At 32.4% G+C, this 144,179-nt stretch overlaps 2 protein-coding genes across 2 annotated transcripts; both read right to left on the reverse strand.

Annotated features, from left to right (window-relative positions):
- Positions 1-18,384: 18,384 nt before the first annotated feature.
- Positions 18,385-70,579, reverse strand: LOC127720896 (uncharacterized). The gene is made up of 30 exons (XM_052227637.1): positions 66,873-70,579; positions 65,138-65,382; positions 64,312-64,473; positions 63,458-63,653; positions 63,036-63,290; positions 61,584-61,804; positions 57,617-57,728; positions 55,638-55,754; positions 55,097-55,232; positions 54,806-54,980; positions 52,536-52,812; positions 51,550-51,736; positions 50,565-50,776; positions 49,433-49,665; positions 47,621-47,774; positions 47,111-47,292; positions 46,310-46,450; positions 45,358-45,526; positions 43,982-44,123; positions 39,990-40,111; positions 37,742-37,881; positions 36,908-37,055; positions 35,474-35,677; positions 34,835-35,041; positions 33,738-34,496; positions 31,532-31,744; positions 29,359-29,454; positions 28,537-28,868; positions 21,715-21,922; positions 18,385-18,800 (listed from the first exon to the last, which is right to left on the reverse strand). The coding sequence occupies exons 2-30, from the start codon at positions 65,357-65,359 to the stop codon at positions 18,523-18,525; spliced, it is 6,000 nt and encodes a 1,999-aa protein (XP_052083597.1). The 5' UTR covers positions 65,360-65,382; positions 66,873-70,579; the 3' UTR covers positions 18,385-18,522.
- On the reverse strand, positions 70,530-102,243 carry LOC127720897 (uncharacterized). Its single transcript, XM_052227638.1, has 20 exons — positions 102,234-102,243; positions 100,984-101,172; positions 94,359-94,478; positions 93,787-94,086; positions 92,209-92,344; positions 91,439-91,670; positions 90,821-90,976; positions 88,216-88,561; positions 86,628-86,922; positions 85,331-85,457; positions 84,638-84,865; positions 83,763-83,963; positions 82,978-83,252; positions 82,260-82,392; positions 81,706-81,924; positions 81,038-81,194; positions 80,207-80,487; positions 78,936-79,136; positions 72,746-72,875; positions 70,530-70,534 (listed from the first exon to the last, which is right to left on the reverse strand). The coding sequence occupies exons 1-20, from the start codon at positions 102,241-102,243 to the stop codon at positions 70,530-70,532; spliced, it is 3,741 nt and encodes a 1,246-aa protein (XP_052083598.1).
- Positions 102,244-144,179: the final 41,936 nt, after the last annotated feature.

Raw genomic sequence — 144,179 nt, forward strand, 5'->3', positions numbered from 1 at the left:
TAAAAGTTTACATTTTAACAATTTTGTAAAACTGCTATATTTTGGGGCCAAAAGGGGTCTTACTCAGCTTACTCCTTTAATACTATGTATGTTGATCTATTTTTTATTTTCATTATGTATAAAATTGAGAATGGAAATGGGGAATGTGTCAAAGAGACAACAACCCGACCATAGAACAGACATCAGCAGAAGGTCACCAACAGGTCTTCAATGCAGCGAGAAATTCCCGCACCCGGCGGCGTCCTTCAGCTGGCCCCTAAACAAATATATATACTAGTTCAGTGATAATGAACGCCATACTAAACTCCAAATTGTACACAAGAAACTAAAATTAAAAATAATACAAGACTGACAAAGGCTAGAGGCTCCTGACTTGGGACAGGCGCAAAAATGCGGCGGGGTTAAACATGTTTATGAGATCTCAACCCTCCCCCTATACCTCTAGCCAATGTAAAAAAGTAAACGCATAACAATACGCACATTAAAATTCAGTTCAAGAGAAGTCCGAGTCCGATGTCAGAAGATGGAACCAAAGAAAATAAACAAAATGACAATAATACATAAATAACAACAGACTACTAGCAGTTAACTGACATGCCAGCTCCAGACTTCAATTAAACTGATTGAAAGATTATGTCTTCATCATATGAATATCAGGCACAATCCTTCCCGTTAGGGGTTTAGTATCATACCATCATAACATATATGAGAAGAACATAACCCGTGTCATGCCAACAACTGGTTTTTAAATAAATGTGTTTAGTGCCGATGCAAAGACCCTATAAGTGAATCAATATTAACGCCAAAATATGCAATCTTTAATGACCTGACAACAGTATCGTAACTATATCCCTTCTTAATAAGTCTATTTAAAGGTTTTGTTAGCTTCAGAGGTGAATACTGACATTTTTGTGCTTTATAAAGATTATTTCCATAAAAAATTGGATGTGAAATACCTGAACGTATAAGAAGTCTATGTCTTTACTTGCAGCCTGAATGTCCAGCCAAAAGGTTTCAACTTTCAAGTTTAATTAGTAGTTACCAAGTTCAACCTTCTTTTTCCAGTGATCACCAAGTTCAGCCTTTCCGTATCGAATAAACATTTGAAAGTACTAAACAAATCTTATTTATTGCATTAGAAACATTAAACTGTAGTACTAGTAGTGCGAATCATGCCTTCAATTATATAGCAAGTGAGAAGGAAAAGAAGTTCAACTACCGTTTTTTTGTGAATATACAATAACTACCCCAAATTGACTTTAAGTACCAAGAAATATTGACTAAGTCCAAAAACCTGTCATTTTGAGAGTATTTGAAGAATAATAAAAACCCTGTGGCAATGCACGCTTCCATTATGTGGACAATAAACCTATTAGATATTAAAGCTGTAGCTCAAAAACTGTAGGAGGATAACCGACTCTTTATACAGCTAGTACCAAAAAGTTAATAAGTCAAAATACCTGGCATTTAAAGAAAATTTGATATAAAAAAGCAAAACCCTGTAGACATACACACCTCTATTATGTATAAAAACATCCTACTAAATATTAAAGCTGTAGCTCAAAAACTGTAGGAGGAGATAGCCAGACATATATTTATATCCGGAACTGACAAACGGTTGGATGGATGGACAAACAGCTCTAAATTAATAATAATATTCCCGCTCGACATTTTGTCACGGGGGGGGGGGGGGGGGCATATAAATGGTCCGGGAACATAGTCCCTAGGATGGACAGTGTGTTACTTGCCAATTTTGTTTATACCCCTTCCAAATGTATTTCTTCATGTTTTATGCCTCAAATAGCAAGTAGGGGGATGAAATTACACTGTAAAAAAATTTGGGTCATGAATTTTAAAGTTAAGTAGTGATTTGGTCCAGCTGAAAAAGGTTAAAAATTAGCATACTTTACCTGTACATTGAACAGGTCAGAAGTACCAGTGCACTCCGGGTAAGGTATAGGTTTGGCATGAAATTATTGTCGATTAGATAGAACTCCAGACAAAATAGCTATATATGTTTGAAATGGCCAAAAAAATACACATGTTTTTTTCACGCAAACTTCATAAGTTTGTTTGCCATGGGTCTTATCCAATTTGTATTTATGCAAGTAAAATATGTTGAAAGTAATTTCGTTGTAGCATGTTTTATTTGAAAATCCAAAAAGGAGCTGAGTAAATGAAATGCTACGTTTGTACTTTTATTTTATGATTACAACTTGTCAAAAGAGTGCTCACATATATAAGAAAAATGTACCGATATATAAATAGGCTGTCAATATATAATTAACAGTATAGCTTTCGTGTCATGGACTTTCTTTCAGTATCAACTGCTCTTTACACGTTTAATGTTTTATAGTTTCATATCATTCTTTGGACTACATAACTGCACATAACAGATATTCTTTTTTTTTCATTTAACACATAACAGACATTCGTTCAGTGCACGTTTAGTAACCATACGGGATTACAGTGAACGAAATACATATGATATATAAATCCATTTTTCGGTAGATGGCAAAATAGAAAATTTCTAAGTGCAAAAATATAAATTTTGAGGAAATGATTTTCTTCAGAATAACAAAAACAGTTTGAATGTATTGAGACCTTATTATAAAATTCAATTTTAAGATTTCGTTGAATATTTTAAAAAAAATAATAATGAATGGAAATTAATTCGCCATATTTCAAGGGACACAACTCTGTATTTGTCTGCACATTGGTAGACTATTTTGCCTGGGTTTAATTACATGTACAACATATTTTCTTGAAGAGAGTGACATGTCTTGATGACTGGATACGACGTAAAAGCTATCCGTACGTGATATTCTGATCAATTGTGGACCCCGGAATAATTTCGTACCCGTGCCGTTCCCTTTGACGTATTATATTGACTTGTCAAAATTGTAAACAATCGGAATATTTTTAAAATTTTTAGACATGAGCGCCAACGTAGACCAGCATGATATATTATTATATGAAAGATACATAAGAGTACAGTTGATGGTTGAAACTTTCAGGATGGTCTACGTTGGCGCTGATGTCAAATTTCTTCTCCAAACATGACTGAATTGTAGATTTTTTACACTTTTCGTCGTTTATAGCCTTTTCAAGGTCTAAGTTTGCACATATTTGAGCACATAACACCGAAGAATAAGGTTCTACATGGACGAGCAGATACTGAAGTTCATTCCACAGGCGTGATAGGTTTCATCTTCAAAGTTTCAAAATTCTGGAAAAAAGGGGGCCAGAAACGGCCCTTATCATACCTTGTCCTTTAATATATGAATACATTATTATAATGTTTCTGGTGTGGGAAAGTACATATATGAAGGACTCAAATCTATGGTGGGTTCCAGATCTATGGCAGATTCCGAATATATGGTAGATTCCGAATATATGGTAAGTATGACGTCATGCCATCTCAAATCCATGGCAGGGTTTTTAAAATCCTAATCTATGGCAAGTTTTGTAATTTCCAAATCAATGGCAGATTTTTTGCAAATGGAGAACATGACAGTACATATACGGTCAATGACTTGTCTTAAACAAGTGGAAATGTACGACAACATTTGTGAAATACACACTCCATAATGGTCAACCAAATCATGATGGCAACCATAAAATTTCCTAAGTGTAGAAGTGATATACCATAATACAGACTTCAGGATTAAAATGATGTGCCCTGGAAAAATAAGCATTTTTCATCTGTGCATGGTACCTGTTTAATCCATTTATTAAACCAAATAGTGAAAATGGAAGTCCCTTAACAAACAAGAAAGCAGTTGTTTATAAAAAGAATTAAACAGTTTGACTTTTCACATAATATTTATTTGAGCGTTAATCAATCTTTTTAAACTGAGGATGATTTAAGTCAAAGTGCTATCCTGTAACTTCATCTCTCACTTTGTATATTTTGCCAGCCGTAGACGCTCAAATATTTTCTATAACTCCTTTTCTAAAAATATCCACTTCTAAAAACAGCGGTGACTTTATCCATCGCGAGATTCGGACGGTACAGCACATATTGTTCCTCCTCTGGATAAAAGGTCCAGGGCTTGTATTTCATATCCTGATTTCCTTGATAGAGTGTTGCTGCTCACAAGGAAGCTATTAAACCAAGAATTTATTACCGGGTTTGTAATAACATGAGCAACACGACGGGTGCCACATGTGGAACAGGATCTGTTTACCCTTCCGGAGCACCTGAGATCACCCCAAATTTTTGGTTGGGTTCGTGTTGCTCAGTCTTTAGTTTTCTATGTTGTGTTTTGTGTACTATTGTTTGTCTGTTTGTCTTTTTCTTTTTTAGATATGGCGTTGTCTGTTTATTTTCGACATTTGAGTTTGAATGTCCCTCTGGTATTATACTATCTTTCGCCCCTTTTTCACATCTTCCTTTAAACCATCTGCAAATTGTTCTAGAGGGAAAGCAGAAAGTGTTTCCCTGTGAATTTATTTGTAAAAATCTGTGAGCCCCGTGTTAAATATCTGTTTTTGATTTACATTCTACAAATAAAAATATAATTTATATATGGTGTTCAAATATATGGGTGTCGCCATCGTTAGCGCCGGCGACGACGTATTAAAACTCCGTAGATTTGATTTGTTTGGCATTTGTAACGTCATATTTGCCATAGATTAGGAATCTGCCATAGATTTGGAACCAGTCATAGATTTGAGTCCTACATATATAAGACACCTGACATGCTCGAGTCATGTGACAACTATACTTGTTATTTGGTTAATACATAAATATATTTCAGTATATATTTTAAGTTAAAATGTCCATGTTTGTTTTTGTAGTTGAGTTGCAATTTTTCATTAAATTTTTAACTTCAGCAATATTTTTGTATTTCTGCTATAATCTGTTATCAAACAACTCGTTTCAATGTATGTTGGCGTTTGTTTTTGTTGTACTTCAGTGTTCCTGTTGTTCCTTTGTTTTCTCTAATAGTTGATGTGTTTCCATCGGTTTTAGTTTGAAACCCGGATTTGTTTTTCTCCTGATCGATTTATGACTTTTGAGCAGTGGTATACCACTGTTGCCTTTATTTAAATATTTAAAAAATATCATTTTTTTTACTTTTTGATGCTGAGATATATGATTTGTAGATGGAAAAAATATTACTGTCAAAAGGTTGTTTGTTTCATAGTATGCTGCATCATTTATTTTATATCCAACAATAAGATTTTTCATATTTAGAATGTTTTTACTGAAGGCTAAGCAATTAAGTAGGTCTATCATTGTTGATATAAAATCAGTATTGTACCTGCATTATAAAAAAAGGTTCATAGTCTTCTTTTATACTACAATGATTACATTTATTATCTGATAGTATTCTACATTTTGCTAGTAAAAAGTAAAATAACCAAAATACCCAACTTGGAAACTCCCTTATCAAATGGCAAAATCGAACGTTCAAACACATTAAACGAATGGAAGTCATTGCATGGCAGAATGAAGTGAATTAATTTCCACTAAAACATTTGCAGTTTAGTTTCAGAGAGGGTAGTTAAAAATAAAGGGAAAACAATTTTCTAGTTTAAATGGGTTTTTTGGGGGGAAAACAATTTTTCCAAAGTTATAATCTTATTGGTTTATCTTGTTTGTTGTCAGTTGTAATAATATTATAATAAAATTGAGAATGGAAATGGGGAATGTGTCAAAGAGACATCAACCCGACCAAAGAGCAGGCCAATGGGTCTTCAATGATATTTCTTTGTTAAGCATGATTTTTAGACTATTTATAGTTTATGAATATTAAAATTAGTTTTAATTAAATTATCTTGATTTATTGTAGCAAGCCAATGTTTTGGTATTGCTTTTTTAATGCAAAATATTTGCCTGATTCAATCCTGTTTACAGTTTAGATAGTATAAATGTCTCTGCGATTTGAACTCAATGATATAAATGATATGATTTATAAAAAAAACAGTTGCTTTTTACCCATTATTCAAAGAATAGAAATTTTTTTATTTAGTCTGATAAAGTGATTTCCCCCATATATACTGTCTTCTTATTTGCAAAACGTCTTGTAGGTATGTTGACGCTCCTCCTTTAACACTATTCAGTGTTTCAATAAATTCTGGGTAAAGTTCTGGTAAACTTTTGTAATTATTTTAATCAAGATTATTTAAACTTTTTAGATTCATTTGAAAAACTATCAAATTATTTCCCATTTTATTTAAATAAAATCTTTGGGTCACCTTCCAGTTGACCTTTTTAATATCAAATAATTTTATTATCCAACTTATGTGTTTGAATTTGATAAACATATCAATGTCTATCATTCTTAGTCCCCCTTTTTTGTAATCTGTTGTAAATGTTGATCTTTTAAATGATGGACAATAACAACAAGAAGTCAGATGGCAATTTCCGCCATGTTGGGTTATTTGTAGATCGTATTAACTGTTCCGCTCTATCTGTTATAGTTTCTGCTAAATAAGCAAAAATGGGCTGAAATCATCTCTTTGTTGCAATAACTCCTATGAGTGGTTAATTGACAATTTCTGCTATGTTGAATTAGTTGTAGAACTTTTTTTGAAGAATATTATTAACATAATTGGGCTGCGTCGGATAGAATTCGACCTTATGAAATCAGTATCACTACATCTGATAACCTATTTCGGGTTAAAAACATCCCCATGGAAAACCTGTTACTGTTTGAAAATAGAACTGTTATAAAACCCCTACAAACTTCATCTCTTGTTTTGTATTAGATTGTTCCAAAATCAACCAAAAAATGTTCCAAAATCAATCAAAGTCTTATCGATATACCGGTATACATGGACTTGCATAAGGTCGATTTCTATCCGACGCAGCTCATATATTGTTGCTCTCCATCTATCATGGTTTCTGCTAAAAATCCATAACATGGGTAAAAAGATCATGCATGTGCAATAACAACAAGTAGTCAGATAGCAATTTCCACAATGTTGGGTTATTTGTAAATCATATTGTGCTTAACAAAAAATGCAAAAAAAGAATCTTAATCTTCATTCAAGGACAATAACTACTATTAAGGTCAACTGAGGATTTCGTCGTGGTTGATCTGTTTGGAAATCTTACTTTATTTAACATTTTTGCTATTACAATTTCTCTGTATCTTTAATCATTTAATATTTTGACAAACAGTAAAACAAATGGATAAAAACATTCTTTTAAGAGCAATTAATCCAACACCATATATGCCTGTATACAATGACCAGGTGAAGCAATTCGTCAGTTTTGTAATAAGGACTTTTATATGCACATTCTATAGTTACTATTAGTGTTGCTGATCATTTTTGCATGTTTAGCATAGCTCTAAAAGTTTTTTCAGATTACAACCAAAAAATAAATAAAAAACGATAAAAATCAACATTTGAGTGTTAATAACTCCAAAACGGGTTGTCAAATTTTCAGAAAAGATAGATCTTGTCATGCGACAAAAAAAATGGAAAAACGTATATTGCATGGGAAATAACTCAAAAAAGATGTTGACCATTTTTTCTGAAATTTTCAGGGTTTATAGATCTTGTGGTAATGAATTTTTTGCAATTAATACTTTTAACCTAGCTCCCATATTTTTTTATGATAACAATCAACAAGAGTGCACACGCTGAAATGTCTCGCTTTCTTATTTTATTAATCATAATTGAATAATGATGCGGTCAACGTCAAAGTAACCCTTTCAGAAAATCATGTACATCTTACAATCATTTAATTAATAGGTATATTTCTTACTGTTTTGGAGAAAACATTACTGAAACTTGTACATGTTGTATTTGGTCCATTTGTCATTTTGAACAAAAAAATGTGTTTAAACTAATCATTCCATACACCAAACAGAGTTGACTTATTGCTTATAGTGACTTATTTACTGACAAAACTGTGAAAACGTCACATTGGACAATGACAATAAATATCTGTTCAAGGTCAAATGAATTATGCCAGACAGACACGTTCACCTTACAATCATTCCAAACACTAATATACGATTAACATATATCTTATATTATTTAATAAACTGACAAAACCATGAAAACTTTACTTTGACCAATGTACCATAAGAATTCCCTTTTATTATACAATAAAGTATAGGGGAAAAAATCAAACCACAAAAAGAAAACACAAAAATGTACAACTAACAGTCATTCCATACACCAAACATTTTCGACCTATTGCTTATAGTATGCGAGTTGACCACAATAACTTTGATCAATGAAATGAGTTCGAGGACAGGCGAACCCTGTCTGACAGACCTATTAACCTTTCAAGGATCCCATATATATCTCCTCTGCTTTACTGAACATGATAGCATTTCATTCTCTACACCGAATTTAGCAAGCAAATTGCTTACAGTATCTGCGAAACGGAAATAACCATGCAAAATTTACACTGGCTAATGAACCATGAAATGAGCTGAAGGTCAAATAAATATGCAAGTCACACGTGTACAACTTACAAGTACAGCTGGTCTATTGCTTAAAGTATCTTAAAAACACACCAAACCGCAAAAACTTAATATTGACCAATGAACCATGAAATGAGGTCAAGGTCAGATGAAATCTGCCAGTCAAACATGTACACCTTAAATCATTCCACACACCAGATAGAGTTGACCTATTGCGTATAGTATTTAAGATACTGAATTGACAAAAAATGTTTCTCTCTATCTACTATCATTTTTTTCCAAAAACACACAAAAATGTTTTCAAGGGAAATGACTCCTATAAGAAATGGACTGACAATTCCCATCACTTGTAGAGCTTGTCCTGCTGAACATTTTTGCTATTTATCTTACCTGGTCAATTGAGCTATTTTGGTCTCTTGGCGTCCATTGTCTGTTTAGCAAAGACCTTCTCATTTGAAACTGCTGAGCAAATTGGAGTCAAACTTGACCACAATCATTCTTGGATTTATAGTTTGAAAAATATGTCAAATGATACCTCTTGCTAACCAACATGGCAGACGAGGCAAGCAAAATATTGGATAAAATGCAAGTTTTGTCGGACTTATTTTGAAAACCGATATAGAAAGAGAAAATCTGACAGTGCTGAAATGTTCAAAATGTTGAGATTTACCTATGACCATTAACACCAAAACTGTCAGACGACTTCTTATAGGAGTAATTGCTCTTCAATTTTTTTCGACCATTGCCTTTTATCATGAAAACTATAATAGATAGAGAAAAACTTCAAAGAGCAAACATTATAAGAAAGACAAAATCACAAATTTATCATCTTGGCTGAAATTTAATAAACTGACAAAACCATGAAAACTTTACTTTGACCAATGTACCATAAGAATTCCCTTTTATTATACAAATAAAGTATAGGGGAAAAAATCAAACCACAAAAAGAAAACACAAAAATGTACAACTAACAGTCATTCCATACACCAAACATTTTCGACCTATTGCTTATAGTATGCGAGTTGACCACAATAACTTTGATCAATGAAATGAGTTCGAGGACAGGCGAACCCTGTCTGACAGACCTATTAACCTTTCAAGGATCCCATATATATCTCCTCTGCTTTACTGAACATGATAGCATTTCATTCTCTACACCGAATTTAGCAAGCAAATTGCTTACAGTATCTGAGAAACGGAAATAACCATGCAAAATTTACACTGGCTAATGAACCATGAAATGAGCTGAAGGTCAAATAAATATGCAAGTCACACGTGTACAACTTACAACAAGTACAGCTGGTCTATTGCTTAAAGTATCTTAAAAACACACCAAACCGCAAACACTTAATATTGACCAATGAACCATGAAATGAGGTCAAGGTCAGATGAAATCTGCCAGTCAAACATGTACACCTTAAATCATTCCACACACCAGATAGAGTTGACCTATTGCGTATAGTATTTAAGATACTGAATTGACAAAAAATCTGCTTTGATCAATACCACAGGTCAGGTGAACGATATATGACGGAAATCTAGACCTTGCAAAGATCCCGTTTTACAAATATAGTTATTCTATAACTCATAATAGGGGAGTTTCTCACCTGACAACTAAATGATTTTTTTATAAGCAGTCGCTTAACCATAATAATGAGGTCAAGGACAATAGACAGATTGCAGACGGAAACTTCGTAACATAAGGCATATACATACAAGATATTTACCTTTGGAAATATAAAGCTCTTTCAAATAGTTTACGCCGTCGCCAGATTGTAATTCCTATGTCTCGTAGCAGCGACTTCCGTTGTAGGCAAGACGAAAACTATGCATTACATTTGTATTTTAAGCAGTCACGAACAATGAAAATGAGGTCAAGGACAATGAATATATGACGGACGGAATAAATCGTAATATAAGGTATTAGCAAAGTATAAGACATCCAGGTCTTCTATCTACTGAAATATTTGTCTTTATGCAAATAGTTTACCTTCGGCGCTGCCTATGTCATGCATTTTGGGACTTTTGTCGCAGGCGAGACAAAAACTGCAAAATATTAATATTTTTGTGAAAATTTAAATGGTAATTAAAATATAGTTTTTGTCAAAAATTAACAAATTTTTAGCAACATCATTTCATCTCGATCAACACTTCTAAGGTTTACAATAAACCAAGCTTGCTACAAGTGATAACAATAAATTTTATACACTGTATTAATATTTTTAAAAGGAAATTGATTTTCACGTGAAATGCTAAATGTGGACAAAATTATTGTAAGAAACGTTTTAAATTACAAATTTTAAGAAACATCATTTTGTAATGTAATCTAATAAAAATTGGTTAATAAGTTATAATATGCTCCTTCAAAAAACTTTGATACGTAAGTATACTATGCTATTCAAAATAAATTCAGTGTCAAGTATGGGGTTAAACTTCCTTTTTATTTAAATATCACAATTTTGAGAAACATCTGATTGTGAAAAGATTTAAATGAAAGTTGATTTAGAGGTAAATATGTATTCCAAATTAATTCCCAATGTCAAAATTGTGGTAAAAACTTAGTGTTTGTTCAAATATAAACAATTCAGTGAAACATCTTTTTTTGCAAGGATTTTATTGAAAACTCGTATGTAGGTATATTTTGCTATACCAAATTGATTTCCAGATTTCAATTAAAGTTTTTGGTTTCCCACAATTTACGAAATGACCACCAAATACATAGTGCTTGGATTTTATCTAAAGTTTATATTCACTGAGAACACTTCCTAAATTAATTCCTGGTGTCAAAATTTACATATGATAATGAATTAATTTTTTTGCATGAGTATTATATATTTTTGTGCCTCAAGGTTTGAACAGATGTTAGAGCGCAGTAATTGAACTCTCCTACTTCAGTTCCAGCCCAGAGCCTTCAAATTACAAAGTATCCGTCATAGGACAAAACGCAAACACCAATCAATCATTTAAACTAACTTGAAAGTTCATACGTACTTTGAATATGTGAACCTTAAGTTGTGCACAACCCACAGGTATGGAGAAATTCTGAAGACTTTCCAGAAAAAAATCTTAATCAATTTTCTGCAGCATTCTTGATGGAGATTACTCTTTTTTTACTTTTGTTTTAGCCAATTTCTGTTTTCCTTATTTTTGCTTACTCAAAGAAATCAATAGATTTTACCTTTCCTAACCATTTACATATACTACCTAAAACATATCAAACATTAGTGTCATTACTATTTTATGACTTGTCATACATACCATAAGAATTCAACATGGCAATTTAAGTCCATTTTAATTCATGTATTTCAAAGGGTCATATGAGATATTACCATTAATTGACATTCATCAGCATCATTATATCCTGATTCAGCATCAGTAAAGTTTTTATTTTTCATCTTCTTTGAAAGCACATATTTATTCATAACTCAACTTTGCAGAAGTGATGAATAGAAGACCGTCTATGTGCAGTCTATATTTGGTTCTGATAGGATTTAAAAAAAAAAGAGACTATGAAGACCTGTTGTGCTCATTTGGATCCATTTGCATCTTCTCCCTTTTTGTTGATCTTTTATTGCTGATCATTTTTACAGTTTCTCTCTATCTACTATCATTTTTTTCCAAAAACACACAAAAATGTTTTCAAGGGAAATGACTCCTATAAGAAATGGACTGACAATTCCCATCACTTGTAGAGCTTGTCCTGCTGAACATTTTTGCTATTTATCTTACCTGGTCAAGTGAGCTATTTTGGTCTCTTGGCGTCCATTGTCTGTTAACTTTTGCAAAGACCTTCTCATTTGAAACTGCTGAGCAAATTGGAGTCAAACTTGACCACAATCATTCTTGGATTTTTAGTTTGAAAAATATGTCAAATGATACCTCTTGCTAACCAACATGGCAGACGAGGCAAGCAAAATATTGGATAAAATGCAAGTTTTGTCGGACTTATTTTGAAAACCGATATAGAAAGAGAAAATCTGACAGTGCTGAAATGTTCAAAATGTTGAGATTTACCTATGCCCGTTAACACCAAAACTGTCAGACGACTTCTTATAGGAGTAATTGGTCTTCAATTTTTTGACCATTGCCTTTTATCATGAAAACTATAATAGATAGAGAAAAACTTCAAAGAGCAAACATTATAAGAAAGACAAAATCACAAATTTTGTCATCTTGGCTGAAATTGTCTGTAGAATTGTTATAACAGTCAATGCTCCCAAATGATGATTCTAACTAAAACTATACAATACTATTTCTTCTGCATGGAAGTATAGGATAAAAAGATTATAATATGACAGTTTTCGTATCATTTTTTTTCAGCCCTGTTCAACATATGCAGTCAAGCCTTCAGCTCTTAGGCGATAAAGCATTTAATTTGAAACTGGCATGTAATAATCTGATATTATCGATATCCCATTATCATTAATCTTCAATCTTTAAGGATTCATAATAATAAATTAAAGTTAAAATGTGAATTTAAAGAAAATATTTTTTTTGGTAGCAAGGTAACCCAAGCTGACTACGCTAGACAGTGCTTCGATTCATGGAAAATAATTAAATAATAACAAAAAAGATAAGATAAAAACCTGTACAATATATTTAATAAGATTTATATTTTGTGCAGACGGGCCAAACATAGAAAAATTAGTCACAAACAAACAAAGACGGAAAAACATAAAATCACAATTATACATGTATTTTGAAGTAGAGCATAGTTAATATACAGGGGTTAAGAAATTTTTGAAACCCCAAGACCAGGACTCTTAGTTCTAACATTTACCCTAGCCTTGACTCCAAAGAGTGAAGACCCTTTTTTCATGCCAACTTAATATATTAATGACATTGATTTTTGTGTCGCCTGCAATGCAAGACAAAGGGATTACAATCTGTCAGCGTAAACTATTTGTATAAAGCTTTATATTTCAGAGGATAGAAGACCTGGATGCTTCATACCTTGTAAACATGTCTATGTTACCAAGTTTCCGTTTTTGTCATATGTCCATTGTCCTTGACGTCATTTTCATGGTTCAGCTACTGCTTAAGGGCATACGATACAGAAAAGATCCCTCGTTGATTTGTTTTTTTTAGGATTTTGATTCAAAGTCACTTTTGATATGCACTTTCGAAATATGCAAAGACAAATATATCATCATGACTTACTTTTCGAGATAATATCACAAGAAGGACTGCTTCATACCTTGATCTTAAGGCAATTTTATAATTATTTGGACAACAAACGAAAAGACATAACAGATTATCCAACCGAAACCATAACAGAAACATCAAAATAAAGCCATTAATGTTGGATGTTCAAAACAATTAACTATTACCAAATACATATCTGTAAACAAGAGTGCACAAGCTAAAATTTCTCGCCTGCTTTACTGACCATGAAACACCAAGACACGCCGCACAGCAATGCAAATTCACAGTCAGTATAACAGTCATATTCGGGAATATGACAATGATGGTATTGAAAGGCAATTTTATAATTATTTGGATTTTAGTGTGAAATCGTCTATCTGTGTCAATATTGAGGAAAAGATCAAGGTATGAAGCAGTCCTTCTTGTATCAGTAGTATCCTTAATTTCAAGTTCACTGGGATATATGAGATGCAAGTACTGACTGAAATATGGGTTGTAAACCTTCATGGATTGTTATGAAACTTGGACAGAAGCTAATCTTCAAGACAAAGAAAGAACATATAAAGAAAAAAATATATATTTTTTTAAATTCTTTATTTTACTGAAAAAAAGGACTCACTTTTTAAGTCAACGTTACACTTTTACACTGAAAGCAGCAATTGCAGCGAGACACAGGGTTCCGCGGAACCCCTTACGATTTTTTATGATTCATTGGTCAGTGCAAAGTTTTCATGGTCTGGTCAGTTTCTATGATGCAATAGATCAACTATATTTGGTTTATGGAATGATTGTGAGATGTACATGTCTGTTTTTTAGTGTTTATCTTACCTTGACCTTATGGTCCTGAATCATTGGTGATATTAAGTTTATGTGATACCTGTAGTATAATCTCTACCTATTACAGTTTTAACATTGAATCAATCATGATCAGTAAAGCAGGCGAGAAATTTTAGCTTGTGCATTCTTGTTTACAGATATGTATATGGTTATAGTTATTACATGTAAATAAATACATCTTAAAGGAAATTGTCTTGGCCTTACCTGATTAAAACTTGCGTCCTTGTTTCTTTCAGTTAGGTTGACAATCTGTTTATTTTATCCAGTTATGAATTCATGGCTATCCATTTAATTCCATTTTAGTCATATTGTCGAGAACTTACTTCATATATCTAATTAAATAGTACATTATTCAAATCTAAAATTAATACCCTGTAGTGATGTGTATTGTAGAATTATGAACATGTCAAGACAAGTACAGTATTTAGAATTATCTTACGATGCGCATGTTTGTCGGACAGTAAGTCTAACTTCGACCATATTTTCATAGTTCATTGATCAACATTAAGCTAAATTATTCCCATTTAGATTAATTTTCTGAAATCCTAAATCTTGAAGTCAAATTTGGTTGTATACATTGAATGCGTGCAAGATATAACTATCAACCTTACAAGGTTTATATGTCTTTGACCTCATTTCTATGGTTCATGGCCAAGATTTAGTTTTGGAAATCGGCAAGCTTTTAAGATACAGGAAGTTATAGTTCGACTGTCTTTGATTGATAGAATGACCGTAAAGCGTAGTGTCTGAAAGGGATTATCTGGTATTGACCTCATTTTCATGATTTATCGGCCAAGATTTAGTTTTGGAAATCGGGTATCTTTCTCAGATACTGTAAGAAAAACTTCGACTGTATTTGGTTAATAGTATGAACGTTACGTGGACATTGTCTGAAAGTGATCATATGACCTTAACCTCACAGTCATGGTATATTGGGTATACATTGAGTTTTATGTGACTACGTCTGTTTGTATGAGTTTAGAGGTAACTTTTGTAAATTTTGGAATGTTTTATTATTGGGAAAATACTGAAATTTAATACGCATTTTAAGTTCTGTTAGCATTATTTTGATGCAAGATTTCCTGAAAGTGTATTAAAAAAGAGGGACGAAAGATACCAGAGGGACAGTCAAACTCACAGATCGAAAACAAACTGACAACGTCATGGCCAAAAAAAAAGACAAACAGACAAATAACAGTACAGATGACACAACATAGAAAACTAAAGACTAAGCAACACGAACCCCACCAAAAACTGGGGGTATTGTCTATGGCTAAACAATCGCTATATCAAATCCATGCACAAATATATGGAAACACAGTATCTTTTGTGGATAGAATAATTATAAAGTGCACATGTCTCTCTGATCTTGGCCTAATTTTATAGATCATTAACAATGATCTTATTGTGATCTTAAAGATTCAACATGCATTTTCTATCATAATGAATAAAGTAGGCGATACAATTGACTTGGCATTCTTTATGTTCATTCAATTATACTTTACTGTAAATCCACTGTACTTTAGTATGATATTCTGAGCTGCTTCAGTATCTAAGAGTGACACTTAATCTCCATCTTGTTTTCCTGATTCATTGATCATTGTTTTCATGATTAAAGGATTTAAGATTCAATATCAGGTTAAGTCTATAGAAAATATATGAAGTAAGCCTGCAAGATTGACCTTGAATCATGTTTTATTTTTTTTCATTTTCAAGATTTTGCTATGAGGTTTATTAACCGTGGTGAATAGAATCATGGTTAAGTATATGTCCATGTGACCTTGATCTCATTTTAAATATTAATTCATTACTGTCATATTGGTAATTAGGTCTGTTTTCTTGGGACGTTATTTAAAAGGTCAATTACAAATGTATATGTCTGATGTTTAACATTAATAGTTAATACGATATTCCTGGGCTTGCCTTTCCTATCATGATTTCATTGATAGAGAGATTCTACTCACAAGGCAGCTATTAAACCAAGAGTTCCAATTTGTGAAGTTGAAATCATCCATTCGAAAATTTTACGGACACCATCACGATTTGGTTTACCTTTATGAAATATCTGTTTCAAAAATGACGACGGATATATTCTTATCGTCGTAACAACAATCCCGACCCCCTTTATCCCGAATATGACCTACCGAATTAGAATTATCACCGGATTTGTACTTACATGAACAACACGACGGGTGCCACATGTGAAGCAGGATCTGCTCACCCTTCCGGAGCACCTGAGATCACCCCCCGGTTTTGATGGGGTTCGTGTTGCTTAGTTTTTTAGTTTTCTATGTTGTGTTTTGTAATCTGTTGTTTGTCTTTTGGTCTTTTTCTTTTTTGCCATGGCGTTGTCAGTTTATTTTCGATTTTATGAGTTTAATTGTCCTTTTGATACATTTCGCCTCTCTTTTGATTAATGCACGCAAACATGTAATTTATAGTATATACCGTAATAATTATTAGCTCATTTATTATACATTGGTCAATGCTTAACGCGCCGATCTGGTAAACTTTGGCACCAAAACCCCAAAGTTTATTAGCAATCAAAGCATATCAATCAACAATCATTGAATGGCATATTCTTTGTCGATTAAACGTTACGGATTCGTAATAAATGTTTAAAAAACGTGCACAGAGGACATAGTTTAGTATATACGCATGCATATGTTCAATATTTCATTAACATTATAATCACCACGAACTCGTTTCATATGATTTTAAAATTTGAACTTTGCAATACACCTAAATAACTATTATTCTTTTTATCGTTATATATGTCTGGCCGAACGAAATGTAAAAGATCATACAACTTTTAAGAGTGTTTTCATAGTCAATTAGCCAAAGCTGAGTTAAAAGGTAACTCTTCATGTATTTTACAGCAATGCTATCATTGGAGCATAATGGTTGCATATCGATTGCAATTATTTCCAGTAGAAGAGCTTATATGACCAAAAAGGACTTAAAATAAAAGCCAAATCCATCTAAGGTCAATTTTGACAGAGGGAGTTGAAACATAGGTTTGTTTTAATAGTTTTTAAATTATTTTAAACGACAATTTCAGAAAGGTTTGTTATTAATCATGTCAGTACCGAAATACTGACTACTGAGGTTATGATACCTCCAGGGACTGATAGTCCACCATCATCGGTATAAAAAAAATACATAAATTTACATGTCCTTTAACCGATTGTGACATTTTGACTTTAGTGTAGATTTGCATGACGATGGTCCCATATTTCACAAAAACAAATGGTTGTCGCTGGGAAATTATTCGGAATCGGTATGAAACCTATATATCAATTAGCACAAAGAGATGGGTCTCAAAATTTGTGATTGTTAACAGAAACTATTTTTCTACGATAATTTCCTCTCCGGCTCATTTTGAAGTAGCAAAATATATTTTTTATATTTGATGTTTTATTCCAAAGGTGATATGCAAATGTTTTTATAACGAACAACATACTCATCTACATTAACATATTATACACAACTTCTTAAAACTGTAGTATACCGCTTTGTTCCATTTATTGTTTAGCAACAGCGGCCATGTTTGTACATGGATCAAATATCTGGATACATTTTTCAAACTGAATACCCTAAGGAACATTCAGTTAAAGTTTCGTATCATTTGGCTCAGTAGTGACAGAGGCGAAGATTTTTTTTAAGTTTACGACGACGGACGGATGTCAAGTGATGACAAAAGCTCACATGGCTTTTTAGTCCAGGGGAGCTAAAAAGAACTGTGGAGTATACGATTGGAAATTTTTTAGAAAGCTGAGTGAGTGTGTAGTTAATACAATAAAATTACTGAACTAATATAAAAATAACTAAATTTTTTTCGCTGATTGAAGTCCTATTTTGCATGATGAAACGAAAATGCGGCTCAAAACATGTCGTTTGTATGATATATACATTTTACAGACTTGTCAGTCTTGTTAAACTAGGAGTAGAGTGGAAGCACTTCTGTCAATGTCAAATATTTTGTACGAACAAGGAAAAAACAAGCTAAAATAACACATACATTTTATTGAAAATACCATTGTTACACACAGAATTATCAAGGAAGATGCTTGTTGCAGCCACTATTTACACGAATTATTGCAATTGTGTGTCAACGCACTTTAGATAAAAACAAATATTTTTATTAAATAGTCAGAGCAACAGTTTTTGTCGTATGTTGCCCATGCAATCCAATAGCTGTTATTGTAATATAGATATTCATTCCACTGTAGAATTTAACCCGAAGTGGGACATGCATCACAAGAAATTCGTTTGTCGTCTCTTGCCACTGTACAATATCCGCTCCATTTAAAGCTGACCCTACAGACACTTCATAGTACAAGGTAAATGCAGAGGTAAAATACGTATCCCAGCTAATGGTTAAAGTTCTGTTCTTTTCAGACATTGTGATGGATTTTGTTTCTAAACATAAATAATGCATTCACTTATCATGTATTCATATAATGTTACAATTGTTTTATCCTTTAAAGTCAATCCATTGCAAACATTTTACCAGTCATCTGTCAGTATTAAGTAAGAAGTCCTGTATTTGTGGATTGTTATTCATTGTATCTTGTTCTAAAAGTCATATGTAACTTCAAATTAGAAAAATGTTGAATATGTTTTATATACTTGAATGGCTAAGTTTTACTATAAAACAAATGTATGTGAACTTTCTTGTAAAAGAAATTCTTTATATTATCAAAATCTTCATAAAAGTATTGCTATTAAATTATTGTCTTCCCGTAGACTATTTCGCCAATATTTTCCCATATGCATGTGACCTTAACTACAAGACCTCTCGTTAGAACTTCGGCTACCGCACAGCGCACGTGCAAGGGGAATTGTCGTATTGAAAGAATGTAAACAAAGGTACACTGGAAGGTAAATGATAATAACTGAACAACAAATCATTTAACATCTGTTAAGAAAATGTGTAAATAACAAAAGGAAACGCATGGAAAATATAAAATATATATATATATATATATATATATATATATATATATATAAACAAGTCTAAATTGAAAACAACGTTCAAACCTATGATTGCGTTGGATAAAAACCGCAATTTTTATACGTGTGCAAGCAAAACAAATTTCTTGTTAGAGGGTCTAAATACAGCACAAACAACATTTTCCGAAAGACCAAAAAAGTGAAAAAGTATATTTTAACAAAACGCATTTGACTAACAGGTCGAACAACAAATGTTCTTAAACCCTGCTGACTGCCATTGGCGATTGCCAAATAAACGGATCACCGATGTAATAAATGGATCTTAATTATAAATTTAATACTAAACAGAAAACAATAAACTTGCGGAAAAGATGATATACCGCAAAAAAAAGGTGCATAGGTATTTAGACCCTCTAACAAGAAATTTGTTTTGCATGCACACGTATAAAAATTGCGATTTTTATCCAACGCAATCATAGGTTTGAACGTTGTTTTCAATTTAGACTTGTTTATATTTTTTCGTTTGGGCTTGTATTATATTTGCCTTCGGGTTTATATGATCCGTTCATCCTATTTTGACTCCTCAAAATTCAAGAGTCTATCCTAAATTGAGGTAAATTTTATGGCTTTCCAAATACCGTTTCGATTCCTAACATCACTGAAGAGACATTAATTGTCGAAATCCGGATATGGTGTACAAAAACATTTGCACCTTTTGTTTGCGGAATATCATCTTTTCCGCAAGTTTATTGTTTTCTGTTTAGTATTAAATTTATAATTAAGATCCATTTATTACATCGGGGATCCGTTTATTTGGCAATTGCCAATGGCAGTCAGCAGGGTTTAAGAACATTTGTTGTTCGACCTGTTAGTCAAATGCGTTTTGTTAAAATATACTTTTTCACTTTTTTGGTCTTTCGGAAAATGTTGTTTGTGCTGGATTTAGATCCTATATATATATATATATATGAGTCTAAAAGATTGTGTAACAATACCGATAAATAGATGGATAACAAAACACTAAAAAGTGTTGAATATCATCGCACAAAGATGGAAAAACTGAACAGATGATATAAATTATACAATAATTGCAGATATTTCGGCTCAACAAATGGCCTTCCTCAGTGTTAAAAGTTTTAACAATACTGATATATAATGTATAAGGTGTAAACATATATCAGTAATAATACAGGTAAGTTTTGGTCGATTGATTTTAATCAAAAATCCTGAATATCATAATATAAACATTAGACTGTAAATTTAATTATTTCTTTCTATTGATTACATCTGGAAGGAGGACACCCAGTGTTTTTATCCAAAACTTCTCCCGACTCTATATATATATATATATATATATAGACTCTATATATATATATATATATATATATATATATATATCAAGGCTCCACTTGCTCTGTGTTGATTGTTTATCAATGTCACGATCAGGTAAACTTTATCAACAAACTAGAAAGTTAATTAGCTTGCAATCAACAATCACTGAGTGATATATCATTTATCAATAATACGTTATATACAAGTATTCGTAATAAATGTAAAAAGCGTGCAATGAGGACTTAGTTTAGTATATATATCCATGCCTTGGTTCAATAATTTCCTTAATGTTCAAATTACAAGAAACTGGTTTCATTTGATTTCAAAAGAGCTAAGGAGGAAAACTCACAAAACTTAAATTAAAAAAAATTTCAACATACAGTTTACAACAATCTTCAGCTGTCTATACATTATATAAAGCTATAAACGATCCCGAATCTACACGTTCTCCTGATATAATCCATGTCTTGATCTCTTATTATATTTTACCCCGGTTATTTCATTAATTTTTTTTCCACATCTTACGCTTAAACTTCTGATTGAGCTTATATCATTGTTCTAAGCACTAGTATCAAGTATTCACTTGACGCTTTAATAAATTTTTAAACTTTGGTTTCATTTTTGTAGTATGTTGTAGAGTTTTGTCTTCTTTGTTCACTTTTTATTGCACCGGACTTAATTTGATTATTTCTTAAAAATTCCTTTTTGCTTTCGTATTATACAAAGTAATTATAAGATGGTTACACATGTTGAAGACCACTTTGTGTGCATCAATTGTTAGTTTCATTCAATTCTTATCAATCTAGAATAAGATTTTTAAAGATAATTTATTACAACAGAAGATTAAAATCAATTTCAATATAAAAGAGCATTGAAAACAACCAATAACTAAATGAAATAGATAATGGACATTTCCAAACATTTTTTGCACAACTTAACATTAGTATTATTCTTGCATGATTACTTCGTACATGAACGTCATTTATCATGTTTATGTATATATGTTTCCTCAAGAAAAGTATTTTAAGTAATAAAACGATAAACATACCTGATACTTTAGGATTTTTTGTTGACACAAAAATATTTATTGATACAGGGTTACTGGATAGGAATGCATTATTAATTGCTGATACTCTGGCTACATACTGTCCATCATGCAGTTCAAAACCAGTCATACTACAGTACATTACACCATCGTGGTCATAAAGGATTGTCTTTGATAAAGAAACCGTCTTGTCTTGGTTTTCAAATTCCACCTTCAATATATAAGGTATGTTCTGTTATAACGTGATGAGGACTTCCTTCTGTCGAGACTGTCTAATTTACTTTTTAGAATTGTTTGCCAAACAGTGAATTTTTATCAGTTCATTAAGATGATTGTAAACAGAAGGATAAGTATGACTTTTGAAAACCTTTTATCTGTGAAAACTGTTTTTCGTTATATGATTTTAACAGCATATTCTTCTTAGATGAATTAAAATGTAATAACACTAACAGTACCAATTTTTCTTAGACTGTTAATTTTTGTGGGACAAAATATGACTTCTACTATGATTATTAAATGTGCCGGGTGGTTTGGAAGAATAAAATCAAAATTATATAATAACTTGTACACGCGCGACATATGTGATTAATAGTTTACATACAGTGAGGACAAACTCAAAATTTCCTCAACATTTTGTGTTATTTTCTTACAGGATGAATTGAAAAAGAGACATAAAACACGAAAATATCCTAAGAATTGTTAGGTTACTTGAAACAGGAGTAACAAAACGTTATTTTTGAAGTGCTTGCTTATGGTAATGTTGAAAACACTCTCGCGTAAATGAAGGACCAATGTATATGTCAAGAAAACAATAGACAGACTCGTCCTAATTATTTCATACGAAAAATGAAGCTGAATTATATTGTGTTTTTCTCACTTCCTAAGCATTATACTACAATACTTAGATTTCAATGCTCCCTGTGGTACGGTGGTAAGATAGACCAGCTGGCAGGAGAGAGATCATGTTCTAATCTCACCGCCGGCAATGAACAAAAAATCATGTACTATATTAAATGTAAAGTAACAACTTTATATTTCAATTTCAAAAAGACAATAGAATACATGCACCAGTTGAGTAAGGGGGAATGCATGTATTTTTTTTTTATTTCTGTGCCTAATTGCACCCTTCCCCTTTCTTTGCTGCATTGTTACCCAAGGTGCATGAACAAAAGAATATGAAAAATGGAGACAACTCATTATCTTAAGTAAAAGGGATATTCATTTTGATAGATTCGAGTTGATCGGTCACAAGTTGTAAATAATTGATATTGATAATAATGTAACGAAAACCGAGCGGTCGGGCCTTAGTGTAACCTATAAATATTTATCCCTTAGTGCGTTGCTATAAGAATGTGTTATGTTAGAATGTACGAGTATATAAGAAATAAAAGTTATAACTGGTGACCATTCTTTGGTAGCGTGGTACTCTGGTATCGTGGTACTATGTGGTACTCTGGTATTCTGAATACATACTGGTAAGGCTGGTTCCTCTGGTAAGGTAATGACTCGGATATAAAAGGGTAGATTGGAGTATAGGTTTTTGTATGGTAACTCTCGATGTTTGTAAGAATAACAGACTCGTTGAATAAAAATCAACTTGTATTAACTTTAAGATGTATTAAATATCAACAATACATATAAATATTAAATAACTTAACAGTATTTTAGACTTAAGATAAATACTTTATTAACCTTTTATCGTGAATTAAAGAAAATGAATAGCGGAAAAATATTCCCAGAAAGTTTACTAATTGTAGTTTGGTAAACGGCAAATGGTAAATCAAATTCAATGCCAAAAGATAAAGTTTCTCTCGAGAAGTTATTCTCTAAATGCAACTGACTTGGAAAGGAATTAACAAACCCACATTATACGGACGTCAACTCCTCGGACATTGTAATAGTGTTGGCTATCTGGTTAACTACTTGGTCTGGTACATGGTATCTGTACGTATATCAAAATCGCTTGGAATTAACGTGTGTTACTTGCCCAGGGTAAAATCGTGCTAAAGACTTATCTGTATTCTCCGCCGTATTTATACTTAGGTAAACCAATTTACCGATTTGGTTTACCATTTACCATTTCGGAAAATACCTAAATTACCAAAACCGGAACTGGTGATTACCAAAATAGGTAATGACGTCATTGTACGTCATTTTAAGTACACAATGCACAGGTGTTCCTATGTAAAAACATAGGCAAGAATAATAAAAAGTTTTAGAGTTAACAATGTTTAAACATAGTTATACAAGAAATATATAATAAGAAAAGTCAATTATCGGTAAGATACAACGTCATCACACAATTTTAGGGGAAACAAGTTGCAATTCAGGGGACCCACATTTCGTTACACTCTCCCCACCTTTGAAAAATAATGTTTGTCCACAAACATGAATAGACATTTCCTAAAATTTAAAACAAGTTCTCCAATATCATTCATTAAAATATTCTATAACATACATATTCAACATTATAAAACAATAATTAATCAAGTTTAATTAATCTTTGGAATGTTCATTGTTCATATACATCTTCACGCAAAGCTTGAATTCCGCACTGTCCTTTATGATCCTTTAGTTTTGTAAATGTTCATATAGCACCAACATCGCTTCTTCTCATAACGATTGTTCATAAAACACGAGTTCTGTTTATTTTGACGAATATTTATAGAGCACCATCAAATCTTCTCGGCAGGACGAATTCATGTTCATTAAACACACTTAATTAATTTCTGTGTGCATATAATGACGAATGTTTATAAAGCACCAACACATCTTCTTCGCATGATGAATTTTCTTTATTCGGAACTAATTCTGTGTATTTTGACAAATGTTTATAGAGCACTATCAAATCTTCTCGGCTAGACGAATGTTCATAAAACACTAATATTATTGTACAAATGAATATCCTGAAAACAAGTTTAATATTTAAACAATCAATAAATATATACAATATTAATAAAAAGTTGAAATATATTGACCGTCAATTTAAAAAAAAGAAAATCTTTCCCTTATACAATATACATGGACTTTTATTTTTAAAAATCAAACTAAATAATCCTTGGTACAAGTAGATCTATGTCTGCAACAATGAGACGGCGATACACAATTTTATTATCCGACTGCGTTGGTAATTCAGCAGTCCCCACCGGCATAACTACACTTCTATTAGACATGCGTAAACCACTACGTGCATTGGACAGCACTGGCTTTACACTCTTGGACATGATATTATACATGGATGAGTTAAGGACACTAACAGTGGACCCGGTATCAATCAAACAATTCAATTTCATGTCATAACACTGACAATTACAATGTGTACATATATATTTTCAGAATATATTTATCTGATTCAATTTCTCAAAATTATTGGATTTTTCAAATCATATTTAGTTGCTGCTGAAACTTGGTCCTCAGTTTCAGCCACTAAAAGTTTCCCCGACCAGTCATTTGGTCTGCCACTATTCTTGGAATTAAGTTGTTAGTTCTGTTACCTTCTAACCTTTGGGATCGGTTATTCAATAGGAGACATTCCCTTTTACTTTCACCATCATAAAGTGCTGATTTCTTTTTGTAATATTTTGTATTTTGTAAGTTTAAATCATAATCACGCTCAAAATTTTGTTCATTGCTAATGCCAGCATAATTTGTATTACTGGTCATTTCATCAGTACGGTGTTCATGGTCGGTCCCGTTAACCCCCACTCTGAATCGTCCGCGGGACGTCAAAGGTAATGCTTGGTACGTTGCCCCCTGATTATGGGGTACGCCCCGGTCTAAAGTCCTAGGTAAATCTCCCGAATCCCATCTACCCCGTCGGGCATCGGATTCACAAGACGTCGCGCCTCGTCTTGTATTCCCGGAGTCTCCCTCAGCAGTATCCCTTGCTTTCTGACTCCAAAACCCATACCTAGACCCTCTGGCATATGGTCCGAAAGAGTCCTTGACTCTTCACCAAAATTCTGTTTTACCGTACGCGCTGCATTTTTTTCCAAATGCACAACCGTTGCCCTATTTGAAACTTCCGGGTTTTTCGCTTGGTCAATGGCCACTTTCCTTGATGGTGATAGATCCCCTGACAATGGCCTATTGTCAGTATGATGTATACCATCCTTTTCGAATCTATTCGTATTCTCTTGTGAGGGCCATTGATCTTGGTTCACTCTTATGCCTATCTCTCCGGTCGGCGTCAGATCATGGAAAATTTCACAGGACCGAGATCGGGGGAGCACTGGTCTACCCTGAGCAGTTAACCTAGGTGTTTCAAATTTATTTTCCGCGCTATCCATTTTACTTATTTTTATTTATGCCTTATCTTGAATATAATTACACTTTTTTAAAGAATATAAAAATGTAGGTACGTGCCTCCGCTGCCACCACTGTAACGAAAACCGAGCGGTCGGGCCTTAGTGTAACCTATAAATATTTATCCCTTAGTGCGTTGCTATAAGAATGTGTTATGTTAGAATGTACGAGTATATAAGAAATAAAAGTTATAAGTGGTGACCATTCTTTGGTAGCGTGGTACTCTGGTATCGTGGTACTATGTGGTACTCTGGTATTCTGAATACATACTGGTAAGGCTGGTTCCTCTGGTAAGGTAATGACTCGGATATAAAAGGGTAGATTGGAGTATAGGTTTTTGTATGGTAACTCTCGATGTTTGTAAGAATAACAGACTCGTTGAATAAAAATCAACTTGTATTAACTTTAAGATGTATTAAATATCAACAATACATATAAATATTAAATAACTTAACAGTATTTTAGACTTACAGATAAATACTTTATTAACCTTTTATCGTGAATTAAAGAAAATGAATAGCGGAAAAATATTCCCAGAAAGTTTACTAATTGTAGTTTGGTAAACGGCAAATGGTAAATCAAATTCAATGCCAAAAGATAAAGTTTCTCTCGAGAAGTTATTCTCTAAATGCACCTGACTTGGAAAGGAATTAACAAACCCACATTATACGGACGTCAACTCCTCGGACATTGTAATAGTGTTGGCTATCTGGTTAACTACTTGGTCTGGTACATGGTATCTGTACGTATATCAAAATCGCTTGGAATTAACGTGTGTTACTTGCCCAGGGTAAAATCGTGCTAAAGACTTATCTGTATTCTCCGCCGTATTTATACTTAGGTAAACCAATTTACCGATTTGGTTTACCATTTACCATTTCGGAAAATACCTAAATTACCAAAACCGGAACTGGTGATTACCAAAATAGGTAATGACGTCATTGTACGTCATTTTAAGTACACAATGAACAGGTGTTCCTATGTAAAAACATAGACAAGAATAATAAAAAGTTTTAGAGTTAACAATGTTTAAACATAGTTATACAAGAAATATATAATAAGAAAAGTCAATTATCGGTAAGATACAACGTCATCACACAATTTTAGGGGAAACAAGTTGCAATTCAGGGGACCCACATTTCGTTACAATAATTATTCCAAACAAATAAAATGCAATGGGACGATGAAAAGTTTGACAATTAAAACCATTCTATGGCCACTTTTTTAGCTCACCTGGCCCAATGGAAGCTTTTCTCATCACTTGGTGTCCGTCGTCTGTCGTCCGTTAACTTTTACAAAAATCTTCTCTTCTGAAACTACTGGGCCAAATTTAACTAAACTTAGCCACAATGATTAATGGGGTATCTAGTTTAAAAAATGTATCCCATGACTCCGCCTGCCAACCAACATAAATGCAATAAAAAGAATAAAACGCAAGTTTTATCAACTATCTTGGAAACTGCTATGAGTAGAGAAAAATGTTCAGAATGTTGAGATCTGCCAATTGTACATATACGTCAAAACCGTCAGACGACTTCTTATAGGAGTTATTGCCCTTAAATGACAAATTTTACCATTTTTTTTTCATTTTTGCTTGTTATCTTGAAAACTATAATAGATAGAAAGAACCTTTGCAAAAATGATCAACAAGACAAGTTCTACAAATAATTTCCACATTGTCGAAATCGACAGACGACTCCTTATTAGAGTTATCGCCCTTTGATGATGATTTTTACCAATTTTTTGCGTTTTGCTTTATATCTTAAAAATTATAAAAGATGGATAGAAACTAAAATAAGCAAAAATGATCAGCAAGACAAGATCTACAGTTAAGACAAATAGAAGAAATTGTCCGATGACTCTTTATTGGAATTATAGCCCTTTAATGATGATTTTTGCCATTTTTTTTTTTTGCGTTTTGCCTTGCATGATAAAAAATATAATAGATAGATAGACACTTTAAATCACAAAAATGATCAGCAAGGCAAGATCTACTAACGAGTCAAATTTTGCCGATATAGGTAGTAGACAGTCACTCTTTATAGGAGTGATTGCCCTTAAATGAGGATTTTTGTTACCCTCTTTTGTGTTTTGAGCAAAAACTAAAGAAAATAGAGAGAAACTAAACAGACTAAATGATCAGCAATACAAGATCAACAAAACAGAGATTTTTGTCATGAACTCTATTGTCGTTTACAATGTTGGATAGTGTCCTTTGTTGAATATGCACATAGACCAAGGTTAGCGACACAGGCTCTTTAGTTTCTATGTAAAGATAAGAAATTGCCTTATGTTTTACTGGTTTACTTCGTTGATATGGCTATAAACGTATCGTTTTCATGCGCACCGCATGTATTTTATGCATCAGGAACGTTTGAGACATAATGGTAAAAAAAGTAAATACGTAATTAATAAGGGAGCATCAGCACCAAAATACACTGTATATTTGAATATCGTGGCAGACAGTAATATGTGTTTAACGTGTACCTGAGATTAATAAAAAAGAGATTATCTACTTACAAGAAATGAATCTAAGCCTGATTTATCCTCAAAGCCCATCAACTTCAACCGCACAGTAGAGGTGTTTCCATGGAAGTTTGGTTTATTTTTGTATTCCGTAATTGGTTGGTCCAGAATTTGAACCTGAGCACTCTGTATAGATGGAGGATTTTCTGATATTGTTACTCCGTCTGATGATTTTTTGCTGTGTAAACCTGCCTTATTGTGACACCGTAGTGTTACATGAACTGTCTTTGATGACACCATACTATGGTCAAATACTTTAGATACAGATGACAGTTCAGCCGATATTCGTACAAACGGTTGGATCTCATTACCAAATTCACTAAAACCTATCAATAAGATTTAAGTTTAAGTGCAGAACTGCAATCTTCAAACCAAAAATGCAGACATCTCATTCTTAAAGGGATGAAATGATTAAATGTTTGCATTTATTAAAAAGTATACTAATTTCTGATTGTAAATTTTACATACGTTATTGCACAAAAAAGTTGTTCTCCCGCTACCTTAAATGAATATTTGATACAAAACTTGCGCAATAAAATTAACACTGAAAGAGAAATTAAAATAACAGAGACATTGCTCTTTGGATGTATAGTTACAGAAAATGTGCAACGATATTCAATTCATAATTATGCATTTTAAATACAAATCCGAGCTGCCTTCATCTACTGCTGCTGATTTTAGTCTGACTACTTGCATTTATGCTTAGAAAATAGATAGAAAAATGTAAGTATTAAGCTAGTTGCTTTATTCATATTCCGAAAGTTTATTACAAATATCATGTATTTTGTGATGTTTTTATGAAGCAGTATAACTTACCAATTGCCCATTCACAGTGCGATAATCCTGACTCTAGATCTTCTACCCTCCAGTTAGCAATGATTTCATCCGTTGTTTGACTGTCTATATCATATCCTATATGTAATGATAAGATTATTAGAACTTATCCAACTAAGTATTACACAAAATGTGTTCTCCTTGTTCATAAATGTTATTAAAATCACTCAAAACGCTCTTTTTTTAATCATTGATAGCGTTGGTAAACCGATTGTATGCTACTAATTTTGTCGCTCAGACGAAGTTGACATTAAGGCCATTAAAATAAAAAGAGTACCAGGACTCATTCAAACTTTCATTGACAAGTTGCTTAGAATCTACACTTCTCGATTAAGGTACATTGTATTTTTTCGTATAATTTTATGAACTATTTGTTGTAGAGCACTGTTTAATGTAGTTATCAGAAACCTCACATTTTTCACTCAGTAACACTCAAATATATATGTCATAGCACAAAATCATTGAAAACGCTTCATGTTTTTTTTCATAAATGTTTTTCCAATCATTTAAAACTCACTTGAGATTACATGACAAACTTTTGCCTGTTATTATAAAATTTATATATAAAGATTGATACGTATACTATCGAAATATAGGAATGACATGTTACTTACACTCGCAATTACCTATTAAGTTAATTTAAGAGATAAATAGTTACGTATTAGACTATCATCGAGTTGCTGTAAAGAGGAATATTTAAAATTTCATTGCAGATGAGGGACTTATTATATCACCCCTCCATATTAAAACAATAAAAAACTAATTTTTGTTTTCTGAATTATGCAAAAAAAAAATTCATCCATGTACACGTATCTTTTTGGGTGATTTATGAAGGTCATGGCCAGTGTTTAAAAGATTACGTGCCGTCTTTTATTTCTTTTATTCAAATTAAATGCTGGCTTAATGTTGGTAGCTCCATTGTGCAGGTTTGTATTGTGTGTTATACTTTTTACGCCATATAGTCTATATTAAGACCGCCACATATTGTACTTGTACCAAGTTAGATACAACAGTAGTTTACCGATGTTCAAATGTCATAAATCCATTAGGGAGATACAAAGCAAGGTAACAAACAAAATCTGAGGGAATCTCACTACCTGAAAACGGTGTGAGACCGGGTACATCGACAAAGTAAGCGTCTCCTGCTATACATGCATCATTCGCCATGCGATTCCACACTCAGTCATAATATCACTATCAGGACTATGTTAATTTACAGATCGGTATATAAAGATCAAAGACAGCGAAAACAAAGTCTGGCTATATGTACTTGGACTTCTCTTATACTGAGTTTTACTGTGCGTACTGTTGTGCGTTTGTTTTTTCTACATTGGCTAGAGGTATAGGGGAGGGTTGAGATCTCAAAAAACATGTTTAAACCCGCCGCATTTTTGCGCCTGTCCCAAGTCAGGAGCCTCTGGCCTTTGTTAGTCTTGTATCATTTTTAATTTTAGTTTCCTGTGTATAATTTGGAGTTTAGTATGGCGTCCATTATCACTGAACTAGTATACATATTTGTTTAGGGGCCAGCTGAAGGACGCCTCCGGGTGCGGGAGTTTCTCGCTGCATTAAAGACCCATTGGTGGCCTTCGGCTGTTGTCTGCTCTATGGTCGGGTTGTTGTCTCTTTGACACATTCACCATTTCCATTCTCAATTTTTTAAAGTGTTCATTGTTTTTGTTTGACTTTGTGCGTCTATTTTTGTGTAGGAGTCTGATGCATGTAATTGGTATAGTATGTTCTAATGTTTATTTTTTTCCGTTTATTTCTGTTGTCCTTTGTATGCACTACATCAATGACCATAATTTCATTTCCTTAACAAAATATATTATCCCGTACATCTAATGGTCTCAGAATATATCATTCGTAGTATTGGTATGATGTAGGGCATCAAATATTTATCTTTTATTGGGGTGTGGGTTATATTTTAAATAAAATGATTAATTCTACGTTTCTAAAAAATAAAATGTTTATCAAAAGGAAAGAAAAAAATAATATTTTCCATTGAAAATTTGGGGGAAAATACTAGAACCTTGAATTTCGATTTTGGCTACAGTAAAAAAAAAAGGTTTTCTTTTGAAAAAAAAGCCATGAACCACCAAAAAAAGGAACGGCCGGTGTCTTACTGATTAAACTGATTATCTTCTGTACTTACCAATTCCATCATAAATGAATTTTATATCAGGAGGTGTCAGATCAATATAAAGGGCTTCTGCTGTGGCTACTGAAGACAACCCAGCACCATTGATGGCAACAACTGTTATGTGAATTGTAGACGTATGTGCTAATGAAATATTATAATTGTATGCGAATGTGTTTAGTCCAACACTTGTATATTTCTGCATTTCTGTGCTTCCTTCTTTGTAACCTTTCAGATAATGCAAATTTGATTAATAATGCATGCAAACGTACATCATACACAATATTGAAATCAAACAATGAAACTACGAATAATATTAAATCGTCTGATTTAGATTCCAACTATTATTGTCATAAGCCAAGGCTATTTCTTCAGTTAATGATACAAAAAATACATCAGGAATTGTTTTTCTGTAGAAACCACTTATGTAGTAAGCTACATTTGTACATGTATATATTAACTTTTACATTTAACTCTTCGACTTTTGAGTTTTTAATGCCCCTAAATATTTTCCCCTTTAACTTACAATCTATCAATTAAAAACAACACAAAGGAAATATAGGCAGTGCATCATGATTTTAAAAGATTATTTTGTTTAACATGCATGCTAGCTAAAAATAATAAGTATCAATAAGAAGCCATGTCACAGTACAAACATGTTATTCTGATTCATTTTCCACTGCGTACATTTGTTTTCCAAATTTATGCAAGAGAAAATGTATTTAATCAAGTAAACAACAGAGCGACCAAGACTTGCTTTCGGTCAAAATTACAAAATACAAACATCGAATTCGTTCCCTAGTTTTACACAAACACAGTATTATACTTAGTATTTGATTTTACTTTCCAAGTGTTGTGATTCTAGCGCAAGTGATGAGTTGTATATAGATAGAAAAGCTTGCCTTGTGTACCAAATCATAAGACTGTTATTTTTTTTATATTCATTCAAATAAATTGTAAAACCTATGTTTGTGGACATCGGTTCATGGGTACATCAGTGGGAAATCTAGTGACAAAAAATTACCTCCCCTAGAAACACTGACAACTAGATCTTCTCAATGTTTGTCCCATTTTAGCAAGGACGCTTTCAGTTATGGATTCACGGGAAAACGTTCTGGTAAATAGTAAAAATAGAAATAAGTTGAAATAAAAACAAAACTTCCATTTAATGTTATCATTTCCCTCCTTAAGTAACAAACGACGATCACAGCAGGCTATAGAAGCTTGATGTTGAATTGGTTTAAAATGTTGCTATGCGAATAAATTCCTGGAGTACCAACTTCAATTTATTTTTCTACTGACTGTATACCTCTCTAGAACATGCTAATTATCCGTATATTTATACAGCTTGATCAAAGAAAGTCATGGAAAAATTTCCAAAGGAATCGATTGATATGCAGCAAAGATTGGCACTTTTGAAATTAAGTAACTAAGCAAATTCAAACGGACCTTATCTCGATGCAAACATTGAATGTGAATAGATCGAGAAGACCGCAAATACATGTTCAAAAATCGAGACGACCTTTTCTTAAAATTGTAAAAATAAATAGTAGAAAAATACCTACTTTATAAGAATAGTTATCTTTAATTTCGTAATCTGCACAGACGGACTTTCAAATTTTTATATTCACGAAAAGACAATATTTCTCTATTGAATGTACATGTGACAAGAGCAGATCGGTGTGCTCGTAACCAAGGTGTAAAAAAATAAGTATACTTTGAGAAATTTTAACATGCTAAGGATTTTGTGGAACACTCCGAAAATTGGTGACCCGAAATATCTTTCTTGATTTTGTATGTACATGATTTTTTTCCAATTTTTTTATCAGTATGCAGCAAAGATTGCCAATTTTAAAATTTCAATTTTACAAGCTTCTAATGCAATTATCTCGATAAATTCTGAACATAAAACATCGTGTATTTGCATTAATATATTTCAAATAACACAGTTTAACCTATAATTTCTTTAAAATGTAAAATTATAATTTAGAAATAACTTTTGATCAGTATCGTCACCAGCATTGTTTTATTATTGACTTTCTCGACTCTATCATAAGAAGAGTGAATTTTCTTTTGTTTTCGTTCACTAGATTTCCCACTTTACATGGAAACTTTATATATAGGTTATAGATAAAAAAAATATGTTTAACTTTTTTGGCTTTAAAGATTGGACCAAACATAAATTCTGATAAATATTTTAAAAACCTTAAAATGAACTTACCAATTGCCCAGAGATATTCAACAATAGGACTTTCTTCATCAATAAATTGCCACGAGGCATGTATTGATGACCATTCGTGAAGCCAAATTGCGTGAGATAACACTGGATAAGAGTCCGTCTCGACATCAAATACTTCAGCCTTAGAAATTTGAATGTTATCGAGTAAAATGCCTGTTGTGTCGTCCATGCTTCCAAATGTAATATTCACATTTGTAGTCTTTGCGGTAAAGGAAAATGTATGAGAATGCCAGGATACTTCAATGTCAGAACCATGTTTGTCTTGTTTTTGGTACACAAGAAACACATGTCGTTCATTTCCAAGTTCAATATAACCTTCTTTTGTAGAAAGCACTGAATCTTCAAAGGGGACGTGAGCAGTAAAGAATTTGAAACTATAAGATTTGCCTATTTCTAAGTTATATAATGCCTGCAATACACTTCCTCTGAGAAATAAAAATGATCGACCATCCATAGCAATAGATTTTGAAGAACCCATTACGCAAATACAATCCTTTTCGGAAGAATTCCAGTGATATGGTTTTGAATATCCACAAATATTAACTGTAGAAATGTTTGAAATATCTACGAAATTATTATCACCGTCTTCAAATGATGGATTCTTTATCACACTATTTTCAGTTAAAATCAGCTTTACCGGTTTTGGTGGGGTTTCATCAATTGTAATACCGTCCGATGTTGCAATGTCCGATACATGGCTAACAAAATCAACAGCATACACTTTACTGACTACCTTAGCCCCTAGAATATAAAATGAACTTGTTATATTGACCAGAATAATTCATTTCTGTCGGAAATTTTACTTCATTTTTACTATAAATGGCATTATTTATCATTACATGTGTTTGATTATTTTCCAGTTCAATTCGCTTCTGCTTTCTATTGCAATACCTTATTACACTTAATAATGAATAGTTTCTTCTGATAACTATTAACTGAATCGATACATATGAAAGAAGTGTGCATTTTGTTAAATAATTGAATGTAAGTTTCATGCAAACGTTATGGTTACAATATGTTTTCTTACTTATTTTGTGAGATTTGGCCATCGATAGACTTCTGTTGCCTTAATTTATTACCTGAGTGTATCATAGAAGAGTTTATATATTTGGATACTGATCTGTGAATACCAACATTCTGAAAAGGAAGCACATCACATTCCGTATCGGTGATTTCATTTTGAACGCACCAATAATACTTCTGAATACCAGAGTCGTGATCTACAAAACCATTCCAGGATGCACCAACAACCTGCGAACTGTTTTGAAAATCAATTTCTCTGTGTCCTAGAGAATATGAAAATGTTTATGGAAAACATTTTCTTGAGAAAAATTATAAATATAACAATAAATTTATAGGATAAATAAACCCTATCATATTTATACATTTTACAGAGTATATACCTCCAAAAAATAAAAAGTAAAATTCATTTTATCACTGCAACAGACAGAAAAGTTAAAAAAAAAATTTAACCATTTGATAATTTAAGAACAATAGTTCGAATCTTAATACGTTTCGTTCTTGAAAATGTTGATATCACATTATTTTCATATCAATTTATGTTTATGTAGATTTTACTATGGAAAATAACCTGTTAACGAAAACGAAGTCTCGCTTTTTGAGATACTAGTATGCAATTATTTATGCAAATTCAAATTAATGTCTTCAAATACATTATAGTTTCATTACTTTTATAAGACAACCATAACTACACTAACCGATGCCATCATGTACAACTCCGATGAAAGGTTTATCTATATCTACGGTGAACCCATCTGATGACAGTGTCACGTGCTGTCCAGCATAACTGTGACCAACCACATTAGAATAATACCTAACACCGGGTAACAGGGGCACTCGGCTAATATTAACCGTTGATACTGATCCTGGAATATCTATTTCAACTTTGTGTATGTCATGACCTGAAAGAAATGTGTTTGTTAGGTACACTAAATCTCAATGAGGAGGTGTATATTGAAAATAATTATGTATGAACATTAAAAATTACCAGAAAACTTGTTATTTATGTGTAATAAAGGTGACCGAAAACTATATTATGAAAAGATACACGTTTCTGTAAGTTTAGTACAATAAGAAACAAACGTAGCAATATTTGATAAGAAGGAAGTACACCATATTGTTCCTGGTAAATAATTGTTAATTGCATGTTACCCAACAACTTTTCAAAACAAATTTTCTCTTTGTAATTATATTTCATTATTGCATTTGATCTTTACAGTATGAAATCTTATGCTCTGTTTATAAAACATAAACTCTCGATCTCTTTATCAGCATTTGTATAAAGAACTTCATTTTTCGAATCTAGAGATCTGATAATGGTGATGAAGATTCCGTCTAAGGGGGGAAAGATCATTTATACTGCTGGAAAATAAAGATTTGTATGTTATTTGCATCCCCTCTTGAACCCTAAAATGTAGCATATTTGTTTTGGTTCCATTAAAAAGGGCAGGGGTTCCATTGACCCAGCTTAAATTGGTTTTTGTTCAGGGGAAATTTCATGTAGATTACCGAAATAAAAATGTTTTCTGATAAACAATACATTTTTTGTTATGAATGAAAACAGTAAAAACTTTAGGATCCTCGATAAATAATTAGGCCAGGTCTTTTCCCTACTAAACTTTAGGGTAGTTGCCAAGTTATGCTGTTTGAATATAATCAGATTCGTTATTTGCGTCCCTCTTGTAACCAAAACTGCATACCTTGTGTGGCCTTACCGACAAAATGTTTGACAAGGCTTCCCAGACCCAACTTGTATTGGGGGAGATGAATTACATGTACTAAAACATATTTGTAAAAGAACTTTTATGTACTGTTTATAAATCCTTAGCTTTCAAATACTTTGTGTTAGAGAGCGTTCCTGCTAAATGTAAATCCAGAGAAGCCCTAATTAGTTTAAACAATATTTCAATCAATAGATCAAATCATGATATATATATATATATAATATAATGTATCATAATCAATTTCGAATTCCTGCAAGGACAAAATAATTAAGATGAAAGATAAGCATTAGATTTTTATCTTTGTATAGGATCAAAACTAGTTTTTTAAGGCACTCAATCTTATCCATTTTATATTGATCAGTGGAATATTAAACATACATTATTAAAGCTATTGAATATAATACATACCACCCGGGTAGGTACTCAAATAAACATGAAATTTCTCTATAACAGTGCTAGCCTTTACAAATGCTTTATGCCAAGAAACAGAAAATAATCCTCCTCTTAACATATAATCAATATCCTTCTTCCAGTGGTCAGGTAAATGTTCCACTACCTAAATTTATAACTAACTGTATTAGTTTTTTTAACTTATTTTATAAATAAACGATGTCCAACAATATTAATTCCTCCACACAATATTTGGCTGAACAGGTGCAGTAAAACTGTATTAATGTATCTCGACTAGAGGGAGCTGTTTGGTTGTTCTCAGTTTTGTTCATATTCATCGTGTCAAACTATGTTCCATACAATTTAGCAAACTATGATTTTTACAACTATCCTTCTTTTGCACATGTTTTGCACCACATTCACATTATTATCATCTTTGAAGTATAATTTCTAACATATTTTAACATATTTAATATTGTTTTAAAAATGTTTCATATAAGCAAGTAATGTATGTCTTCCTGAATGTGACAAATTCGCCGTTTTAGAATCTAATGTTTTGTTGGTAATATTTTCAAAAGCGTCCACACAAACGTTGTGGATTGGTTAAAAACGTTATAAACAATGTACATAAAACCAATGACGTGATGTTATTTTCAGTTTGGGTTATGAACAATCAAATACCCTACAGTCTTTTAGATTCGGTAACGGAGAAATGTTTTTTACATTAACATTCATGACGATAAACTATGTTTTAAGTGTACTTCTTATTCAGACAAGTAAAGCAATGCAATGTTTTATCTGTGCTAAATATAAAGTGTCTTCATCTTCATCAACGGTCGATAAATTCCTTACCCCTGTGCCAACAAAGTTCGTTGTCGTCAGAGGTTTTGACATAACTGTTACACCATTAGATTTGAAGTCAGCAAAAGTGTTGCTGTCATACCATGCTCTTACAAAGAATGAGTATGTCTGAAAGTCATTTAGAACATTTCCTGAAATACAATAATCACCGTCAAATATGATTCCTGTTTTTACCATATGCTACTGACCTACTGTGTGCTGAACATTAATGTTTGAAACTTTTCTTATTTGGTGCTATAAAAAAAGCAATCATATTATATCTTAAAACTGCTTGTTTCGTGACTGAAGTACTTTTTTTATTAATCACGGGGAAAAAGGGCAACAATAGGTTCCCCATGCAGATATTTTTTAAGCAAACACAAATGCATATTTTAAGCCTTGACTAAGTGTTTTTCATTGTTATACCGGAAACTGATAACTATTTTTTTTTCTCGCTTTAATTGAATGTGATGATGACTTTTGTTGGTAACCATACTATTAATATTACATTTTAGAAATTTTGTTGACCATACTTTACGTTTTTCATCCTGTTTTGACTTTTATATTTTCTCTGAACAATAATGGTGAAAACTAGTGTCGCTTATCATATTAGAATATGAGTACCATACATGTTGGTCATACCCTTTTTTTCAGTAATCATCTTCATTTCTGAATTTTACGTTAAAAGTATCTTCCAGCAGCCTTAACACTGATCAAAAGATAATCTTAAATATTTTTCAACGAAGAAAATATATGGTATAGTTAGTCTTTTGATATCATTTATAATTACGTATTAAATAAGTTTTATTTTCATTATTGGAACAAATGTGCTATTTATGAATTGATCACTATTTGAAATGTCAGAATTTATTAGAAAAATGGGTGCCATAAATAATTGGTGTCTGGAATTTATAACTAGAAACACATGTTGCTGAAACTCCAAAAATAAATATAAATGTTTTAGCAAGGGGTACTCAGTTTTTCATCAGTATTACTCTTATTTGTTAATTTAATGTTTTAACAAAATAATGAAAGTCAAATATATAAATTTCATAAATAAAAATACTGATAGACATAGCCGAAATCATGCTCTATATAATTTCTTTCAAGAATTTGATGCCTTTTTAATTTAATTTTTTTTGTATTATCGAAAAGTAAACAAATGTATACAACAGTTATGTATGTAATTCTCCGAGTGGTCCATTTCATATATGTATATGGTATAGTATAGTCCATCACTTTTTTTTCAGATTTATAAATGATATAGTCAATATTTAAATATTACATATTAGTCATACTATATAATTCCTCTATCCTACTATTTTCTGAAAGCGTTGTCATAGTAATCGGTTCATTTGATGTTTGTCTTGTAAATGTGTTAAAAAGTCCGTCATATTGCTAATTCGAGGGCCTTACCCGAGGTAATTTAATTCAATAGCACTAGTGCCAACTAGAAATAACATGACGACAATGATGTGAGAATTATTCAAAGAAAGTTAATATAAATCGAGTTAAATGTTGTTGGTAGGTTGGATTGCACCTTTTTGCCTAGTTGCAGTTGATGACTTAAATATTGTTAATAGTTTTGCAACATTTCTTTTACAGAAATTGTGCATATTGTTTATTTTTTTATAATGTAACATTTTATCTTAATCTTAAACTCTTCTCTGAACATTCTTTTCTTCATCTAAAACTATCGAATTGATTTTTGTACACATTTTAACACTTCAAATTTAAAATCATATTCTTTATTAATTGTTGAGTTTTGATTTCATAGTGAAAAATGACATATTTACGTACAGACCTATAAAATCATATTATGCAAGGAAATAAGATAGGTAAATCCGGGAATTGTCTTTCTGGTAAGTAGTGGTACTGTTAGTTGTTGGGCCATTTTAAAACTACATTTACTGAAAATCAAAATGTTTAATAGGTCCAATAAATGTACAAAAAACATGTTTAACCGCGCCGCATTTCGCGCCTGTCCCAAGTCAGGAGCCTCTGGCCTTTGTTAGTCGTGTTTTTTAATTTTAGTTTCTTTTATATATTTCGGAGTTTAGTATGACGTCCATTATTACTGAACTAGTAAATATTTTTGTTTAGGGGCCAGCTGAAGCACGCCTCCAGGTTCGGGATTTTCTCGCTGTATTGAAGACCCATTGGTGGCCTTCGGCTGTTTTCTGCTCTTTGGTCGGGTTGTTGTCTCTTTGACACATTCCCCATTTCCATTCTCAATTTTAATATATAAATGTACAGCTACCCCTAGGTAAAGTGTAGATAGCATAATCTATTTGACCACAAGGATGCCAAATATTTTCCACAGAGCCGTCAATTATCCCTTCTGGTTCATTAGAGTCTGTTATTCCTACACTCCATTCATACCTGAAGGCAACATAAAATTCAGATGTGTATATTGTTAGAATCATGTGCAAAACAGTGTAGCCGAGACCATTGACTGGGTCAGATTAGGTGAACGTTCGTCTGTAACGCCCACAACTCACGACGTATTCATTATAGACATTTAAACTGTGGGGTCACCAAAGGGTCTCAACGCCTAAATAAAATAATTCGAAAAACTAATCAGGAATAACCTTTGTGTTTTGATTTATATTGAATAATTAAACGTTCTTTACTTGTGTTTTTGTTATGTTTTGATAATGAATTTTTATGATATCGGACGTTCTTTCAGCAAAAAAGGATTTAACTGGCTTTAAAAGTTACAATGGATTTGTTGATTATTATCTTTTTTTCGGACGTCAAAGCGATTTAACAATTGCGGTTGTCCAAATATGTCATCTTTTAACTTTTATCTGGTCAAAATTTTATTTTTGAACGAATGCATGATCAACTTTAAAAAGTGTGCAAACACAAAACATATAAACAAAATATACTTCTTTCCTGTCTTTTTCATACTTGCAAGTTATTAGACAGTAAAAAGGCTATTTGGATCAAGCCTTGTGAAATTTGCATTTAAGTTTTTGAATAGGTGCACTGAAATGCAGTCAAGTTTAGCGATTGATAATTCATTGATAACATTCTGGCGTATCACAAACAAACAACTTGTAACGTCTAATTTCATTGGCCGAAAGATTTAAATACAACAACAATTGTAGTGTGCACGTGAATTGACACAGATGACCGACAATGGAATGTACTACGTTACTACGAACGTAAAAAACAATGATTTTTGGTCGAAATAATTAAATAAGTATTTTGTGAATTTCAAATAGTGGGGTCGAAATATTATACTAATAATTTGTGTCAAGTAATATTCTTTATGCATGCAGCACTTGTACCGCACTATGAAAAATATAAGGATAAAATAAAATACATGTGCCGCTTTTATACGGATGAATGTATGAACCACTTTAATTTCTTTCATATTGACGCTAGGTTATTACCCTGACAATGTCGTAGTTACTTATAATAAGGATCTCATAATACTGATCCATTTCAAATTTATGATGGGTTGCACATTCCTCTTTTATTGTTTTCATGCTATAAAACGAAAATAAAGTAGCTAAGCGTTTGGTCATTCAGAAATGACGTGTCATAAACGAGCAAATTGTCCCCGAAAGATCGTATCATGTGTGCACGTGAATATAGATGTACTATGCAATGTACTATCATGGTCACCACGAAATTCAAATGAATTCAGTGAAGGCATGTTGGTGTAAAAAGGTTTGAAATGTTTTATCGGCGAAGATTTTATTTTTGCATGTGTGGAACTAAAAAATAAATAAATACTTGTGAGAAATGTCGTTTTTATAAGGAACTATATAAATGTACTGTTTTCGATTTTAATTGGTTGAAAATTTATCCTTTAATTTCATACCGTAAGAATAGAGCTTTGCATAACATTGTTGAACTATCCGCCAAAGTAACGTGTGGCATGCGTGCGTATTAAAATGAAATACATGTATGATAAACTTATAATCGAAATATTAAGAAATTAAGGATGACTACTGTAAAAGTATGTACAAAAATGGAGTCACCTTTTATCAATACATTTAGTGAATAACCACACTGTTTAAAACTGATTGTTTTCTATGCAACTATTTAAATATTTACAATATATAATTTTCAACCGAGGATAGCAAAACAGTTAATTATAAATTAAGAAAGTATATCGCTGGAGTTTATAAAGTACATTTCCTTCCACTGTGCCATGGTTTGCCATCTCCATTTTTTCTCTAAACAAAGCATGACTGGTTACATGTTCTGAATTTACTTAGAATTTCGGGATTTTTTTTTCAAAATCAAGTAAACTAAATCAGAAAAAAAAATCACACTATCCTAAAACTTATGAAAGAATATGAATAATGAACATGACAGTTTATAACACAAACCCATTTACTATAAAAATCGAGCAATATCTTTAGTATGTAATTTGGTTATTTTTGTAGTTAAGTACGGTTTCATTTCAAGTACAACGTTAATTCATCAATTCCATTGAATAAAAGATAAGGCAGGGTGAGCAACTTGACAAAAAAAAGGCAGGATGACGATTTATGTAAAAAAATCAGGATAAACTAATAAATATAGTCAGGACCTAACAGACTGAAAAATAGAAAGACAGGACAGAGATAACAACTAAAAAAAATGCAGGACAAAATGTTTCATCCAAGTCCCCCACCCCCAATCAAAATAAAATGGTAGCTCCCTTAATCCAGAACCAATTGAGAGGAGACAGTTGAATTAAATATTTCGACGTGACTGTTAAGATTAAAGTTTAAAATTTTACATGCACATGTATAAAAGCTAGAATTGCCATGGGATAATCAAGAACACAATCATGTACGTGAATATGACGATGGAAGTTTTTAACGACCTTGATCGGCTACGTGAATACTGATCAGTCCATTCAGCTTTATAGTACGCGTGTTCTATTTTCGCAGGTGTGAGGTCGAAGGTTTGAATTGACCAATGAAAACGATCGTTCCTTAACGAGTTAATCTAATAAAGTTTGTTTGACTGATTATTGTTGCACGACCTTTCGCTAAGCTTGGCCGCAGTTCAGTATAAAATGTATAGTTTGATGCTCTTTTCTGCTAACTACTATACTTGTGAAAAACCCTTGGCAACAGAAACATATTCAGTTTTTTTTTTAATCGACCCAATTTACATAGTAATGGACGACTTCGTACATTTTATGATCGCAAATAAAATATGTATATAATATACTGTGCACTGTAGTTCGTATATATACTGAGACCCTTTGGCAACCCCACAGTTTAAATGTTTATAATAAATACGTCGTGAGTTGTGGGCGTTACAGACGAACGTTCACCTAATCTGACCCAGTCAATGGGATATTTCAGCGCGTCAATCAATGGTCTCGGCTACACTGTTTTGCACATAATTCTAAATTGAATGTGATAAACTTGAATTAGTTTCTGAAAGCTTTCAGTAAATTTCTGTAGTGTGCTTCAGTTATCCGTATGTCGAATGCACGTATATATTAAGTATGTCAACAAAATTGTGCACCTTTTTTTTTTACAGTAAAACAACAAATTAACATGAACATATATGTCCAACTAACACGATGACCTGCATACTATGTTTTCTTTTAAGAATATGACTATGGTAGCACAATTATACAGACATATCATTACTCAGTTATTTCAAAAATATCAATCTCATTAAGAGTTCATTTAGTTTCTGTGATCAAGTCATCTTATCAATCTATCCGGTTTGGTTTTTTTTTTTCGATTTCTAGATAAATTTCCTATGCCAAGTATTCCCATTAATATCTTAGTCACACTTTTGATCATATACCCTCATTGCAGCGTGCTCTGCTAAAAAGATAAATTCACAACCTGTGTATTGTAATGGGATTGTAATGTATTTGCAGATTTCTTCAAGTTTATTCCAGCAACTCGAGTAACAATACCACCTATGCAAAGTGTATTCATTTTGTCTTACTAACTTACAATCACAATATTATATAGTTACCATAAAATGCATGTACAATTATACATTGATGGATTCGCCGAAAAAGTACTAGCACCAGGTTTTCATTTTTATATACATGTAATACTTGTAATAACTGAATCCAAACATATTAGCTTAATGTTATGCTGACTCAATCTAAATCAAATGTTGGTTATCAAACATAATGTATGAAATAATCATATCATAGGAGTTCAAGGAATTGCCATGTTGTTAACACTTACAAGCCATGTGTTCATTGCATAATATAATAAAATCTCTCATTTATATTTACTCTTTATAAAAACATTTTTTACCTACCATTGTGGTAATAAACCCTGAATTTGAACTATTCTCCATCTAGCTGCTAGCGCGTCATGTGATGGCGTAAAGTTTATATCCTCTGATTCCCCTTGTTGTAAATCAGTCAGATCATAAATTGAAATTAAGGTGTTTGTATTATCTAAAAATTGTTAAACATAATAACATTTATACTGTACAAAACTTCAAATAGATGACAATTGATATATGGTTTTTTATTCTGTAAAATCGACACAGATAATATTTAAACTAGGGATCCACAATTCAAAATGAAGACTTTACATGAAACTTGTGAAACAACATTCTATTTGAAGTTGAAAAATTTTGACTACAAATTTATATCTTATTGATTTTTATGAACGCAATCTTACAATGTTACTCCTATGGTCAAAGTAATATGTTACATTTAACCGTGTTGTCAGATGTTATACAAACAAAATGATCTAGTCATGATTTAAATGTTACATGCATTATATGTCAAATCGCACTGCGGCAGGTCAGTGCAATAGTTAGATCCTGATGGTACCTTTTACATCGTCTTATTTCGATACACCCGGATGCCAAATATCGGTTTATATAACAATAAAGATCTGCCCTTGACATGACTTTGTTATCTTAGCTAAGCACGAGATAAGTTCAATGTTTCGTTAACACAGTTTCGTAATTGTTTCCTTGACTAAAATGAAGAATAAAACTTATTGCAAGATTTTCTACTGTTACTGCTAACACTTCTACAGCCACCACGGAAGTAAGAACTTCTGACCACCTTATTTACTTGAGTTCGCGATGTTACACTTAAGTACACGTGGCTTTTGCTTTTTTTCCTTGTTGTTAATAGGAAATTTTATTTTGTTTGTGTTGATCCGATCAGTAATTGTCCTTTCTTCTTTTATATAGCATTTCTATTTCAGGTCTAATATATTGTCATATGCAGAGATGCACCTGCTTGTACCAATGGTTTATACATTTGCTCATGTTACAAAGTAAGATAAAAAAAAAACAGCTCCAGATTCGTTATCAAATAATGTATGATTACCGATATTTTATGGAGAATAAACATGGGATAAACGATGGTGTAATATGTGAGGTGGAAATCGTTTACTACTTCTAGAGCATTTAGTAAATCTACATTTTCAGTAGTATTCGTGTTGCTCATCTTTAGTTTACTGTGTATATTTTTTTGTTCTTCTTTTCATCTTGTTTCGATTGATCATTGTGCTATCTTTATTTGCTTTTTTATTAACCTAGGTGTTTTTTTATTGTTATGATCTAAATATTATAGTAATTTACTGTCCATGTCAGGTATATACAGTAAAAATAGATACAAATACAGCCATATGATAGAGCATTAAAAGAATACTTTAAACAAATCTTACTTTGTGTGCTGTCTACACAAGGCGATTCCTGAATAGGACATCTATGATCTTTTGGTGCACATACACAGTGTCCTAGACATGTACTAGAAGAGCATCGTCTTATCAATTCAAGTGAGCCACCAGGAATCAAGCGGAATTGGTTATGAATCATGTCACTTTGAAGTCCAACCTAAATAAAATAAATAAATAACCCACAATTTTTGGTAGTAGATTTGTTCACATTCATAAGATGAACGATATATTTTCGTATTATGTCACCATACGCCAACTGTTAGTTATAACAAACAGCATGTTGAGTTATAGTTACATATATAGCTGCAGGCAAATATGCCTGTCGAAAAATAAAACATGATGGCGTATGGTGACATAATACGAATATTCCCAAGGAATTGCACCATTGTATGTATTCAGGTGGAAGGTAGAGAGTAACATGTATCTCCACATAAACGAATAACAAGTTATGTTGCCCAAGCTCGAGTAATCACTTGAAATGTTTGGAATTGAACACCCAAATTAAAAGTGATGAACAAATGAATGCAAGAATTTTAATAATTATATTTTATAATGATATCCGTAATATCATCGTATTTGGTTACAATAAGTTCCCATTTGATAGTTTTGTTTGTTCTATGGTATATCGTAAATTCATATTGACAAGAAAAGTTAAATAATTAAAGATAAACGTATTTCAGCTCAGCGTGTCCTTTATAGTAACGGTGTTTTTAGTTTGAATTTGAATTTTTAATTATTGCCCATTCATTTATTTTAGTTAATTAGCTATCAAATGATACCTGCTGTGCAGGAGGCGCTTACCTTGTATATGTTACCGGTCTTGCTTTTTTTTGAGCTTCTGATATTCCCCAAGATTGTTTTGATCTGTTTGTATATTACAAATAGATTGAAGAGATTTGTATATCGATAAACTAATGTTGCCTCGTATCTAATGTCTTACTTTATTAAATGCCCAAACACTGATGAACACATAATCGTAGTCAGTTAATTTTATAGTATCTACTTCAAAAGTTTGCACTTTCCCCTCGTCTCCCTTGTCTACACCATCACCTTTGTGGTGAAATTTCTCTAGTTTATTATCCTACAAACATACATATGCACTAAAATTATGGAACATAAGTAAACGCACACGAAACTTCACCCGGTTTCTTTATCAATTGGGCTTCATAAAATATAGATACAAATATACATAAATAAAAGGAAGCTTGTTTTATTTGTTTGTACTATAATGTTTGAAATTGTTTATTCTTAACGCAGATGTTCATAAAGTCCAATCCATAAATAAATTTTACTATTGCATTTACAAATTCTATTTTTGGGGTATTATGTGTGTTTTTGTAACATACCTCTCCTTTTTGCAAGTGGAAATCCAGATATAAATTAAATAAGAAAACATACAATTGGATACATTTAGGCAACGTGTGAATAGATACTAACCAATGTTGAATAAACAATTAAATTTAATTACTGCTGAAGAAAAGTTTTGAAACAGGATGCGGTCAGGTAAACTCTTGAAAACGTCAACTTCTCGTATTTATACACATGTATATCCTCATCTTCAGTATGATGTTCTTGACTATTGTTTAAGAGCGTAAAAGGTGAATTTTGAATGTTGAAATAGCAATAAATAATTTGATGAAGTTCGATTATTTTTACATCTATAAGACGATGTTCTTTATTCTTAATGGAAATGTGTAAGAGGAAAAATTACAGTCATTATATTATTAATTTAAAATCTTACACGATTAAGATCATCCAGCATATATCTGCTACCAACCGATACCATGTAATAGTCTATACCAGAATGAAGATCAGAGAATCCTATCCATGACAACCATACTTTAAATGTTGACCACTTCATCCACCAACCATCAACATGACGATTTAATTTAGCAGCATGGTCCGTTTCAATAGCAAACGTTCCTTCAAATCATTATATGTTAAAAATAATATATTGATATATGTTTTCATTGCAAAATGTTTCAACAAATAATGATTTTGAGCAAGATTTGCTACAAATCTACTTTCTTTTTACGTTTCAGCAATTGATGGTTTTTTTTAAAAACATCTGAACTGAATAATTGGTGTGTTTTTATATTATTAATATCGGGAGAAAATATTTTCCTCTTTATGAATAGGGGAAATCTCCGTCAGTAAACTACACTACTATAAAAAAAAAAACTATAAACCATAAAACTAGAAAAAAAAGGAATTTCATCAAAAACATGATTTTGAATTTTAATATTATTACCTGCAATTGGTGGTGAGTTGTCGACGAAAATACCGCCAGATATCTCTCTTACACAAACTTTAGCCCCATTACATGCAATAACAGTAACAAAGTATTTGCCACCATCGTGAAGATTCAATCTGGTATAAGTATAATCACGGACGATTCCATTTAGCTGTTGTAAAAGATAACAAAGTAAACCACATGACTTATTCATCTTCAAATTGTACATACCTGAATACTTTGCAATCAATAATAGCAACCGATCCATTTTTGCGTTTTAACTTTGCATTTTTCTGTTGTCTTGAATTCAATATAATTTTATATATGCCTGTAATCACAGTATATACTTACTGGCCATGCAATGTCAGTAATAAGATTAAAAGCGACCTGTTTGGCCCCTCATAAATACTAGTATTAAAAAAGTCAATGACGAAGGGGAAAAGAGTATATATTCAAATAAGGTCAAACCAAACCATAATTAATCAAACAAAATTGTAAGAAAATGTATCTCAAAGGTAAGTTTTAATGAAGATTTGCGATAATGGTCATGATATACCATCAATATAAGACATGTTCTTATGGTATATTACTAGTACTTTTGTTCCACTGAAGTTGCAAACTACGAAATAGTGTTAAATGGTTTTCGCTGTTTTGAAAAGGGACCATGACCCTGGCTATTACAATAGTTGACTCATTTGTGTTTTAGTTGTTTTAGTATTTACATATTTTTCTCTTGAGTAGCTATATTACCAAGGCTTTAGAAAATACATAAAGTACAAATTCATCTTTAAAAGTACATTTTTGCGGACCTTCAATTTCTTTTCCGTTTCGATCAAAATATATACATTTTTATCGGAATTGAAAGGTATAATTAAGCATATATCACCATAAACAGTTATGAGAAACCATATTCAAGAGTCGTATAATCTAAAACAGTTTATTTGCTTTCATTTCACAACATATTTAACATGAATATTGCATTTGTTTGATTAATTTATAGGAAAAAAAGCTGACAACTACACTTTTGACCAAGGGACAGAAATTGTTATTACACATTTTCGAACAGCTAATTAATGATAGAACACATTTCTATCAGAAACGCAGACTCTTTTATGTTTAACAAACAATAAACTTTTTCAATCCATATGGAATAATATAACAGTAACACCTTTTTAGGATGTTTGCTCCTCTTGTTTTTCAATTTCTGCCAGATTTTCGGAATCCTCTGGTTTTATCCATGTATTGCCATTAAAAAATTTGGCCACTAACCCCTACTTTTCTTTCATAATATTATCACATATAGTTTAAAAAGCCATATTTTAAAATCTTATAAAATTCTTGTTATTTTTTCATAGTTTTTGAAACAAAAAAGCGGCCAATGTTAAAAGTATGTTAAAAAAAATCTAGAGAGAATCATTTCCCGCCAAATTTTCAATGGCTTTTATCTTGAAAACAAGCACACGGACCCTTCATTTTGTTCTGCTTTTTAGTTCCTTTATCTATATACTATCATTTTAGAACAGTCTTTTGAAAATCTTGTTATTTTGAAACAGAGTAGCGTACATCCTTAAAAAATAGTTAGATTATTATTTTACAATCTAAGATATAATCCTTGAATGTGACATACCGAATAAGACTTTACACCGGGTTAGTACTTACATGAGCAATACGACTGGTGCCACATGTGGAGCAGGGTATGCTTATCATTCCGGTGCACCTGATGATCGTTTTCAATTTTTGTCATGGCATTGTCAGTTAGTTTTCGAATTATGCGTTTGAATATCCCATTAGTATCTTTCGCCTCTCTATATAATTTCTGAAATGTATTACCTCTGTAGAAGTTGAATTGATTTCACCACCTCTGTGGGAGGTTACTGATATATACTGTCTTTCAATGTATGATTCCTTGTCACTAACTTCCCATGAGAGTTTCAGACAACTCCTATAAATAATTGAGTGTTCCATCATGGATCCCAACTGCTCAAACAATTCAGGTTTGCGAGTGAAGGTTGGAGGGGAATCATCAATCAAGACACCATTTGATGTCGCTTCAGAGTAAAGACCTATATAATTTAAAACATGTATTTATGGGAAAAGTGTATATGTCATTATGTTTACTGTACTTTATGTACTATCAACTACAAAACAATTTTGTTTGCGTTTTTGTCAGAGTTATTTGTATGTTTGTTTAAATTTTGAAGTCAGTTGTGCTGTATGTGTTTAGTGCATGTGGATCCCAAGTAAACCAATTATTTCTGTTTTGATTACTTACCCAGTTTTGTCAATATAGTTGAACTATAAAGAACTGTCATACAAGTGGGAGGTTTAGCTAGCTATAAAACCAGGTTTAACCACCATTTTTATCGGAAAATGCCTGTACGGTATTTTTGTAAATACTTTTTTGTTCGTAATATTCAGTTTTTCTATAAATATAGCAATATTTTATAATCCTACAGCAATATTGTTACAACAGAGTGATGTGTAATCGTATCCACATTTGATGCATTAGAATTAAAAAATTTTATATCATGATTTTGATATTTAACTGGAATCTTAATTTTCAGTTATCGTCTGAGGTTGTGTTACTTGATATTTACGTATCTTTTTGTTATAAAATCTTCTGTATCCTTCATTTGTCGAGTTGGTTAAAATTAACCAAAATGTCAAGAAACAGACTCTTTTGATATTGTGTTAACATCCATTTGACAAAAACGAGATTTTAAAATATATACTTTATCAATTAAAATTGGTGTTGCATATCGTTTTGACAGTTTTGTATATGAAATTTTGAATGAAACTATAAGAAACATTATGTCGATCAGACTCCTAATGGGTCGTTTTTCCAAACAAAATTAAGATAAATAGATAATTATAAGAGTATAGAGGTTTAAACGAGGTAAAACAATTAAGACAAGAGGTGTAAAATTTATCATTATAACAATATCAGTAATATGCATAGTACCGGCTTTATTGTATGCACGGACAGTTACGTAGATTCTGGTATTAGTTGGAATTGGTTCAATTATATTCGGAAACACAACTATATCTGTCAAAGGTAATTCAATGTGTGATATAATATCATTTCCTCCAATACGTGTTCCAACTCTGATAAAGTATTTATCCAAACCAGATTGTGGATCGTTAAAACCATGCCAAGTTGCAGCTACATATGATCTAAAATCATATTAAATTATTCATATGTTGACATTAAAACAATCACAATTTTTTAGAACACTTCCCAAAATAGCAATGCACTTATATTTCATGAAGGCAATATTATATTCTAATTCAACTCTTCCAATTTTGATTTTATTTTGTGTTGAATCGAAAACTACAGCACCAAGATTATGTTATCTTTTTTAAATGCTTTTTTCTCCGTTTTGCTTCTTCAAGCTATTTTTAAACTGTTTCCATTGCATTTTGTCTTTGACACACTTAATCGTTTATAGTTCCATTATTACAAATTTAGGATGTCAACTAGAAAATGGCTATTACGTTATTGCTTATTCTTTCTGTATAATTGTTTCTCTATTTCTTATCTGATTTATCCTTTTCTTGACCGGTTGATTATTTTTAATTAATCAACGTGGGGTTCTTTTAATATCAGTTCTTCATCGGTTAAAATTCGATTATGACGCCAAAGTTTCTTGCTTTCCTCTGAATTTCCTATTGTGACGTCATGAAAAGGCGACCATGACCATGACGTCACATTAAAAGAACACATCGTTTTGCAGATCATTCGAAAAGAAGGATTAAGATTGTCTGCATATCGTCTAAAAATCATTAGAGAAATAGATTCCACCACCAAATCTCGTGCAATACGATACTTATCTACTCGAGACAGTTTAATTTTTAAATTTAAAACGCAGTGGTAGAATCTATATATCCCTAGAAACATACAGATTTTTGAATTTTTAAAGCCTATTCTGTAAACCCCTTTTAAATACCTGGAAGATTGATAGTGAATGTCGGTATAATCTGCTCCGTCTTTTATTTTTCCAATATTTGGAGGACTGTCGTCAATAATAACTCCATCAGAACTGACAGAAGAACAAAGGTCAGCTGTATTACATGCAGTGACTGTAGTGAAATATCGCCTACCGACAGCAATATTTATTCCTTTTAAAACGAACTCTGAAATCAAGTATACATGCAACATGTAAGTGATTTTTTTTTTAAACTGGCTGGTTTCTTTAAGGCTTTTTATGCAAGTGGAATATATTAATCGTTTCGTTCACACACGACTTCGAGCGGACAAAAACGATTTGAATTTAATCAACGATATAAATGGTTGTATCCGTTTCTGATTCATTTAAATCGTTCGTTCTCGTGTTCGTTTCGTGTAAGAGGGATTTTAAGCATTCCAGTAGCTGTACGAGATTTTTAAAAACTGGCTGGTTTCGCAAAGGGCTTTTTATGCAAGTGTGACCCAAATGACCTAACATATATTTTCCTCGATGTTTTAAATACTTTAACTGATCTTGGTACTTCCCAAATTTATAAGATTTTATAAATGCGTCGCACGCAAAGAGTTATATGGCTACCTTTCCGAATAATCTTAACAGTTAATTCTCACACGCCGAGTTCATTTTTCCTTATTTTTTTAATCTTCGTACATATCTTGACTCTTTAAAGTATGTACATGGACTGTACCAATCGAGTATTGATCTTCGAGGTTTTTTTGTCTCCTTTTGTCTCGTCACTGATGAATCTTTCGTAGACGAAACACGCGTCTGGCATACAAAATTTTAATCCTGGTATCTATGATGAGTTTATTTAACACGATAATTACCTATGTTCTACCTGATATTACATGGTTGGATCCTTTTATTGTAACGGATGATAAAATATCTGACAACTCCTTGGGTTGATACTTAGTATTCTGTAATACAATATTAACTTTATTGAAGCAATATAAATTCAGTAAGTTTACCATATATTAATCCGATATCATGTGTTTGTAACACATCATCACACCCAGCACAAGTTCCAATAGCGATTTTGTAAGTCTTTATTGTTGTATGTGGGTCATAGAATTTTTCCCAATGAGCACCAAGCTTAACAGAGCTTATTTGAAAGTCTATGTCCCTTCTATTCATCTTAATATCATGCAAAAATCCATCAAATACTTGTCCCACTTCTGGTGGAGTTTTATCATAAATGTAACCCCATGAGGATGCAGTTGTTACTAAATTTGCATTATTGACTGCCTATAAGTAGAAAAAAGAAATTAGGGTTAAGTATTGCATTTGACAAATGTTTCCTACATATTATGTTTATCGTATTGAGAAAAAAAGTCTTAAAAGAGGGACGAAAGATACCAGCGGGACAGTCAAACTCATAGATCGAATACAAACTGACAACGTCATGGCCAAAAATAAAAGGATTAAATTATGTTTTCAAAAACACATTTTACTATTTTTCAGCATAACTGAAAGTGGAACGATGCTTTTGAACATTCATAAAATACTAAAATGAATATAGATGATCTATATCATGTTGTATAAAATGTGCATATGCATAAAGTATTGAAAATAAATCATACCTTCCCAAGTCAAAGTGAACTGCCTATTTAAGCAGTTCATTGGCAGTTTTATAGCAGTATCTTGAATTTTTAGTTGTTTTGGGGCAGTACAAAGCAGTTTTGATTTAGGCAGTTTAAAATAACTGCCTACAAGTAAAAGATAGCAGTTAATTTAAGCAGTTTACATATTCAAAGCAGTTTGATGAAGGTTATAATTGTCTTCCAGCTAAGGTTGGCAGTTATTTTCATAAAATTAGCAGTTTGATTTGTAAATTTTTCTAGGCAGTTGCATCAAACAGAGTTAATGTGATTTAGATAAAAGTGGTCTTGTAGAAATATGCCATCTGTTTACAATTGACCTCTCTGTGGTGGACACAGGAAGTGCTATCTTCACTGAAATTTAGGGCACATGAAGGAGAACACTTATCTTAATATATTGTTTGGCAATTACTACCACTTTTAGTAAAAATAACTTATTTAAACAAAAATGGATATTTTTTTCTTAATATTATTTATCACATTTTAAAGATTTAGGCACTTAATTGCTAGTAATCTTTAAGAGAATACTTCAACAGAATCAAACAACTCCTTAAACATCCCCATGCATTGCAATATCATAAAATTTGAATTTGGAATACAGGAAGACAACAAGAAAGATGTGTCTTCTTACATGAACAAAATAGTTCTTTTCACATTGCATATTAAAGATGGGCCTTGTCTCAATGGCAATTTTTGATGATTATAATCATATCAATTGTGTGAATTTTGGATTACATCTTAATTAATTCTGGTAAGTGCAAAAAATTGGAATCTATTATTTTTACTTTTTGAAATTGTACTTTCAATGTTTTATTCAACATACATTTTTGACATAACAAAACAATAATGACAAGTATGATATATTTATCTATAATAGCTTAATTCTTATTTTCGCTCCTAATAATTGTGACAGTCCAGCCGGTTTACGTACGTGTCATGTATTTATAAAGATTATATCAGAATAAAATTGATTCGGTTTACAAATATACTTAATCATATTAATATTTAAGAGTCTTCTTACTAATCAGGTAATATAACAAGTAATTAATTTCAAGTATATCATTGTATATAAGATTGCATGAATCTTGATTTCCATTTCTATATCAGATGACTTAATTGAAACTTTTATTACATGTTGCACCTCTGACATCAATATATAATTGTAATACATAAAAGCTAAACATATTAACCATGAATTTGGATAACATAGAAGATATATTTTTGTTTTTGATAATTATTACATATTATTGTTACTTTTTTAACAGCTACTAGTAAAAATAATGCATAAGATCATGACCATATTTGCATTTTCCTTAGCAGTTATTTCCCAGTTTTATATGAATATTAATTAACTAGAAGCAGTTTAATATGAATATTCATGAAATGAAAGCAGTTTTTAGTACCTAATTTAAATATTTCGTGAAAATAACTGCTAAGAAACTGCCTAAAGCAGCTAAGGAACTGCTTTGAACTGCCAGAATAACTGTGAAGGTTAAGGAAAACTGCTTATTTTTGTATATGAAGTAACTGGTAAATTTTTGAAGGTTCAGAACTGCCAAGCATCAGAAACTGCTAAATATGTGAACTTGGAAGGCTAAGAAACTGCCAAGAAACTGCCTTCCACTTTGACTTGGGTTAACAGTAATAAAGTTTGCATGTCCTTGATAGGTATCTATATCCAAATACTGTACAGAAACACCACAGTCTTCAGTTGTCTTGATAGATTCAACAATGTCCCCAAAGTTTGGTTTAGAGCCTACTTCTAATAGATAATGTTTAATCCCACTTTCTAAGTCAGAAAATACATCTTTCCAGCTGAAATAAATATGTTACAAAATGTTAGAGATTTGAGGTCCTTGCGTTCTAATTTAATATACTGAGAACTTAGATTAATCTCCCTATTTTTATAGGTTCATTTTCTTAATACTCACCATGCTTGAATTTCACTAAAATTTCTAATATGTCTGCCATCAGTTAGAATGGGTCTTGATGTTAAATGTGGTGGAGTGGTGTCTACTCTGATGGAGACAGAGTTTGCTGTAGAAATTCTTCCAGAAAAATCAATTCCTTAAAATGAAATAGATGCAATGAAATAGGAGTATTTAAGAAAGTCTGTTACAGAATAAAATATCGTGTACAAAATTTCGTTGTCTTTAATCACTCATTTTCCATAATTTTAACATCATTAACCTTTATGATAATCTTTTGTAATTGAAGGTCAGTTCAATTTGAATTTTATAGTATGCACTTCCATAAATAGTTAGGCATTAATATAGTGCTATGTTGAAAAGCCTAAGTAAAAGTAAAAACATATGTTACTGAAATCTTTTAATGGCAAACGTCAAAATGTCTTCGTCCTAAACAATTTCATTTATATAATATTCAATTCAAATTTTGCATACATTAAGTTTTTTTTTCTTCTATCTTTTTTTTTTATACAAGTTCAATTTTAAAAAAAAGATGCACTATTACCTTTAACAGATGCAAAATAATCATGTCCATTCTGTAAGTTAAGATTGTGAAATGTTACATGGTTTAAAATACCAACATTTGTGTATTCAACTATATCTGACCCGCCTTCAACAGACCCTGTTAATGAAAAAGATGTATATCAACGAGAGTAGTTATTATCAATAAAATACTGCAAAACAATTTTGAAGTGTATTACTTGAATTATTAATGTGTGGTAGCCATGATTCTCCATCTCTGCTTCAAAATTGAAAAAACTATGTGTTTCCTTTACATTGTGATGACATACGTTTATTATATCATGTTTCATGTAAATTGAATAAAAAGTAAAATCACAAAAATACTCAACTCCGAGGAAAATTCAAAAAGGAAAGTCCCTAATCAAATAGCAATATCAAAAGCTCAAACACATCAAACGAATGGATAACAACTGTCATATTCCTGACTAGGTACAGGCATTTTCTTATATAGAAAATGGTGGATTGAACCTGGTTTTAATGCTAGCTAAACCTCTCATTTGTATGACAGTCGCATAAAATTCCATTATATTGACAACGAAACAAAACAAACAAAAACAATAGGTAAAAATGTCACAAATAGGGGTAAATAGTCTAATTCGGAAGTTACATTCGTGAAAAGGGAACGGGATTGTAGTTACGACATAAGGAACATATCCGATATCATCTGTGAAACGGATATTCCATAACGGTCAACCAACTCATGATGGCGTCCGTAAAATTTACAAAGTGATGATTTCAACTTCACCATTTCGAACTCTTGGTTTAAAAATGAAAATTCACACAATTTGGAAGCTGAAATCATCTCTTTTGTCGTAAAGTTTTGTTTTCAACCGACCCTCATAGTCAATTTCTAGATATAAGTCATAATCAAATGGCAAAATCAAAAGCTCAAACACATCAAAAGAATGGATAACAACTGTCATCATTTTTAATTAGGACCTATGAACCTAAAATCTAAATTTAATTCCGTGTATATTTTTTTTATCGAAGTATGACCTTCAGTTATGTCTCCAGCTTTACCTTTGACATTAAACAGTTAACCTTACAAAAGCTGATAAATTACACATGATAATATTAGAACTGAACTTTTCTGTTAAATTTCTCGCTGTTATAAGATTTTCAATAGAACCTACTGACACACAGGCAGGCATACCGTATGAATCGACCAGGTCCGTTTACACATACACTGCCTGATATAATTTTGTAGCGATCATTTATATTGACCAGTGACTCTTAATAGGACAAGAAATATATATAATGAATTCATAGTTGAATCTGTTTTATTATTAAATTATAATCCTGGTACCTTTGATAACTATTTACACAACTGGGTCGATGCCACTGCTGGTGGACGTTTCGTCCCCGAGGGTATCACCAGCCCAGTAGTCAGCGCTTCGGTGTTGACATGAATATCAATTATATGGTCATTTTTATAAATTTCCTGTTACAAAACTTTGAATTTTTCGAAAAACTAAGGATTTTCTTATCCCAGGAATAGATTACCTTAGCCGTATTTGGCACAACTTTTTGGAATTTTGGGTCCTCAATGCTCTTCAACTTTGTACTTGTTTGGCTTTATAACTATTTTGATCTGAGCGTCACTGATGAGTCTTATGTAGACGAAACGCGCGTCTGGCGTATTAAATTATAATCCTGGTACCTTTGATAACTATTATTATCATGCTTTTAAAAAATATAAATTCAGGAATATGTCCTTAACTGTTGGAGTTCATGCGATTCACTGCGGGTTTTTTTCTTGGTTTGTATATTTAAGAGAAATTTACTGTTTTAAACATCAGTTAACTACTTTTGCCCCCTATAATATAGTTCTGGGAATATATCTTAGAATGTCTTCAAGGAATTTTAGTTGAGTGTAATTCTTACAATTTTTTTTTTCTAACTGTTACATTAAACTGATCAATATTTTGAAAATATAAGGTCATAAATTTAAATTCATCCTACCAATAGCAACTTGGTATTGGCGTATACCAGTACTGTGACTTGCTGTACCATATTCTTCAACATCCAAAAACGATTCCCAATTTACGAAAATATCAGATGTTGTTGTCTGAAACTAGTGCAAGCAAATTGATAAGTTACTTAGAAACAAATTTGAAAGACATGAATACTGTAAGGTTTTGTTTTGCAAATTGAATATACTAGTTATTCATCGTACAATTAAGGGTATACATATCCCTCCTATAAATGTTATTCGTTGTTTCACCATTTATTTTTGTTAGCTAAATGCGTTTCATGAGTTTTATCTCTCTTTTTGGCAGTGCATGGTTTAATATATATGTATTGCGTTTCAAATAGTAATAATTGTGTACTACTCCCCTTGTGAATTTTTTATACGTGTATCAAGCAGAATTTATAAAACAGGGTTATTACATAAAAAGATGTTAGATCAGCGTTATTGTTTTGGTGTCAGTTTTTAGGACAATGACCGTTTTGAAATAACGATTATGTAAAAGTATTTTTACAATACTACTAAATCAAAATGAATGCTTTTTTGGTTTGAATTATTCCTGTCAAAAGAACTCAAAACCTACAAAAACAAAAAAAACAAAAAAAGAAAAACCTCAGGACCAATTTTATTATTCGATAGGTTACTATTAGTGAATTTTACTGCTCAGACTTAACATACTTGCATTAACTATGGTGTATACATATTTCAAGAGATTTCATGTAACGCAATGGCTTTCTTCTAATGGCAAAATTAGTCCCTCAGAAACTGCTCAGTCAGCTACAATTTGTTTTAGTTGAAAGTTACAATTAAAAACATATTCCATCATATTCTTGTGGTAATGGAAACCATAATTCAATTATGAAATCGCTTGAGGTTTATTGCAGAATGGCGGAGGTTGCTTTTTTTTTTTTAGTAAAATCCTAAATTTCCAGCTTAGATTTTTTTATGCGGAATTTAAAAAAAATAACAAAATGATAAATAATAATTAAGAAATAATTCATGCAAGCCATAGATTTGTTGGAAATTTTCACATGGCCTGGGCCGTTATATTCAAATTTTATCTCGAGCGTTAGGCCATGTGAAAATGATAACAAATCTATGGCTTGCATGAATTATTTCTATTCTAATAACACAAATACTAATTAGAAACACTGAAGCGAAGGTAAGATTGCCGTGTGTATGGCTGTTCAGTTTTACCCCTGTTAGATAAAAGCTACAAATTTCAAATAAATCTAAGGCTTGCATGAATTATTTCTTAAATAATCACTAGAAAAAATGTGTTCAATCTTTATAATTCTTAACCCAAACAGTTTTTTTTTCGTTGGCTACTATTTACTGTCAAATCCACAGTTGACATGTCGTAACTTAGTAATGAGCCTCCTTGCTGACTTGCTGAAATTGATGAATGTGCGAATGATGCAATATAATAGAAAATGAAACAATACCTATCTCAAACTACATTTTAATGCGATATTATCCGAATTTAGACCGTACATGTAACGGAATAATCTTCAGATTGCGAGTTTTCATTCGTATGACCGCATGTTTTGACATGACGTTAATGCGCCAAGATCATTCATGGAATTTCCCGGAATTTAATTTAATTTGTTTTTATACATTTTTTAAGATTTATGCATTAAATCTTTTTGTTATGCATTAAAATAGCAATAACGGTTCCGTAGTTTCTTTTTCAATTTCAATTTTAACACAACGAAATCCACATAATGTTTGCACATAGTATACGATACATGTGGATTTACGTGGGAGGTAAACAGTAACAGCCATTAATATGTACATCTCTGAGTCTGCGCTAAGTATATATTTATCAAGAATTTTATTACGCTGTTGTTTACAAAGCAAAAGAAGCACGTCATATTTGAATACACGATTTAACTGATTGTCATTTGACCTTACCTAAAGAGATTTTCATTGTTTCATCATTAGGACACTTACCGTATGTGATTTATTGCGGATTTTAAATACTGGCAAATACCATAGGTGTCGCATTTGGAGTAGAATATGCATACCATTCACAATCGGTCTTGTCTTTCAAAAGCTTCAATTCTAATAAAATTGAGAATGGAAATGGGGAATGTGTCAAAGAGACAACAACCCGACCAAAGAGCAGACAACAGCCGAAGGCTACCAATGGGTCTTCAATGCAGCGAGTAAATATCTTTATTATTTTGTATGTCGATTTGTTTCGTCTTTGTGTCGTTCATTATCAACCAATGTCTTGATTTGGATTTCTTTTAGATTATAATATGTAATTCGGAATAGTGCGCACAATAATGTACAGAGATTATTGATAGGGTAAACAACAATTACACTTCAGCAGAACCGAGCCGTCAACTAGATGTTTCCCGATTTGCTACCAACCGTAGTACGAACTGGGAGCTGTCATTGAACTTTTGAAAATAGTTCACATTTGCACTTCATGTCAACGTATGTTTTATGAATCATTACCAAAAGTATTTGGAGGATTTTTAGCTTCAACTTGGTATTAATTTCATGTGGATAGTTTTCCTATTCATAACAAACGATATTATGTTTACTCGATTATGCTTTCAACCAACTGTAGCAAGTAACCGTTGCACGAACAGTTTATAATTAGCATTTATTTCCCCTGAAATTGCACAGGCAAAAAGAAGCTAAATATAAAACACATTCATATTTTATCTCATGTTCGCCTGTTATATTGATATAACAGTATAGAATGAATAGGATGGCATTTTTTAGGTATGTTTTTAGAAAACATGACAGAATAAGAGCTTTTTTAACATACAAAATTGACCTCATTGAAAATGTATCAATGATGAAGATAAATAAAAAAACCTGCTAATAAAAATAGTTAATTACGTCTTAAATTTCGTGGACCAGTCTGAAAGATTAATTCGATTGAGTATGTCCCTAGATACACATAAAAACTTGGGTCATTTAATAGAATGTTTAACATTGTCACGTATTTGAGTAGTTTGAACTCATTATCTATACCATTCTGATATTTTCTGCATTTTCGCAAAAATCGGCATAGACACGTATGAGAAATTTAACCAAAGTTAAAAGTACGAAGAAAGGTCAAATAAAAGACACTTTAATAAATTCTCAAAGAACACAAGTGTCAGTACAATTGACTATAATTATATGACAATTGTTCTAGCCTTTTAAATTCAATGATTCAAGACATTGGTGGGTTTTTTTCATCGGCAACAGAATAGTGAATTTTCAATATATTTTTTCAGTTTTCCATTTTAGAATGCATTTCTATAAGAAAAAAATCGTCAGTTGTTGATAAAAAAAAATGAGAAGAGTGCCCTTTTCTTACTCAATACGGAATCTCAGCTCGCTCATCTTCTTTAGAAAAATCTTCTGGTGTAATGATCGAAATAGATTACTTGAATTAGAAAAAATGTCAAAATCATGCAGGAACTAATTATAATATGAAATCAACAAATTTTAACACGTTAACGAATATAACTATCATCAGTTACACGTGTTTTAGAAAGTCACGTCATATATATTATTTTAACTATTCCAAATTCTGTTTATACATAAGAAAAAAATCTTTGTTTATCTATAAAACAAAAACAATACATATAACAAACAGAAACGCAAATCTATATTTAGAATCTTAAGGCCATGTCAGTTCGTTTAAGGTCTGTTTGATTCATGCACTTGTGCATAAACTAAATAAGCTCATAAAGAATCATAAAAAAAGTGATCTGGAAACGTTGAAATCGTTATCAAATAAAATATTTAGCTTTTTTTTTTACTAATATGCATTTTTATTCTTTTAATTTTATCATGATGAATAAAATAATCTCATGCATTAAATGATACCTCCAAAACAGCACTAACCGTTGAGTTACGTACCAACAGTACCTGATTCGTAGCAAATCGGGAAACCTCTATTAAGAATGACATCATTTTACATGTAACTTATTTGAATATTCAATATACCTTGTACTGTTTTTCTATAGTTGGTCCAATCCATACTTTTCCGGTTTTAGGAGGAGTAAGATCAACGGTGATACCATCACTGCAAGTATTAATTTCCTTCAGTGATTCTGTCCACTTCTCATGCTGAAGCGTTTTTGATGGAGCATGAATGCATATAGTGTAGCGTTTACCGTGTTCTAGTGGACTTTCGTCATTGAATAACACATTAATATAAACACTCTCTGAAAAAAAAATCATTCATAAACGATTCATTAGTCTGAAGTGACTTTAAAATTAAACAAAGCTGTATAGCTCATCAAAAGTACAAAGAGAACATATAACTAAAAATATGTCATCACTTATTCCTCTTGCTCTACGGAATTCATTTTGATATCTGGAGAGACTTGTTAAATTAAAGAATCATTCCAAGTTTGACAGTTGACGCCATCACGAGTTGGTTGACCGTTATGGAATTACCGTTTCAAAGATGATATCAGATATGTTCCTTATGTCGTAACTACAATACCCTCCCTTTTCACGATGTGACTTACCGAATTAAACTATTTACCGGATTTGTAAAAACATAAGTAACACGACGGGTGCCACATGTGCAGCAGGATCTGCTTACCCTTCCAGAGCACCTGAGATCACCCCCAGTTTTTGGTGGGGTTCGTGTTGCTTAGTCTTTAGTTTTCTATGTTGTGTCATCTGTACTATTATTTGTCTGTTTGTCTTTTTATTTTTGGCCATGGCGTTGTCAGTTTGTTTTCGACCTATGAGTTTGACTGTCCCTCTGGTATCTTTCGTCCCTCTTTTAGAAAGCCATACTATTAGATCAATGACCAATAAAAACCAAAACTTAATTTAAATGTCTTCATTTTACAAGTTTTGCATGGTTGTTCTGTTTCCTGCCTTTGTTCTGTATATGGAAGAAAGGGAATATGAGGTAAACGCCATGAAACAGCAATGAAATATATATGTGTTAAGTTTCTATCAAAAAAAAAATAAAATAACAAAAAATACCAAACTCCAAGGAAAATTCAAAACTGAAAGTCCCTTTTGAAATGGCATAATAAAAATTCAAACACGTACATCAAACGAATGGAAAACAACTGTCATATTAATGACTTGGTTCATGCATTTCTTTATGTAGAAATTGACAGTTTAGAAAGCCATACTATCAAAGGATGATATCAAGATATGTCAAATACGCGTATCATACCACATATCCTTATTTTTAAAGTATCCTATCTCTTTGTAATATGCATCACAAAATAAAAAACGACACGACTACGATTAAGGAAAAATTGTGTAAACATAAAAATCTAGAACATTAACTGAAACTAAATAACCTAACAAGTAAATGCTTTTTGTTTTGTTTAGTCAATAAGCTTCTGTCACATTGAATGTATATCGAAAACTCCATTATCAAAAATAAAAATAAATTGCCATATCAAACTGCAAATATTTTACCAGTATGTCCACATTTAACAACATCAGGATGTGAACATGGGTCTGAAAGATGAATACTGTTGAAATCCTTGTAGTATGTTAATGTATCTAATGTTTTTATTTCAATCACTGCCCAAGTAAAGTCTTTTTGCCGCAGTGAGTGCCACATAGCACTTATAATGTTTTTATACGGAGTGTAATCCACGTCTTCAATATTCCATTTGCCGTTTTCTTTTAGATATATTTCTTTGCCATATCCATCTCTTATTGATTCATCTAAAAGACGAAAAAATGAAGGTTGATGTGTATTATTTAAATGAATTTGAATTTGATATATAAATTAACGTTATATTCAAATGATTTTAAAAGGCATAACTGCTGTTCACATTTATAGCTTAAAAACCAGGAAAATATAAACAAAACCCCTTTTTATGAGAACATACCTCCATTTAATTGCTGATCTCCTGTAGCATCTATGACTACGTTTGGAACAATAAATTGATTGTCAGCTTGTACATTGCACTGTTTGATTTCAGCTAATGCTGTCTGCCACACGCCTGCTCTATTATATCCGCGTAAGGCAATTATACGACATTTTGAAAAATCCATTTGGCCCAACAAATAAATTGTAAAGTGTGACTGTAAAAAATAAAAGACTTTAATGGTATTTTGCATTAATGTCCTGTTATTACTACAATGACAAATTCTGACTCATTTGACCTTTTTTTAAACTTTGGTTTTCATGTACAATGCATATAAAATCTGTGCAAATCTTTCTCAAGAAATATCTTTTAATTCTAACTTGCTGTAAACAATCCCTAGACTTTTCTAGACATCAGATTTCTTTTAATTCCGGTTGTTTACCTCTATAATAGAAATATTTTGAAAGATCCTTGTTTTGATTTTGGTTTATACAGATACATCATTCAGAATGGCCCACTGGTGAAAAATACTAATATAATGACGAAATAACGTTGAAACTATTCTGTAGAGCCATAAAACATAATTTTTTAAACATTTTCTACGACGAACAGCAAAGATGGCAATAATGTCTATTTCAAATAACATTTTTTAAAGTTTTTTACGAATTTACTTATATACATCTTTTTTTATATGATTCATTTACACTTCAGAAATGAAGAAGAATAAATGGATTACTTTACTATTTTCAGCACAAGTCGAACGTGCGAAAACTGTAAATAGAATTCCATAAAATCTGTGAATGTATTTTCCTTTGACTAAAATGTGCGTGTAAAGATCAATGATCAGACACTAAATCCAGAAAAATATAACATACGAAAGAGCTGTTAACTGCTGATATATTATCTGCTTTCAACCAAGAATGAAATATTCCACTTGAACTATCCTGTAGACTGTATTCGTAATGTGATACTACTCGTCTTGCTTCCTCTTCATCCAAAACGTCGGGATCATACATATTAGCAAACATGATTTCTATCTAAAATTTAACAAAATACGTTTCTTTACAACAAAACATCTATATTCAATAACAACTGAAACTTATTGACTTTGAACACTATTTCATTTAAATCAGTAATATATTTTGTAAAATTCCAATGTTTCTCAATATTTAGTTTTCTCTGCGTTTAATAATGACCCTAGTCTGTTGTTTATCAAGGGTGAAGGTTGGCGCCTATTAAAATGTTTAAAACCGACCTGTCCTAAGTCAGGAACCTGGTGTTCAGTGGTTGTCGTTTGTTGATGTGTTTTATAAGTTTTTCTCGTTTCTCGTTTTTTATATAGATTAGACCATTGGTTTTCCTCTTTGAATGGTTTTACACTAGTCATTTTGGGGGCCTTTTATTGCTTGCTGTTCTGTGTGAGCCAAGGCTCCGTGTTGAAGGCCGTACTTTGACTATTATGGTTTACTTTGACAAATTGTGACTTGGATGGAGAGTTGTCTCACTGGCACTTATACCACATCTTCTTATATCTATGTAATAACGTATAAAACCAGGATATCAATCAAAAGGTGCGCAATTAAATACTCCCTTACAGAATAATTCATCGTATAACAACATAACATTTCAAGTTATAATAAAAGACAGAATAATTGATACTTTTTCTTTAAAGGTGTAGGGGCAATTAAAAAAAGACAATACCTTATCTGTATTGTTAGTATGACATGTGTAATCGATCGATATAGGTCCGATAACAGGTTTGTTTGGTAAGATGGTAACACCACTAGTCTTAAGAGCAGAAGGAAAACAAACTATATCTGCACAAAACTTCACTGATAATCGATATGTTCGTCCAGGCTCAAGTAAAAGATCACTTGCTGTCAGCTCCATGTTTTGATGGATTGAAGTATATTGGTAGTTCATTTCATTGAATGTGCTCCACAAATCTGAAATTTTCAAATTTCTTATTATTTCAAGTAAGTTAAAAGTATCTAAGGGGATTGGTTGTCTTATCTTTTTATCCGTCATACTACAGCATAGATTACCAATGATTCATTGATCTTCATACATGTACATCCAGAAAGACGTTTGGTAAACATTTTTTGCTATTTTAAACTAATAGTTAAATTTGTTAAATAGAATCTTTCAAGTTCTTGTCACATTTGTACAATGCACACTTAACACATCTTTCTTAACTCTGCAAAAGTATCCATCTACTAGTATTTAATTTAATGAAACTGCCTTTACAAATACAAAAGTATATTCTGAACTACATTTTAAATTAGTCTACATATTCAGTATTCAATAATATTTAATAATTTAATCATTATTCTGGTACTCGCATGCCAATACGGATATTGTTTTATTGAAATGTTGCTTTTATTAACTTTTTGGAATTATCCTTTATTTAAGGAATGCATCTCTTCATGTATAGCTTTCGAATTGCGCTTCTGGTGCAGTTATCGTTAATTTTTTTCCTATCACTTTGTCGATACTTCTGCTGCTAGTCTCATAGGGTATTACCAGTTCAATTGACAGTACCTCTGTACTGGCATGAAATACGGATACTGCTTCATTGAAATTTGGAACTCTTTTCAAATTGAGGAATGTATCGCTTTCCTCTGTATCTCGGACTCCTTTTCCGAGTATGGCGTTACTGTTGGTCCTTTTATTTGTATCAGCCCTTCAACGATTTGCATTTTCAAATATTTAGGGCAAATATTTGTAAATGCAAATCGTTGGAGAGCTGATACAACCAAAAGGACAAACTAATATTATGGCATCGCTATCAGGACATTTATTTTCAGAATGAGCATCTGGTATATCAAAATTAGTACCGTTAAAGTTATTATTGATACACTCACCGTTGCTTATAATGTACATGTTAAAATATCATTATAACAAATATTATGATATAAATGTTATTTGTAATAATATTCAAGAGATTTTTTAAGTCAACACTACCTTCCATGCGCAAATTTTATGAATGGAACCATGACATCTTTGGCTGTTACAAAATTTCTGTATTACAGGTGACTATTATAAAGATCTACGGATTTATTTCTATTGAGGTCAACAAGGCGACTGGCATTAGTGGATCACTAGCTACTTGTCCGTTAAGAGCACTTTAATTCCATCGATTTTCGAGATCGTTCATCATGCATAATTCTTAGTTTTCTATTTTTTTCTATAGGTTTGTGAAGTGATATTTCTTCATTTAAACTTTCGATGTTTTTCTTATGCTGTCCTTTGACATTTAATGTTTTATTACTCGTTGGTTACTAGTTTGTTTTCTTTTGTAGTCCTACTTTCCTCATTTCGTAGTTCCAATTATTTCATATATAATTCAGCCTTTGGTTCATTTATCTAGCTGTCGTTTTAAATGTAATGCTTTAATTTTTTAAGATTATGGTAACTATTAAAGAAAAGTATTTACCACCAAGCCAATGTCGCTCATCTATACTCCAAAACGCATGTGTAATGTATGGTATATAATCAAATGGAATTTGAAAATATGTGCTCAAGACAGTAGTCGATACTTGAAATCCCTTATCAGATGCACAATTTGGTCGTGTGTCCTGTTAAAATAAATTAAAAAAATAAACGTAAGAATACATCTCTTGTGTAATGGGATATTGCTATGGCGATGTCAGTCTGATTTCGACCTATGGGATTGAATATTCCTTTGGTATCTTTCGCCTCTCTTTTGTATACAAACTTTTTACTATTGTATTGGTATTTGCAAAAGATATATCAGTGGCTATAATAGAAATGTGTGCATATGCAAAAGAAAAACTTATCAAAAAGTTAAATCACAAAAATACTGAACTCCGAGGAAAATTCAAAACGGAAAGTCTCAAATCAAATGGCAAAATCAAAAGCACAAACACATTAAACGAATGGACAACAATTGTCATATTCCTGACTTGGTACAGGCATAAAGATAAAGATAAAGATATCAGTCTTATAATTTTACACACCAGACCTGAGTTTCGTCCTTAAAAGACTCATTATTGGCGCTTGAATAAAACAAGCAAAAACACCAAATAAAGTTCGAAGTTAAAGAGCATTGAAGACCCCAAAAAACAAAACAAATACAGCTACAGTAATCTATTCCTGGGGTAGAAAATCATAAGTATTTCGTAAACTATTGATGTATGAATATCACAATATCAATGATAATTCATTTCAACACAGAAGTGCCGACTATTGGATTGGTGATACCCTCGAGGAAGAAACCTCCAACAGCAGTGGAATCGACCTAGTGGCTGTAGGATAACTCATCAATCATATTAGGCTCAATTTTAAACGACAAATATATCTCTCTATGAACGAGTGACTACTTCGCCAAAAAATAAATTTGTTTTGTTTATCTATATTATTGTAGGTCTATAGTTTTTTTAGATTCAACATGTTTGCAGAATAGATGTACTCACGTTCTTGCATATATAGTCTATAGACAAAGCCTCACATCCCCGTTATCAGCACTCAACGCTGCTGATAAACCTTTCCCATCGTTTAATATCAGTACTTGTTTGATTTCTTGTTTTAAATGTGGTTTACAGCCGGACAGCAAATCTCTGATTTGTCCGTTAAAACCCCGGATTTATTACTCAAGAATCAAGTGGAGATAATTTCAGAGAATGCCGTCAACAGATGTCGCTGCGTAGAAAAATAATTCCCCGAGGAAGACGACCTAGTAGGAAATCGTGAATTTGTTAAATTTTTAGAAACTAAACGTATCATGAGCGGTATACATGATATCATAAGTTTTACAATAATTTAAAAGATATAAGAAGTAAAAGTAATATATCGTAGAAAAAGAAATTCAAGTCATTAATTTTCAGTCTTCAGAACCGCCATTTTTCAACTTCGACTGTTATTGACAAATTTTCAACTCGGGACGAATTGACACAAACCTGTTTTACCTAGAAAAAAGAAACATGAGTAGTTTATTTTAATAAACTGGAACATGGAGAACAGAACTTGGATAGTCACATGACGTTAACATTGATTTCGTTGTTTACACAAGAGCACAATTTCAGTACACATCACAATTTGGTAAGGCCCTGCAGGCACTCCCTATGATTTTTTTTTTAAAACCTCTCTGTTCTTGACCAAAACATCTTAAAAATATGAAAAACTTGTCACAGAGGAAAAGACAGTCAACATGTTATTGAAATGATTAAAATCTGTTGGGTTTTTTTTGTGATTTATTTCCCCTTTTCATGGCTCACTGATGTCTTTCAGTACACAAAATTACAAAATGTGAACAAAAGTTGTCTACTTTCTTATAAATCACACTTAGATATTCTGAATTCAGCACATTATGCATTTAAGAATATGTATATAAGCCTCCCAATAATATCCCTTAATCAGTGCATTCTTTTTTAGCAAGTACAAGTGTAAATTATTGTGATATGTTGAGCATGTCAGGATTTGTCTTTAATGACATGACTCAAGTGTAAATTTCACAAGATATGATAAATCATAAATAAAAGACAGAGGAAAAACAGTTTGGACAGAGTCAGATCTTTATTTTGTACTTTACGGGTGTAATTGCAAAATAATGAAGATGATATCACATCATAATATAATATTGTTTGTGCTCAATCCCTGTTCATCTTTAAGCAATCTTTCATTAGTTGTTCCATAGATGGTTCTTCAATCTGCATCCAGTTTACCTAAATTGATGACTATGATGATTTAGTCAATTATATTTTTACAATTGCTTAGCTGCATGTATAAGGATTTATAATATATATTAATTAATTAGGTCAAGATGGTAATATTTTTTAATTCTTCATTATTACACATATTAAAGTATATATATATAAATATATATGTTGCCAGAGATGGTTATATGTGTCTCTGATGGTATAATTTAAAAAGCTTTTCATACTCATTACATAATCATTTTTCACACCCCATAACCCTGTTTAATGTTGTGATTTTTTTTTAATTTGATTACATAAATTAATATCCACTAAAACATACAAAATTACATATTAGTGAAGTGCTATTTTCAGTTTTATACAGTATATTGGCATTTTACTTTTATCACATGTTTATAGCATGTTTTGCAGTATTTAGTTATTCGATATACATGATTGAGGATTGGGTTTTAAGTTGACAAATAATTAGTAGCTGTCACACCCAGAATACATCCTGATACTCTTTGCATTGACAATATATAAATAACACATAGCTGAGAGGGTGATAGAGTAGATTGTTACCCCGAGAAAACATTGTCAACCGCGGCGAAGCTAACGTTGACAATGTCTTTTCGAGGGGTAACAATCTGCTCTATCAACCTCTCAGGTATGTGTTTTTAAATTATTATATTGAATGATCTGTTTTTACTGTCTATTAAATTTTCAAATTCAAAGTAATAAATTATGACGCCTTGTACACAACAACCATTCGTATTTAATAAAGCGCGCACTTGATCAAGCGTTTCCGTGAAGGGTAATAGAATATTTACCATGGGATAGAGTAAATTATCTACCTCGTATTAACCAATCAAAATCTGGCATTTTGACAAGAAGTATAATAATAACTGTTATTGCACATATATTAATATACATACACGTGTTCTACGAAGAAACTTGACATTTCTGTTGGAGCCTGAAAGTGCTTTTTTTTTTAAATATTTCTATACTCAGAAAAACAAGGTATGTCAAGGCTTTATCATATTATTAAGCCTTCAGCAAATGAAGGACTGGTGGTTTCATTTAATAATAAGAGTCGGAAGTTTTTATTTTCTCTTGAAAAATATGAAATTTACTTTATCTGGTTAAATACAGACATGACGACTCAAGGGGAGTGTAAATGGTGGATGGGTACCCATGTCATATGCCAAGCTATATATCCTCCCAAGTCCTGACAAGTTCTGAATGATTAAAAACAGAAACTTCTACATTTTATAAATGTTTTTTATAATATAACACCTTTTCTAAATTGAGACCACACACAATAAAACAAATGACAGGTCTGCAATCACTGTCAGACCAAAGGTCAAAATATAGTTAGTATGAAAAACCATTGCAAATTCTTCAAAGAAAAAAATGGATTCTAACATTCTCTAAAAATATTACTCTAGAATAGAATATATTAAACGTGTACATTTCAAACCCATAATCTTTATAAAATATCTTTTCATGTAGATCTACAAAGAAAAAAAATGTTCCTGAATCATTGAATGCTTAATCAAAATGAAGTGTTTATGTGTATTCAAGAATATAACTTGATTCATCTAAGGAGATGTATGCCTTTAAACTATTATTTCTATCAAAGTATGACAAAATAGAGGTAAACATGCAATCAGGGAAACTGCTGAAACATTTTTCCACATTTAATGTTGGAAATTTTTTCACCAAAGCTTGGGATCAGTATTTTTTCTAATAATTTACTGGTCTAAAACCCCTCACTTTATGTAAATATTTTTCACCACATACTTTTTTTTTATTTCTTCTGAGGCTAATTCTATGTAGTATTCTAGTTAAAAAAATTTAAACTGAATGTATTAATTGGCAATTTCCCTAGCAATATCCCTGATTTCTAGATTTTTTGGGGGGGAATATTTCTATTAAATAGTGATTTACAAAAGAAGACATACATTCTGTAATACTTTCCCTCACTATTAAGGCCCTGGATCTTGACAGGTGCCCTCATTCCAATGATTAATTATAATTTCTCCGATATTATTCATATTTACACATTTTACTATCGCATACGGATAATTTATTGGATATTATGCCCCATAAACACTGTTTCCCTTAATAAAATTGAGCGAAATGCTTTCTTTCTCTCGTTTCTGATCAGCCGTTCCTTAAACGAATTTTCATTGGAGTTATCTTCCTTTAGAAAGGCAAATTTTGGACCTGTTGAATCGGCACACGGCCGATTTACCTGGCGACTTTATACACTGAGAAGAGTCACGTTTTTTCATCTTTGCCAATCAAATAATCAAGGAAATCCTACATTTCCATTCTTAAAAGAATAACGTAGTGAAAGTTTGAAACCTGCCGTATCAAATGATACATTTTGTTAAGCAATGTATATACATGAAATATCTTTACGCCGTCGATTTCGTGGTGTTATTGCCGTTGCTAAAACATGCCATTTTTTAACTGAAAATCACGTGACCAGAAAAATAAAATCGACGCCATTATGGGTTTTGCTGTCTGGTTGTTAATGGCTAAACTCTAGCAATTTTTACATTTGTGTATTGTTTAAAATTAATTGCATTAAGAACAGAGTAGTTTTGTGTGGAATCATGTTCTAATGTATGATATGCATTGACACTGCTTTTAAATAAAACAAAATCATTGATTTTAACTAAAAATGACTTTATAAGGTTTGTAAAAGATAAGCTGAAATTGAATCAACTTCACTTAATGTAAAACGAGAATTCTGAAAAATTGTGCAAAATATCCGTCTTAGGCAATATATGCCTGGGTAGAAAAACCTTATGTTTCGAGTAATACAGCATTTATACGAACAGTAAATTTACTTAAAATTGAAATATATCAATAATATTTCATTTCAACACTAAAGTGCTGTAACATTGTTTCAACAATTTAATATTTTCGAAAGGCTTATTTTTTTTGCCAATAGGGATGGATGGTCTTGAAATTTTAGTTTTAAGGTTGTCAACATTCATAGGTAAATTGGCCTTCTACCTGTTTGATTTTAGCGTTCCAAACGGGTCTTGTAATGAACGAAACACTTGTGTCTGGTCTACCTATTTATAAACCTGGCAGCATATTTTATGACTTTGTTCATTAATAAGATGATATATATTCTCCTTCTTCGTCTTCTAACTACCTGATTATGATGGCTCGCGTTTAATGGTAAAGTGTCTGGAATAAATGAATATAGTATATAATAGTTGTAACTGTAGCTTATGATATAGATTTATATTAAATTATTTTTAACAGATTAACATGTTTGTGGACATAAATGCAGTTTGATACTTTATTTTTCATTTTGTGATTTGGATTTACGTTTTCGTCTCGGTGGCTTCTATCCCATATTTCCTCTTAAAGCAACTCATATACATCATTTTCTTAGTGTAAATGTCAGTAACCAAGAGTGACACAGTGATGTTTCTTATGTTCTTTGTTTTGCACTTATTGCTTTCTCAATTTTCAGACGATTATGTAATTATTGTTATAATTGATATACATTGAAATATATTTTTGAAATACTGCACAAAAGAGTAAATAATTCAAAGTGAATTGACATTCTGTGATTAAATTTTTATAGGGTATAACGTTTTACGGACATTTAAATAGAATTACTTACCTGAACAGTTTTCTCCATCATAAATTTTTAGTTTGGGCAATGACCAATTAGGATCTAAAAAGGTAACACCATCTGAGGATACAAACACTGACCCTGTCAATGTTTCAGCGAAAACTGTAGTGTAGTACCTCTATAATTAAATCATTATTAATCAACTTTCGAAAATCATATATCAATAATACTTTAAATTAAGCAGTCTATTCATTTGTCCGAGTTGTTGGTTTATTCATTATATAGTTTTATCTTGTAATCAAAATATCGATGCAGTAAATCAAAATCTCAGCGTGTTATGGAAGTCCTCTATCTATTTAGCATATATCTTGATCTAGAACAAGTTGAATAGGATCGTGTCTGCGTAATTGAAATCGCGGTTTAATAAATCGAAATGTTGGTTTGAAGAATCGAAATCTCGGATGAAAAAAAAAACACAAATAGTCCTTTTTGTTGGGCTTTTGAACTACCACGAATTGGTTGACCGATATGATGTACTGTGTCTCAACTCACAAGAGACATATTTTCAAAGTCTTACGATCTGAAGCTTTTTACACAATGTGTCCTATTTCAGATTGTGATATATTTCGCTGATTTGCATGACGGGTGATGTGTATATAGCGGACGACACTTACGTGGTAGAGACCCGGTCTCACTTATTTGAAACATCAATTTCCTTAGGTTTTATGTTATATTTCTATTTTGTTGTAAATACTTAATATACTCACGAGATTTGGACATAGTTTAACTACTGTTGACTCGTATAAGAGATGACCAGGATATTGACGAACGAACGTATCTCGACGAATGAACGTAATAGGAGCGATAATTGTATGTTTGCAAAACATACTTTAAACTTAACGATGTTATTATTTGGATGAAAATGTAATCATGATAATAGAACGAAAAGAAAAAAACATGCCGATGTTAAAAAGGTTTCATAATATATATGAAAGACGTTTTAACGTCTCCGTGATTGTAACATATCTACTACGATACAATGAGATTATTACTAAATAACTGTTGTCGGTTTGTATGTTTGTTCAATGTTTTTTATTGGATATTTAAGTTTCAACCCTACCCCCCACCCCGCCAAGGGTGACTGGGGAATAGAAATATAGTCATTACAGGTTTTCTCCCGATCCGCAGTAAAACCTTTTCCAAAGTGGGGCGTCCGTTTGGCAATGCAGGATGTACAAGTACTCAGCTTCGTCCGGACAGAATGGGGATTTTAAATCCGATGCCTCATGTAAAGAGATTGTCAAACCCTTGCAACAATTTTATGAGAGGTATACGTGGGTGGCCTTTTGTAAGGATAAATTTCTTTTCCCAATATATGCCCTCGGTTTGCAAATGCAATCTAGACTTACCCGACCTACGGGCTCTATTGCTTTGTATTTATTGTTAATTTGTTCTCATCCTAAACATGGATGAACTATTTGCCACTGGACGTTTAGCAACAAACAATAGATCAATCAATCAATCAAATTTCATACAAACAAATCTTTCACTTTACAAAAAAAAAAAAAAAAAAACATATAGTATTTTGAACCAGTTAAAAATAATGATTTCGGGGTGTTTTTTATTTATCATTTTTGTCAACCTCTGAGGATGGCAAATAAAGGCAACACTACTATACCGCTGTTCGAAATTCATAAATCGATTGAGAAAAAAACAAATCTGGGTTACAAACTAAAACTGAGGGAAACACATCAAATATAAGAGGAGAACTACGAAACAACAGAAACACAACATTAAAATGTAACACACACAGAAACGAACTATAATATAACAATGGCCATTTTCCTGACTTGGTACAGGACATTTTAAGAAAAAAAACTGTGGGTTGAACCTGGTTTTGTGCCTAGCCAAACCTCCCGCTTTTATGGCAATGTTAAATATAACATTAAAATGACAACATAACATGACAGGACTACAATACAAATAAATGGGAGAACATATAGGACAGAGAAACATACGAATAATAGCTAACAAAAGGTACCAGGTTTAAAATTTAATACTTAAGACGCGCTTTTCGTCCACACAAGACTAACCAGTGACGCTCAGATAAAAAAAGTTCGAAAGCCAAAACAAGTACAAAGTTGAAGAGCATTGAGGACCAAAAGTTCCAAAGAGTTGTGCCTAATACGACTAGGTTTTCTGTCTGGGATAAGAACATCCTTATTATTTAGAATAATTCATACTTTTGCAAACAGTAAATTTATAAAAATGACTATATAATAGATATACATGATAACACCGAAGTGGTGACTTATCACAGAATAAAAACGGATACATAAAACAACTTAAACCAGTACATAAAAATTCACAGCCGAGTTAGCCAAAGAGATCAACGCACAAAGTGACGTCACATTTGAATTTCTAAAAATTTCCCAAAATAGGATAGAATTAGGATAGAATTCAAGATTAGATTTGTAATACTCATATAACATTTATTAATAACAATGAGAATTACAATACTAATTAATATAAAATTGTGGTAGTAATTAGATAATTAATTGTATTATCTAGCAATGTCGGTGTTTCTTCTAAATCAAACTGTAAACCAAATATATCGTATAAATTTAGTTGACCCAAACTAAAATCTAATAAATGAACTGGGTGATTAATTATCTTTACCATAACACACGAATACAACAGAAAAAAATAAGATTTACAACTACAAACGATAAGACATTTGAAAAATTCCGATGAGAATAACAAATATAACATCAAAACTAAATACATGAATTTTGGATAGAAAAGTACCGTGACACGTCTTATAGCAATGCGAATTCACACTCAGCAAAACAGTCACAATCGGGAATAAGTCACGTTCGGTAATTAAAAGATCACAATCTAACACGTGGTAAAAATGTCCTTAGTTTGGAAAAAGACACATCGTATGGATAACCAATTCGTGATGGTGTCCGTAAAATTTACGGAGTGTCATTTTTAATCTGTCCTCCTCATAACTTTGTTGGAGCAGTTTCTGCGTTAGGAGCACACTCCTGTATATGAAGTCCGTAAAGTGTGAACATGCACGAGCATAACGTATCAACTGAGATATGTAAACACCATACGAAGGGGCAGAGGGTATGTTACTGCTAAGAAATGGGAAATTGATAATTGGGAAGTTGAAATCGTCCCGTTTATCATAGATTTTCGTGTGAAGTCGTCATTCTGTGTCAATATTGAGGAAAAGATCAAGGTATGAAGCAGTCCTTCTAGTACCAGTAGTATTCTTAATTTCAAGTTCACTGGGATGTATGATATGTAAGTATTGGCTGAAATATGGGTTATTCAATGATAGGACATCATCAATATATCGGAAAGTAAAATTAAAGAATTTCGCAAGGTGCTTTTTCTTTTTGTCTTTTAGAAGGTTCTGAATGAATTCTGCTTCATACGAGTACAAAAACAAATCGGCCAGTAGGGGTGCACAATTAGTACCCATTGGAATACCGACTGTCTGTTGAAATATAAATCCTCCAAACTCAACAAATATATTGTCGATCAAAAAGTCCAGCATTTTGATAATATCATCTTCAGTATATTTTCTGGTAGATTCATTGTGGTTCTTCACAAAATATGAATTATTGTAACCCAAAACAAGAAATTTGTATCTATGATTCCCATTTTTATAGAAAAAGCTCTGTTTAAGATGGTGAAGTCGATCTTTCAACTGAGCATGGGGAATAGTAGTGTAAAGCGTAGAAAAATCAAGTCTTAATGTTGCTGCAAAATTGCAAAGATTGTGATCCAGGATTAAGCAGTAGATCTTTCGAATTTTTGAGAATCCTCATCTGGTTAACACCACTGGTAAAATATATCTCATCACAATATTTTTGAAGCCCATCTTTAACTGTAGAAAGAATAGTAGTCAGTACTTTAGAAAGATGTTTAGTCGAACATTTTGATGACCCAGCTATGTATCGTTCTTTATATGGAGTCTTGTGAAGTTTTGGTATCCAGTATAATGATGGTCAAATTTCTTCGTTTTCTTTGATGTTGATACCAAAAGAAAGAAGGACAGATTTGTGATTTTGTAAAATTTCGTCCTTGGTAAATGATGTTAAAGAATATGTACGATTACCAGTAGTTCCATTTATTCCAAGCTCTGTTGTGAGACATTGCAAATAATGGTTTTTACATATGAAGACAATATTATTGGAGGCTTTATCTGCTGGAACAACGACATATTTGTCATGCAAAGAGGATAAAGCATCCACAACATCCGGATTCTTGAAAGGGTTAGTAACTCTTGTGCTCATAGTACATCGTAGTTTTTGAATGCGCTTCTGAATGCATGATCGAATAGCTTTGATCCATTTAGACAAAGTGTCCAGTTCTGGTTCGTCTGGTTCGCGCTTTACACATTTTCTTGCATAGTCCTCAACTGCATCCATCAGTAACTTGAAGTTCTTTTTCCAGTTGATGGGCTGGGGAATTCTATATTTTGGTCCCTTGGCAAAACTTATTAGATTTAAAAAAAAAAAACTAGTCATGAGAGTAAATAACGTTTTTTAGAAGGGATTTAAATTGACACAAGGGTCCATTTATAACGCACAAGAAGACAACTTTAAATACTTACAACTATATAAATTATAATCCTCTCCAATATGCACATACTCATGGCATCCTCTGACATGTTTGTTTTTTGCGATTGTTGAAATACGTTTCAATTATTTAAGTTTTTCAAGTTTCATTGACTTCACAAAATACCCAGAAGGCAAATGATATGATCGGTAATAAATATTATTTAGATGATGGTACGTCAACCTTTTTTTATTTCTGAATGTTGATATAGTGCCTTTCCGTTTTGTTAAGCTCACGTGGAATAATAGGGTATTTCTGTCCTCCCAATAATAAACCTATAGGTCTTTTTTTATTAACTTTTAGAATGTAGAAACGATTTCTGCTAGTTATATACCTAATGGTATAGTGTAGAAAACAGTTAACATGAAAGCACTGGCAAATAAGTTATTTTGTACCTATCAAAAACTTAAGCTTTGTCCCAATTTCAACATGAGTAGAGAACAAGCCACAGTAGTTGGAAACATGTCACAAAAATTAGTTGCCGTAAGTATGTTTAAATCAAAATTTCAAAATGATATTCTCCTTATCTTATCAGATTTTACCATAATGTGATACTCAGCAAGGTGAAACGTACTTTATATCAATGTGTACGCGTGAGTAGGATGATCTGTTCCAACTTTCCTAGAGTAATATTCATTTTTACCAAGAAAGTTGGACCCTAACCAGTATGCAACTCATGTGACGCGGTCTGTTGGATAATTAGAGCGTTTTTACACGAGTCTGTTGTTGTTTTCGGTCTGTAAACTCGTTGATTTTAGTATAAATTTGCAATAAGAAAATGTAATGAGCATAGAAAATGCAATAGCCGAGTTGCAACTCCAATTTGATTATCAATATATCAATATACTTAACTTCAATTTCTTTAGAAGTATCAACTTTTTATCACAAAATATTCGTAAAAAACTCTTTTGTCTACACATTTTTTTTTAAATTTGGGCAGAGATTCTCTACATCCAGCCTAATTCGATTGGTCTGGGGGCATAAGCTAACTAAAATAAGTAAAAAAAAACTGATTTGAAATTGATCATCAATCATATCAATATAAAAAGCGTCAATATCTATGCTATCACCCTTGTATTAACTCCGTAACTCATTTAAATTCCTTTTGGAACCTCATTGTCAAAACAGAGTCTTGTATATCGAATGCACCTTTTTCTATTGGAAAAAACATTACATTATTAATCATCAATTCAACGTGAGGAGTTAGCTATACAGAGACAGGAAATATCTCATGTAAACTTAATACAGAAGATGCGAATTACTTAACTTCAACATGCGTTTTTTTGTTAGATTTATGTTTTTAGTGTACTATGTATAAACAGCAGCTCCCGTTTCGTACAATTCGTCATGTTACGCTTTCGTACGTTCGTTCGTCAATATTCTGGTCATCCCTAGTTAAACTTAATCGTCGGTGCATTAATAATGAGTACTTATTATTTTTTATAAGTATTTCGGAAACATCAATTTTAAAATGTGATATATGAACAAAATCATCTCCTGCTGCAAATATATATTCGAAATGCTTTCTAATTTATTGTTATTTGAAACATAATTTATTAGAGATTGCAATCTTGAAGCAAAGTAAGCTTTCAACACATACTTGAAATGGATGAATCGTTAGTCCAAGGAAAAAGTAAAAGTTAATACTGGTCGTTATTTTCCTCTTTTCAGCAACATCACACAAGCCTGAAGCAGTTCCTACACAGGCATCATATGTTAAATTCAAATGTGGATGATAAAACTTCGTCCAACGTACAGCTAGATTTTCTGTAATGGCATTAAAGTCGATGTCTTCTATGTCCTGAAAAATGGCTTAAATATAGATCTAGAAATAATGGATGTGTACTGAAGTTTAATGTTTTACCTTATTAATATATGCATATTAAAGTGTATATAAACAAATTCATCAATTTTCAATTCCTGCAATGCATGTTCCACCAATACTGGTAGTATAAGGACAAATTACCAATATATGTTAGCTAAGTGATGTGAAGAGAAATAATTATTGTTTTCAGTACTTAATCCTGCCCTTCATCCACTTTTGCTTTTTCTGTGTCAGTTTATTGAAATACGATATAAAAAAAATCCAATTATATAAAAAAAAAGACGATGTGGAATGATTGCCATTGAGACAACTCTCCACTGGAGACCAACTGACACAGACATTAACAACTATAGGTCATCGTCCAGTCTTCAACAATGAGTAAAACCCATACCTCATAGTCAGGTACAAAAGGCCCGGAAATGACTAATGTAAAACAATTCAAACGAGAAAACTAACGGCCTGATTTATGTACAAAATAATGAACGAAAAACAAATATGATATACAGCAACAAATGACAACTAGTGAATTACAGGCTCTTGTTCTTTTATCTATATTTTAATTCAGAAGTTTCAATAAAATATTTCTTATCAAATATTAAAAAGTTTGTCTTCCAAACAAGACAATAATTGCATCTACTATGTGTTTTACTCACACATACGAACGAGTTTGTCTCTTTTGAAAATTTGAATTCAATCAGATTTGACTATAAAGTAACACGAAAGTTAATAATATTAGATCTAGTTTAAGTTTTGCTTTTATTTATTTTAATACATATATTTTAGGTATATGATTTAACCTTAATTTCATTTAACAAAATCAGAATGAGTCTGTGAGAATTTTTGTTTAGAGGGAAGCAACCGCTTTTGCGAATAGGAATTGATAAAAGCTTCAAATCAATAAGATAACAGTACAAATCTCTTCTTCATAATTCTTGAGACTTCTTGTACGCGTTTGTATTATGACATTTTGGGGTTATTGTTCGATATGCACAGATGAATAAAGGGCCTAAAATTCAAAAAAATAATTTTACTATCAAACTGTATACCTTGATTGGGATAAATGCTGTCGAATTCCATGGAACATCGATAACAATACCTTTACTAGGTAAAACTATATCATGACTGTAAGGGACAGATGCTTTTAAGACGAACAAACCAGCCAAATTTGTGGCCTTGATTGTCACGTAATACGTATGATGACCATGTAACTTCCAGTCTAGTTCAGATACATTAGTTGCAGTACATTTATAATTCGATGACCGAAAACAGGGTCCCTTTTCTGTCACTATAGAGTACTGTCGTAGGTCTGTAGAATACGGTTCGTGTCCTGTAAAAAATTATTTGTTAACCCGTTCCTTTGCTAGATTATTAAATCATGATATAAAATAATATTTTAAAGATTTTTAAATGTAAAGTACTAAAATATATTGATATCCGGTTTAATTTACTAATGTAAACAAAGGCAAATGTCACCATAATTCAAATTTCGTGATATAAGGCGCTGTGAAAACAATGCGTGCTTAATCATACACAGAAGTATTTGATTGATTAATAATATTTATGCACTAACCAATTATTCTTTTATTCCTTTTTCCTGCAAAGAAATTGGTATGATGGACTTTTACTATTTTACTACTTCCACGTTGTCAGAACCTCTACTGATAGAATGTACAAAGTCCCTGAGAATACAACCCCCTAGTAGCGTCAGTGCAAGGTTTATTTTAAAATATTGTGGTGGTTCTGTTCTTAGGTTTGATGCTTAAAACAACTTCTTTTATGTATTTGGATTTTAAAACGTTTGGTCTAAGTAAGTTAAAAAAAAGCTCGTTTGTAAAATAGTTCGTTTGTAAAACAGTATATCTCTTAATAATATTTACCTATGGCAAATTCATAGTCAAGCAAAAACGGGTTATCACTATCTGTGAAACTCGCAGCAGACCAATTTGCAACAAGGTAATTTCCAGACAGATACAAATCGATATATGATTCAACAAACTGAGGTGGTGTTGTGTCAAGTATGAACGGACCAACGTTCTGAAAATAATCAATACCTAGTCGTTTACATTTGCTTGAAGTAAAGTTGCAATTGTAATAGTAATACGCAGAACATGAACAAATCAACAAAAAAGGAGAAAGGTAGAAATTTTAGATTGCAACTTAAAAAAAGATGGTATACTGCATTTTGGCAAATATGTAGCCTTACAACAGGCAACATAAAAACCCTTTAAACATGATTGCAAGTGAAAATGGCAAATTTGGCGGCGATTAAATTAAAATTTTCCTTCGTTAAGTCACCTATTATTCTACATGTATGACTTCTGAGAATTCGTTTATTCTTTTAAAAGTTGCTGCGCCAAATGACAAGATAAATACTCATCTATTTGAATTTCTGTATATTTTGAATTAGAAGAAAATGTTGTGATAACTTTTATTATTTTCCATAACATTAACTCGAAGAATATTTTCTTTTCAACATTGTTTTACCTATTAATACGTCTAAAATCAGAAGGACAAAATGGTGTTTATGATTCAAGTATTGGCTCACCTGAGAACCTATGACATTAGATTTGCTAATAGACTTTATAATGATATAGAACAACTTTCCTTCTGGCACTCCAAAGTGATCTATTAAGATGTGGCTGTGGTGTTTAGACGACTGGAAAGCCATTAAATCAGGTGCATCGCTCCCCGAAACTGTCGAAAATCCAACTTCATAATCATCAATTAGCGAAGTATCAACATTTGGTACCCATGTTATGTTTAACTGAAACATATGCATGCCTTATATGCTAAAGGGAATAACATAAAAATATAATATTACCTTTGAATTCACAACATGTAACTAGTTTAATATTTGTCCATTTAAGCATTATTACTATGATCAACCATAGTGTAACTTTTTCACTAATAGTTTCTTTCACAGTAATGTAAAAAATAGTAAGTTACTATTATGTTAATGAGCACATTATATAAAACGACAAAGCAGCTATTGCAGGATTTTCTAATTTGCTTGCATTTTTCGTGACCTGCATGAAATAAAACTCTCCTTCGTGTATTAATTCTTTATGCGAAGAAAATTATAATGGAAAGAATACATACCATATGTATTTTAGGAATTACTCGAGTAACTAATGTGGAAAACGAATTGGTCTTCGTGCAAACATTGTCAGCATTAACTGATGTTTGTGATGTTGGGAATATTTCAATGCTTTCGGTCAGCGGTTCTGAAAACCTTTAAACAAATAATGAGCAAAACTATACCTAAGTTATAACATATTCAAGAAACAGGTATTGCTTCATACAAAATCAGACGATATTTTTGTCTTTAAACTCATTTTCTTATTATTTACATGATAAAAAAAAGATTTAGGTTTTACATCAGTACGACATAAATAGTTTGTAGGTTTGGCCCAGTAGTCAACTTTCATTTCTTGAAAATGTACAGTCAATAAATGTAGTAAAATAAAAAAAAAAAAACACTAAGGTTTTGTATCATTTTTTATGGCCTCAGTCTCATTCGACACACCTTTTGGCAATTTTGGTTGTCAACCCTTTCAACTGTGTAATGGTGCTGGGCATGCAATAACACATCTTACAATATTCATTTTTTATTTGGAATAAAAGGCTTTGCTTGTTTCATAATATGTGGACATGTTTGTCGTTTTCGTCGATTTACAATGGCGTTGTCAGATTTTCTTCATGTATGTTTATCCATTGATTTATTAACTATCCGTTTTTTTTTTTAATTTTTTAATTTTTTTTTTTTTTTTTTTTTTATCTATTTATATTTATTCAAATTTATTTTATCAATACATACTTGCATTTGCTTGTACTATTTTCCAAATTATGCCGCTGAAGGTTTTGATCTATATACCATTCATGGCCATCAACGTCTCTTATCAAACGCGGTTTTGTCCTTGCATTCATTATAATTACATTTTTAACTGAAGGAACTGTGTGTGTAATAGTTATACCATCTGAGCAAACAGGTTTAGACATATGAAAGGCTTTATTGTATGCAACCACTGTGACGTAGTAGGTCCCAGGACTTGATGCAGTATGCGTTGCAAATGTATCATAGGTGTCGTTAATCTAAAAATAACATGTTGAAGCGGTCATAATATAAAATATTGTTTGACTGATCTACTGCCTCTTTGTGTATATGGGTATTTGGAGTTTGGTGTTGACCTCAAGATTTTCAATTGTTTCTACTTTGTTTAAAACTATTCACTGTGTCCAATGCTATTGTTTATTTTGATGATAAGATTTAATAAATTTGAACTACTGTGTTATGTAATTTGTCTAATTTTATTTTGTGTAACATTTGATTATTTGGGTTTGACTGTACCAAGTCAGGAATATGACAGTTGCTTTCCATTCGTTTGATGTGTTTGAGCTTTTGATTTTGTCATTTGATAAGGAACTTTCAGTTTTGAGTTTTCCTTCGAGTCCGGTATTTTTATTATTTTACTTTCTGATATCATCTGAAAAACCTATAAGAGTAAAATTACAAAAATTTCGAATTTCTGTTAAACAGCCTATAACAAAATTTCAATCACAAGATTTTTTTTAAATGCTATACTTTACTTTTAAAAAACGCACCAAAGATTTACGTTGAAAATGTTCTTCAGTAAGACAAGCATCTGAAAACTCGTACTGATAAAATGCAACACCACTTTCATGATCGAAAAATCCTTCCCAATGAGCATCAAGCCACAAGTCCTGTTGGAAATCGACTTCTGGACTTCCATACATCCCATCGTGTACATGTCCAACCACTGGAGGGGTGATATCAAGAGTGATCTGAAATAAACTCAAGTACGTAACGAACTGTAATAGTCCAAAATCTATAATTCACTTTATTTGATTAAAAATCAGAACCCTTTTTTTTTTTTTTTTTTTTTGCTCTTATTGAATATAATATTTCTCAATTACTAATATCAGTTCAAGCCGTGCATATGCATTGTTCTTTATATTTTCGTAGTTTATAATTCTGCTTTCGTTTTGGAACTTATCAACTCTCAGGCAAGCAATTTTCATATCAATTTTGCAATGCTTTCAAGTTTGTAGGTCTGTATTCAATTTGCTGGTTAAACAAATATAAAAGTAGAAAAATATATTTGTTACACTTAACGAACCACCAATGTTTCAACCACATATTATTTTGCGAAAAGGGAACACCAAAGCTAACTCTAGGTGGAACGAGATGTTGCGATAAATATATCCCGACTTTTAATAGCCGTTGGCGAAAATTTCATACTGACCGGTGGGTAAACTAAATATTCAAAGTATTATAACACAGGCAGATGCTGACAGTCAAATCTAAAAAACCGTAACTGGTTTCAACTAGGCATTATAAAGTTCAAGACAAATATCAAGTCATTTCGTAATAATGTTGCTCATGACAATTGATAACAAAAGTTACGGACAGACAAAGAATTTTTTTGTAATTGAATGATTAGTAAAATGGTACCTACTTTTATAGTCCTTAGTGAAATCAATGTTGCCATATTTGTCACATTTACATCAATAAAATAATCCAAATCGTGTTCTCCCATTGATCTATTATGGACTATCCCATTGCCTTTGCCTACTACCATATTAGGCTTGATATTAAAGTGTTTGTGGTAACAACCAGTGTAATTTGTACAGTAACAAGCCGGTCCCCTATTGTTATTGTATTTCTCTGCACATTCTTCCAAAGTCTGAAAAATGAACATTTGAATATGAATACTAAATGCAAAATTGAAATGTGCTTGCCTATTTTCCATTGAGTATTACTTGCTTTTATTCTTTTTTTAAATTGGTAACATGATTTTCATCAATTCTTGCATCGCATATTGAGATGACGCTAACACTGCATAATAATATTTTTAAGGACAAAAGTTGGCCAGGATTTTTACTTTAAGACTTGTTCTGAAAAATATAAATTTTCATTTTTTATATGAAATTCTTGCAGTTTTATAATATACATTTATAATTATATTAAATTGGTGAACATGTAAACATACAAGTTTTGCAAGACGGCCAACAGAAGTTTTCGGACTGCACTCTGTAAAAATCATCAGGTTGAGCCCAAATTTAAAATTCATATTCACTAACGTCCATTACAAGTAACTTTTGCGGAAATAAGTGTTGCGTGTCCGTAAATCAGTGTACTGCATTATCACCTGTGTTTCACCTTGACTTGGTAAGTCTATTTCTCCGTGAATGATATTAGTCCCACTGTAGTTACTATACAACCTCCATTTTAAATGACTTATTCCACTATGATAATCATAGGCATCCCATTCAATCCTAAAACACAAGCGACAAACGAAGTTGGCATGTGTATGTTAAAATACAATATGACAAACGTTAGATATATAAAAAAGACACATTTTCTAACAAGAAAATTGCAGCTTACTATATATGAATTCGAAAATTTACAACAATGAATAATTACATCAAATTTATTTTGTAAATTCTATTTAACAGACACAATAATGGTTTAATTTGTAAATTTATGTATCATTGTCATTTTGCTTAGTTTCTTTTGTTACCTATTCTGACATCGGATTCGACTTCTTTTAAACTGAGTTTTACTGTGCGTATCGCTGTGTGTTTCTTTATTTTACATTGGCTAGAGGTATAGGGGGAGGGTTGAGATCTCACAAAACATGTTTAACCCCGCCGCATTTTTGCGCCTGTCCCAAGTCAGGAGCCACTGGCCTTTGTTATTTCTGTATGTATTTTAATTTTAGTTCATTGATATGTTTTGGAGTTTAGTATAACGTCCGTTTTCACTGAACTAGTACACATTTTTATTTAGGGGCCAGCTGAGGACCACCTCCGCGTGCGGGATTTTCTCGCTGCGTTGTAGACCCATTAGTGGCCTTCGGCTGTTATCTGCTCTTTGACCGGGTTGTTGTCTCTTTGACATATTCCCCATTTCCATTCTCAATTTTATCTGTAACAAAGTAGACGCATTAAAAGAGTTACAAAACATGGTTTATATCTACTTAAACAAAAAACAACATATTGAATTTCCTTTAGATTTTTAATCAAGAACAAGTAATGTATTTACCTGAACTTCATACAAACAAAATAGAGGTAAAAGATACCAAAAGGACAATAATAAAGCATTAGCACATAATCCACTAATATAAAGATTAAAAAGGCAAAGTACTGACCTAAGACAACTCGCAGTTACTAACGGTGTGTTCAAAACTAATAAATGAATCCTGTATACTAGACTAAATATAGAATAAGGAGATGCTGTATGATTACCAATGGGACAACTTTCCACCAGAGAAAAAAATTGGTTTATGGTAGCAATTGAAATAATTTTTTTCTCCTCTCGAGTTTTGATTTTTTCGTGTTAAAAACATGTTAGTAGTCAGACATGATATAATAATAATCACGTTCCTAAACTAATTGCTAAAATAGTATTCGGCCTAACCGTATATTTACTCTTTATGTTCTTACGTCATTTCATTTAATTCTTCAAAGCTGTGGATGGCAGTGTTAATCCGATCTCCTTTAGTGAGCCATAAATTAGAAATAATCGGTGGTGTTGAATCTTTGTAAGTGATTATCTTCTCATCTCTGTAGTTATCCAGAATATCAAATGCTCTTATTGTTGTAATAAGTTGGTCCCCGTCATCCCACGTTACATTTTGAACAGCAAATTCCTCATACACATTTGATACATGCGTAAAAGGGGAAAACGATTTGAGATCGATTCCATAAACATCATGGGCAATTTCAAACTTGACAATACCTATTTCAAAGATGAAGATTATTAGGAAATGTTGCAATTCAAATAACTGACATTATTTTTCTAGATAATTTTACGTGTTTTATGATGTCTTTTAATCAAATCAATATTAAGGTTTTCTCGATAAATATGTTTCATATGTGCAAATGATATTTGGCACAATCACATGTTGCAAAATACTTGCATAAAGCCTGTGTTGTTAAACTATAACATGTGATTAGCAGGGTAATTTATAGCTTTGGTTTTTGACCTCTTCTTTACTTCTTAGTCATATTACGTTGTAAATCGCACTTAAAAATGATTGTATTCACAAAACTATCATGTGTGTTTTTGAGGTTCATTTATATCAGTAAAAACATATTTACACATTATCTAATCTACTGTCTTAGGTCATGAAAAACGTTACTTTGTAAAGAACCAAAATGATTCCCACAGCAAATACACTTAAGGTGACATCAACAAAATGCTGCATGTTTAATCGACAACATATTTGTCGAGTTGGAGGATTGATATTTCTGCAGACAATCGGTTTTGCAATGAATACTCACTGTGCACCACTACTGGCCGACTTGTTTTTATACTCATATAAAGCAGAATTCATACAGATCCTTCTCAAAAAGACAAGAGTATCTACAGCTAATAAATCCCAGTGAACTTGAGATTAAAGATACTATATTCAAAGTAGGAGATCGGTCTAATTGGTGATTATTTAAACTTTCCAATTGTCAATTTTCCATCTTCCAGTAAAACCATAATCTCTACTTCGACGTATAGCGTTTATATAGCTTAGTAAATACGTTGCACTCATGAATGTTCACACTTTTCTGACTTCATTAACAGGAGTGTGTTCCTTTTAATTTAAACTGAGCCAAAAGAGTTCTGATGAAAAATTATCAAAATCGACATTACATTAATTTCACGATCACCATCACGAATTGACTGACCTATATGATGTGTCGGTGTCTCAACTTACTAGCAACATGTTTTAAATCTTAAATCTTTAGATACCAGGAAAGTTGTCTGATCTGTAGTGTAACCGATTGCGTCCTATTCTTGATTGTGTAAGTTTGACGGAGTGTGAATTCGCATTTAGAGTGATGCATGCATTGCAGGATGCCCTTACCCTTTCGACGCACACGATCTCGCTCCTTTTGGATTTCATACGATTCCCTCAGTTTGTGTTTGTTATCTTGATTTGTATTTTTTTAATCGATTTACAGATTCGAACATTGGTAAACTACTGTCGCCTTGATTTATAATATTCTTTAGTTTAACCAGTAAAAATACATTTATTACCTTTTACATTCGGAACACTTTTTACAGTACGTTTACCGCCATTGTCATCGTATATCGATAAAATGTTTGGATATGATTGAACATTTGCAAGCCAATTGTATTTTACGTGATTGGTTTTCACAAATGTGTCCCTCCATGCCACTTCTATGAGAGGACTTGAATTGGTTATCCATCTTTTCCCAAGGTAATGTATTGTATTTTCAACTTCTGTATTTCCTTTGCCATTATCGATTATATCGTTGTTGTCGTACAGAAAAAGGGCTCTTGCAGTCTCATAATTTCCCGCCCTGTCATAGCTTCTAAAATGAATAGAATACATTCCTGGCTTCCCCATTTCTATTCTACTCTGAAAAATATAAATATAAATGAATTAATGAAGATGAGGGGTATTAAATATGATTGCAAAATACTGATTTACTGCTTGATAATTAACCAAAGCTAAAAACCAAAACTTTCAAATTTAGCAAATATAATCTTTAAGGGTACAACATATCTATATTACTAAAATAACGAGGTCCAATTTGTTAGCCGTCATGACGTTAAAACGACGAATCAAAGATTTCAACTTTATATATATCTAATATAGGACAATGGCGTTGTTTAAAAATTACACCACTCCAGGAGCTTTTGTTTTCCACATAATTAATATCATCAATAATTAGAAAGTTCCGGTGTGAATCAGATACCAATGCCAATAGTATATGTCACATGTAGTTTCCGGTTGTTTTGTTGTAGTTACCTATTACCTTCTGTAAATCCCTCCTCTATCAGGAGAATCCGACATTCTTCCAGTAGTTGTTTTATATCTATGTTCACTATTTACCAAGTCTGTTTTCTTCCACGTCAATACCACTATTAATTTTGTTTAATTAGTTAACAAATTAAATTAAGTTTATAGTAAGTTAATTGTAGTAAGAAAACAAGGTCGGGTTCAAACAAAGATTTTAAAAGCAGAGAAAACTATACACGTTACATTCAGCATGACTTTATCAGATGTTAATATGAATACTAAAAGTCCAGACTAAAAATAAGGCACAGGTACTTTGGTTTAATCAAGGACCAGCAATGTCGCGGGTGTGTTCTAGTACATGTAAAATAAATCAAAACTCATAATTGATTGATTGATTGTTGGTGTTTTACTCCACTTTCAGCACTCTTGGCTGTATCGGGCAGTAATTGTTGTTATTTGTAGAGGAAGCCGGAGTGCCAGGTGAGAACCACCGATCTTAAACAAGTACGGTATTTGAACTCACAGCCTCAGTGTTGACAGGCAATTGATACACTAGATGAACACTTTAGACCTCTCGGACAACGAGGCTCCCGAAACTCGTAATAGATCAATATAAAATGATGATAAAAGGAGTATCCTTGTTATTGGCGGTGGATAAATTCATTGTATCATATGCATCATTTTTAGAAAGTATTTGCCGTCTAAACGTATGTATGTATTGCTAGAAATATGAATCGGGTAGTGTTTCTGTTGAATCCTTATGACATTCCGTTATAAACAGCAAATTACAGCAGCAAAGACACAATTTGCAATAAGAAAAGATGGGGTATTTTGGGTACGGGTTACTGGACAATATTTTATACTTCTTGAACAAATCTATATAAATGTTTACATTTAGGAACTAATGATTACCATTGCTTTGCAGGTGAAGTAAGTGTTTTTGCGAGGGTAGTAATACCATCGAATAGAAACATAACTGTCAAATGAAACCAACTTACCCTCAAAGGAGTGTATTCGATACCTCAATGAAAAATCAATAGAGAACAGTTTTGAAAATAAATTTAAGCGTATCAGTATCTTTACGGTTGTAAGTTGTCAGCAGGTGTCATGGATAGAAAGACAAAACAAAAAATGAGTTAGTTTTCATAGTGGAAACCTGGTAAAAAATGTTTCATAGCAGTTTTGATATAAAAAATAAAAAGATGTAGTATGATTGCCATTATCCACAAGCGCTCAAATGACGTGGATTAAAGCATTTATATGTAACCCTTAGGTATTCAATATTGAACAAAACCCATACCGTACAGTCAACTTAAAACAGTCTTAGTGACACCTCTCTTTTTATCTAGAATAAGGATACGACTAACGACTCAATTGATTTTAATATTATCATTGTTGTGTTATGTTTTTAGCCGTGTTTGGGTGTGTCGATGTTTTAAAAGCTTGTATGCTTGTACCTAATTACTGAAACATAACGATCGGTTGTTTTTGTATTGTTTGTCTAACTAAATAGAAGTTATTATTTTTTCCAAATGCCTTTTATTTAAAATCTATGTTACAGATATTAAAAGCTAAAATTACATAAACACTGTCCAAATACACATCAATCAACGAGGAACTATATCTTAGATCTCCCGCTTAGGTTTTAGCCCATTTCGTATGTTTTTAATTGACAATATTTATGAAGGCAAATTGAAAACTTTCTGTAAAGTTTATTTTCTTTTTTACAGTTAAATCTACTACATTGCAAAAAGAAGCGACCAACAGTTGAGAATAGCTTGAGAAGATCAAAAAACCAAAAACCAAAATCGGCAATTTGTATTAAAGGCAAATTGTTTTCTTTACTATGAATCATTTAAAACTATTTAGACATACCGATTGACCTATAATCCCTTTGACATGCATGATTGGTGCCGCATTTTCTTTTATTTCATTTTGTCTGGCAGTTTCAAATTCAAATACTTCAATATCATAGTAGTCTATTCCAGAAAGATCATCTGACCAATCGATCCAATAGATATCTATAAAACGCTGCAATTAGCAAGAAAAAATACTGATGATGATGATATTTGTGTAGTAATTTTGTTTCAAAATGATTTTGCTTTTAATTAACAAACATTTATTTATTTTGTTTTTTCTATATTGTGATGATGTAAAAAATAAATCTCATAACTACTAGCATCGGAAGAGATTGGGGAAACCCTGAACGAATTTGATCGTATTTTTGGTCTCAACAGTGTATGTTGCATTAGTAACACAGTTCAACGATTAAATATTGCGGAATCTTTTATATCATTATGAAATAATGAATAGTTTAAGAAAGAAGCAAATAGTAATAACCGACAGAGAAAAAACCTATTGGTCAAAGATGTAAGTTGAAAAAGTCTAATAATTGTGGCAGAAAAGAATTTCAAATCAAATCAATATTTGCATTCATGAAAACCATTTCTAGATTAGTTAAGAGTTTGATGTTGCTTATAGAATTAGACGTACAGATTTGGATGTATCAGGTACGTAGATAGGTAGAGAATCACAAAACGATGCAATGCAAGAAAAGTATGGAAGCTCTGTATCCCAGTGAAATTCATAAGATTCAACTGTTTTGATTCCCTTCAAATTGACTGAGTGTGTAGGCCACTTTCCTTCAATTTTGTAACTGTGCCTGTTATCTCTGTTCTCGTAAACCAAATATCCTCCATTTTCGAGTTCAACTGATATAGTTAACCTACAAATTGACATTATCCAACTTTCCCCTGTCAATTTCCTGATTATTCTGTTCAGTAGTTTCTGAGAAAAATGTGAATAAAATGTTTGTTGGACGAACGTAAGGACAATGCGGGTACAGTATATTTCGTCTGAAATTATCGTTCGTTATGATTGTGTTTATCAAAATGCTTACTATTCGCTACAAAATATAACTAGCGTCTTTGAGAAAGTATATGCAGTTGTTGTCACTGGTTGGACTCGATCATATTTGGGTTTGTTTTTTGTTTTGTTATAAATCAGGCAGCTGGTGTTTTCGTTTGAATTCTTTCACATTTTGTCATGTTGGGGCCTTTTATAGCGGACTATACTGTATGGGTTTTGATCATTCTTGAAGTTCGTACAATGACCTTCAGTACCTGAAACCTGCTTCATTTTGGACTCTTTTAGATACCTGGTAGTTTTTTTATTGGCAATCATAATACCACATATTGTTATTTTATAAAGCCTTGAATACAGAAATTGTATAATCCTATATGAATACTTTGCATGGTACTTACTCGTCATTGTGTCGAAACTGATCTACAAATTTTAAATTTCTTTGACAGTGAAACTCTGACTTGACTGGGAAAGGCGAAGTTCTTTTTATGTTTTTCTTGCAATTTTCATTGAAAAGGGATACAGTTGTAATATTGTCTGAAATAAATGTACACTGTACAATAGATGATAATGTAATCAGACTAAACAATGAGCAGTTCATCAAACAATTCATCAATTTAAGACGACAAAAATAGTACGTCATAATAAACATAATAATTTCTATCGTGAGTGTACAAATTTTACTGTAAACTGTGTAAAAAATCTTCTATTTTCTATAGTTTATTTTTTAAAGATTTCAATTGAAACAATAGATTTAATTAACATCATTTTTACCTACATTAAATTAAATAATGACAAAGAGACTATAAGCTATTTGATAGGCAATCCTTTATCGTCCAACGTTGTCCGAGTTGATATTTAAATATTCAATTATCTAAAAAAAACACAGTTAAGCATAATACATTCTTTTATATTATTATCATTTTTTAAAAGAAATAACTACTTAGTAAAGTTGTGATGACATTATTACGTCTGTACATTTCGATTTTGTGAAAGTATCAATTGAAAATTAACTTGTCGACAGTAACTGTAAATTTTCTTGACAAAAATATGTTCCTTCCATTTTAATTTTCAACCTAAGATATAGTTTTATACACGAATATTTGCAAATTGATCTGATATTCTACAACTATACTATATACAAACCTTCATCATTTATGCATAGAGCCACAACTTAGTACAAACCTTCATCATTTATGCATAGAGCCACAACTTAGTAAAGATGAAGAATTGTCAAGATACAAACGGTGTTTTGCTTCCTGATTCTGTTTTTGTAAAAACACCTGTTTATGTCACCAATAATTCTTGGATATTTGTGTTGTGAATGAAGGCAACATACCGATGTTCAAATCTCATTAACCGATTACGACGAGACAAAGCCGCAACTAAGCAAAAACGAAAATGGTCTAGATACAAACGGTGTTTTGCTCCAGATTTTGTGTTTCGTAAAAAAAAAAAATACCTGTTTATGTCACCAATGATTCTTGGATATTTTTGTTGTTCAAATCTCATAAACCGATTACGAAGAGACCGATCAAGTTTAAAAATAAAAAAAGGAATTGCATGTATTCCCACGAGCAGTTAGAACGGTTATGTCGACAGAGTAAGCATCTCCTGTTTTACATGCACCACTCGTCATGCAAATTCTTATTCAGACAAAATGCCATCATCGTAGACAATTCAGATCAGACGACTAAACTGGTATCCAAATATATAAGACCGCAAAAGCATGTCACTAGTGAGTTGAGATACCGACATACCGTATCGGTCAATCAATTCGTGATGGTAACTATACGGCAAAAACTTTTGTAAAACAGTTCTGAATTGGTCATTCGGATGATCTAACATATTGAAATTCGTGCAATTTTTATCCCTTCTAATTTCTTCTCACTGAAACGTTCTACCAGTATTGTTCATTTTTATATACTTGATTTATTGCATTTAAAGCATTCCATTTCAAATTTAGGATCATATCTTACCTCTAATTAAGATAGCTTTCATCCCGCCTGCTATAATACCATACTTAAATTCGGTAACATAATGTGACACAATTTTGTCTTCGCCATTTATTGTTTCGGTGTATTCACCAAACTTTGGTATATTTCCTGTTGCATTGTAAATTGCTCCTAGAGAAAATTCCATTGTTTTCAAATGTCTATTATTGGTCCATTTCTTTGAAGCGTTTCTAGGAATATTCGCATTTTCAGGAGATGAAACCGTTGTGTTTTCTGCGTCCATGAAGATCACTTGGGCATGGAGTATATCGATTTCTTTTGAAACTGTAAAATAAATGTATAGGGTGTTACATATAATTTTTGTGGCACAGACAATCAATAGAAAAAGTGACTAAACCTATAATTTAAGGTAGAAAATACGAACGAAATACTTTCAATAACGTAGTCTTATTACGTTCGTTTATTAATTAGCATATTCTTCCTATTCGTTAGACGGGTTGGTTTCAAACGACAAGGTGAAGAACTCATACTTTACTGCAAGGTCAAGATACCTCTATCATTGAATTGAGCACTTATCTCTTGTAACTCCTACTTACTTGCATTACAATGTTCTGATGGACTAGCAAAACCTTCTGTACAAACACATGTATCTGCATACTCGTCCGAACAATGACCAGGAAAACATCTAGTACTGTCTGGTCTCCAGGAACAAGTCTCTGTTTACGATAATAAATGCATAAGAGTTACAATTTTCATATATATTTAGTAACGGATGTCTATAATATTTGAATAAAAAATGTATTTCAACGTGAGTTGTTGTAACAATACTGCACTTGACAAATGTGTTAAATACTTTCGTTAGTCTGAAGTTTGATGCGTATTGCACTTTTCTAATTTCATCCATATTTCTGTTATATATTTGCAAAAAGTGTCAAACCTTTTGTTTATCAACTTAGAAGTACTGATAATCAATCCGATTTATATTTTCCTTTTTTTTCTTTTGAAACAAATCAACATCAACACCTTACATTTTAGCAGGGGCCTAGTGGCATATGTTTTCTCTCAGTTTTTTAATTCATTAATTGATTCTCTCTCGATGGTACGAAAGAGTTATGCTAAAAACAACACATTGTTTCTCCCCACTTATTGTTGCACGTCATTTCGTTCACAAATAAAACGATATGTATATTGCTTCTTATATTTTACTTTTTGTTTTGTTTTTTTTTTTTCTGCAGGAGATTTTTAGCAGCTTCTCTTTAAGGGACCGGTCAAAATTTCTTGATGCATGGGACCGGTGCAAACTGTAATGGGACAAGCACTTTTTGCAGTGTTTACAGGAATGAGACTCAATGTTTTTTTCATTATTGGCAAGCATGGGACATAAACTTTTTGAAACAATGTCTGTATATGAAAAACAAATTATTTGATAAACCTATAACAAACAAAAATAACACCATGAACATCTAGCAATGTGAATTTAACAGTTACAACATACCAAATTCATTTTCAAGATTTAGGGACCGGTCAATATTTATTGGGGGGTTGGGACCGGTGCAAAACGCAGTAGGACACACAATTTTTTAACTTAATTTTTGATAGGACTTCTACTTTTTTAGTTTTCAGCACTGATAGGACAGCAATATTGTTATGGTATATGTATGAATGTAGAAAATAGTCTATACCAATTTAATTACAACAAAATAAACAAGATTAATTGAGGAACAAACAAGTAACATATGGTGTAAATCAGTCCATCTGACTAAAGTAAATATAGATTTATTAAAATTCCAGTTTTTTTGGTAGTTTGGTTCATTGCTGTGAAATTAAAGAATTAAATTAATAGGTAAAAAAAATTTGATGAAATTCAGATAGTCATCTTTAATTATTTTTATAAATTTTTCAAATCAACTTGGATTTTCATCAAACTATACAGCTATCTTAGTTATATATTGATCTTACTGAATCCCAGGTCGTTATGTAGTTTGGTGTATTGCTGTCAAATTTAAGGATAAAATTAATCTAGGTAAAAAAAGGTAGAATTTGCATTTTGGACTAAATTCAGATAGTACACTTTAATGTTTTTTACAACTTTTTCAAATCAACTTAGATTTTCATCAAACTATACAGCTATCTCAGTTATATACTGATCTTACTGAATCCCAGGTCGTTATGTAGTTTGGGGTATTGCTGTCAAATTTAAGGATTAAATTAATCTAGGTAAAAAAAATCTAGAATTTGCAGTTTGGACTCAATTCAGATAGTACACTTTAATTTGTTTTATAACTTTTTCAAATCAACTTGGATTTTCATCAAACTATACAGCTTTTTCAGTTATATATTGATCTTACTGAATCCCAGGTCGTTATGTAGTTTGTTGTATTGCTGTCAAATTTAAGGATTAAATTAATCTAGGTAAAAAAAGATAGAATTTGCATTTTGGACTTAATTTAATATTTTTTATAACTTTTTCAAATCAACTTGGATTTTCATCAAACTATACAGCTATCTCAGTTATATACTGATCTTACTGAATCCCAGGTCGTTATGTAGTTTGGGTAATTGCTGTCAAATTTAAGGATTAAATTAATCTAGTTCAAAAAAGCTAGAATTTGCAGTTCAGACTAAATTTGGATAGTTAACTTTGAATTCATCCAAATCTACATATTCATTATATTTTTATCTTACAAAAAAACAGGTTATTTGGCAATTTGGTTTATTGCTGTCAAATTTAAATATTCAAATTATAGGTTTCTATCTGAATTTTGTCAAAACTGAAAATTTTAGCCTTTTTTTTACCTATTAACTAAGTCCTTAAATTTGACACAATACACCAAAACACAAAACAACCTGGTATTTTGTAAGATAAATATATAATAAAGATACTGAAAAGTTTGATGAAAATCCAAGCTGATTTGAAAAAGTTATAAAATTTTAAAAATGACACCTTTGTTTTGTTAAAACAAGAATTTAATATAATCATGATAATAGAACTTTCATAACAATCCTTGATAACCTTTTAAAAAAGGAAATGTGTTCCAAAGTTACAGTAAAAATTTATTTTAATCAAATTTAAATAAATGTTTGTCAGATTTAAAGACATGGCATACAGGAGGCACTTTAATAAGGTTTAATTACATCAGTACATGTGTGTTTTACAGGTAAAAAGAAAGCCCTACTTTTCTTAAACTCGTGTATTACTTATCGAATGTAGGACAGAAAGTCACAGGACAAAAAGTCACAGACAAAAAGCCACAGGACAAAAAGTCACAATTCAGTTTTGAGATTATTTTTATTTAACAAGAAAACACTTATTTAAAAAAAAACATTTTTGTACTTTTCTTGAACTTTAGTATATAAAGCAACTTTGGAAACACAATTTATATAAAAAAAGTATTTATAATGATCAAATAATTATGAAAACAAAATGTCAAAGTGGGTTGGTACTTAAACGGCTTCATGGTGCCAAGAAATATATCTTTTGCATGATTAAAATTTAATAAATCTTTATTTATCAAGTCTAATGAACAATTTTCTCAACTGTAAAATAAATATGTGTAATAAAAAGTAAATATTTAAAGATCTTTCTCTAAAATATTCAAACAAGTGTATGCATATTATTTGTGACTTTTTGTCCTATCAAATTTGTGACTTTTTGTCCTGTGACTTTCTGTCCATTTACCTACTTATCTAGTGAATTCAAAAGGCCTTGCGATTTAAGTTTAACAGGATGTTGCAATTTTGAATGAATGTTATTTAGAATTTAATACTCTCTGGTAGGTGTGATCTTTTTGCCCCAAGCAGGAGGTATTGCTTTATACTTCACCACTTTAATCAGAAGGACAATTTTAGTAATTTCTTTAATGTTTGATCCCTTTTTGATATATTCATATAATATATATCAACATGTTGAGACAATGTCGAGACTAGTCAAGTAAAATGTGAGCACAAAATCTGGTCTTCTCAGACTCTGAGCAGTTTGTAGTGTAGATAATGAACAAATCCAAAGTGATGAAGAAGATGACCTTGTAATAAGAGCCTATGACAGTTCTGACAGTGATAATGACAATGATGATAATAATACTAAATGATGAATACAGTAGTAATAGCAGAGACATATATACACATATGTCTCTGGTAATAGTAGTAGTAGTGGCAGTGAAAGTGAAAGTGAAATTGAAAAGGAATCTTATTTGCCTTCTTCAAGGAGGAGATTATTTAAAATTCCAGACAAATTCAAAGACTACTATATGTGATCTATGTTAATCTGATAAAAATGAAGTTAAATATAAAAAAGAAGATGTGGTATGATTGCCAATGAGACAACTCTCCACAAGAGACAAAATGACACAGAATTTAACAACTATAGTCTGTTTGATTTATTCATAGATTAGATAGGACATATACTTATTTAGTAGATATTTCATATAGGACAAAAACTTTTTTTGGTATATTCAGAGGGTAGGACATAGCTTTTTTTAAGGGAGAAATATAAATTGCACCGGTCCCAACCCCCCAATAAATATTGACCAGTCCCTTAAAGAACAGTGAAGGCAACAAAAAAAAAACTTTGGAACAGAATAAACATAATAAAATACTTTGATATAAAATTAAAAAAATATGTAAAAATTTGATTAGATATTTTACATGTATAACTGTTTAACAAATGTAAAAAAAACGAATTCATGGATAGCGTTTCTGCACAAAAAAGCATGATTGTCAAATATAATTCTGTCCTCCCATAAAGCAGAATTTACCTACCCACTGTTAATTTAGAAATTAAGCTGCAATTTTTTTGAAAAAAATGTATTCTACCATACACTTCATACATGTTAATTGTTTAATATTGCATGTATCATTTATTATAGTCAATAACATATTGTCATCTGTTTGGGCTCCTGTGTTGGCAATAAAATAAGCTTATGTATTGTTTTGTTTACTTTATAACAGCAATATAGATTCAGTTCACACATAGTAGCATTATTTTTCAGCTATCCAAATACATTGTAGTATGAAATGTAGCCACATTTTTTGTGCTTTAACATGGGATACACACTTTTTTACTAGGTAAAGTGCATGGGACAGGCATATTTTTATTCTGCCAGTAACCATGGGATCAAGAGAATTATTTCAGACAATTTTCTTTTTGCACCGGTCCCATGCATCAAGAAATTTTGACCGGTCCCTAAGGAGGATTAATATATCGTCGAGCATTGTTTTTTTTTATTTATTTATTCATTTAGTTGGGGCTTACAAGTTCTCCCCTCATTTACAATTTCAAAGTGACAATATGGGTGTTTCATATATCTTGCTCATGATAAGTTTTTTTTTCTTCTGATGAACTACATTTAATTTGATTATTTCATTTACTTTGTAAAATAGTAATGTTGCAACTTACTTTCACATGTAATGGATATATTGTTGTACTTGTATGCTCTTTGATAACGTATATTATCATTTTCGTATTTACAATATACACATTCGTTTCCATAGCCATGAGGCGAGTGACAGCTTCTATATTCACACATTGGTATATGTGGGCATACTGAAAAAGTTGAAATGTCATGACCACTTTTTTTATTTATTTACGTAGACATCTTTACATTTCCTCGTTCTGTGTGCCGCTGCCTGTATTTAATGTTCACGGTTTATTTTATTGGCTGTCACTCATAGGGTCTTTGCATCGGGAATAAACACATTTATTCTAAAACCAGTTATTGGCATGATACGGGTTATGTTCTTCTCATATATTTTATGATGGTATGATACTAAACCCCTTACGGGAGGGATTGTACTTGATTTTCATATGATGAAGACATAATTTTCCAATCAGTTTAATTGAGGTTTGGAGCTGGCATGTCAGTAACTGCTAGTAGTCCTTTGTTCATTTATGTATCATTGTTATTTTGCTTAGTTTCTTTTGTTACCTATTCTGACATCGGACTCGGACTTCTTTTAAACTGAGTTTTACTGTGTGTATTGCTATGTGTTTCTATATTCTACATTGGCTAGAGATATAGGGGAGGGTTGAGATCTCACAAAACATGTTTAACCTCGCCGCATTTTTGCGCCTGTCCCAAGTCAGGAGCCTCTGGCCTTAGTTAGTCTTGTATGTTTTTTAATTTTAGTTCATTTATATGTTTTGGAGTTTAGTGTGACGTCCATTTTCACTGAACAAGTACACAATTTTATTTAAGGGGCCAGCTGAGGACCACCTCCGGGTGCGGGATTTTCTCGCTGCGTTGAAGACCCATTGGTGGCCTTCAGCTGTTGTCTGCTCTTTGGTCGGGTTGTTGTCTCGTTGACATATTCCCCATTTCCATTCTCAATTTTATTTCAAATTTTTTACTTTCCTGTTATTTGTGTCTTTAACAGCTTACCATATCATATGTATTTTGTTCATCTTTATTTTTATACGGGTTCGTAAAAAATCAAGAGAAACAGGTTCTACCTCTTACATATTTACAATAATACTCAATAATTTGTTTCTACTTCTGTTTCAACTTTTTACCAAACTATCTTTGTTGCTTCGCAGCACGAATGCAAAGTTATTAGTTAAAGTCAATGTACACGTCATATTGAAAGTATAACTTAAAATGCATAACAAAAATACCAAACTCAAAGGTATATTCAAGAAGGGGGAAGTCCACAAAAACTGACATAATCTAACGTTAGACTGTATCAACCAAAAACAACAGTTAGTTCAAATTGGTTGCATTTTGGTGTGTCCAAGATTCTATTGGCTTGAATGGTTTATAAAATTAGGAACGCCAGTATGCGGAGAAGGAATTATATGCAGATGGTTTTACAGGATGGTTATTCGAGGTAAGATTGGTGAATATGTTGCTAATGGATCACACTTTGTTGATTGACCGCTGATAGTCAAAAATGTTTATATCAAATCATATGTCATTACATAATATATACGATAATGATAGCTCTGTTCACTACTGTTTTCTACATTATTAGCATTTCGTGTGACTTTACGGTCATTGAAAGGACAAGAACATTCAGAAAACTACTTTAAAGGAGATTATTTATTTTGTTTTTGCGTCCCTCTATGTCAATGTTCTTTTTTGTTTTGTTTCGTCCTATTATCAATGGAAAATGATCCGAATGCCAGACAGCTGAGTTTGTAAATTATCTTGATAATTGACGAAGATTGCTTAGAACTATATGTCAATAAAATTTAAAAAAAGCTATTGTCAAATAAGTAAGACTCACTTTTACAGTATCCGTCACTATAATCTGCATAAAATCCCTTGTTGCAGCATGCACATTCATTTGGTCTAACACATTTTCCACCACTATTTCTCTCTTCATTTGAAGAACTTCTGTCGGGTACGCTGTCATTCGTATAGTGAACATTGCAAGCTCCATTTTGATTAGTTAATGTCGTATTACTGCATAAAACTTAGAAGAAAATATCTTAGGGTAAGTAAATATCATTTCATCAGAAAATTTGGAATGATACTGTATTTGCCGCTAGTGACTGTTTATATATTGTTATCCTTTTTAAGAAGATGGAGTTGGTGGCAGACTTGATTCGTGACGATTTGGAGCTGCACATATTGTCTGAATGTGTCCTTTTTGTTTGTTTTAATGTCCTATTTGGTTGTTGCGTTTTTGACGTTTAAATGATCCATATCTCTAATTATTTGTAAAAGATTCAAATTTTTCTCTCGGGGGTTAATAAAAAACATCATTGAGCAGTGAAAGATTGTGTTTGTTATTTTGTGCACGAGGCTAATATAAGCTGTTTAAAATGCTTATTTCATTGAATGTGTATTTTACTTTTATTTGGCAACTGAAATAATTTGTTTCTATAAAAACGATACTCAATGAAGATATTGTACATGTATCTGTGTTTGTTCTTTCATTTGTTGCACTTTTATCAGAAAGTGCTCTGCCAAGTTATTCATTGTTTCACAATAAGATAATTACATGTTAAAGGAGTTGGTTTACGAAGGATTAAACTTTACCCTTAGGTTTTAATGAGTTTTTTTTAATCGGGCAAAATACTACAAAATGTTCACATACATTTTAGTAATATTTCTGCAGGTAAAGATAGGGTTGAGCGGTCATAAACGTGCTTAACCCAGCCATATTCTTTACGTGTCTGTCACATGTCAGGAGCCTGTAGTTCAGTGAATACATCTATTTTTCTTTAATTGTTTTGTTATAAATTAGGCCGTTAGTTTTCTTCGTTTAAATTGTTTCACATTTTCAAGTCTGGATCTTTTAAAGCCGACTTTACGGTTTTGGTTTTTTTCCCTCATTGTTGAAGACCGTACGGTTACCTTGTTGCCTATAATTGCTTACATCCACTTCATTTGAACTTTGGTGGATAGTTATTGGCAATCGTACCAAATCTCCTTATTTTTATACTGATAAAACTATTTATTCCAAATAACTTCTTTTTGTCCAATTAGATCATAATTTACGAAATTAAGACCCCTATAATTATGTTTTACTTAACGTCATTTTTGGTCCAATTTGCTCATAGTTTGTAACCAATTTTAACATAATTCAATTTGTTCGCAACCCTGAACCTGAAAAGTTGTGTGGTTCAATACAAAACTTGGTACCTTTTTGTGCTATAACATTTTGATTGATTATTGGTTGGTTAACGTCCAGTGGCAAATATTTCATGCATATTCAGGACGAGAACAAGTTAACAATAAATACGATAGGCAGGTCCTGTCATAGGTGATCGACCGGTAAAACAGAAAGGTTATTTAAAATACCACAGGATAATAAGGATGAATTGGGTAGAGATTGAAATTTAACCTTGAATGAGGCCACTTACGGAACCCCCAACGAGTTGTTGCAAGGATTCTTAACTTGCAGTAAGCGTGGCATTCTTTCTCTACACGAGGCATCGCATTTAACGTTCTCATTCTGACCGGAAATATGATGACTCGGGGCCTATAATGTACTTTTATGAAGAGATTTGTTTAATCTGTAGTCTCTTTTTAAGAACCACATTAGAAATTTTTTCTATGTGACGACAAAGCTGAAATCAAAGGTCATATTGTCCAAAAGTTAACCCCTGTCTTTTCATGGGTATGCCATTTCTATTTGGCTAAGTTTAAAGCTGTTCTTGTATCTCGCGCACTGTCTTGTTTTTGTGTTATAAGTGTATGTAAAAGGTATGTTATATTTATATGTTATTAATTCAACTTAGAAAGTCGACTTCATAAAAGTTTGTGATGTGCAAATAAAATGAAAATTTGCGTTTTTATTAAACAAAACATGATGCTCTTAGTCACTTCAAAAAAAAAATGTAGGTATTTTCTTCTATTGCTATTTGCATATTAATAAACAATTCGGACAGTTTACTGAAGACAGAAATTGCAAAAAAAATCGTTTTGACTGCCAGAAATCAATTATATAAGACTTTTATCAATCATATTGGATAGTTCAAAATGATTTGTAGATAACATTTCGTCGAGAATAAGTCAAGATGCTTGAAAAGTAGCGAAACCAACTGAATGAATTGAAACCTACTTATCCGTTTCCATTGAAATCGAAATAGTATTTGAAAGCAGAACTGGGTGAATAAAAACTTCATACTGTTTCAAAATATTTTGTAAAATCAAGGAAGCATCAAACGCATATATACATTGTTTATTATAATTCTTTAAACCTATGTTGAAAATAAATACATTTGTCAAAGATAAGTCACGAAGAAGAACATTGCTCATGAAAACAAAACTTGGCAAGCCTCCATGGATATACTTGCTTTTTATGCTTTCATCGCAGTGGCAAAATCCTGAACTCTTGCTTTTCATAATCAACACGACGGATGCCACTGTAGTTGAGCAATAACTGATTACACTTCCGAAGTACGAAATTTCTGAGTTCACCACCTATTCGACGGGTTTGTCCTGTTCAAACTTTTGTTTTCTGTGTAGTGTTTGATCTACTGTTGCTTGTACAAGTTGTCTTTTATGGTGTTATATGTTCGATTTATTTTGTTTTGTTTCTCTTATTTTGTACATTCGGTATGTGTTCCATATGACACCCCACCATACTAAATGAACACAATGACATATTACAGTGAAATCAAAGGTCATATTGTGCAAAAGTTAACTCCTGTCTTTTCATGGGTAGGCCATTTCTATTTGGCTAAGTTTAAAGCTGTTCTTGTATCTCGCGCACTGTCTTGTTTTTGTGTTATAAGTGTATGTAAAAGGTATGTTATATTCATATGTTATTAATTCAACTTAGAAAGTCGACTTCATAAAAGTTTGTGATGTGCAAATAAAATGAAAATTTGCGTTTTTATTAAATAAAACATGATGCTCTTAAGTCAACTGCAAAAAAAATGTAGGTATTTTCTTCTATTGTTATTTGCATATTAATAAACAATTCGAACAGTTTACTGAAGACAGTACGAAGTACGAAATTTCTGAGTTCACCACCTATTCGACGGGTTTGTCCTGTTCAAACTTTTGTTTTCTGTGTAGTGTTTGATCTACTGTTGCTTGTACAAGTTGTCTTTTATGGTGTTATATGTTCGATTTATTTTGTTTTGTTTCTCTTATTTTGTACATTCGGTATGTGTTCCATATGACACCCCACCATACTAAATGAACACAATGACATATTACAGTCATATGGAACTCTTCCGACTCTCTTTTTACTTTTTTACTTCATTAAGGACTTCATTAGCAGAATATACCATATAAAAACCTACAACAATGGGAACTAAACATTTAAAAATTTGTCGAAAATCTAAATCTTCGTACTTAATGATTAGCTAATGAAAACACACTATCCAAAAAAAGAATGATAATTAAGATCAGAATGCATACCATATTACAATTTTTGATTTATGCATAGTTTCTGATGATACTTTGTTGCTAATAAGATAACTATTCACCAGGAACAAAATGACATAGCAGTTATCAGCTATAGGCCACCGTACGGCCTTCAACAATGAGAAAAACCTATATATCCTTTCTGATTATTATAAAAGGCCCAATCATGACGAAGGTAAAACAGTTTTGTGATTATTTTTTATTCAATACGTTTAATGGATACCACGACATAGTTACCTTCACAATCCGATCCTCCATATCCAATACAACACACTCTTCTGTACTTAGTAATCGTTCTAGAGCAAACAAAGTGTCAACAATATAACATCCTTTAAAACAATGCTGTGTATATTGTCAAAAGAAGAACTTTTGTGATTTTTTTATTAACATCAATTTAACCTAATTTTCTTTTTTAAAATTCAAATTGTGCTTTAATTTACTAAACTAATTAAAGAGAATCTCATATTATTGCAATTATAATTATTGTCATTCTGAAACTCGCAGATCAAGTAAAACATATTTACTAGTAGAAAGCATAGTATTTGTTATGAATGTCTTTTATATATGATATTGTATTTGAAATAAAAATCTTGCTACCTGTATCTGTTACAACTTCCCCAACCCCATACGCCGCACGAGGTCGTATATATTATACGAGACATAAACGGTCGTGTCTCCCAGCAGGGTTCGTCACTAGAAATAAAAACAAAAAGGTGTTTTACACATAGTATACGATATCTGCACCTCGTACTTAATTTTGCTGCATAAATTTATGTATAGACATATGTTAATAAAGAGATGTGTTACGATTGCCAATGATACAGCTATCCACCATGCAGATTCAAGTTGACGTAGATACATGTATAATCAACTATAAGTCACCTTACTGGCTTCAACAATGAGAAAACTCGATACCGTATAGTCAGTTATAAAAGCCCCCAAATGACAAAATGTGAAACAATCCAGATGAGAAAACCAAATATACGAAAACCAACGATAACCACTAAATTACAGAATACTGACAGACACAAAAGGAAGACACAATTAAAGAGGGTATAAAAAAGCCTTATTCTATTACGTCGACTTTTTTTTTACTGATGATGGTAAAAACAAATAGTTTTAGTGTCATTTCGAATCTTGTTCGCGCTTTTATTTACAGGAAATCGTACTTGTTGAGAACAGTATTAAATGGCAAAATATTAAACGAAAGTCCAGAGGAAGGTTAAATTTAAATACTTTAATTCTTTAAGGATTTACCCAAGGATGAACAACAGAAAAAACAGGTTAAAACATAACAAAGGAATACGATATTTAACCCTCGACTAAAATTTAACTGATAGATGAACAACCTGCCCTGCGATGCTTGTGTACGATGGTTCTCCAGTTGAAAGCACCAGGAATACAAGAAAAGTGCAGTAATTTTGAAAGACATCGATCGCCGCTAAATATGCCTTGAAGTTACACATGTCGGGAGCGGTCAATGAATTATATAATTTATAATTACCATGATTACGGGCGAGGTTTTTCAACATATATTTGCCATACATTGCCCAACAAAAGACCAATAATTTCGAAACAACAAATGATAGACAATACATATAAAACTAAACAACAAATGATAGACAGTGCGGGGCACATCGAAATATACGTAAGAAAAACTAGTAGTTTAAAATAGTATGAAAGGGCAATATACAAAACAGATGACCGGACCAGTATTTTGAAGACATTTAAACAAACATGAAATTTTGACGGTGTATTAATATGTGAAATTTTCACATGAACAAGCACACCATAACTGTAAATATTATAAGAACATACACGTCAAGCACGGGGAAACGTTCTACTGCCTCCACACAGCACTAGAGACAAACTCTATAATCAATAGAAAATGGAAGGATATGGAGTAAATGTACATGGGACAAATACGCACACAATACATAGAAAACATAGAAAATTATGAATGAACAGGGCTTTTATTCCTGTTCTTCATCTTTTTTTATCTTTGAAAGTCATCAATGACCTAACGAATAGCCAACGGGAAAGTCGCAATATCTTTTCATGATGCTTGATAAGGGAAGATAGCAAGAGGCAATCGGAAATCATACGTCCAATAAAAACACACAACACCAACGACATACAACATAAAAAATATTACACAGACTACTTAAGATTATACAACATGAACCTCATCAAAATCGGGATGAGATAAAGTGCAAAGTAAGGTACAGCAGTTCAAGCTCTACATAAGACACCCGTCTTGTTACTCTTGTTGAGATACACATAAAATGTAGCTATTTCATATCCAGTGCGGCATGTTACAATGGCCTTAGAATAGATAAATGTATCTTGTCTAACCTTAAGATCTCACAAAATAAAAATAAAATAATCATCGGCATATCAGTGTAATCTTTAAAAAAGATAGACTAAGACTTGTCCGAATGTGGAAGTTTGAAATGAAAACACATTATTGGGATATTTTAGTTAAACCGTCGACTGTAAAACAACTATAAATCTTGATTTATGTGAACTAAATAAATGGTCCCAGGAATGGTTATTGTCGTTTAATCCAGATTAAAACATATGTTACACATGTAGGATCTGTTGAAATTCGAATACCTCTAACAATTTAATTTGACTTTTTTTAATACATAATTAACAAAATATCTACAAGCCATACGTATATTGGTGTTTTTCTGTGCCGTCTACAATCGCTAAATAGAAAGACTAACATGACAGTATCTAAAAAAGATATCAGCAAACATTTCAGCGTTCTAATGAAATTAAATTTCAGATATAACAGACGGTACATTGATAAAGTGTACTTTGGTATTGTCTTTTAAACCTGTAAAATACAAATGGAATCCGCCTGAATAGTGACCGGCTTATCAATCCCCCCCCACCCCCACCACCCCCTAAAAAAACAATCAAAACCAGAACTTGAATACGCAAACAAGTTGGAAAAAAAGCGATGCACTTATAAGGTTTTTTGCGTATTAATATTACCATGGAAACTTGGAGGAAACATTTTCGGAAATGATATTATCAAAGACGAATCAAAATAAAAAAAGGAATTAATTATCATCGTGAAACCGACAACCAACATGTTTGGGTATTTAGAGCAACAGAAAGATGAACAAGAAATGACAAAAAATGGATATGTTCCAATTGTCCTATTTTCTTCGGATATGACCTATAAAATGAGACTTATCACCGGGTTTGTATTTACATGTGCAACACGACATGTGTCCCGTGTGGAGCAGAATCTGCTTACCTTTCAGGAGCACCTGAGAGGACCCTCGGTTTTTTGGTAGGTACCATGTTGCTTAATATTTAGTTTTCTCTGTTGTGTTTTGTCTATACTGTTTGTCTTTTGGTCGTTTTTCTTTTTTTGGCATGTCATTGGCATGCATTTCGTTTTTGATATATGAGTTTTGATATCCCGTTGGTATCTTTGGCCTCTCTCTTGGTATATGATTTGTCTAAAATCAGCCGAATTGTGTCGAAGACAGCTTTGTATTTGATTGCGACTATCTGTGTCATCTCTAATTATCCCTTTTTAATATGTTTACTGCAATGACTTCAATCAGTTTAACCTGGGACGAAGAATCATTACAAAAATTTCCTCATTTTTATAATTTCTTTCATCTATTCTAAATGGAGCATGTTTTAATCTGAGTTATGGAAGTAAATGTTTGCCCCATCACTAAGTTACATAACGCGTAATCAAGTTTTAACTGTTGAAAACGTGCAGACTTTTTTTATTCAACTGATCGAGAAAAAAGAAATGGTTGGGAACTAAAAATAAATTTTTAAACTCTGCCACATGTTCACGTGTCTGCCCTAAGTAAGTAGTGTTGTTTTTTGTTGTTATATCTTATATGAATGTATTCCAGACATCTCCTTTTATTCATGATATAGAACGGATTTTTTTCAAAGTTTAGATTATACATGTTAACAAAATAGCATTGTTATATTGGAGTTGATTTCAGTAACTTTTTTCGATGATCTCAATTAAAATAAGTTACCTTTCGGCAATACAGCTCTCCAATGCTGAATATGATTCCAGTAGGCCTAATAATAAACCGGTTACCAAGTAAAACTGTATTTTCTTCATTGTTGAAATTCTCTATAAAAAATTCAAATTTAATTATTTTCATTTGTCACCTCTGTTTTTCAGTAATATTAATATCGAAAATTATAAACAGTTAACCTCACTGTTGAATGTAAGAATCAAAAATATCAAACGAAATGTCTCTCTAAAGCGGTCTTATAAAAAAGTATAACAAAAATACTGAACTCCAAGGCAAATTCAAAAAGGGCAAGTACATAAAAGCTAACAAAATCACTGGCTATCAATCAACAAGTGAAAAACAACTGCCATATACCTGACTTGGTACATGGATTCTAATGAAGACAATGGTGGATAAAACCTGGTGTTAATAAACTAACAAGTTCTTGGTTCTTTAAAAAATATGATATAAAAAGATAGGCGAAAGATACCAAAGGGGAATTCAAACTCATAAGAAGTACCACATTCTTGAATTCTTTTTAAATAACATTTTTTAATGCTTAGATAAAAGCCTTATCAGTACTGAAAAGTCAACTTTGATGTTATGGTGATGTCATAGATTTGTCCCAAGGGATCAATCAGGAACATCAAACAAAATAGTCTTTGTTACTATGTCAATTTGGCTTAATTGACAGGCATCTTTTAGTTCTATTCACAACTTGTCTATACTTCTGGATGATTAAGAGCTTTTTTTTAAATATTATTGAAGATCGTATGTTAGCCCTTAAATGTCTTTTTATATAGCATTTTTCGTTCGTTCTCTCATTGACGTATTTCTTTTTCTTTTGTTCGTGGTTGGCTTTTTGAGCAAAATTGACGTTAAAGTCAAATGTATTTTTGGAACGATTCAATTTGAAAGCTTGGCATTTTATAATATACATGCAGTCTAACTGGTTCAAGACTTCTGTTGACTTTTGAAATTCCTTACTAGTATGTCGGCATATGTCCAGCATCTCGTTTAATATCTCACAGTGAGTAATAAATTAAATACATTTTGAAAATTCTTCATGCACAAAGTCGTCTCTAAAATTTTAATGGAGATTGTGCCTAAAGAATCCTTATTTACACAATCATATGGCAAGCCGTTCTCGTCAAAACTATGTTTAAATACTTTTTGCGAAAACATTACACACTGATCATGAGAATTCAAAAAATCACACTGAGATTTAAGAACATAAAATAACACACTGAGAAATCGAAATTACACACTGAGACTTATAAAAATGAAAAACACCCACTGATAATTTAAAATTACACACTGAGATTTTAGAAAGATCACACTGAGATGAAATAAATTGAAAAACACATACTGAAAACTGTTAATTACACAATATGATTTCAAAAATACACACTGAGATTAATAGGAAAATTACTAATGAATATTCATAAGATGAATAATTCAACAGATTAATATCTTGGTCGCCCGAACTCTTTGTCATTATAATGAAATGCGGTTCCTTCAACCAACATTCGTAATAAATTTCAAGACTTAACAACTACTTTGCCAACTCATATTCATACGTTTGTTGCCTATAATTCAGATTATTACTAACAGTGTATCGGGATTTTTTGCTTAAAACTGTTTAAGCATGGGTCCCTTTTCAAACGTCTTTCAACTGTTACCCTGATTTTGCAAGGTAATCTTTTATATTTTTGGTACGTTTGTATGCTATAATAGGCACTTGGGGGGAAAAATTCACTGCATTGTTTGTCTATTTGCAGATTTTTTCACCATTTGGTTATATTTTGTAATGAGAGTAAGTGGGTATTTTTCTTGTTCTATTGGTCTTTGATAACTTAGTTTTTCTATACATTGTATTTCTAATGTTTTTTATAAAACATACAGCCCAAATTGAAGGACTAACGAGTTCTGTCCCCAAGTTGTTTTAAGCTTGTAATAGATTCAGATGAAGTATGCTAATTAGATATTTGCGCATAGAAAGTGCGCACAAATCTCAGTGTGTAATTTTAATTCCTCAGTGTGTAATTTCAAATTCTCAGTGTGTAATTTTCAATTCTCAGTGTGTGTTTTTCATTTTTTGTAATCTCAGCGCGTCTTTATGAAATCTCAGTGTGTAATTTTTAATTCTCAGTGTGTTTTTTTAGGTTTTTTAATCTCAGTGTTTTTTTTTTAATTCTCAGTGTGTAAATTTTTCGAAAAATGGTTTAAACATAGTTTTGACGAGAACGGCTTGCCATAAAATCAGTAGTTCAAAACAATAAAGGCTTAATAACCTTTAATAATCTAAGCCTACAAAACTCTTAGCATACATCTTTTAACATCTGATGATGCTTGTGAAACATTCCTAACTCTTAGCTGTGAAAACGACCTTATAATTGGCAAAGATCAAGAAGTTATGACAGTTTTTAAAGATTACACATGTTACAATAAACAATTAATTTCCCCATAGGCGATAATGATAGCGTTTTTCGAGATACAGACTTTAGACAGTTGATTTTTTTAACGAAACCTTTGCTAGAATTTAACTCGAATAATTCAAGCCCTTACCGTCTCCGATTCTCTCCACCTTTCGAATGTAGTGATCGATAGGGAGCGTAATATAACGACTGGATTATTCGGGTTAGCTAGAATTAAGGAAAAATTATTCGGACAGTATTTTTTGGTCCAAAAATATAGGTTCCCGTGGCTTTTCTTAACGTAATTTGTACTTATCTCCCTTGCCTATGAATTTTGCACTTAAAACACGTGTCTCATCCTAGCGTAGAAAAGACATCTCAGTTCCGTAAGGGCTACGGAAAATATATTATTTTGCCTTTGGTATAATGCAGAGTGCACGCAGTCTCTAATAATAAAAAAAAACGGGTGCACATATCGACCAATCAGGATTAGCCATACACTTAATTGCGAGAAAGAAGACGTAGATACTCTTTCCGAATGGATTAAGGCTGTGAGGTCGTTGATACAAATCCGAATTAAGAAACTAAATGGGCATATCAATACCCACGCTACATCAATTTTTAAAGACCCAAATGTTGCAAAACACTTGTCCTACCTCCATGACAAATATGTTGTTGTCCCCGCAGATAAAGCCCCAAACAACATCGTTTTTGTGTGTAAATATCATTACATAAACGGCTTGATAAATGAATTATAGGTATTGACAATTCACTTGGAAACTCAACATATACCCTCACGACACTTACCAAAGAGGAAATCCTGGATAATCATAGGTCTGTTCTATGTTCCTTTGGAATTTCAACCAAAGATGAAGAACTGAATCTTCCATCACTGTATTGGATACTTAAACTACACAAGTGTCCTTACAAACAACGGTATATTGCTGGGTCTTCCAAGTGCTCCACGAAACCTCTTTCTAAATTATTAACATCTATTTTATCAGCAATCAAAGACGGGCTTCAAAGTTATTGTGAAACCGCCTATTCTAGCGGTGGCGTGAATCAGATGTGGATACTAAAAAATTCCAAAGATCTTTTAGAGTACATACAATCTAAGACTCTCCCATCTTGCAATAGTATTAAAACATTTGACTTTTCTACACTTTACACAAGTATTCCCTATTCCAAACTAAAAGACAAATTGAAAGAGTTGGTATTACTTTGTTTAATTAAAAAGAATGGCGAACGTAGATACAAGTATCTTGTCTTGGGGAAGGATAAATCCTACTTTGTAAAAAATCTGTGATTCAAACAAAAAATTCTCTGAAACTGACATTATCAAGATGCTTGATTTCTTGATTGACAACATATTTGTTACGTTTGGAGGACGTGTTTTTCAACAGACTGTCGGAATTCCAATGGGAACCAATTGTGTCCCTCTTCTTGTCGACTTGTTTCTTTATTATTATGAGGCTGACTTCATACAGGAACTTTTTAGGAAGAAAGATAAGCAGTTAGCAATATCCTTTTAACTCTACGTTCCGCTATATAGATGATGTTCTCTCACTAAATAATACAAAATTTGGTGACTATGTTGAACGAATCTATCTCATCCGGCGAACTAGAGATAAAGGATACTACAGATACAGTTAAGTCTGCCTCATATCTTGACTTACATCTAGAAATTGACAATGAGGGTCGGTTGAAAACAAAACTTTACGACAAAAGAGATGATTTCAGCTTCCCAATTGTGAACTTTCCATTTCTATGTAGCAACATTCCAGCGGCGCCTGCATACGGAGTATATATCTCCCAATTGATACGATATTCCCGGGCTTGTGTTTCCTATCATGATTTTCTTGATAGAGGATTGCTGCTCACAAGGAAGCTATTAAGCCAAGAGTTCCAAATGGTGAAGTTGAAATCATCCCTTCGTAAATTTTACGGACGCCATCACGAGTTGTTTACCGTTATGGAATAACCGTTTCACAGATGATATCGGATATGTTCCTTATGTCGTAACTACAATACCCTTCCCTTTTCACGAATGTGAGTTACCGAATTAGACTATATTCCGGATTTGTAATAACATAAGCAACACGACGGGTGCCACATGTTGAGCAGGATCTGCTTACCCTTCCGGAGCACCTGAGACCACCCCCAGTTTTTGGTGGAGTTCGTGTTGCTTAGTCTTTAGTTTTCTATGTTGTGTCATCTGTACTATTACTTGTCTGTTTGTCTTTTTATTTTTGGCCATGGCGTTGTCAGTTTGTTTTCGATCTATGAGTTTGACTGTCCCTCTGGTATCTTTCGTCCCTCTCTTTTAATTCTGAATACCATGATCTTCATAAAATGGCTGCGCCCATAAATTTTAATGGTTGATTGTAACCTATAGAAGCTGGGACTACTATACTAACGGGACTGGAAACTGATCGATCTGTTGAGATTTCATTGCCCCGATAGCGGATTATTGATTTTTTGTTTTGATTGACAGCTTATCGCGTCACGTAGTAAATTAGCATTCGGTACATGAATGTAAACGATAGATTTCGGCAAACAAGTCAGCATATATGTAATACTGTTAAAATTGGTGGATTTGAAATTAAAAAATATTTATTAAATTCATTAGTTTAAATGCAAAAAATATATATTGTTTAGTATAATAGTCCCAGATAGAAGGCATCGAAATATCGTCTACCTTCTAACTTTAACTTAATTGAACAATAATGCCGTAGTCATACGCGAATTCCTTTGTTTTTTTACAAATCTTGCAATTGAAGCAGAAAAAATAAAACTTAATCTTGTTGATAATCGTTCTAAACATTTCGAATGTAATTTTATGCAAAACCGTTTCACTAAAACGTTCAACAAGATGTTTTTCTTTTTTAACGAAAGTACTGTAATGAACTGAAAATTCGACGTTCATACCTACAACTTTCGGGTAAGAAGAAAAGGTTGAAGATTAATAAGCTTCAAAAACAACTGAACTGAAAGCTGCACCTGACCAACAAGAGATTCACATTATGTATTCGGCTTTGACTCCTACATTATGACAAAGGAAAAATCTTATAAATTCCGTTCTATATTTGTTTCCAGTAAATATTTCGGTTCGTGTAACTCCTAACATCCGTTAAGGAACTCTTTCACGAAATATGTCGTTGCTAAACACGTTGAATGCAGGTATAAACATATAATAAATTGATTAAAACGTTTTAAAGGTTTCCTCAATTATAGATATTAATAGAAAATAATTGTGGAAATATTTAGTATTTTACACCCAGCTTTTATACATTAAGGAACATTTATGACATTTATTATCATTCTGACTAACAAGTTTGGGAATTGTCATTAAAATCACTTTTAGCTTTAATAGACATTTTGATCAAGGTTATAAGTATTCTGTTATTGGTCAATGATTGCGTCTTGTGTCATATGGGATGACCTTATAGTTTGAATCCAAACGGACTGTTTTTTTCTATTTTGTCATCTTTATTGTTATTGCGTACAATTTGTTCTGGGCATTGAATATAATCGTGCCTTCCTGTACTGATTATAATTTAGCAGTTTGATGAGGTGAATAAAATGAAATAAACAAGTAAACAAAAACATTCCCACAAAAAACATACGTTTCATAAACAAATGTTCAATGAAGAAATTACATGCATGCATTATGTATAATTTAACTAAAGGTGATCAATATTGTAGTAGTAATAATAGAACTTTTTTGCCGTTTGTGGATTCTGTCTTTTTTTTGCTCTCTTTCCTGACCATGACCGTTTATTTAAACAGAAGCTTTTTGACGTAAACTATCGACATTTACTAAACGGTCTCAGAAGGAATCCCTTTAAAGCACGCAGCCGATTCTTTACATTTTGTGATATATTGATTAAGTTGTCGGATTTGTTTTAATTGCCCCGAGAACTCGCAAACTGCACCAGAAAATAACTGATATGAAAGATTGTAATTTAGGGACGCACGATGGCACAAGATTTTTCATGTGTGATAAGTTAACAGTATTTAACATTTACAGAAGGGCAGTCTTTGTCTTTCATCTCAACAGATCAAGTGTTATAAATCGCGATTGTTAGTCTATTTAATCTTTCATCTTGTATCCTCTACTGTTCAAATGGTGGTTCAATAACTATTATGACATGTAGTCTGGTCTGTTTGTAGGTAACAGATATCTCTTATGTTTGCTAGTTTGTTGTTCAATAAAGATATAGTAGAGCTTGATGTATTACGTAGATATATGTCGAATGTTGAGTTTATTTTCGACTAATGTGTTTGAATGTCCCTCTGGTATCTTTCGCCTCTCTTCTGAAATCGTATGTTGACTTCTTAATTGTACACGCTTCCAGTCCTGACTAATGTTCAAATATCAAAGAAACAGCGGTTTAAAAGAGAGACGAAAGATACCAAAAGGACATTCAAACTCATAAGTCGAAAATAAACTGCCAACGCAACGGCTAAAAAAAGAATAAGACAAACTAACAAACAACAGTACACAAAACACAACATAGAAAACTAAAGACTCGAATCCCACCAAAAACTCGGGGTGATATCAGGTGCTCTGGAAGGGTTAGCAGCTCCTGCTCCACATGTGGCACCCGTCGGGATTGTAGAACTTTACGACAACTGGAACATCGTCGTCATCTGTGAAACAGATATTCCATAACGATCAACCAACTCGTGATAGCGTCCGTAAAATTTACGAAGAGATGATTTCAGCTTCCTTGTGAGCAGCAACCCTCTATTGAGGAATTCACGATAAGAAGTACAAGCATTCCTGGAATGTTGCTACATAGAGAATGGAGAGTTAACAATTGGGAAGCTGAAATAATCTCTTGTGTCGTAGTTTTGTTTTGCAACCGACCCTCATTGTCAATTTCTAAATGTAAGTCAAGATTTGAGGCAGACTTCACTGTATCTGTTATATTATTAATATCAAGGGCGATGGGATTGATGCGTTCAACATAGTCACCAAATTTTGAATTATTGAGTGAGAAAACATCTTCTATATAGCGGAAAGTAAAGTTAAAGGATACTGCTTACTAATTCTCTTTCTTCCTATAAGAAGTTCCTGTATGGTGTTATTGTTGTTCCTCGTGTTTACAGTCTCTTAAAGGTATTCGAAGGTGAATGTGTGGTATTCAAAAAATAAAGTCATAGCTAGATTTATTCATGCCGTTCTAAAATGCGATTTATATTGTACAATTTCCATAAACATAATAAAAGGTGTAATCTGTGTTACATAGAATTAAAAGGAGGTGAGCGGTATATGTCAATAAGACAGAAAACCCAAACACTAAAAACGAAAGAATACAGTTGAGGTGTCTATAAAAAAAATCGCCCTGTGTTGAGAAATTATGAGGCGATTTAGTCAAAATTATTGTGGTTAAATTATTGAGGACCTCCTGAAATATTTCAGGACCTCCACACATAATGGATCAAAATTAGAATGTCAGGAGGTCCATAAATTTTTCAGGACACCCTGAATATTAATGGAGCTCCATAACTATATATTTCAGGACTTTCACAAATCAATTTAAGGTTATCATGAAATCGAATTATGGAGTTTCTGAAATATTTATGGTTAAGGACGGAAAGGATGGACTAGTTAATGCATACCTACATAAAGGAATGATCTTTTTGCATTAAATTTGAAAATTCGGGAAATTGTTTATAGACCTTCAATACTATATTTCACCTTTTACAGTTGAATCTTTTTTTTGGGTTAATTTTCTGCTACTTTTCTGATGACTAATTTAGCCTTTCGTGAATGTTAGTTTAGTTTAACTAAATAAAATAAAAAAAGCTAAAATGTATATCTCATAATCCAAGACCTTACAGTGAAATAACTGACGAGACTAGAACAAAAGAATAGATAACTGGTATAAAAAATGACAATCTTTTACTGTGATCATTTACAGTTTGTTGATAGTTTTTCTCGATGTTCAATGGACTAGTTTCTTACATACTAGTATACAGAATATTTGTAAGATTCTGTGATGTACACGTAAGTTTTATTCCAAAAATCGCAGCTTGATCTTATAATTAATAACGTCCGTGCAGAGAACGTGCGAAATATTGAAGATTCTATGTCGACCGGATTTGTTTTCTCGTCAGTTTTCCCACTGTATTTGGCGACCACTAAATGTTTCAGTCTTTATCATCACTGGTTAATCTTTATCATCACTAGTTAATCATTAACATGATGTGGTGTTTGACGTCTACTTTAACCTGCTTCGAGGTTTGCACTTTTCCTCCGTTTAGAAGGCCTCACTGTCCCTATGCTAGTTATAATCCTGATGCTATTTTTTACGGGGTGAAGTTTTTAAATCTTGAACGAAATGCTTATTATTAAATTAAACTCACCTTACTGCTAGGTACATATGTATCCCCGGTAACTGATCATTTCGAAGTTTCCTTTAAAATGTATTGATCGAATTAATCTATAGTATTGTTTGGTGTTCAACACTTAATATGCAGTCTTTCGATAAATTCTTTTATGGTCCTTATAGGTTCATTGCAATTTGATTTGCATAAAAGGAGACGTGATATAACACGTAAACCTTTAACAAAACGTTTAAAATCTTTATTAAACATACATATTGACTTTGCAGTGCCAAGTTAATGTTTAAATGTGATCGAAATGTCTGAAAAACAAATATGAATCTTTTTTCATCGCTTAATGTATTTGTTCTGACATTTCTTGAATTAAGTATTACAAAATTTATAAAATTTCAAGAAAATGTTGAATATTTATATAAATTAAACACCGACGTAGACTTTAAAAATGTTGGAAATTTTCATATGGAAGCAAAAGTAAGTATTCTTTTATTTCTTTCAAAGTGAATGTGTATCACATTAAATAATAATTCGTTTTCGATATATGTAAAAAAAAATTGCTATAAAGTTATCCGTTGATTGTTAACCTGCTATTCATATCTACACTATGTGTACGTCAGTTTCTTTGTTGGATAACCTGGATGACTGGAGAATAGAGAGATGGTAACTTTTGGTCTTACTCCGACCAACAGTCACACCCTGTCCAAAGTGGGGCGTTTGTTTGGTTGTGCGGGATGTATGAAGCCAAGTCCGGTCAGAATAGGGACGTTAAATTCGAGGTCTCTTGTAGAGAGAGTATCACGCTCTCTGTACGTAAAGAACCGTTGCAACAACTCTTTCAGATGTCCGTAGGTGGCCTGTTACAAGGCGTAATTTCTGTCCCCTATCCATGATACCCTCATTTTCCAGAAACAGTCAAAATTTCTCGCCCTTTATCCCGGTCTCCCGCTATTTTAGGACCTACCTTGTATAGTACTTATTGTTAATGTATTCTAGTCCTGAACAGGCATGACATATTTGCCACAGCACGTAAAGCAAACAACAATCACTCAATGTTTCTTTTGTGTATTTAGATCAGCTACATAGTGGTGGACAATGCGCCAAGTTATCAAGAGCTACTTCTAAAGGTGTACAGCTTTTACTTTGGAAGATCTGATGAGACAGGTACAATTTAGACAATATGCTTATCTAAATTGGTATTTTAAAGGTGTACATCTACAGCACCTCAAAAGTACTATATGCAATTACGGACAATTGTATAGATTATAAATGACTGAGAATTAATATAGGAAATAACAAAGCCATTCTTGAAAAGATATACTGGACTTTATGAAATTTTAGAAGTACTCTAAAATAGCTTTATCAATATCATTTCTTCAGTTTTTGAGAAGCTAAAAGGTATCAATGATCAGCCCCAAATATTAACAAGTGTAAATACTTAAAACGTAGAAAACAAAGTCTGCACGTATGTTAATTGATGATATCCCACTGTGTTGCGGCATTACATAGACACACGATACATAAAGTCATTGAAATAAGGCGATTAAAACTAACAGAATTCAAATTATCAATAATGAAACGGAATCCACGGTTTTAACATCAAAAGCTAAATTATTTCAGCGAACGAATGGACAATGATAGCAGTTATTCGTTGCGACCGGTAATACTTCCGCTGCACCTGAAGGTTACTCCTATGTCGTCGAAGTCTGAATGCTCATTCATTCTGTGATTGGTTTTGACGTCTACTTTAACCTGCTTCGAGGTTAGCACTTTTCCTCCGTTTAGAAGGCCTCACTATCCCTATGCTAGTTATAATCCTGATGCTATTTTTAACGGGGTGAAGTTTTTAAATCTTGAACGAAATGCTTATTATTAAATTAAACTCATCTTACTCCTAAGTGCATATGTATCCCCGGTAACTGATCATTTTGAAGTTTCCATTTTGAGTATTGAAACTTGATTGACTTTATCTGCGAATATAATGTCATCTAAATGTTTGGGTTTTAATTTGTTTTAGTTTGTTTAGGACGGGGGGAGGGGGTGTTTGCGACTTTCTCGATATCATCATTTATATATTGCTTGGTAGCTGTACTAAAATTCAGATTTTCTTTTATTTTTCCTATGTACCAGAATAAACGGCGGGAATCAGATGTCAAGTATTAGTGTTGTTATAATCATCATTAGTAAAGTGTATGTTACATTAAGAACAAAGAGTGGTAAGAGATTTAAGACACGATATCTAGGTATGATTCAAGCTTCTTTTCTAGTGCCACGACCACTTAACATATTTGCCTTCAATATCTTTGATGATACTTAAATAGGTCTTAATATTGTTTTATAGGTGGTTCTGATGATGATGACGTGGACCTTTCAAAGTGGTGAGTACACTGTTTTGTTATTTACTTTAAGGACTATCACAGTCAAACCAATTTAACCTAAATCTCTACTATTGCACGCATTATAAGTTAAGTTACGAACCGTATCTTATTCATAGTCAATAAAGGGCTTTTCGTGACAAACTTGTGTAGTCAAAACAATTCCCGAAATGTGGACATTCAATTGAATGATTCCCAATGAGACAACACTTCATTAATATTAAAGGACAATCATGTGAACAACAACAAGTCACGGTACAGCCTCTAACAATGAGCAACTCTCATACTACACAGCAAGCCACAATAAATATAAATAAAGTATTGGAAGCATGTAACCATGTCATTGCCAAAGTTCTTGATACACTCGCATCTCTGACTTGCATGCCTGCAGTTAACTTCCAAGCAAGATTGAATCTCGCAACTACGACTCATTATGGTTTTGCCCTACAAAGCTTAACGTAGAGGGTTAAGTCCGACAAGACTAGTTAATCGATAACCCCGTAACATTGTAAGGTGTCCGTCTCAAATTTGAACATCTTTATCGTTTGTATTCGTCCTTGTCTGAATTAATTTCAAACCATATTGTGCTGTATACCACCGTATTTATTATACAATGGGCTTAAGCAGTAAGGAACACTATTCAATTTCGAATGTAAAATCCGCTTCGGTATCTCGCAGTATAGTGTTCAATCATTTCGATGATCCATTAATAAGAAGTGGTATCAAGTTAAAGTAATAAAAACTTTGTATCTCGATTTTCATTCGTACTTCCAAATAAATTCTGTATTTTTAAAGATATCAATTGTATTTGTGCATATATATATATACATATATTTCGTAATTGTCCCCCTGGCAACGCGGTGCTGGAGTGGGGGCATATAAATACGGGGCCGTGTGACTGTCCGTTCAGTCGTGTAAGAGCTTTCACATGCACAATTGTTACCAGATTTTATATCAGCAATGTCTCCGTTAAGTTCGAAATAAGATCCAAAAAAACAATTCCAAAGGAGTAATGCAAGTGTACAATTCCTGCCAGATTTTTTTAACTGTATACCAAAGGTTTCGAGGAGTTCGAAAATCACCGCTGATCAATTATTTTTACAGGAGTAATGTCCTTTTGAAATATGATTTATATTGAACATTATAAAAATAAAGAGATGTGCATTGTAAGCACTCTCACACCTGAATTACTTGTCGGATTTTTTAATTAAATGTATTATCAAAGGCTTATACCATGCAGCAAGGTCTTGAAACCGTTTCGATATAGAAATTATATGGAAAATAACATTGTTAGCAATATCATGTCTATATTTCTGAACCATCTCGATGGTCTCATGGTAGCGTGTTCGTTTCAAGTGCGGGAGGTCATGGGTTCGAACCCGGTCGGGCCAAACCAAAGACTTTAAAATTGGTATTTGCTGCTTCTCCGTTTAGCACGCTGCATTAATGGTCGGCTCGGAGTCAGAATAATGTGTCCGGGTAAGGTGACATGTCTTCCCGCGAACTGTTACCTTGTGAACTAGCACGTTTAAAAAATCTGGATCAGCGTGTCGATCTAGTACAAAGCAGTGTTAATATTCATATTACATTAACATGTTCTCGTCCTGAATATGCATATTAATTTGCCGCTGAACGTTTAACAGCCATCCATCATCATCATCATCATCATCATCATCATCATCATCATCATCATCATCATCATCATCTATATTTCTGGTAGTACATTTATGAAATGTTTGGAAATATTTTGGAAGTTATTGCCCTTGGACAGATTGAAATAAATTTTGTACTATACCGACACGCTGAGCCTGATTTGTAACTTGCTTGTTCACAAGCGTTAACTTGTCCGCAGGAAACCATATCACCCTACTCGGACACATGATTGTGACTCCGAGCCGACCAGTCTTTGCTCTTACTCCTTAATACCACGCGCTTAGCGGAGAAGCAGCAAATACCAATTTTAAAGTCTTTGGTTTGACCCGGCCAGGGTTCGAACATTCGAGACGAATACGCTACCACGAGACCACCGAGGCGGTTCGTTCATTATGTACAGTAAATATATGTACAGTTAATATAAAGCACTATGAATTATATAGTTTGTGACACCATATTTTGATAATCATTGCGGGTTTAAACAAGTCTCCGCACACTGCAAAAAGTTTATGTTTTGATTACCATATTAATATGTTTATAAAATTATAGATGTATTTAAATATTTACAACATGATGTTAGAAGTCAGCCGAATAAATCATGTAACTTACATGCATAATTTTACCCAAAATGACAGAGTTCGAAATCATATGTGGAAAATTTAAGGAAAGTCAAAATCATAATGATAAGCACACGCTTAGTATAAATACTAGCAATACAAGTGTTAGCTTGAAAATTGAAGGCGCTAAATGACAAACCAAGGGTAAAATAATTGGTGAAACACGATGCTTTCTGTCTTTCCTCTTTAAAATCCATCATTCAATTTGCACAGCGTACTCTAAATTGCATAAATCATAACTTTCTACAATTCAACTAAACTAAATCCCACTTAAAGACCAAGAAATGCCTATTATATTATTATTTATAAGGAACTTTCTTAAAGAAAAATACTTACGGTTATATATAGATTGATACAAATAACATTTCTATATATATACTAAATATTAAAAATAAAAAGTGATTTGGAAAAAAAATAATGCATACATTTTCAATAAATTTTACAGTACACGCTGTATTAAGGGTTATCAAAGGTTATTAATATACTATATAATAAAATATTAATTTTCGCGAACCATTTAGGTCACAGAAATTCCAAAAAATGGCATCAGTAAGGAGAGTTGTACAAATGATGTGAATACACAGAACCCGGATCCAAATTATCTTTTACTAAAAGTATTCATCATTTTCTGTTTTGTATGTACTAACAACATTTCATTTTTCTACAATTTCGATTAAAATATTATAAAACCTGCAGTTCAATAGGTCACATGCCCCAAATAAACATTCCCCGATTGGTCGAACTATACTGTGGCCTCAGTGTAAAGCAACGCAAGCCTCGATGTAAAGATCACGCTTCCAAAAATAGAGGTATGTCCCAACTTAACATTCCCCGATTGGTTGATATGCTGCTCGATGTAAAGCAACGGAAGCCTTGATGCAATGAAGAAAAGGGGTTGACAGGATAAACGTAATCGTTATAAATTTTAACTTCATGGTTCTTATGCAAGCAAATTAAATAAACAATGATTTTATATAGTTGTGTTATTGTTTTCACCTTACATAGGGCTTTATTTCTGATCTTATTTCTGTGTACACAATTCTGAATCTACATATTTCACCATTATCAATATTAGGTAATCCGTTTGGACGATTCCATATACTATTATGTTTTAGGGTTTTTTAGCTTCAGTGTCGAGTTGGTGTATAGTATTGAGGGCTATCTGCGAGAAATAAATCTTTTTTTCTGATAGATTAACTAAATTCAAAACCAATATAAATATAGTTAACACATATATTTTATTTAACTGAGTAAATTGATCGGAATGTGAATGATACATAAACCTAAAATTCGTTTTGGTCTATCCTGAGACTACTATAGTCTCAGGTCTATCCCAGTGATGACATTTGCGCGGGAATTTAGTCCATTGACATCGTAATATAATTTACTTTGGATTATAACTATCTTTAGATGTAATGTTACAGGATTTAATGTGAAATCATTTGTCTCTTCTTTTATAGTACACGAGTTTGACGTCAGGTTTGTACACATGAAGTCTCTAGTCTAAAAAAAGCCAGTGACAGAACGATAAACAGATATTGAGATAAGCAACTGTCTAGGGCCAAGTAAGGGAGGTGAAAAAGCCAGTATTACGCAGAACGATAAACAGTTACATAGACGGATCCAGGGGGTGGGGAAAATTTGGTTGATTTTATAGGGAAGCAGGGGCGGATAGAGCCATTTTATAAAAGGGGGGTTCCCAACTCAGGACAAAGGGGGGAGGGGTGTTCCAACTATGTGTCCCCATTTAAATGCATTGATCGTCCAAAAAAAGGGGGGTTCCAACCCTCGGAACCCTCCCCCGGATCCGCCACTGGGGCAACCCTTAGGTCAGTCAGCGGCCACCCCCCTTTTATGAAAAGTTGTGGATCTGCCACTGAGATTTATATAAGCAGGTTTTCTTTGTGTAGATACCTTAAAATATCACCAACTGTGACTGAGTACACAATTTGATTCATTTTAGCTCATTAGCTGGGCTCACTCGCTAAAAAGGTTCATTGCAGGCCTGCTCACTGGCTAACATTTTACGATATTCATGACTCGTGTAGAAAAGCCGATAATCTATACATGTGTGTGAGGAGTAGTTATCAAGCTTCCTTTTGTCTGTAAAAACTGTCTTAGGCCAAGTTAAGGAGGTGAAAAGGCCAGTAAAAGAACGATAAACAGATGATCGGGTTTTCTTCATATAGATCCCTTAAAATATCCCCCACTGAGGACACAATTTGATTCATTTAAGCTCATTAGCTGCGCTCACTCGCCATAATAGGTTCATTGCGGCCTACTGGCTAATATATGTAGAAAAGCTGATAACCTATACATACATGTACATGTATATGGTCAGATCATATGTTTTCGTATGTCATATGAATTTGTACTATGCATGCCTTTTCAATGGAAATTGTGACGACAGTATGCATTCTTAATAGCACGAAAAATGATGAGAAAATTTTTCAGCAACATCAAAATATGTGGGGACACCCTATCAAGATCTATCAAGCTTGTGTTCATGTTGCGTTAAAACTGTTTTAGGAAGGTGAAAAATACCAACAACATAACAATAAATAGATAATCGATATTGTAAAATATCAATGTGTTGAAAAGCCAATGATCTACTTATATACTTAAATATGTCAACCATAAAATAAAACTGATTTAATTTACACCACAACTGTTAAAAAAACCTTTATGTTTATATAACTTATCTCATTCTAGTCCATTCAACTGACAGAATCGGTGTACATTTCATGAACTCTTTAATAACAAGAATCATCATGGACTATTCTTTATAGCAATATCTGTTAGCCATTTAGGGGTCTTTCTGCATTCAAAGTTTAGTTTAGTGGGTTTATTTTGCGAAAAAGAACTCAATTTCCAGATCAAAGTTAACATTTTCTATATATTTTGCTGTGTCAAATGACCTAATATTATATAAAGGACAGTACCCATATAGACCCAAAAATGGTATATCATATTCTACACATGACATTTTAGTATAAATAGTAAAAATATATAATGATATGAAGTTGAGCTTGAAACCCAATATACAAAACGACAATGATATATTAGATATGGTATGAAAGTTGAAATTAATCTCTTATAATTCTGTGCAGAATGGCTCTCTATTTTGTATCTATATCTTACACTTAATGTAATGATGTATTATATATTATTGACAGTTGAAACTTAAATAAAATTTTCAATTGAATTGAATTGAAATACGGAAAGTTAGCCCAAAGAGTATTAATTAAACATGTTAAAGAAGAATGTTCGCCTCGGTGTTGTTAAATCACAAAAATACCTCGATTCAAAATTGACGTATGCTCAGTAGTTCTTCGTACTTGTTAAACACTTTTGGCTATTAGAATATTAAAAAAAAATCGAGTGATGCAACTATGAAATGCACGAACAATATAAAATATATACTATCAAGGTGACTTCTGAAGCAACATTAAATTTTCTTTGTATAAAAATGACTTATGGGTCGCTAAATGTTTATTTAGTATATTCGTTGTATGATAAGTAATACCACGAAAAGGAATTGAAATGGAACTTTGTATCAAATTTAACACATATAAATATAGTAGCTTCTTAATAAAATGTAAAGAAACCGAAAGTGCAAATGTCAGTCGCTGTTACATTTAAATCGTCATCGGACACTTTAAAGTCTACTCCGAGCTCTTTCAAAACTGTCACAGCGTTGAAGTATTTAAATATTTAGGATCTAATAGCATTGTTCAGCGTATAGATAAAATTTAAATCAAAAAACATTTAAATCAAAAAACATTTACGTCGATGAATTTAATTGTATATCATTATCATCTTTCATAATATACTGTACATGATTGAAAAACAAATTAAAATTTCAGACTAAACTTAAACAACAATACAAAGTTAAATCATTGAACAAATCATAACACATGGTCCTCTGTATTATGTTCATAATATGTCCTTGGCTTGCTAATATTGTTTATGTACCAGGAATCTACATGACAAATGTAAACCAAACTTGGCAGGAATACCGTTTTGAAAGATCCATCCAATGATTTATGTGACATTATTATATAAATTCATTAATGTTTTTGAGATTTGTTTCTAATCTTCTCATTTTTGTTTTTGTTCTTTCCAATCTCAATAATTTTGATTACAAGATAGTTGCTGGCATAACGCAAACATTCAGTTAAACAACAACATTTTGCCCAAAGAAATCATGACTGAAATATCACCTTGATACAAGTAAACAAACAGCCTTTAAAAAGTAGGATTTTTTGGAGGCCATTATCTTTGTATTCAGTTCTCATTTGAACGATGGTCTTACAGGGGAAAATGTTGCCATTTATATGAATATTTGCGCCATGAGAGCTGATGATTATGATGAAATACAAAATAGTTTTTTATCCCTATAAATTGATACCCGATTTTGGATATGATACCCATAAATTGGGATAGTACCCATTTATGAGGATCTTCCCTAACTTGTCAGAACTAAATGGGTGTACTGGATCAGCTTCTGATTATCTGAAAACTGCAACATTTAACACTGATCGTATGGTTCAACGACACACTACTCTATATAGATATAAGAAGATGTGGTATGAGTGCTAATGAGACAACTCTCCATCCAAGTCACAATTTGTTAATGTAAACCATTATAGGTCAAAGTACGGCCTTCAACAGGCAGCCTTGGCTCACATCGAACAACAAGCTATAAAGGGCCCCAAAATGACTAGTGTAAAACCATTCAAACAAGAAAACCAACGGTCTAATCTATATAAAAAACGAGAAACGAGAAATTCTTATGAACCACATCAACAAAAGACAACCACTGGACATCAGGTTCCTGACTTTGGACAGGTGCAAACAAATGCAGTGGGTTTAAACGTTTTAATAGGAGCCATCCTTCACCCTACCTGAAACAATAGTGTAACATCACAACATAGAAAGACACGATACAAAATATCAATTGAAATGGCTGAACTCAATCAAAAGGCATATTAACAAAAACAAGTGAACATACACTGAACGAATAAATTTCATCTATGACACAATGTAAATACAAAATTAATAAAACAAGGGGGTTAGATGTAAAACAATATCAGAAAGACAACCCAATCATAATCATGGACAAAATGCCGCCAAATAAAATAACGTACACAGGTAAATAAAAATAATTTTGATGTAAGGTATACATGGAGTATGGAAATAATTTTTACAAAATAATTATTTTTGTTGTTCCTAGTACGAGAACAAAAGTGAAAATTTATCGTCATACTAAACACTTATCAAAGGTGGTATATATTAAAAATAGTGAGACTAGATATAACACTGAATAAGTAAACATTAAACAACAAAAATACATTACAAATTGTATCAACAGGTCAAATTAACACGAAAGTACGATTTGAGAGTACTCGCAGTTACTGACAGCTAGTTAAAAGCCAAAAACAATTAATAATAAAAAATCATGCATCAGAGACTAAAATCAACTAAAACACATCCCAGGAATTTAGTGTTTTAACGTCATGGACAGTCAAAGAAGACATGACTTGTGCAATGCCAAAATAAAAGTATCGACAGTAGGCTAGTTAATCTAAAGGTCCGATGAGTTTACACGGATCACATAGTGATTTCCGCGCTTTTAATACAATATTACCGTAAAATTTAGGATGTGAAATACCGTTTTTAATAAGTTTCCTACAGGTACATCCTTTACTAATCAAAGCTTTTTATCAATGAAAGAATTTAGTAAAAGTTTTAAGCAATTAATGGTAACGAAATCCCTGACTTAATAATTTACCAGTGATGCATTGATTACGTTCCTTAAAATCCATGACATCACTACACACACGGGCTTAGCGAACGAGTTGGGATATTTAAACACCATATGATGAAGCCAAAAGAACATCGCCGTCTAAAAAGGAAAAATTAACAATAGGGAATGAAAAATCGTCTCTTTTGTCGCAAATTTTAGTATGGAGTTTCCCTTTAAAAATTGAAATGTCTAGATCTAGAAATGGACAACTACTGATGTTTATGTTAAATTTATTTAAAGTTAGTTCCTTTGGGTAATATTTAGAGAACTCTGGATTATTTAACGAAAAAAATATCATCAAGATAACGGTAGGTATTGTTGAAAGTATCGACCAAATGTAACAATGACGTATCTTTTCTGAGTTTGGTCATAAACTGAGATTCATAGCAATACAGGAATAAATCTGCTATTTAAGGGACGCAGTTAGTGCCCATAGGAATACTTACTACCTGTCGATACATTTATCGCCGAAACGTACATATATGTTGTCCAGGAGAAAATTTATAGCTTCAATCATATCTTCACATTTCCAGTAAGTGTATCTAGCATACTTTTCTTTTCGACACAGAAAAGGCTTTAAACGAGTTACAGCAAATAAATTTGAAATGAGATTTTTCAAAAGACCATTTAATTAAATATGAAAACTTTTTCTTGATAAGATTGTGTGGAAGTCTAGTGTAGAGAGTAGAAAAATCATAACTGTCAACAGAATTAAAAGGACCATCAAAAACACGTTCTTTATCTAAAACCTCTAATGAATTTTTAACACACCAAGAATAATTAATACCATTATTTTCATAAGCTTCATTACAAAAGTTCATAAGAAGTTCTTTGATATTAGTAAGGGAGGTAGTTAGAAGCACTGACAGATTAGTAGTGGAACACTTACTAGATGCGGAGATGAAGCGGAATTTAAATGGTTGTTTGTGTAATGTAGGTAACCAGTACATAGTCGGGACTTTTAAATGTTCGGAAGAGGCTTTAAGCTGGGTAGTGGCAGTGATATGCTTGTTTACAATTTGACTCTCTGTGGAGCGTACGGACCTGAATGTAGACAAAGTGATAATTTCGTTTTGGAGAACTTCCGTGTAGTATATGCGTCACACCACTACATTATTGGCTGCTTTGTCTGCCGGTACGAACACAAACCGCTTTGCGAGTACTTGGAGTTTATTTTTTATTCTAGAAATGGGTATATCATGAACCCTATTATTAATTTCAGAATTGTTTTCAAAATGAGATATACGAATATCAACAGTATTCATAATTTTATTTAAATAACTGTCTAGATTTTTTATCAGATTTTTCACGTTTACACCAATTTTTACAGTAGGCAGACAAAGCGTCTTTAATGACCTGACGACACTGTTTCCAATCTATAGTTTAAACATATTTTATCAGTTAGCATTCTTTGTCAAAATTATCTCCCCATTACGCCAGTTCATTTTTACAATCGTAAAAATGGAAGCCATTGTAGGGATGACGTGCTGCCAATTTAGCTCTTGAAAACCGATAAATTTGTTCACATAGCACCATTACGATCCTTATATGCCAGTTGTATTTTAAAAGACAAATGTATCTACTAGCTAATGAGCATCAGTTAATATACTTGTCTACATTCAGTCAACTTAAAACTATTGTCTGATCGGTTGTCAGGTGGAATTTTCGAAAATTCATAAACATTTAAAACAAATTCTAATTCAATATTTCGTGGAAGGGCAGACTAAAAATTTTCAGTGGTTGAAGACTATAAACCCTAGATATCACACACAAAAAATGAAGTTTTTTCGAAGATATGCATTTTTAAGATCCAACTTAAAAGTCTGTCGTCAAGTATTTTTAGTAAAAATTTGCTATTCGAACACACCTATTCTGTTTCTGTGATTCATTAGAAAGGTATTTCACTTGACCCATATATTTCATTTTTTTAGTACTGTGAATTTTCGATGTTATAAAGTCAACATGTAGCCTTGATATATAAAAATGATAGAATCTGAAGCGAGATGATGTATCAAATACTTTTGCTTTTTACGTTTTCAAGGCAAAATATTCATCTCAAACACGCCCTTACATAAAAAGGTGCACTCGATTTTCTTTTTTCGATGCAATTGTTACCCATTTTTTTGAATTATCTTGAGTCACATAATGGAAGGGCAGAAACGAAAATTAAAGAACAAATAGATTGATATGTTCTCCGTCCGTGGTATTTTTTTTTTTAAATCGGAGGTTATGCATTTTATAGATCCAACTGAATAGACACCCATGTCGTGGACTTGATATCAAATTGTTCTGCTTAATTATGTAATAGATAAATTGAAAACTTATGCAAATGGTGTTTTTATGATAAAATACTTCGTAATTTAGCCCAAACTGTCATTTTATTTGTTTCTATTAACTTTTAAAATTTTGTTACTATAGTAAACATTACAGTAAGCATTTATCGCCTTCTCTAACAAAGAGCTTCGATTCTTTTGTTCTATTTCAACTGGGTTTCCGCCTGTTATTGTTCAAAAACATTGACAATAGGATTAGACACAAGTTTTGCAACTTAGAACGTCTTCTCCATTACATACAAATAATAAATAACCGAACAAAATAAAATACATAATAATAACATCATAAACAATATTAATATGGAGACATGAAATTAACAAGAATTTAAACGACATGGCTCATCGATTTCTAAAAGTCGAGTTGACCGTAAATTTATTTATGATAGACCTAGTAGGTTGTTTTAAATTTGGAATAAATATTCACTCAAAAGGTAAGTTATTATTTTAAAGAAATTAAATTAAATTGTTGTTGTCAACTGATAGGATTTTATATATAAAATCAAATTGATGATCCATGTCTTTGGAAAAAATGAACAATTTCATTCGAAGTCAACAAAAGTAATTACATTATTATTGTTATATATTTAACCATAATGTCTATGCACTATGAAAAGCGATTGGTGTCTGATATAATTCTGCACTTTTGTAAAAATTAGCGTGTTTATGTTCATATTAAACATATCATTACCGTACATTAAAGTTTCCAAGTCAGTAGGTATATTTTCTTTTCTAAGTTCAAAAAATAAGATATTCCTTTGAGCTGTATAATTTTTACATGAAAGGAAATAATGTTGAGCATTTTCATATAAATAACCACATTGACACATTGCGTTAGGTTTAATATTTGCGTGATACAGATCCATGTTAAGGGCACTGCATTTGTTTCTTAATCTTGCGTGCAAAACATTTAAATATCTATCGCCTATAGTGAAATATGTAGGGAGTGATTTGTTTTTATAATATTTCTGTTTAATTTTTAATTTAAACATATTAAAAGACTGTTCATTTCTAATACTTAAATCGAGCGAATTCCACAGTTTAATACTAGATGGAATAAATGATTCTTGATAAAGGGACAGTCTGCTAGAGGTTTGGTATATATTTTGACTGTTTCGTAGATTGTAATTGTTTGTTTCTGCAACTGTAGGGGGTATTAAATCTAATAAGTATTCTGGAGCGTCCTCTTTCATAATTTTGTAAAATAAAGTTAATTTCTTAACTTCCCATCTAATCTTTAACTTTTCCCATCCCGTCTCTAAATAAAGTGATTGAGTGCTAGCATAGCTTGTTAAACCAGTGACAATACGTGCTGCTTCCAGTTGTAATTTTTCTAATCTTTCAGAATTTAACTGTCCGCAATTATCCCAAACTTCAGAAGAATATTCTAGAACGGGCCTAATAAAAGTTAAATATATTTTTTCTAAATATTCCCTTTTTAGTCGGAATTTCAAACGCCTAAGAACATTTAATTTTTTTGATACCTTTTCTATTTTAAAGAATCAATATGCTTGGTCCACTTACAGTCACTGCTAAAAAATATACCTAAATGTTTGTGACTAGTAAGTGTATCTACCTGAACTCCGCCAAAATCAAAAATCAAGTTATTTTTTGAATTTTTGTTACTAAACAACATGATATTAGTTTTATTGGGATTGAATTTAACTAGCCAAACATTTGCCCAGGAATTAATATTTTGTAGATCGATATTTATCATAGATTGAAGAGTAGTTTCATCTGGAGCAGTATGTCCAATAGATGTATCGTCTGCAAACATTCTACTTAATCCAATCATATCATCTGCAATGTCATTAATGAATATTAGAAATAAAAGAGGACCCAGTACCGAACCCTGTGGAACACCAGCTTTAAGATTACCTAATTCGGAAGTCGCCTCTTTTAATACTACCCTCTGAGTTCTATTTGTTAAGTAACTTTCAAGCCATATTCCTCTTTTAATACTACCCTCTGAGTTCTATTTGTTAAGTAACTTTCAAGCCATATTAACAGATTGCCTTTTATACCATATCTTTCTAGCTTGTGAAGTAGGCCCCTTATCCAAACTCGATCGAATGCCTTGCTTACATCAGCAAAAGTTAAACTAGTATAAAATTTATTGTCTAAAGCATACACGATAGAATGGTACATCTCAATTAGTTGATGAAAAGTAGAGCAGTCGGGTATGAAACCAGACTGAAATTTATACAAAAGTTTATTAGAAACTAAATGATTGAACATATGTTTATATATTATTTTTTCCAGTACCTTGCTCACGCAAGAAAGAAGTGATACCGGTCTTTAATTAGACGGCATTGACTTATCTCCATTTTTAAATAAAGGAATAACATATGCCAATTTCTAATCTTTAGGAAATATATTTTGAGAGAGCGATTTATTAAAAAGAATACATAAGGGAAGTGCAATTTCATTTTTTACTGTTATAAGCATTCTATTACTGATTTTGTCTGGACCAATAGCTTTATTTGAATCTAAAGTAGAAATAATATCTTTAACGTCTTCTAAAGTTACAGTAATTTCTGACAAAACGTTAATACCTCTATCATCGAAGTCAGGCAAATTTTTGTTTTCTTCATCTAGACTAGCTATTGAACAAAAATATTTATTTAGAATATCAACTTTTTCTTTTGCATCATAAGAAAATTCAAAATTATTACTTGGGTTTTGCATCGGTGGAATATCATTTGAAGATCTGTCTTCTTTTAATAAGGAGTTTATGATTTTCCAATATACTCTACTATTTGTTTGCTTGAGTTCATTTAATTTTTCATTAATATTTTCGTAAAAGTTTTGTTTAATTTGTTTCTTCAAATTATTCACTCGATTCCTTTGGTTTTTAAATTTCTTTTCGTTTGTAGTGCTTTTATTTTTTAAAAATATTTTCCGAAACCTGTCTCGTTTTCTTATTTCTTTACGGAGATTTGAATTAAACCAGATTTTATCATTAGATCGAATAATAACTTCTTTTTTCGGAATGCAAGATTCAGTCACTTTTAAAAATTCGTGCGTAAATATATTGCAAGATTCATGGATGTTAATATCATTATCCAGTAATTTATTCCATTCGACCTCTGAAACCATCTGTTTCATTAAATTATAATCCCCCCTTTTATAGTCCCATGTTGTACGTTTGAAACTCTTCGAGTTACTGAACCCGCTACTGACTGTTATGTAAGTACCTTCATGATCACTTATGTCTTTATTGATAAGTATAATACCCGAGTCAATAAATTGAATGGAATCAGTTATTAATATTGGGTCTAATAAGGACAACGAACCAGTTCGTGAATCAAAATGAGTAGCGTCGTTAATTGTATTAAATAGACCATTTATACTTAGTATATCACTGATACAGTTAGGTAGGTTGAGAAGAAAATTTTTGACATGACCATAGGGAACATATCTAAAACTAGATGTTTCACAGTCTCAAGTGGAAGGAGCGTTATTTTCTATATTGACGTCTGCTACATAACTGACGTATAATTAAAAATCAAACTTCTGCTGTTTTTTTTTTATAAGAATACGAAATAATAGGTGGTTCTGTATTATCAAAATATGGAGGTATTTGACTATGGATGGTAGAGTCATTGAATATACTAGATAAGTTAATAAAATCAATTCCTCTATTTATATATTTATATATTTTAATTTAAGAAAATGCCGTTTATGATTTTCAGGTTTATCGATACTAGGAAACAGCCTGTGATGACAAAAGGCTGTAATAATACGGGTGTATTCATACAACGGGCTAAAAAATGAAATTTTATCACACTTCTGAAAAATAGCATATAATTTACTTATTGGTATATGACCCAGTTTACATAATACGTCAACGGATGTCTACCATTATTTTTTAATGTAGATAATCTATGTCTACAAAAAACTAACTGAACGTCGTACAGTAATAAATTTGGTTTGGTTCTCTTCAGCATCCACTCCAAACCCATTTTTTGGATAGGGGAGTGTTTTGCAGCCCGACGTCCGAAGGCCCTGTATTCTTGACGTTGGGTAATGGACCAGTTTTCCACCGTAGTATTACCAACCTAAGACTAGTTATATTGCGTGATATTGACGATCTACCACACTGGTCCTGAACAGACTTCCTGCAGACATACACTACTGTGTTCACTTTTTATCTACCAGTATTGCATCGACGTGGTGAGCGGGTTGCCTAGCTGATCAAACAGGCCATGGAAACAGCCGTTGTGAAGAAAGAAACAAAATCAACTCACGCAAAATCTCTATTTTATATCTATATCTTACACTTCGTGGATTTCATAGTTGCATCACTCGATTTTTTTTAATATACTAATATTTCAAATTAGCCGCCTTCTTTCATACCAACTGTACGACAACAACAATATTTTAATGCTCACTAAACGCCTTATGGCACCGAGCCGACCGTGCGAGGGCTTAATAGTGATTTAAGGTGGAAAAACACTTATCTGGACCCGGTTTTACTGTAGTATCCCCTCTCACAGAAACTTTGTTTTTATACCAATATATATGGGCGGTGTTCCTGTAGTGCTGTCTTGGATGCCTCTACAGATTCTGCACGCACAACTTTATTGTTTCAGAAATTAAAAACTTACCTTGATTTTGATGTGCATTTTTTTCCCAATCTGCAGAAGATAGCAAAATAAACAAACACCCGAGTTTCATTTTATACGGTCCACTCAGTTACACTGTTGGGGGCCTCGGTGGCCGAGTGGTCTAAGTAGTTACTACTGTAATCACTAGCCAGTCAACACTGAGGTTGTGAGTTCGAACCCCGCTCGTGCGGGTGCACTCGACTCCAATCTTAATTGACTAGGATTGTCAGTTTTCCTATCGAAGGTCGGTGGTATTCCCCGGGCTTCCTCCACCAATAAAAACTGGCCGCCACGAAATAGCCCAAAAGTGGTGCTTGAATGTGGCGTTAAAACACCAAAAATCAAATCAAATCAATCAGTTACACTGTTTAAATCGCCTACCTATTGTCCATTTAAATCAATACAGTTCATAACATTTATTATATTAGGGGGGGGGGGGGGGCTTCTCAAACGTTGATACCTTCTGCTAGAATGAAAAAAATGAATAGCAAAATCAAGTTAAGGTTTTAACATTATAAAACTTTAATGCATTTAAATTTTATTTATCTAGTTCCAGCCATGATTTAAGGTTTATGACCCCTTCTGTGGCCTGTCAATTACGAAATTTTCAAACTGCAAAAGTATCTAAACAGCAAAGATAATGAATAAAAGAGATGGACCATTTTGTACATATGTCAAGGGGAAACTTCGTGTAAAGCATTATTATTTATAGTTTAATTGTATTTAGTAGAAAAAGAGAATTTGGTGGTGAAAATAAATAATTATTAATTATAACGAAATATAAAATGATTCCCTTCAATCAAACACTTACCATGATACGTTTATACGGTTGGTTGATAAAAATTATCCTTTTGACAAGGCATTACAGCTGTTTATTTTTCTTGCTTAAGGTTTTCTTTCCAAATAAGACCAAATGGTGAAATTCTTAAAGTATTTCATCCTCCGGAAGATGACGAAGTTTTAGCAATTAAAAAGGGTCTTGCTGGATTGTTATCTGCCAAACTACACGATAAAGAAGAGGTAAGTTATATATGTACATGCAGCTAAAAAGTGTACAATAAATACAAATTAATGTTTTTAAGTAATTTAAGTGTACAGAGAGAGAGAGAGAGAGAGAGAGATCACTTAACAAAATTTATGTTTTTTGCTGAATGACTATGAACAGGGCAGTGTTTGGTTTCTTTATGTAAAACTATTTTAAAACAAAATTAGCCTGTCCTTTATTTGTAATGTTTGTCATTTTGTAGGTCATTTTTGTTTTTGTGAAACATTCTTTATTTTAATCAATAGTGCCGCTTAAGTCGTGTGAAACATTCTTTATTTTAATCAATAGTGCCGCTTAAGTCGACGCTAGGGGCCGTCTTGACCTTGTTGTAGGGTATGAATGATTCCTTCATTGTTGAAGACCCTACATCAACTGTCAAGATGAAGAACAGGAATAAAAGCCTTGTTCATTGATAATTTTCTATGTGTTCTATGTATTGTGTGCGATTTTGTCTCATGTGCATTTACTCCATATCCTTTCATTTTCTATTGTATCAAGATCACGATTAATATTTAATGTGGAAAAAGTAAAGTTTTAGATCCTTATATTTTACAATCACTTTTTCAAAAACTATTAACATTTTCATTTTACTACCTGATAAAAAGTTTCAATTTAGCAAAAAAACTGCAAATATGTTCAAACTGGAAACCACAGTGTTTTATGCTTAGCAATGTAACTTTATTTCAGGCACATCCTGGATTGGTGCATGAAGGAAAAGGGCAATGGAAATATCAGACACAAGAAATTGGGAATGAGGGTGAGTTTGCTTCCTTTCGGTTGTTGTTTCGTTTCGTTTTGTTTTGTTTTTTGTTCCGTTTTGTCTTTAGTGCAATTTTCGAGAACTAAAACATACCTATTATTACTCCGGCAGCATGTCTTAATATATAGTTCAATATTGTATACAAAATTAATGAGTGGTATATGTTTTGGTAACTTCGTTATGATTCGTATTTTTCACGATTATTTTTTTAACGTTTAAAAAGAATGGCAATGTGTCATCAACCGTTAGAACCTCAATAGTAATTTCTTTTCTGTTTGTTCCTTCAACGTTTATAACTTTAGACTCATTTTTATTAGGGGGAAATAAAATTCTTAGAAACCTTGAATCGGTTGTTTGCCTACATTTTTAATTATTTTCCAAGAAATAAATTCTTGCACATATTACATATTACGTTCAACGGCACTGTGAATATCTGTTACTAAAATGAAAATTGAAGACACCTATACAAATATCTTTATAAATATATATAATGGTACACACTTTTCACAGGAATCACAACGATGAAAAATTCGAATGTAACCTGACATTAAATCTTTGTACGTTTTTAGAAAATTTCACATTGAATCGAAATTATGGGATCCCAAAAATGAAATATTGAAGTCACTAACATAATAACATTTATAAAACTTTTCAATTCGGTCATTCACCGACCAAAATGGAAATAGTAATTATTCACACCTATTGGTAGTGTCGCTTTAAAAGAATCATACATTGAAAGCTGTTGGCATGATACAGGTTATGTTCAGTCTTCTCGTACATTTTATGATGGTATGATATAAACCCCTAACGGGAGGGATTGTGCTTGATTTTCATATGATGAAGACATAATCTTTCAATTGGTTAAATTGAGGTCTGGAACTGGCATGTCAGTAACTGCTAGTAGTCCTTTTTTATTTATGTTGATCATTGTCATTTTGCTTAGTTTCTTCTGTTACCTATTCTAACATCGGACTCGGACTTCTTTTATACTGAGTTTTACTGAGCGTATTGCTGTGTGTTTGTTTATTCTACATTGGCTCGAGGTATGTGGGGAGGGTTGAGATCTCACAAAACATGTTTAACCCCGCCACATTTCTGCGCCTGTCCCAAGTCAGGAGCCTCTGGCCTTTGTTAGTCTTGTATGTTTGTTTTAATTTTGTTTTAATTTTGGTTTATTTATATGTTTCGGAGTTTAGTGTGACGTCCATTTTCGCTGAACTAGAACACATTTTAGGGGCCAGCTGAAGCCCGCCTCCGGGTGCGGGATTTTCTCGCTGTGTTGAAGACCCATTGGTGGCCTTATGTTGTTTTCTGCTCTTTGGTCGGGTTGTTATCTCTGTGACACATTCCCCGTTTCTATTTCTGATTTGTATGTTCAATGTAACGATTTGAAAGCGGATTTTCGACGAGAACAAATCGTGACAAGAAAAAGCAGAAAAGGGCTTTCTTTATATGCATATATTTTATTGTGAAACTACCCCTTTACAACGGGGGCAAGTGCCAGCGGGGTACTGACACCTGCGTCATCAACAAATAGTATTTACAAATAACATTATATGATTGTGGTAAAAATGGTACAAGATATTTGCAAAAAAAAAAAAAGTCTTATAAATACATTAACTCTAAAATAACATAAAACATTGGTTATTTCGTAAAAGTACATTACAGCAACAAGTTCATATTCATATATAATTGAAAATCTTTCTGTCGTCCATAAAAGATAAAAAATTTCAACCTTGAAACTAAAAACGTTCGCACACAGTTCATGATATTAAACATTTGAAATTTTATCAAGTAAAAAAGAACGTTCATTCGTAACGTCTGTAAGATATTTCCCAATCTTATCTAAACTATTACCTAAGTCTGGAGAATACAAGTAACCCAGATCACCTATCATGAACTGTATTTTTGCTAAAGGCGGCAACTCTGAAAAGCAAATATCCACTTTTAAACTATCGAAGCATGCTTGTATGTCAGTACTTGTTCTTTTTCTGATTGACGAGAAAGAAGGACAATCTAACATAAGGTGAAAAATAATCTGTTTCATTTGAGGAACATAACTGACACTCATTGTTTGTAAAAAGATTCATTCGTTGAAGCGTGGCATTTATAGGCAGACAATTCGTTCTTGCCAAAAATTTCAGCCTTGTTGAGCGGAAGTCGTCAACGTTTGATAAATACAACTGCTTACGTTTAACAACCACACATGATTGGTACAAGTTTAAGCTACTCTTTCCTAAAATATTAGATAGTTGAGAATTGGTCGCCGTTTCGTTACCATAAAGTTTATTAAAGATATTGACGTTTATGTTTCCGTTTGCATAATGGTTAAAGCCCGCAGTCTGTAGAATAGTTTCGATATTTTCTATATATCTCCATTCATTACATTTTACAGGTATAATTTCATTTAGGATAATTTTAGACAGTCGATTATCGGGCAGGTTTTTTAATCTAGCGTAGTATGCAATTCTTTGTCTATCCATAAATCTATTTATTGATTCCCAGCCAAACTCAGCTAGTAGCGCACATTTAGGAATATTCTTTTTTGTATTTGGGATAATTTTTCCCACTTTATATTGAAAACTTTCTAGTAATTCGATACATCTCTGGGATGACGGGAACCATACCGAACACCCGTAAGTCAGTGATGGTCGAATAGCCGACATCCACAGAGAATCAATGTCCAAAATTTATACGATTAAAATCCCCATGTTCACCTGAAATACGAATTGCATGATTAATTTTCCGTTCAATAAGATTATTCCCTCAGTACCAATTTTATGTCAATAAATACGTTACCATCATAAATTCTGAGTACATCCATCTGCGCAAGTCTGACAGGCGGAAAACCCCAAATGAAAATATCATCCAATGAGAAGAGGGATGACCAAGCAGTGCCCGTATAACCATGCCTTTATATCATCCATTTAATTTCCACCTGCACATCGAGACATACGTGTTACAACTTACAGAGAAGACTTTTAAGTTTTTTGTTTTTTCGATAGTGAATATTGTAGGTATCCCCATACCATTGTTTATTAATTATTGTTGTTATAATATTATATTTTATAAGTATTTAACTTCATATTTATTTAATTATGGAGTTAAATGCTTCCAGTCCTTTCGAGGCCATTACAGGTAATGATGTTTTTTTTAGACGGTTCGTTACCCTTTACTGCTACCGCAACAACGGTAAGGCAGGGAACCCCTCCTATTAGTAGTCAACTAACCGACGTTTTTACTTCGGTGACTTCTAAGACCGGTCAACAGACCCTCAATACAGGTTCTGTCGGTTATCATGGAGGTGTCCCTACCATTGCCACGGTTACGCACACTTTTTCTAGGCCAGTTGACACCACTGGGTCAATTTCATCCTACCCTGGTACTTTTATGGGTCTAAACTTACCTGGGTCTAGAGCGCCAGCGTCATACTGTGGCTTCACTTTACTTGCTTCGGCTAGTAACGCCATGTCTTGGTCTAGACCTCCTTGGTCTCAGGGTTATCCTTATTCAGGCTTTCCTGGTCAGGGGTTTCATGGTCAAGGGTTTCCTGGTCAAGGGTTTCCTAATCAGGTTTTTCCTAGTCAGGCTCCTGGTCAGCCGTTCCCAGGTTTCTGGCCTTATTGTGGACCAATTACCACACCAGTTATTGTTCCTCAGAGTACTACATCTAATCTGTCAGTTCCTGCTCCTCCTTTAGCAGTGTCAACTAGTAGTTGAAGTAGTGTATCTGTACCTGCTGCTCTGCCTACCTCTTCTGTTAGGCATCAGTTTAATCAGGTTACTGACTCTGGCCCCTCTTTAGATGGGTTCAAGAGTATTCTGGACGACTTTCGTCAGTCTATTTCTTCTGAATTGACGTCTTTCTCCAACCGCCTGGGTACGCTAGAGAACATTGCCAATAAGTCAAATTCTCCAGTGAGTTCACTCCTTCCAGATCATAATATTGAAAGTGACCCGGAGGACAGTGATGAGGAAGAACGCTTTTCGGTGGCCCCAAGCAGTCAGGAAGAAGGTTTTACTTCTGATGAAGAAGGTGATAATCCAGCTCAGGTCTCTCAGAATGTTTCTCAACCTTCTGTTCCTGTGTCTATCTCTTCTTCTGTAATTGGTCATTCTTCTACCAATTCCAGTAAGGATCCTGAGGCAGAAGATACTCCTTCTACTTTGAAGGATCTTAGAGATTCGGTTTATACCATTATGAGAGACGTCAACAAGGTACCATTTCAGTCTCCTCCCAGACCCAAGAGACTTACCTCTACTTTCGAGGCTTCATGTGGTCTGTCTATAGACAACGCTAAGTCACATACTAGTTTTCCACAATCCAACCATATGTCTACTTCTCTGCAGATCATCAATGATGGAATTGTGGCTAATGAGTCCCAATTTTCTCAAGTGAGTGGTTTTGGGCTTGCCTCATTTACTGAGCAGTTCCGTTCTAAAGATTATGATATCTTTGATTCTACCTTGGGTAAATTGGTACCTAAATGTGACAAGGTTTTTTCATCTCCGATTGCTTCTAAACCTGCCGATGGACTGCGTCTTTCTCAGTCTGTTTGGTCCAAAACGGAGAACCTTCTTAGGAATGCCTCTCATGTTTTAGGCACTGCTGAACATGTTTTATCTGCAGTTGCTCCAGTACTTAAAGACTCTTCTCTTCCACCAGAGGTCAAGCCTTTTCTATTACAGGTGGACAAGGCTTTGGGTGCCTCTCAGTTGTTGATTATGGGCTCTATAGCCAACTGCACTTTCTCCAAAAGAGCTGAAATTTTGGATAAAGCAAAGGTTTCGGATAATCTTAAGGATGCTTTAATTAAGTCTCCTTTAGATGATAAGATTTTCGGGTTGCCACTTAATGAAGTACAGAAGCACCTCAATCAAACCCCAGCTCCAGTGAAGGTGAATATATCTCTTTCTGGAAATAATTCTAAACGAGGTAGTTATTCTTCTGCTGGAGGCTCATCTTGTAATTCTCAAGAGAAGAGGAGGAAAATGACTAATGATGGAGGTAATAAACCTAAGAAGTCTTCATTCCCTAAGTCTAAACCTAACAGTTTTAAGAGAGGTGGCAAGAGGGCCAATCCCTCTTCCTAGGAAGTTGCCCCCTCGTACGTTACTGTCAGAACCCCATCCAGAGATGTACTACAAAACTCCTCTTTCTCAATTGCCAGTAGGGGGGAGGTTAACTCATTTTCTAAAAAAATGGACAAGTATTACCTCAGATTGTTGGGTTCTGTCAGTAATTCGAGGGGGATTGACTCTTCAATTCAAAGAACAACCTCCTCTTTCTTCTGTTCCTATCCCACTGTCCAATACTCAAGATCCACAGAAGTTTCTTCTTCTGTCAACAGAAGTAGAGACTCTTTTGACAAAGAAGGCAGTGGAGGAAGTCCCTGTATCTTCAATAGATCCAGGTTTCTATTCTCGTCTCTTCCTTGTTTCGAAGAAGACAGGAGGAATGAGACCAGTCATCGATTTGTCTATCCTCAATTCTTACATGATTATTCCCCATTTCAAAATGGAGACCAATCGTTCAATCAGAGCTTCTATTCTTCCAGGTATGTGGACAACATCCCTGGATCTGACGGACGCTTATTTTCATGTTCCAGTTTGCCATTCATACCGCAAATTCCTTTGGTTTGTTTGGAACAAAAGGGTTTACCAATTCAGAGCTCTCCCTTTTGGTCTGTCAACTGCACCACTAGCCTTTACCAAACTCATGCAGGTAGCCATAGCTCACCTTCATTCACAGGCTATTCAGATTCATTCTTTTCTGGACGTCTCACTGATCAAGGAACTTTCTCCCGAGAAACTCTATCTCAATACCGATGTAGTCATCAGATTGCTTCTCTCTCTGGGGTTTCTCGTCTCTTGGAAAAAGTCAGACCTTATTTCGTCTCAGGACTTTATTTTCCTAGGCGAACATTACCTTACTCATCAGTGCATATATACCTATATGGAGTTATTTTCTTTCAGAACGACAGGTCATTCTTTCGAAGAATCAACCCGGACGATACCATGTTTCAATGAAATATGCTCCAAGGCATAAATTAATGAACTGTGTGAGGTCATTATTTTCCTTGATAAAAATGCAAACTATAATTTACTTCAAAATTATATTCGTCTGATAGTTTCTGTTGCCGATTTGGGAATTTATTTTTTAAAGTGCAATCTATGATAGGTGTAAAAAAAATCTTCATTGCCCGAATTTTTTAATTTTAGAAACAAATAATGTGAAGTTTTTTTAATTTATCGCTACAACACAGAGACATTATCATATATGCGAGATGAATTTTAATGTAAAACTTTCATATCACTTTAAAATAAAGCCAGATTTAACATATTCGTGTGTAAGATTTTGAAAATCTTATTGATTCACACTGAATAGGTTGATTGATTGATGGTTACTTAACGTCCAGTGGCAAATATTTCATGCATGTTCAGGACGATACACACTGAATAGGAAATCATACTGTGACCTACATGTATTGATATTCGTTTTCGTGTAACATGTACATGTATCACGATTTCGTGCCCCCTTCGTGTCAGTTCTTAACTTTTTGACATTTATGTATACCTTTTACTCTATCAAATGATTAACGAATAAAATATTCTTATATTCTATTGAATAACATTCACGTACCTCAGAATTAGGTCGGGTAGGGGGGGGGGGGGGGGGTATATAATTATATCCTGATTATCTGTTAAAAAAAATGTATTGCTATTCAAAAGAAAATCATTCTGAATATTTCATATGATTCAATTGAAATTGTTGACAAAATAACCACTTTTCCGCGATTAAATGTGGATTACAAATAGACAAAAAAAAACATAGCACCTCCCCCTTTCCATAACTAAGTTGGTACAATAAATTACTTACAAAGTGTCTTGTATTTTTCATACACCGTTGATGGTAACAATTCACTTGTGTCTTACTTCTTGCAGTTACAGTAATATTTTTATTGTGTATGGATAATAATTTCTAAGGTTAATATCTAGATTAATTAGTGAGTTTTATTTCACATTCTAAATGAGCCGTAGGGCGTATTAAAACCTGAACGCATTAGAAAGGAATATCCCACTTTAGTGTGGTCGGTAAAATAGGATGCTAAATTTTGCAAATCTTTATACAAAACAATATTCTTTTGACGGTATATAAGTCAGATAATGCATATTTTAAGATTTTTCTTGTCGTAGAACACACCTCGGGGTGTTAGGATTGCCCAAAGAAAGACCTCCCTTCGGTCGGTCTTTCATTTGATCAATCCTGACACCCCTCGGGGTGTTCTACAAGAAAAACCTTAAAATATGCATTATCTATAACATAGTTCGACCTCCTCAGGAAAAGTTTCAGAATCTTTGTTAAAAAATTCATCTGTTTCTATCTCAAAAAACAGTTACTGCTCGCCAGTTTTCACAACTGCTAGGTCTCTTGAATTCACTAGCGGATGTTGTTCCACTTGGTCGCCTTCACATTCGACTTCTTCAATTTTATCTACATCAACATTGGCTCCCAGCTTCACAGGATTGGGAATTTCCAGTTCCAATCATTCATCAGGAATTGTATCCTCATTTGGTTTGGTGGACTTCCCAAGCAAATGTTTTGAGAGGCCAACTTCT

The sequence above is a fragment of the Mytilus californianus genome, unplaced genomic scaffold, assembly GCF_021869535.1.
Source record: "Mytilus californianus isolate M0D057914Y unplaced genomic scaffold, xbMytCali1.0.p SCAF_11, whole genome shotgun sequence".
Lineage (NCBI taxonomy): Eukaryota > Metazoa > Mollusca > Bivalvia > Mytilida > Mytilidae > Mytilus > Mytilus californianus.

Bases quoted from the DNA above. Each gene is read 5' to 3' on its own strand.
- LOC127720896 (XM_052227637.1), bottom strand. From the start codon at position 65,359: ATGAACTACCAATATACTTCAATCCATCAAAACATGGAGCTGACAGCA. The intron at 55,233-55,637 runs GTAATAGTGCAT...TTTCATTTTAAG, and splicing joins TTATTTTGCATCTGTTAAAG to GAATTGATTTTTCTGGAAGA. The intron at 31,745-33,737 runs GTAAGTTCATTT...ATTATCTGAAAG, and splicing joins TGAATATCTCTGGGCAATTG to GTTACAAAGAAGGAAGCACA.
- LOC127720897 (XM_052227638.1), bottom strand. The intron at 94,087-94,358 runs GTAAGTAGGAGT...TTTATTTTACAG, and splicing joins ATCAGAACATTGTAATGCAA to TTTCAAAAGAAATCGATATA. The intron at 91,671-92,208 runs GTAAGTACCATG...GTCAATTTGTAG, and splicing joins CAGTTTCGACACAATGACGA to GTTAACTATATCAGTTGAAC.